At 30.6% G+C, this 144,179-nt stretch overlaps 5 protein-coding genes and 1 pseudogene across 8 annotated transcripts; 1 reads left to right on the top strand and 5 right to left on the bottom strand.

Annotated features, from left to right (window-relative positions):
• Positions 1-26,538: 26,538 nt before the first annotated feature.
• LOC113512371 (uncharacterized) lies at positions 26,539-55,887 on the bottom strand (annotated as a pseudogene).
• LOC113510850 (evolutionarily conserved signaling intermediate in Toll pathway, mitochondrial) lies at positions 53,670-59,652 on the top strand. The gene is made up of 6 exons (XM_026894387.3): positions 53,670-53,730; positions 56,713-57,166; positions 57,265-57,491; positions 58,141-58,348; positions 58,569-58,691; positions 59,426-59,652. The coding sequence occupies exons 2-6, from the start codon at positions 56,788-56,790 to the stop codon at positions 59,605-59,607; spliced, it is 1,119 nt and encodes a 372-aa protein (XP_026750188.1). The 5' UTR covers positions 53,670-53,730; positions 56,713-56,787; the 3' UTR covers positions 59,608-59,652.
• On the bottom strand, positions 58,426-61,657 carry LOC113510860 (TM2 domain-containing protein CG10795). Its single transcript, XM_026894398.3, has 4 exons — positions 61,272-61,657; positions 60,934-61,015; positions 60,622-60,787; positions 58,426-60,459 (listed from the first exon to the last, which is right to left on the bottom strand). Exons 1-4 carry the CDS (start codon positions 61,498-61,500, stop codon positions 60,337-60,339), a joined length of 600 nt encoding a protein of 199 aa, XP_026750199.1. The 5' UTR covers positions 61,501-61,657; the 3' UTR covers positions 58,426-60,336.
• A 4,714-nt stretch (positions 61,658-66,371) lies between these two features.
• LOC113511022 (nuclear pore complex protein Nup214-like) lies at positions 66,372-86,391 on the bottom strand. Of its 3 annotated transcripts, none has more exons than XM_031909282.2 (27): positions 86,139-86,391; positions 85,804-85,942; positions 84,946-85,112; positions 84,482-84,654; positions 83,674-83,885; positions 83,205-83,325; positions 82,735-82,822; positions 82,216-82,318; positions 81,606-81,832; positions 79,688-79,835; positions 78,861-78,940; positions 78,274-78,480; positions 77,672-77,841; positions 77,060-77,224; positions 76,386-76,568; positions 75,738-76,030; positions 75,410-75,568; positions 73,715-73,960; positions 73,032-73,535; positions 72,783-72,923; positions 71,411-72,662; positions 71,136-71,317; positions 70,460-70,618; positions 69,788-69,848; positions 68,727-68,899; positions 67,673-67,802; positions 66,372-66,603 (listed from the first exon to the last, which is right to left on the bottom strand). In XM_031909282.2, exons 1-27 carry the CDS (start codon positions 86,175-86,177, stop codon positions 66,573-66,575), a joined length of 5,553 nt encoding a protein of 1,850 aa, XP_031765142.1. In that variant the 5' UTR covers positions 86,178-86,391; the 3' UTR covers positions 66,372-66,572. The 3 variants fall into 3 exon arrangements, with proteins under 3 accessions (XP_031765142.1, XP_026750394.1, XP_026750385.1); XM_026894593.3 differs by having other exon boundaries at positions 68,727-68,893; positions 71,411-72,701; positions 86,139-86,390; XM_026894584.3 differs by having other exon boundaries at positions 71,411-72,701; positions 86,139-86,390.
• Positions 86,392-87,366: 975 nt separating this feature from the next.
• Positions 87,367-93,281, bottom strand: LOC113513663 (D-beta-hydroxybutyrate dehydrogenase, mitochondrial). Of its 2 annotated transcripts, XM_052903426.1 has the most exons (5): positions 93,182-93,281; positions 91,837-92,144; positions 91,031-91,188; positions 89,463-89,628; positions 87,367-87,741 (listed from the first exon to the last, which is right to left on the bottom strand). In XM_052903426.1, exons 2-5 carry the CDS (start codon positions 92,081-92,083, stop codon positions 87,401-87,403), a joined length of 912 nt encoding a protein of 303 aa, XP_052759386.1. In that variant the 5' UTR covers positions 92,084-92,144; positions 93,182-93,281; the 3' UTR covers positions 87,367-87,400. The 2 variants fall into 2 exon arrangements, with proteins under 2 accessions (XP_052759386.1, XP_026753455.1); XM_026897654.3 differs by lacking the exon at positions 93,182-93,281 and having other exon boundaries at positions 91,837-92,287.
• A 7,341-nt stretch (positions 93,282-100,622) lies between these two features.
• LOC113513673 (vitamin K-dependent protein C-like) lies at positions 100,623-109,691 on the bottom strand. The gene is made up of 7 exons (XM_026897665.3): positions 109,513-109,691; positions 108,310-108,476; positions 106,052-106,541; positions 104,667-104,846; positions 103,281-103,449; positions 101,822-102,018; positions 100,623-101,105 (listed from the first exon to the last, which is right to left on the bottom strand). Exons 1-7 carry the CDS (start codon positions 109,577-109,579, stop codon positions 100,714-100,716), a joined length of 1,662 nt encoding a protein of 553 aa, XP_026753466.2. The 5' UTR covers positions 109,580-109,691; the 3' UTR covers positions 100,623-100,713.
• Positions 109,692-144,179: the final 34,488 nt, after the last annotated feature.

The raw sequence follows: 144,179 nt of genomic DNA on the forward strand, positions 1-144,179 counted from the left end.
CCTAAAAAACCCGAGCTACAGGGTTTTATAATTATGTAGACCTATATATATATATATATATATATATATATATATATATATATATATATATATATATATATATATATATATATATATATATATATATATATATTTTTTTTTTTTTATTATTATTATATATAGTCATTAACTGTCCACTGCTGGACATAGACCTTTCACATAAGGGGGAGGGGGAGTTGCCTATAGTTGCCACGCTTGACAGGCGGGTTGGCAATATACTAAATTAATGGATATATATAATATATATATATATATATATATATATATATATATATATATATATATATATATATATATATATATATATATATATATATATATATATATTACTAATCAATAGTTAGGACTAATAATATAAATGCAAAAGCGAGTTTAACATTCAGACTTTCGCATTAAATGTTTTATGGTTTTATTTTTTTATTTTTTATAGAACAATGAGTGGGTAGACGAAAAATTCCTGCCTTGGAAACTGAAACATGCTAGCACTACATAAATCTATTCATGACTACGGCTAATGTAATCTGATCTAAACGTTGAAATAATAATTTAGTTTACCTAAATCACGTTAATTCCCATTTCTTATAAATAATGAATGAGTTTGTTTTGTTTCTTACCTCTTAGCCCCTTAACGGTTCAAACAAACACTATGAAATTTGGTATACGCCTGAGATGTAAAATTGTAGTGTATTTTTTTCACGGTCAGTGAACACAGATAAAAATTAGCATCAATATGTGACTACGATAATATAGATAAATTTCCAGTAACTTTACATATATTACATTTATATGTGTATCCACTATCGTCTTCATTATGTAAAGGTACAATAATGCTTTTAGCAGTAAGTTAACGCTTTTGTGTCTATATGTTTTAGTTTAAGTACATAATTTTTGTTAATGTAAATAATTATCTATCGAGACTAGTGAAAAAAAAAGAGATCCTATTGCAATTTTATTAATGCTAGACAATAAAGGAAATAACAAAAAGAGATGAGCATTGCAATGCTGATTTATTGGACACGTTTTTTGGACGCTGCCTGCGAATTTTGTTATTGCTGATCGAATTTTTCCTAGCAACTATATATCCGTAAATATTTAACTAATATTCCTTATATATATATATATATATATATATATACATATATATATATATATATATATATATATATATATATATATATATATATATATATATATATATATATATATATATATATATATATATATATATATATATATATATATATCTTATATAAATGTAATAACCAATACCTTAACTTGTTTACTAAGCTTACCTAAACTCATTTAATGAAATGAAGAAAACTTTTATGTTTTGAATTAATTTATTATTTTCTTGCAAACCAAAGAAAAGTAGGTACTATACAATTCTATACTAAAATAGCAATTCATGTCCTCGTTTAGTTAAATTAAGTTAAAATAACTTTCGAATCGGCTTCGCCTCGTCCTTTCAATATTGAGTACTCTGCCATCAATTGCTTTATTTCTGACCTGGACATTTATATAAGTACTGGTAATCAATTATTCAAAATATATTACAATTACGCATATATTATATTTATTTAATTTTTAGTTGGAATAGTCGCATATTTTCAGTATAATTTCCCCCACAAACGCTAACGCTTCGGAATGAACTCACTGCCGAGGTTTTCTCTAGAAACTACACTACGGGGTTTACTTCAAAAATATTGAAATCCATGGTATCAACATTTCCAGCACTTTGGAGTTCCGGGATCATTTAGAAGATAGGATCAAGCTAACATCCTAAAAGCTTGGAATACTAAATAAAATGAAACAGTACGTCACCCGAGATATAGACTATTATTGTAGAAGTCGCAAGTCAGACCCTTCATGAAAAATTGTTCTCATCTGCTGGAGCACCTGGATACTAGTTTCGTCCTCGTAGTCGGTTCTAAAACGAGCTATCAGAAATATCGATATCAAGCTCACAGGCGGTACTAAAGTCTTCCTTAAATCTAAGTCTTACAAAATCTCCCTCTGGTACCTCTTTGTACAAAAGTCGATTGCTTGGGTACCTCTATCCCATTCGTGTTTCAACCGTGAAGCAGCTGTGTTTGCATGGCTGTGTTTCGGTTTGAAGGGTGGAATATGGCATGAATTTACTGGGTACAGAGGAATAACACCTGAGTCCTCAGGAATGACAACGCATGGTGTGTATCATGGTCGAAACAGTATACTCTGTTATGTCTGCTCATGTCTATAGGCGACGGTTACCACTTTCCATCAGGTGGGCAGTCAGCTTGTTTGCCATTCTAAGTTGTATAAACAAAAAAAAGTCTCCCTTTGCATATTTTACCGCTTGTATGACAGATTGGTTTCTAAAGTATTATTCGAAATGATATATACCCACAGCCAACTTTTATCATCGCACTGCTCACATTCATCCTCACACGCTTAAACTTAAACGGATGCGTACAGTGCGGTTTCAGAGGAATTTTCTCCCGCAAACGCTCAGACTGTGGAATGACCAACCTGCCGAGACTTTCCCTAGAAACTACAGTATGATGTTTTTCAAAATGGATATATTAAGGTTCCTTCAGGGTTGGTAACACAAACGTTATATCTCTAGTGTTGCTGGCGTCCATAGGCGTCATAGTGATAGCTTACCATCAGACAGGCTGTATACTTGTTTACCACCTTCGTGGTATAAAAAAAAATTACTACGTCTCTGATGAAAACGACTATGGTAACAGAACATTTCGCACGTTCACTATTTACAATTAGTAAATCTTATGTTCTACTACAAAATTTTAGATTTACCGTAATTTGAGCTTTTACAATAATACGTAGTGTTCGTACTCGTGGTAGAAATATAGGTAATGTGGGAGGAAAGGGATTGTTAGTAATAGAATCAAATAGCCCCATTAATAGCAATATACCCAGTCAGGTCGACTTCCACGTGATTCCCCCTGGAAACCATCGTAGTAAATTCTAGTTGAATTCATCAGGATAGGCTAACTGACCTGCTTTCATCCTCATCAGTCATCGTGTATACCAATAGCGCAGACGGGGTTACCATATCATTATCACCTATTAATATATATATATATGTATAGGTAATGTTAGGTTTTGTTTAGTAAAAACTACTACCTATTTTATACATAATAAAGAGTTTGTTATTCGTGACACCGCTGTAGTTCATAGAACAACGTAATCAAATTTACGATATGGTAAAATGCTCAGATAGAATAAAGGCCGTTCTTTGCCAACTTCGTGGTTTTAATTTACTAGTCTATCAAATAAATTATGCCCAACAACAAAGTATCACTTAGGAAGTTATAAATATAACTAAAAACAAGACTTCAGTGTAATAGCAAGTTTTCTGTATCCCTACTTGTATGAAAAAGATTTTATATCCTGAACATAGAACCCTAAAATACCGTCCAGAAAATGTTTCAGTCCAAAATTTTTTGCCCTCGCTACCCTTATCATAATTTGTCACATTTTTCTTCAGACTTTGTAGCTACAATTACAACAGACAAACCTTTATACCTAAACGCGTAATACAATAAAACGGGAAACTCAATGGAATTGCCTTATAAGAAATGTCCGTGAACAATACTGTATATACATACGTCCTTATAAAATATTTATTTTATTTACGAATTATCACATTATACAGGGCGTTTATTTTAGAACTAATAAATAAACTTATTTAAGAATTAACAGTTAAATCCTTAATTTGTTTAGAGTTACTTTTTATGAATGATAGATGAGATGAGAGAAAAAAAACAACATGTTTTTTTCATCATATAATGTAGGATCCTCAGAACATTTAATGAGCTGGCATAGTGCGGATAACAGTTGAGAGAAAACGTTCTCTTTTAAGTTAACAGTTTTCATAGACCATGTTATCTCTGTGTTCGCTCAGGATAATGTGGTCACATGTCGTGCAATAATAAAAAAAGAAGTATATGTGGGATGATAGGTACGCACCCATTTTGTGTTTATATAAAAAAACTAAACTTTACGAATTTAAATTTGCTTCAGTTGATCAGCTATTCACGGTAGTGTTTAGTATTCCATCACCAATCACAACGTTTCAACGAGGCCGCACCAAATACTTCATTAGCCTACTTCGCGCCCTTCCCCGCACTTTGTATCCTACCACCCGTTAAAGGCCAGTTCTAACAGTAATTATCATTTATTTTAACGTCTACAATAACACATACAGTATCTAATTACTATAGTATTATTAAAATAAAAAACTCACGAGTGTAATCCCCAATGGGCTAATTCAAGGTATTTCAAGAACTCTATACTGCAGAATATGACAATTACATTACGAGTATCTCTTACTAATATTACTCATGTGAAAATGATGTTGTATGTTTATTTATATTTTTACACTTTATTCCATCATTTACAAAAAAACGTTACGTGGAAAGTTTGTTCATTTACCACTTCTAGGTGTTTTAACTACTCAAGTAAAAGTCACAATTTTTGACAAATAAATACCATTTGAGATGGAGAATGACATAAAATTACTTTTTATTTTAATCAATCAATATATTCTGATTACGCAGACGGTACTCTATTTATACGAGTAGCAGGGTAAAAAGTAATAGGTGAAAATATTAGTAACTAAAAAGTAATATTACAATATTCAACCTATTACAATTTTTCGCTATGTCCCAGGTAATGTTACTAGACACTATTAACAAACTAAACTCAATATCTTCACGTTGGATTCTAATATATTCAGTAAAATGTCGCATTTGGAGTATTACGAGTACGTTTGTCATAATAGCAACTATAGAAAAATACCCCATCTGTAATTATAGTCAGTAGCTTATAGACACTTTACTCCATTAACATTCTGCATAGGTATGCAAACCCTCTTAATTCATCATGATCCATAATCGGTCTTACAGATTCATTTTATGTTACTCAACATTTTTAAACCTGGCGTTGCACTTTGCCTTAACAGGGATTGAGCTTATTTGAAGCAAATAAAATGTAGCCTGCCGGAGCTTCCAATTCTAAATGCAAAGAGTGGGTCCTTGTTTACAATCGAAGACAAGTTAATTGAAGTGGATTGAGAGCGATTGATTTCTAACCCAATTGTTCAATTGCATCCAAGTATACACAACAAAAACTGTAATAACAGACAGTTTTGTTATATTTTCCTAAGAATTTTGTTTAAAAATATTTATTTAATGACATCTGAAAAAAAAACTGAAAATGTAACAACTGAAAATATTGCTTCCGTGGTGTAAGTGGGAACACCTATGTGTTATATGTGTGTCTGCTATCAGAGAGGTGTGGGTTCGAATCTCATCAGATCTAGTTATCAGAAAATATTTTTTTCAACGTTTTAATAATAACTTTATTTATTCTTAATAACTTTATTCTTAAGCGCTTTAAAAAGTAATTCAAAACAAATTTTATATAACAAAGCACAATATGAAATTTTACGAACATTCAACACAGATATAGATATGTATATAAGACATCATACAAAAGATAAGCAAAATCCAACAGTAATAATAATGTAATGTCTGTACTTGGTATTTCGGAGTCGTTAAATAACACACTAAGTATGAAGTTCAAGAAGCTCTTATTACATACCTAATGTGTATTACCACGTGGAGTGAATAGAAATTACTGCATATATGTATATGGAGCTACATCGTGGTGATATTTCAGTGCTAGATCTCAATAGATACGTAATCGCAAGTCAAGACGTTATCGATTCTATTAAAAATACTAATGATAAACTTTTCACCCAAAAATCACATTCCCAGTCTAATATAAACCCGTCTCTATACAATTTCTATAGAAAATTCAAAAGTATAATACATTCTAAATTGTGTACTAGTATCATACAATTCCATTTTTGAATACCTTAACGCTCCAGCCTTAGTGAAGCAATGAATAGGGAATGAACCTTATTTTTCACAGAAATGGATAATTCCATCGCCCCCACAGGAAAGTCGCACCTCTAGCAAATAATAGGATCTCATTATCTCGTTTTCTAGTATGCCATAGAAGAAAAAACTATCAGGTGACAATTGATTAATTTGTACTTGAAAGTCGTTAAGCGAAACGTAGAGGTCATGTAAAGTTTCTGAAATAAATAATGTGATCCTATTACATTAAATTATATAGTAAGCATTTTGATGTTACACATGCAAATCGAATATCTATATTCATTTCGATATTATATATTGCATAAATCATATTTAATACGTGCGTTATTTGGCCAATACATAGATATTGTTTCTAAAATATATAGATATTGGTATATATTATCTAACATTATTATTTAGACAACTAGATAATTTAAATATTATATTTATCAAAGAGCTACATTGTTCTTTTCTGCAGGAATATTCAATTTCCATGCTGAAAATTGTTGTAAAATATCCATTCTGCTTTCGAGTATCTATTAATAAAGTTATCCTTCAATCCCTTAGATTTCTCCTAGTATCTGCATATTTCTATCTAATACCCGAGTCTATTTACTTCATTTTTAGCTTATTGAAAAACTCAATTATGTTATTATAAGTAAATGCTTAAATAATCGTGTGCATTTTAGGCATGTTATACATAAATATATATGTATGTAGATACTTGTATAATCAACATTTTTACTAAAGATTGTTTTAATTTCATTATGTCTAATTGTATTCTTGTATAATAATAGAATTTAATAATGAATTACTTTGTTATTTGACGTGAATTTTAAATTAATATAAATCTATTATTTCATAGCTTAGAATCCATTTGATCATTCAATTAGTCCAACGTAATCACAAACTTCCATGGGTTATTAATAGATGAAATTAATTACACCTCTGTTTTAGTTCGAGGATAGATTAAATATAATAGAACTATCTCGTACTCGTATTATCGTTAATGGTCTCGGCCGACGTTGTTTTGAAAGTTGCTCTGAAATAATAATACAGAATCTAAGCCGTTAGGATTCGGTCCAAGTAACAGGCCTTTCCAAGAAGGAGAGATCATTTTAATCACTTAGATGATGATTTTGACAAAAGTTTGTCGTGATATCTTCTCCTCTGTAAAATATTTAATGAAACAGATATTGATGGTGACTTAAGATTTTGATAAGAACCATAAATATGCAAAATAAGTATTCACGAAACCATCCAACTCTTTGTTTTGATAAATATTTTAAATTAAGAATTCCTTCTATCAGCCTTAACAATTCTGAACCAATTTTGAAGACGGATTTTTGGACAAATTTACATTAATTTTGTTAAGATTAAAATTAGTGTTGTGAAACTTAATAGTAAATAAAAAGTAAATACTGTATATGGTAATCAAGATTGAAAACAATTTCTTAACATTCATTCAGCAAAAGCTGATTTGCATTACAATATTATTATACTTTTTTTTTTCACTTCTATTCCTTACTCCACCGCCCAATCCGGGTAATAGTTGCAACCAGCGTTTCATTTTGTTGAAGCCGATTATACCCGCTTGTGAGAACCTTACAATCTCGTTCAATAAGAAAAGCTCTCTGCATTCAACACGTGCGATCGTTTGGAAACATTGTTAAATATACGATTCTCCAACAAGATCCTCTTCTGTACGCTCTATGATTCAATAACTACAAATTGAATTTCACTTCAGACACATCAATTAACTAATGGTATAACTGATAAGGGAATAAGTAAGAATATTCCTAGAATTCACAGTTCTATAGTTCACTCTGTGACAACTTTAAAGGAATTGGCTGATGCTATATTAACTTAATTACTTAATGAATACTATATGTACGAAAATATTTAAAGAAAAAGTACAGAAAAATTCCAATAATATTTGGAATAATAATAAAAAAAATCTCTTAAAGTTGTAAGAGTTATGAGATGTTTTTAAGTACTCTTCATGTCTAGTACTTTATGATAATAGTTTAAGATAATGACATATAAAAACAATTATGATAAACAGGAGTAACAAAGCACAAGAATTTAGATACACTATTTACATTTTTTAACGATCGTAGGGAGGCCGATTTTCAAGCGCTGTTTCTATCTATTTTGAAAACTAAAGTTTCACTAAGTGTATTATTACAGTAAAATTATTTGTTATTTCAAGAACCAGTATGAATTTGAATATAGTATATTTAAATCATTACTACTTACGGCTTTGTTCTTGGTAACACGTAATATAGAACTATCAATTTGAACTGAAATTTTATAGATAAATTTAAGAAATAATATTATACTTCAAATTCGACTTTGTCTCTTTTTTCGAATACCTGCATCTCGCTCTGTCGTAGCTTTATCGTTTTTTTTTTAATTAGTCCTTTTTATTATGAATGAATGAATCCAATAACAAACTAAATCTATAAAACGCTATTCGGCTCTATTCTGAGCCATTCCCATCCGGTTTGGTTTTTGGAACCCATTTAATAAGTACTCTATCTCTTTAGTCCTTTCAGCAACACTTAAGCCGCCTGATCGGTCGTTTACCGCGCATTCGCCCCAACCGTGCCCTTTTTATTGCACGATACTCTCAATTCTTCTCTATATGGATGAATCAGCACGAATACATTGGATTATTCGCACAATTATAAAACTCAGTTTAAGGTATTACTAGTATTCGATATTATTATCCAGTGTTCAATAATTATAAGTAATAAATAGTTTTACGGTAGCTGCTAGTATTCAGTATTATCATTCAGTATACAATAATAATAGGTTATAAATCTCAATAGCAATATCAACATTTACACATTATTTCCACTCCTTTCTGTTTCGTAGATGTCGTAAAAGGCGGCTAAGGGAACTTATTGGCCGAGGGATGAGGAGCAGCGTCCCTATTTAAATATCACCAAAGCCTAACTGCGGTTGCAAACCTGCCTGCCAAGCGTGGCCACTAGCAAACCACCTTCCTTATATGGGGAGGTCTATGTTCAGCAGTGGGCAGTTAACGACTGACATGATGACGGATTAAATTGATTTATTTAATGAGATTCCCAATCACCGTAAATTTAAATTGACACAGTTTTAACATCTAATATATTATCCAAAGACATCCTCATATAAAATTGTGCAACAAAATCTCTTGTATATTTTATCTAGCTCCAACATTAAAACCATTAAAACTCTATGTAAGTTTGACCGACATGCTACTACATTGTTCTTCTCTGAGGACCATTGTGGATACTTTTCGTCAATGAGTTATATGTACATATTTGATAAGCTGTATTTCTGATAACGCTCCTATTTAACATCCAAGATACATAATTCATTATAGTGGAAAAACGATTCTTTAAAAATAACTTCAAAAAATCAAAAAGCAATTCGACATAATAGTTTATGTGGAATTAGTATAAAAAAATATTTGTTTTTTTTTATGATTTTAAGTCTTAGGGACATAACGTAATAGTACATTTCCAAATATATATGTGCACCGCCATTTAATCTCTCTCTGTTTAGCGTATCGGTTGACTGGTAGAGAATGCCATCAGGCATTAAGTCCGCCCTGTAGACATTTTCCAATGTGTGCAAAAGTATAAATTAATAAAAAAAGGTGGCCCAAAACAAACGTAAAGTTTATAAAATAATAGGTTTATTGCTAATAAGGCTACCGGAAATTATTAACGTTAGCCTTTGCCGTTTCTTCATAGCCTTTAATTGTCCACTGCTGAACATAAGCCTCACCCTTTGGGGTTTTGCCAGTAGTTGCCATGCTTGGCAGGCGGATTGGCAACCGCAGTCATACTTAAGAGAGACGCTGCCTCCCATTGCCCTTTGCCGTTTAAGTACACAAAATTATTGAAATGTAGAAGTGAAATATTTAAACCGGATTCATATTATTCAAAGATAAAACCGTATTACCATAGCTTTGAATTAATCAGACGTCATCGAAAGCCTTTTGAATGTCTTCCAAGAGTTCAATAGTGTCTACCGCCGCTGCCTGTTTCAGAAAATTTTCTAAGGAACCACGTCTTCAAACGTCTACCCGCATCAAAGGTGATATTTACCCACAATAATGCGAGGAACATTTGCTATTTCTTGATTTTTATTTTACCCTTTTCACATAACGATGTAGTCCTACGGTCAAATTGACTTTTGGGTTGACTGAATTCTAGTGTTTGCTACAAATCCCCCACCAATTTATCTTTGAATATTGATATCCTTTATTCAAACCCTTAGTCAGATGTACTTGTTATATTTATAAAGTTAAGTTACAAATAACAACGAGAAATAAAATTAAAATATGAAAATATTAAATCGGTAGGAATATGTTAGTTAAATATTTTCTTGCCGATAAAGAAAACCAACAAATGCTTTTAATTAAACCAAAATTAGGTAATACGAGTCACACCCAATTACAGAGTGTTCCGTATATTATTGTGTATATTTTATAACTTTTTTCAATATTGATTTCAATTGAAATATGAAGAAGGACAGCAGCATCTGTAAAAACAAACAAATAATTGTAAGGGTATATTCACGTTGTAAATATTCCACATTTTTACACACATACATATGTCATGCATATAGGTTTATATGAAAATATACGTACTGCAGAAAAAACTGCGCGAAAATATTCTATACTTACTCATATTTATGTGACTTTTTTAATTGAAACACCTAATATTTTATAATCTAACCGAAACATCTAAATTTCTGCTTTCTTATTATTCTAACTAAACGAAAGCTTAACGGATTTGAACGTTTGGTACACAGACAAACCCTATCCTGTATAGACAAATAGAGTTCTGTTTAACTTAATTTATGTGATCAAAGCAGTGAAATACGATACGAATGAAAAAAAAAAACAAATATTATTCACAGTACAAAATAGAACTTTAGAGTAAAAATAAAATTTATTCATCGCAACACACCCCTATTCGAGTGTAATGAATTTGTATGACGTAGATAACGCGTTTTATTGTCACAGTTAGTAAATAAATTCCGTCGCATCCACCAATCATGTACAGGGATCACGTAGCAAGCACCCCGGCCCGATGAAAGGTATAATCCAATCAATTATTACACTCGTGTTCCAATTCTGCATCACACGCAAAGAGAATGATTTAATCCTGAAATACTGGATGATTTTATAATCGAAATGCATTTTACATACAATAGCATTTAATGTAATATCGAATATTTTTCAAACCTATGCATACGTATAAATTTTGTATACAGAATGTCACTAAAAAAATATGATATTCTAGAAACATGATCTAAACCGTTTATCACGGATGATTATGGAGAGATTAAAATCCATATTTTTAACCTTACTAATATAATAAAGTTGTAACTGGGTGATGTGAATACTACTATGGATGTTTGATGATACTCGTATTTAACTTTCAACAGCAGTATTTCCGAACTTATACGACTTTATAACCTTCAAGAAAAGAGCATATTCCTTTTTAAAAAGTCGGCAGCACACCTGCATTGCTTCTGGTGTTGCGGGTGCTCATGGACGGTAGTACTTACTTACTATCAGGTAAGCTGTTTGCCCCCTGTGTTTCTTTTTTATTGGGTGAAAATGGAATGGTAACCCCGCCTGCGCTAACCGGATACGCTGGCGGAGCACCAGTGAAGGGCGATAGATGAGAATGAAATATATATATATATATATATATATATATATATATATATATATATATATATATATATATATATATATATATATATATATATATATATATATATATATATATATAAGAGTTTATAATAGAAGCAATATCCAAAACTATAAATTTTATAATTGTTATCTGTCTATTATTTTCGGCATTATCAGTATCGGTAATGTGGTTTTCACTGCTGTGCTCCTACTTTAAAAACTGGTGTAATTTTTATTTTGATACTACATCTAGAGTCGATTTGTTTCATTAATTTTCCTAGTAACAGGCAAAAAGCTAGTTGTAAATAAAAACAAAATTATATCTATACTAAATAAGAATTCAATAATATAACATATCATTTTCTTTGTCTAATACAATCAAGTTAATGATAATCTCAGAACATGTGATTTTAGATTTTGATGTTTTATTCATATATGAGAGGCTTTTTTGTAACTTAAGAACAAAGTATAAACATTTTAGAAGTTTCATTTAAGGAAACGACATTTCAAATTAAAAACCTATGTACTAAACTACCTGATTAGTTTTTCTTATGAGAAAAGATCGAGCAGTGGAATATTTATAGACTATTATAGCATTTTTATTAAATTTGAAAATAAATTTGTTTGTTACCTCCTATCTGTTTAAGGACTTAAGCAATCGTCCTGAAATTTGATATACATGTAATATTTGAGATGAAAAAGGGCACGTGCTATTATTATTTTTAAAATTTATGTTCATTTTTAATACGATATACATGCGAGGCGAGATGCTGTGACGAAACGCGCCGAACGCCCCCTAAAGAAGACTTTCGGATAAAGTCGGAACAATTATCGAAAACGGCAAACCTGTCGATTCCGGTCGATATTCATATTCCAGTCACGCGGATAAAGTCGCGGAAAGTTACTTATTTGCCATTTTTAGCATCGTAAAAGTAGGTAAAAATAAAACTGATGTCATCGTCACCCTTTTATCATCGTACCTCTCGCCATAAAGCTGTAGTTCATCCTCATTTCTTGGAACGCCGCATACTACTGCTGTCCGTGCATCCCGTTCATTTCTACCTCGTATATTTAGATTGTAGAATAAGCTCTCGTCTTTAGCTCCCTTTACAATAGGGAACTTTAAAAAAAGAGCCATTACAGAGCCATGTTACAAACATTTAAAAACCCGGTATCATATAAGCAACTGCTCTCGTGTTGCAGGTGTTCATGAACGACGGTAGCTGCTTTCCATTAGGTGGACAGTCTGCTCGTTTGTCTTCCTAACAATAAAAAACTAAGTAGCCTCGTCTAATTCTAAACTAAATAAAGCCTGTGGTATAAATACTAATAACTTTTATAAACACAGATTACATATTGTGTTAAACTAATATATTGTTACTGCCAACCCCAATGGGAGATAAGTGCAATACTTGTGTTAAACAGCTACATGACTAGGGTTTATCCATTCTTATATATACATTTCAGTTGTATTTTTAAACGTTCAGTCTGCAAATAATCACATTTTTATGTCGGTTAATTTATTCATTCTTCTTATTACATTTTAGGGTCTAATAAGATTTCTTTCTTTGAATTTATTATGATTACTCAAATCTGTAAACTTCCACTGTCCAACTGATTGTCGAGTCCATTCTCGGTCGCCAATCAAAAAGTTCTCGGCCTTAGAATGTTGAATGAAAATTAAGTGAGCGCCTGAAACTTGCGCACGATCGTTAAATGAAGATGAATCAGCTTGGATAATAAATGAGTGTCCTTAACTATATGTTCCAGGAACAAACATATTACGTAGTATGCTATAGCTCTGAAAAGGACCTAGCCGAGTTTACATTCCGCAACTAGTTTCATTGATCATCTGTGAAACTTTCGTAATGTATATTAAATTACTTAAATTATATGAGATAAATGTTATTAAATTAATTGTGCGAACAAATTATATTTAAAAATGGAACTGCAAACAATTTAGGTGTGATATTGTTTTATATTTAAAATAATATAAATAAAAAGTAATATCGTAAACCTAGTTTAATTCCAATAATTTCAGACGTACCTATAAACATTTTCAAGTATTTGCATAAAAAAGGAAGCTAATCAAAATTATTATTCCGTGCCTCAAATGGAACAACACGTTTTTCCTTTTAAGTGTATCACGTTACCATTTCTAAACATTGTAATATATTAATATATAAAAATTTCGTGTCGCGATGTTTGTTCGCGCTAATCTCCGAAATCGCTCAACCGATTTGAATGAATTTTTAAAAACGTATATATTTTTAAATGAATATAATGAAATGGTAACACTGCCTGCGCTAACGATGTACGCTAGCAGGGTACCAATGAGGGATGATAGGGGAGAATGAAAAGGCAGGTCAATTAGCCTATATTTATATTATATTATAATAATTATTAGGATTCACTTGGAACTGAGCACAATTGTTTTCAGGGGGAACCGCAAGGAAGTGGACGTCTATTGCTAGCAATGGGGTTACTAATCCCCAATACTAACTACTATCTCTATCCCTTCTCGCTCCTATAAACGAATATTGTTTACTCCAACTTGAATAAGATAGGATAGTCTTAGACACGGTAAATGGCGCTGTTATTACCTTGCACCCATGCAAAGCCAGGGCGTATTACTAGTACTACTATAGATTAGCCATTTATAAAATTTTTATATAATTATAAAACCTAGGTTTGTCCACAACACAAATATATATCCATGATACCTATATCCTGTGGTATTTATTACCTACGTTGCGCTATCGGACTGCGGCAACATCAAGCGGCTATCCCATGAGATTTAATTCAGGAAGGAAATTATCAATAGACAGAGATGAATGTTTTATAGTTAAAAGTTTTTCTTCATTATTTATTTTTCGATAAAACAGAATATCACTTGGGAGTATTAAATGATTAAACGAGTTTTTACGATAAAATTTATTTAGATAAAACGAAGATAGAAAAAATTAAAAAAGAATATTTTTATATCCTAATAATAATACTTGTTTATTAGTAATGGCCGTATGGTCCCGGCATAGAATAGACCACCACTTCCTTTCCCGTAGGTGTCGTAAAAGTCGACTAAGTCGTTAAAAACATCTCTAAAACCTGACTGCGGTTGCTAACTCGCCTGCCAAGCGTGGTACCTACTGGCAAAATCCCCTAAGGGGGAGAAGCTTATATTTAGTAGTGGACGGTTAAGTGCTGATATGATGAATAGTAATACTCATAATAAATGTGAGAGATCATAAAAATATTTGGATGTTCCATTCATTAATCATATATATGTATATGTTCCATATAAATTACTATATATTCATAAATTTTAATATAGTAATCTATATGGAACATAAAATTACAAATAAACATTATCATACTGACTGAACAATATTTAACCACTTATACAGAGTTTTGTTAAACACTGTTTACATAAACAGGGTTTTAAATATTCTTCTTTCATGTGCTTCTACCATCTACTTTCAGATTATGTTAATTACTTATTTACGATTAAAAGTAAAGATCATAAACCTAATTAGTTAGGATACTTTATACCAGTTACAGTCAAAGCTTAATTTGAAATCTTAATCATTCATTCTAACATAATAATTGTTAATAATAAATTATTGAAATCTATGTACCCATTACATTTTGTAATTCACTGGTCCTTCAATAATGTAGATTAATGATTGAATGAACAAAAGTTGGAAAAAAATATACATCAGAAAATAGCCCGTACTGGATAAAGTGACTGAAAGAGGATATATATGTTTACTTGTATCTTTTTAACAAGAGAAATAAAATGTTAAATGAATGTAGAATGCCAAAAAAAGGATAACATTTTTAAATGACTTCAAAAACAACAAGGTTCTCAATTCATTTAATTTCATTTAATTTAATTAAATGCGAAACGTATCCTATTTCGCAGTTACGTCATCAATTTCGTACCCATTTTCCCAATCCTTTTTGTAATCGATATTCCTATAATATATAAGAATTATTCTTATAAATACGACAAAGAAGTGTTGTTTCTCTATTTATTTCGTGTTGATTGAAGCCGTGCCGTTTTTCTTTGTGTATCAAAAAACTGCTTGTTGCCAAAACAAAATCAACTTTAATCAATAAAAAAAAATCATTTCTAAACTCAAGATTCCGCGTTCTATTTTTGAATATTTTTTAATCTGATATGTTCTGGCAGTGCCAGTAGCAATTCTGTACACGAATGTAGTCACTTTTTGGATGGAATGAAAAATTAATTTAATTATGTATACTTATCTCGTTAGATCGTAAATCTAGGTCTTAGTTCAGTATGTAGTCAAAATGGCCGGATGGATTTTAACAAATAAGATGTCGTTATATTTTTTCTTATTATTGGCTGAAAATGCTATATGTCTTTTCAGCATTAAATTTCAGCTACAAGCTTTCGAAATTTTACAGCTAAATTTTGTGACATTGTTACACCCACTCTTTTTTAAACAATAGTGATACGGTAAAACCTTAGTTTATGAGAGTAGCAATGCATGGGTAGTATCATTGGCATTCCAAAGCATTCTTTGTATAATATAGTGTTAAATGTGTCTATAAATCACATGGTTACCACTTTCCATCAGGTGGATCATCACCCTTTTTATCATTTTAAGTTGTATTAAAACTAAAATGTGGACTCAACCAAATAACTACATTACATTTAATTTATAATTAGTATTTATAATAGGTAAGAATATAGTTTTTAAAATGACCAATATCAATCTACCTCAATCATGGTAAAAAAAATTATCGAGTTCATATAAATATCCTTTTATATAATATGTGTACTTCGAATTCGCCCTCAACGAGAGAAGCAAAAATCACTCTAGTACATTGTATACGCTAAATAAAAGGTATCGTCTACTGACACACGTAACGCGGGTCAGCAAGACAAGCATAAAAGATATATTAGGGCTGTCCAAACAAAAATATTTGCAAATCTAATTACAGAGAGGAAATGCTGCTAATATTCTGAAAGTTCCCGGAAAATGCGGAACGTGACGGCACTGCAAGCAACGAAAAGAGTTTCTCAAGGAAATGAGTTAACTTTCCCAGCTGGTGAGCTAATACTACGCATGGTTGTTGTAAATTGTGGCCGTTTCAGGTCCCGTTAGTGCGCGACAGACGCTCCACTGTAATGAGTGCAGAGACAACCCTTCCTTAGTTTCGTACCTACTATACAATTTTGTAGGTGTTTCTAAATGGTTTTCATGCAAACGTCAGCTGTAATAATAAACATTTACGTTAATTAGACTAATCTTGAGAAAGTCTTGTGTATCTGTTTTTGAAAAATAAATTGTTTTGTTTTTAAACCGCAACGTCGTAGCGTGAATTTAGGAAGTAGAAATACTGATGGAATAGACCACTTCAAGATAGCGAATCAAGATAAAATATAACATTTTAAGTTCTTACTTGAAAACTATAACTATAAAAACCGCATCCAATATAGTTCAGCAATTTTGCGTGACGTTGAAAATATACAAAAAGACAAATTCCAATATATTATGTTTATTATTATTATCATTTTTCTGAAATGTCTTCCATGTATTTTTGATATATATATAAATTCAAACAACTATTTGTTATAATACAGCTGTAATTGTACATTTATTGCGTATATTTTTCATTTCATATTTTACAATATATCAGTAATACAAAAAATATTATTATCTTTAATTACATATGTAGCGTTTATTAGTGGTAAGCATTTTAAATAAAATTATCCTTTTCAAGAAAGTGATTCCTAAGCATTTCATCTTATTATACCAGGTAATACTAACCTAATAGGTATGTATTCATTGTACATTTTATATAGCCAACAAATTAATTCAATTATCACCTTCTGTTTTGAGAAAATGTCAATACAAGTTAAAGTCGGAACTGTAAAGATTCATTGTGTGGTAATGATAGCTTTCAAGTCAGTAAATATTATAAATTTCATCAATAATAAGGCAAACAAGTCGCAACAAAGTCGTAGCTTCCCAATATAGCGATCTTATTTCATCACAAAGGGAAGGAACACAACAGTAAATTATAATATCTGTTCATAACTTGATCAAACTTTATTTGAGTCAAATAGCCATATTCACGCTGTACTTATATAAAATTTATTGTAATTATTTATGTAAACATATCATGCTATCATATCGTGTTAATAATGTTAATAAGTATTATTAAATGTATTGTCCGCAAAGTCATGTACGCGTTACATTATTTAGCAGTGATAGATACATATAAGTAGATCAATATATACCTACACATTCCTATATATCTACATAATATTTTATTTAAATAATCTTTTAAAAAGTTCAAGGTCGTCAAAGAAAAAAATAAATAAATTATAAAATACTTTTTATCAATACATACGCATGATACATAAATGTATGCTTTGTTGGTTGTCCTTAAATAAATAAATAAATAAAATAAATACCAAATTGAATTAATTCTAATAGTCTTTGTGGTACAAAAAAACAGTAACCTGTAAGTTTGCCTGTAATAAAGTTACCACATTTATGCCCAGCTAGCTTATTACCCGCTACTTTGTACGCGTATATTTCAGAAGTCTTCTAAATGACGTATCAAAATAAAACATAGCTACACCAGATTTTAAGTTAAATCTTCAAGACAATATCTGTGGTAGCCACTTTGGTGCAGTCGTTTCTGCGTGATACCGGAACAAACATACAAACAGACAGACAGATTGACATTTTTTTTTCATAAATATCTTCCACGATCATCATATTACAATTTTATTATACTAATAAGATAAAAAAAAAAAACAAGCTAATAGCATTTATGCTAACGTAAAATATATTAAAATGATATCTACGGTTGTACAGTACCTACCTATATTGAAACTCGCTAAAAGTAAAGAAAATACTAAAATAATAAAGAGATTTTAATTTCATACCAAGCTGAGTCATTCAACAACTTAACTCACTATGTAACCAAGCCAAACATCAAAGTTATAACTTCAATGACGTCCGACCCTTATATCCGCTGTGAAAGAGTTTTTCTAGTCAATTATAATATTCTTGAAACGCTGCAAAGCACAGTGTAACAAATTGCCTTTGTAATAAATTGCAAAATTGAGAACAGCTCCCAATTTAAAGCAAAGAAAGAGAATCCATGTCTTGGTAATTGATTAGGTGGAAAGACCCCGGTGCAACCTTCCCCATTAATTGTGGCGCTCTCGTTGCGATCGCACCTTTGAAGATATTAACAACCCACATAAATCCTATTCGGATATACTTTGTGAGTACAGTGCAGTACTGTGGTGTAGGATTACTTACGTAATAAAGGTAATTTACAGCCGACTTCAAAAAAAGGTTCAAGTACTCGATTTTAGGTACGTAGGCAGGAAAAAATTACCAGTTAGATTAAATCTTACCATCGTTTCCAACATGCATTCATTTTCTCAGAAACGACTAAATTACTGAACTGGTTGCTGAGGAAAAGATTTTCTAAAGTAGATACATTATAAACGCTCACAGTCTTACAACAAAGAAAATATTAATAACATTGCATGTCGTTACAGTGTTGAAAAAAAAAACTATCTAAATTATTAAATATTATTTAGTCATTGTATTTTATCTTTATTTATAATTTCATGTACCCAAATCTACAGATAGTTTTATAATAAAATTTTGTACTTTAAACTTATTTTTAATGCCATACATTTTCTTTTGTTTAGAAATAAACTATTGTCAGACACATTTGTGCAGTAAGATATCTAAATATAGATTGAATACCTGCTATCTCAATTTTTTTTTTCTGTGGTGAGGCGGTTGAGTAAAGATTCCCAAGTAAGCGTCAGCACATATAAATATTCATCACATTGCTAAATAACTTTAAATGGCTAGTGTTTGTCATTTGTGAGGAAGTCTATGCAAATATTATAGTGGTGACACTAATGAAGTTAACGCTGCCTTAAGTTTCATTTACAGCTCGCTTTTAACACATTTACCTTTACATCTTATAGTATATTCATCACCGAGTAGAAACCTACGAACGAAATATACGACTTACAATCCTGTATTTTACAGAACTAGGTGTGAACTTGCCAAAGTCCATATCACTAGTTATTTAATTAAAATTATTTTATGTGGAACTACTGGTAGTAATAGTGGTGGTTAATCTTCGAGTGTTGGTATTCACACACATACTAATAATAGCGGAATTAAACAAAATGATTCTAATCAACTAATCCTATAAGGTTTGTAATGGTTTTAACCATGGAAAAAGTACTATTTAAACGCTACATGGGACCCATCGATTTAACATAGGTGCTATATATACAGAAACATTTCTCACGTACGTCACGTGCTAACAACGTAAAGATTTGAATGCAACAGCCCGCCACCGTCTTTTGGATCAACATTGGCCAAATCTATACTGATAATCTTAAAAGCAAAGAGAGTCAATGAATGAATACACGTCTATTATTGGCAGTATTTCAATATTATAAGCTATAATATTACTATTTATAAATAATATAATGCTGTCAAAGTATCCAGTTTTTATTTTTTATTTTGTGCATATATAGGTGACATCCTTTCTTAGAACATAGGATATTACTAATTCATGTGAGCAAAGCCACAGGATATAGCTAGTATTATGCCCAAATGTGAAAGTGTAATTTGTTAATTGCCTCTTAGCACCTTAACGGTGGAGCCGTCCAATCGTTATGACATTTGGTATCTACATACTATTTAAGACAGAAATACATAGATTGCTATTTATCCCGAACAATCGACATATTCCGATCGAACAGATGAAGTCGTGGGTAAAAGCTAGTAATAATATAAAATACAATATCGTCCTATATATTACAATTGTGTAAAATGAAACTTTATACACAAAGGCAACACAGTAATGTAGGTTACTAAATTTCAACTAACTTTAACAGAGTAGTAAATCATAGGATAAAAACAAGAGAAACATCTATAAGTTATAAAAAATAAATTTCGGCAACTACTATACGCCTACTTGTCAAACAAAGCAAGCCTTCACTTTCATCTAAGTTTCTACCTAGTGAGAAATATTATGTAGTTAGAGAAAATAAATCAAACTTCCTTGAAACTAAAATATTCAGCAGAATATTTTTTCGAGGAGCATCACGCAAAATTTTTTTATCCATCGAGCAATAACATAAAAGTAAAACACGAAACTCTGTAAGAAGTTGCGAATTTGGCCCCCAATTCATATAGAACGTATAGGTAATATTATATTTTACGAATGTACTATTTCTATCATGTAGCTTTTCTTACTTAAATAAGAATAAAGATATCGTGTTTATAATCTAGAACAACTGTTCAATACAGAACATAAAGTTTTAATATTTAAAAAATTAATAGTTTATATTTTTTGTTAATCTGGCAACGTTATTTTTTTGGATAAAGAATATTTTTTCTAAGTGGCAATATTGTATTGTAATCTTCTTATTCACCAGTCCACATAGACGGTATGTGTGTTATATCAATTTATTAGTGTTTGTTCAATAAACTACGATAAATTAAAAATAAGCCTTATAATAATTAATTAATTAACAATAACTGTTCACTTAAATTCGTTAATTTTATTAAAGGTGTGCTCACGTATACGTAACAATCTATTATAGCTATTAAGGGTATAAATACTGAATAAGGAAGAAAGGGAGACTGTACAAAAGTCGTTTGCTTGGGCACCTCTGTCCCACTCGTGTTTCTACCGTGAAGCAATTGTGTTTGAATGGCTGTGTTTCAGTTTGAAGGGTGGGATATGGCAGTGAATTTACAGGGTACAGAGAAATAACACCTGAGTCCTCAGGAATGGCAATGCATGGGAGGTATCATGGGCGAAACAGTAAACTCTGTTATATCCATGGTATAGTCTGTTATGTCATGTCTATAGGCGACGGTTATCACTTTCCATCAGGTGAACCGTCTGCTTGTTTGCCATTCTAAGTTGCATAAAAAAAGAGTAACAAACATCCAAAACATTTCTGCAAACTTTTGCATTTACAATATTAGGAGGATAATAGAATTCTGATTCCTCTATTATTATTTAGTGTACCTCTACGTTACGGGAGCGTTTCGCAGTCCACTTTAGTTTTTTTTATTCACTGCAACCAACGACTTCGACTATATAGAAATAGAAAAAAATAAAGTTTGTAATCGTTATAGGTATTATTAATACTTCAATAATTATTACTAATTAATATTGCTATTTTTTTTTGTATTAACATGCGACGTTGCTTTTCTTAGTTCTTCAAATTAAGAAAGGTACTTCGTCCCTGTTAGTCACTCACATAGACTAAATTGAGCACAAAGTTACCGTATTTCTATTATATTTAGAAACGGCTAGCATAAGACAAATTATTTTTTAACATAATTATACATTATACCTACTTAGAAACTTGTGATGACAATGAGAACTACAGAATATTTTTAACTAATTTTTAGATGATGGAATCTAAGAATTTGAACTTTAGCTCTCTGTTTTATAATAACTGTTAATACTATTTTATTTTCCCCAAAAAAACAGTTTACTTAATAAACCTATGTAAGGTTATCCATATGATAGACTATTTGGCCATTATTTAAAAAAAGTAATTAATATGTCGGTTGAATCCTGTAGTTCCTACCTATGCTCAAAATTGAGACGCAGTAGTTGGTAAGTGACAGTGATTTCTTTTTCGTTTTAGTCTAAACTAGTAATACAAAGGTTTGATTTGATTTCATTTAAAATTTTATTTTTTATTTGTAAAGCATAACATAATATTTTATTTATAAAGTATGCAGGTGACTCAGAACCATTCCATATAGCAGTTTATGGGTGAGGCCTATGTTTAGCAATGGACAGATAATGGCTGAGATGACGATGATGATAATGAAAGTATAAATACAGAAATACTTTATTGATTTTCAAAAAACCTGTCTTATAAAAAGCTATATTTTCAGCGAGTAATATGGTCTGTCATAAACTGGTATACTATTCGCAGTATTCTTCGTGGCTTTACTGCTTTCTAATAGAGAATAATCGGCTTTCATTAATACTCGTTGTTGCTGATTCCTCCGAGTAACTGACCGGCTTATGAGTTCCGGAGGGGTTTTAAAGTGAACTTTTGTACTTCATTATTCATTTAGATAAAAGTTCAATTTCAACAACCACTTAGTAAAATACAGTGTTAAATTTTTAAAATTTCATTATTAAGTTTTGTTTAAAATTATAAAATCGAGCCTAATTTGTACGAAAATATGCTTAAATATTAATTAACAAGGTAATTATTAAAGACTTGTTTTAAGTAGGTTCATCATTTTATGGAAACAACATTTACAAGTAGCCAGATAGGTAAGTATTATTAATTTGAAATCTCTATTTAATTAAGCTAGACATGATTAACATAACAGATATTACAATTTAATATAATTTAAACGATTTACGCTTTTACCTTCTTCAGGTATATATTATTATTTTCCAACAAAACTTTAAAGACGCGGAAAGAGAAGAATTAATGGGCATCAATAATTTACACAGATGTTCAAAAATTTCTGGTTTAAGTTCAGCTAACATAGTTTGAATAAGGCCAACATTCAATTTATTTAAGTTAAAATATTCTTCCCTTTCCTTCGTGTTAATACGACACTCTAATAGAATATGATGCACATCATCGATGATATTACAAGTTTGACAATGGGGTGACAAGGACTTTCCCATCATATGTGCAAATTTTTTTGATGGATAATGACCAGATCGTAGACGAACAGCTAATTTAATACAAAAATATTTGTACATTTTAATAAAATATTATAAAATATTTGTAAAGTATAATCCTTCTTATATATCGATTATAGCTATTGTTTCACAACAGAGAATCCAACAACATATTTATTAGAATATCTGTATTGATATTATAAAGAGGAAAGATTTGATAATGGATAAACTCAAATATTACTCAGCCGATTTTAAAAATACTTTCACCTACAGAAAGTACATTAACAGCCAGTAACATAGGCTATATATAGTCGTATTATTTATAACAGTAATTTAAAAGGATCACTAATCACAAAATAATAATATAATTACTTGTACTGAATATTAATGTTGTACCCACATTTATGGCGGTATTCATTAAATTTTCACATAAAATGTCCTATTTTTGTATCCGTACGCCCTCCGCAATATAGCAACCAAATAGCCTCCGGTGTCAGCTGCTCGACAAAAAGACACCCAAGTACCTACTCCACAACTCCATTCTCTAAAATGAGCCATTGAGCCATTTTCAAACCGGAAAGTTGCCAAAGAAAAAAGTTTGATGCAGTGAGCGCGGCACTTTAGCCGATTAATTTAGGAGACCGAGTGAAACAGAGTGTTTTTTCCGTTAGATATACTGCTAAACGATTTTTTAAATAAAACAAATATAATACAAATAGCTGTTTAATAACCTTTTTCTTTTTAAGCTGGAACATCTGTATGTAATTAACGCAATAGTTATCCGTATATTCCTTAAAAAGTATAAATATATTTAAGTGGGTGTATACTTGTAATAGTTTTACTTTTTTTACAATACAACGGGCAAACGAGCATGCGGCTCACCTAATGGTAAGTGACTACCGCCGCCCATGATAACCCATAACACCAATGGTATTGCAGGTGTGCTGCCGGTCCTTTAAAAAGGAATATGCTCTTTTCTTGAAGGTTATGTTATCGTATCGGTTCGGAAATACTGCCGCTGGGAGTTGATTCCAAAGAGTGGTTGTACGTGGCTTGGTTCGCATTGTGGAGGACCGCAACTCGCCCAGATGGTTGGGATGAAATTTTAGTTTATGACGGGTTGTACGATGGTAAAAATCAGCAGCAGGTATCAATCCGAACAATTCCTCAGAACACTCCCCATGATAAGTTCGATAGAAGATGAAGATACTTACATATTTTGTAAATCGTTCTGTTCAATCACTTCTAATATACTTAATTTTATATAAAATTATTAATAATCGAATTATTGATGATCAGTGCCTTACTTTCCGACTCGACTCATTGAATCTGCGTAGCTGCGATGTTGTATCTCCTTGCATCTTCTACCGCAATTTTCTAACTACCTACTTACTTAAATAATTTTTTTATTGTTATAGCAATAAAGTCAGTCCAGTAAGTAAACCATCATGCGGTCTTCCTGGTGAATTTGTCACGATGGTCAACTGACTTGACTTCGTCCTCACCGGTCATCACCCACTGATACCTATTAGAGCCGTTTTTCCCAACGTGGGACCCAGGCCCCACAGGGGGGCAATTTGATAGTTAAGGGGGGATTAAAAAATGGACTCGAACCGATTTTAACCCTCTTGCTCCAGGCCATTTCAATGCAATGCTACGAGTAGATATCGTTGCCAAATATAACAAAAAAGTAAAATTAAAAAAATGCTGTTAATATTATTTTTATTTAATTTAGGTAATATTTTGTTTGACATTACCAAAGTATCAACTAAACGATTAGAGTCGTCAAGTAAACTTTGTCGGGAAAAATTATGTGTAGTGAAATAAAAATTTTAGAAATGTTCAAATTGGGCATGGCACAGAAAAGGTTGGGAAACACTGCATTAGAGTATACTAATAGCATAAACAGGGTTACAGTTCCATTCTAATCTTTTAAATAAAAACCTTTAGTATCTCTGTACCATTTCATCTTCATCCAATAAAAAAAAATTAAACGACATCGCCTACTTGCATGTGGGAATTTCATAGTGAAAGACAATATCGCAATGTTATGCAACTACGAATAGAACATATTTTTGATTTTTGATAAAAACAACTTACTTTATATCTAACCTACATTATGTTGCAGCTAAAGTTAGCTGAAAAGTTCATAAGGTCAGCAACAATGGCGCGGTACGAACGAAATGTAGGAATTTTTTCGTTTTTATTTGTACTTAGATACGTGTTTTCAGACACATCTGACCGACTTTTAGTTTCAAAATCGTATCTTTATGTATTCATACATTTCTAACTCATAAAATACACGACTATTATTGTTGGTTTTTTCATCATAGTTTTAAATAACTTTCTTAAAGATTCTTAATTCGACGACATTTTTTAAACCGATTTTATTTTTTTCTTTTTTCAATCGATACAGTTTATATTGATTTCATTTTTATTTAGAAGTTAAATTATTTTTTATAAAACCGTATAAATTTACATCTAGCAGATTATCGCGGCTTTTTGTATGCAAATCAATTATAGTAATCCTAGTAAGATACTAGTCAGAAATAATGTAGCTTATTTTAGTAAAAAAAGCATTGGTACCAATTTATTTATCAGAAATTAGTTATTTCAAAGAAAACTTCCTAAGTTTACTCCGTAAAAATTATCCATGAAAGCTGAAACGTGTATCTTTTTGCCCAAAAGCGGTAAAAATGGATTCATAATTGATATAAACTTACATCCTCTTTTGGGTATAAGTTTCTAAATTTCTATTTTTGAGATATATTTGCCTGCCTTTTGATAAAAATATAACATAAAGATAGAACTCGGCTGAAAAACCGCTGCAGGCACCTGGCAACCGTTAAATTTTAGCTAAAATTCTGTGAAAATATATTACGTAGTCATATATTTTATTTGTATTTCAGTTGAACATTATAGAAATAATAAATATCACTATCATATCATACTATCTAAATTATATACTTTCTTGTCTTAAATAAGACATTTTTCAATTTTTTATGTTTTTGTCAGATTAGATTCAAAGTAAATACGATTTGACATTTAATAAACTTACTCGAAATGTTATTAATATCCACTTATTTTTCTAAACGTAGTAATTACATGCTCATTGATCTAGCACTAATCGTATATTTAAATCTATTTGTAATTGAAAATAGGTCTTTATTTTTAAATAAAACAAGGAAATAATACGTAACTTTTTTATTCTTTCAATCGAATAACCTATAAAAGACCATGTCTTTAAATCTTTAATGCAACTAGTGGTTACCGATTTACTAATTTTATCTCTATAAATATTACGTAATTTGCTATATATCCACAAAAACTTATGAATATTTTTTTACAGCACTTTGGTTTACCATAGACAAGTTGCAACATAACCGAAATTCAGTCATAAATAAAAAAATATTTATGTACACATTACATTAAATTAATTTCATATCATTTAGCAATATAAAAAGAAAATATGGCACTTACAAATCCAACGCCTGTAATAAAAATATTCAATCAACATAATGCTAGGCATGTTCCTTTTCTATATTATGATATGTTTATATTATATCTATTTAGGTATATAAAATTGAAAGTTTAGGACTTAATTAATATTATTTTTTGAGGAACATTGAGAGCATTAAAAACAGATCAACTGATACTTCTATAGGTAAACAGTTTCCAAATATGTACAATTAAATTAAAAAAATTTATTTCATTTTGGTATCTATAAATAATATAAGTAGAAAAAACAATATTTTACAATACCACAAATTGAAAAATTATAAAAAGCAATACAATTTTAGGAATAAACTGACTATAACTGCACAATGAGGGGAGAAGAGTTGGATGCAGCTGCTCTTGAATACTATAAAATCGATAAAGCGTCTTAAGCTATTAGATATTAATGAATAGGTAAATATTATTCTCATCGTATTGACATAATACGGTATTTGATATAAAAAATATAAATAAATATAGGCTTAGTTAATAGGTTTAGGTAAATCAATAAAATAAATTCAAATTGATCAGAGTATCTAGTATGAATTGTGTAAATATTTATGAATGAATTTGTATTGTAAAGCTTAGCCACACCTCTAGCAGATACTTCCGGAAATTCGGATTTTCACCGTATTATTAAATTTATCGACGCAATTGTACAACTCACACTTAATTCTCTGAAATGAATATTGAATTGCCATTATGAGTAGAATATAGACAGATAAGTACCATGTTTATTACATCGATTAATTCAGGATACAATTATATTATATTTATGTATCCATCCATTCTACTATCACACAGTCTGTATGCCACAGAGCCTTCACTCCTTCGTTTAATATATTTGACTCAAAGACGTAGTTAGACCATAGATAAAATTAAATTGGGTAACCTGTATAATATATAAAGATATATAATATATTTGAAAACTAATTAAGAGATATATAACATTAATATAAGTATTAAAAAAAACTACGTTATACTCTCAATGTACTTAAATGATGAATTTGTCAAATCTATTTCTGAGTCGGATAATTGTTGCTCCTTGTAATATGTATGGTTTAGTTAAATTTGTAACTAAAATTTTAAGATTATGTAATTTATAAAGCTATTTATTGATAACCAATTTAGTCCAATTAAGCTAGTAACCCAATTTATGATATGCAAGCTATATTTTTTTAACTTTACACATGTTATTATTTTTTACTTAAAAAACTACTTATTTTAGTTACATTAATATTTTAAAGTTACATATTCACATATTTACATATATGGAATGAAATAATGATTCGAATGCTTAGCTAAATGAATCGCTAAATAGATTTTAGGTACAATCAAAGTTCAGTGAAATGAACCAATTAATCTCAACAATTTAAAAAATACTTCATAACAAATCGAACAAAACAATACCAAAAAATAAATTATAGTACACATATTTTTATTTTTTGTTTTCTAGGTTCTATCACATGTTTGAGCTTATTAGATTAATATCCAAACAAATTATAAACTACAGAATGTTTATTTTATAAAAAAGAATAATATAACTACAACAAAAACTGAAATATCAATAATTTTAGTTACATGCAAAAACAATATAAGCTATCAATAAATTGATACTTAATACAGTGATTATGGCAATTTATAATTCCACCGACACAGACGCAATTAGAGAAGTCACTTTTGAGCAAAACTTCATTTTTTTAATTATTAAACCTTTCTGATGCTTATAATATAGAAGAAATAGTATTTTCACAACTACGAGTAAAATGTGTTCATTACGTAAAAAAATAAATGACAAGTTTCTATTTACTGCAGAATAATAATTTGACTTGGGCAAAATCATAAAAAAAATCATGCAATTTAAGCGCTTGTAAATAAATCTATTTAAATATAGATTATCCTATTCTAAATAAAATCTAATCTGTGAAACAACATCTTACCTAAACTTACATAAAACATCTACAAAAAAAAACTCACAATAATATATTAAAATTAAATGACATTCTAAATTACCAATCTTACAAACTACGAATGGACGAAGAATCAATAACAAAAGTCTTTTATTTTCAAGTAAAGTATTTACCTACTTTTATAATTTCATGTAGGTATGTGTTTAAGTCTTTTATCATTCCTGTTGAAAAAGACTAGATAAGCAAACTGCCATAGGTAGTTACCTACACATCTCTTTCGGAAAGATACCAAACCTAAAAATAATATGGCGTTACTGTGATTTATATCATATAACAATGTATTAATGATAGGTACTTTATTTCAATTCGATGATAATTTATATCATAACCCACTCAATTCATTTTAGCGAAAGCGTATGATGTTTCTACTAAATATAACATTAACATAGATTGCAGACTACCCGCAGTATCAATACATATTTATAAATAGCCTCAGTATAAAACAGAGGAACTGTTACACTCATCAACAATCATTATTTATGGTTTAATATGCATTGCAACTTTATAACAACTCCTGGCATGTTAACTAAGTTATTGCTAGCAGCCACACTTTCAGGTATGATTCTGTATAGTACACATATTTTCATTACAATTTACGTTGGAACTAGTATGTTTGACATGTACGTAACTGCTAGATTCGCTATAATGGCAACACTGATCATTATTAATCTGTTTTTGTTGTGCGTTGCTGTGCCTGCTGAGTTACATTCTGCTCCACGAAATTCGAGGCAAAAATTCTGTAAAATAAGTAAAACATATATTAAAATTATTGTCAGTATTATCTTTTTTATTATCTATTATTATATCTATTCAAGATTATCTAATTGAAGTTTACTCTAATACTAGTTTAAATTTATAGTAGTAGAATATTCTAGGGACTAAATAACCATAGAGTATATGTTCCAACCTTGCTTGTCAATGAGCTACGTTATAACGTAATGAACAAGACGATTTACGAATAAGCCTCTCTAGTTGTAGACAAACATATTAGTAATACCTGAAACATATTCTACTATTTTTATAACTAAGGAACACATTTAAATATATGTAACAATAACATTTTTTTATAAAATACCTAATGATAGATATTTTACAAAAATTATGAAAGCAATTGAACTCCTACACAAATATATTTTCATATAGTTTTTATTAGCTACACGCATCGAACTTATACTACAATATCAAAATCTCTACCATATTTTATCATACCAATTCTTATACAAATATGAGGGTAATTAATATTAAAATGTCATTCATATTCTAGAAAACTCAAGCTACATAATTGAAGACTTAAAAAGAGTACTGAAAATACAGCGCGCTTAACTTACGTCACTTATTTTCATCCAGCAATATTCTTATAAATTTCATAGAAACATATATAAATATAACTTACTTTAATAATGTTCGAAGCCATTCTTTTGAGGAACGCACTGGTAAATAACGCCGCTTCATCGCCACAAGATCTCTGTACTGTTTGCTCTGAACACTTCAAATATTCTTGAAATGAACTGAAAAAGAAATGAGGACAGTATGTAAATGAAATTTTATAAACATCAATAGCTCATCGGTCTGTTGGTAACTAGCGGTGAAATAAAACATCCTAAACTTTAAAATGTATATACAAAAGCAGGAAATGAATAGGTATATTATAAACTGTGCTTAAATTTCACACAATTTTATTTAACTTGGTATTCCGTACTTTTTCCGCAGAAAATAACATTGTTTTTGTTCATCTTTCCATTGTCAGTGCACGAGCAGCGATGTATGAATCCTGCGATAGTGCAGGAGTATTTTTTAAATAGAAAAACTGGCCAAAAATGTCTTTTATAATTTTAATATTTTTATAAATGCAAGCAATTCTTCAAATGTAGCACAGTTACAATACATAAATTGTTTAAATGCGATTTTTAAATGTGATTAACAATTTTTATCTTTACTTTTTTTTTATACAACTTAAAATGGCAAACAAGCTGTCGGCCCACCTAATGGAAAGCGGTAACCGTCGCCTATACACACGAACAGTGTCATGGACATAACAGAGTGTACTGTTTCGCCCATGATATTATTTTTCTGCATGCATTAAATATTAAATATATACTTCATCATCATTACTACTCTACTAGTCTACTGCTAAACATAGAGCTGATGGCATAAGGAGATCTTGCCAGTAGTTGCCACGTTTGGCAGGCGGGTTGGCAACCGCAGTTAGGTTTGGTGATGTTGTAAGTTTTATTATATACTTACTTCGAAGTTAGTAAATGCTTTATAGATATTTGCTTATTTTTTTAAATCTAATAACAAATAATATAATTTATAATTGTACAGAAAACAAAATACACCTAAAAAACCTTGCTATTACAAACTGAATTCAATATTTAATATATGATCTTATGACATTTTTTTTTCTTCGTTTATTATTAAGCTATACCGAAAGTTATATAAAATTTTGGCAAATTTCAAATTCATTTATTAAGGTATGGTTATAACGAAGTCATTAACACATCGAAAAAACCTTAAGTGCCTCATTTAATCCGATAGAATTCAGACAGAATTTTAAACAGAGCTTAATGGTGTAAGAGGGTCGAAAAAAGCAGTCAATTCGGATAAACCCCGAAAATTTATGCACGAATGATAAAAATAATGAAGTAACGCTAATGATTACTTATGTTAATTATTTTCTGATACCGAGGTTTTGAAAAATATAAATAAAGTACAGATATGTACTTACTTTTATATTAAAAAACTAAATGTAATCATACCTGTTCTTTATATATAAAATTGTCTAAATAAATATTTCTAGATACTTTTATAAACACGACAATATATTTCAATTTTACTATCTATTCAAATAATAATCAATTACCGAATGCATTTAAATGCATCCTTATTTAGCTCATAACTGCTCTTATTTATCTAATTTGTTTAAATTGTATTTGTAAAAGGCCAAGATTTTTATGAAAGAAAATGTTTGAGAAATCGTACGAAAAAATGAAAAATTACTTGTACACAAGCTGTTTATAAATCCTTACTAATATTAAAAATGTGAAAATAAGATTGTATGCCTATTAGTGCCTTAACGGTTTAACCAATTACTATAAAATATGGCATTACTGGGTACTACTTTTTTTATCCCAGTCAGTGAAAATATCCCGGTCACGCGGACGAAATTGCAACTAAAAGCTAGTTTGTTTACAAAAGATGCATCTAATATATACAAGTACTTTGCATATTGACTGGAAAGAGATTTTACTAATATCTACTGAAGGATACTATATATATATATATATATATATATATATATATATATATATATATATATATATATATATATATATATATAGTCATCAGTATCAATATCTCCTTACTATCAATCATCAAGGCTATCAATGTTCGGCAGTGGACATTATCTGTCCATTCCTCATAGACTGCGAAAAAGAATGGTCCTGAGCCACCTGCATGCAGATATTTTTTTATACTACTGAGATGGCAAGCAAGTACACGGCCCACGTGAATGTAAGCTATTACCGTAGCCTATGAACGTCTATAATACCAGGGGAATTGCATGTGCGTTGCCGATTCTGAAGAAACCTCTTTATTCCTTTTTTGAAGAACCACATATAGTCTCTTGGAAAAACCTCCACGGGACCTCTTACTATAACCTGAACGTTCGAGGGAGGAAACATAACATGCATCTGCGGTAATCTGATATTTAAGGAAGAAAAATGTTCTGATGGTTTGATGTAATTAGTCAGTAAATAGACACCCGACTCCAGAGAACTTAATTTGATTATTAATTTCAAGTATTTATCTGATAATACCACATATTTTATACGAGTTTTAACCAAATTACGTGCCTTATTCTCAGTATCCACTTGGAACTTCAGTCTACTGAAGGACCTCTTTCGATAATTAATATAATAATATTAAATCTCTTCATTAGGATTTATTTTTATATTTGTTCATGTGTATCTATTGATGATATTATTATTTGCTGTATGATATTATTTCCTATATTGTGTAATATAAATAATGTATATACATTTGTTGCTTAATTAATTTATTTATTACTTTTTTTTTATTCGATTTAGCCTTAAGATTAAGCTATTAGCTTATAAAATAAATAAGAACTCCAGTTAACAATCAAAATATAAATAAAAGTTGTAAAACAGTCGGTAACACGTTGTATTAATGTATCTTCTTTGAAGTGGTGCACCTGAATAGCTTGATCGTGAAAAATATTCTTGCGCTTATATTAATAAGCTCCATCTATAATTTTTTATTACTTATTCTTAAAAGAAATGAAGTTGTACTAATTTTGAAAATGGGAATAAATATAGTAAATATTATTCGATCATGTTTGAAGAGATGGCACGCTAAGAGAATTTAAATGAAAAGTGTATAGATGGACGGATTAAATCCTAGTGAACAAAAAACTATTCTTAATTCATGCAGATGAATCTCGGATTTATAATTATACTTTTAAATAGATATATATAAGCAAATGAGCCAAAAACTTTAATCGCAGATGGGGTAGCCAATGTCATAAATAGTCCCTTAATCGTATACTCTACATTGTGCCGAGCTCATTTGAATCCTTTGTAGCATAAGATGAGATTACCGCTACCCCTCGAAATAATTTAATTTGTTAGCTATATTTGCTATCATCAGAATACTAAGGGTGAAATGAAAAATTTTTTTATTGATAGTCATTCTTATAGAAAACCAAAATGCGACGGATACATTTCAATTGCATTGCATTGGAATTACATTTCAATATTCACAAGTATATACCTAATAATAAACTAAATTCTTATAGTCTTTTGTCGCCGTCTTTAGCTACATCTAGAAACAATTCTTCAGACGAGTAATTAGTAGGCACAGAACAGACAAATTCGATTCGTTGAATATTTTATTAATAGGCGGTCTATTCAATATTCAAGGCTCACTCGACTTATTGGGTATCTCTCCAGTACTCTTAAAATTACCTCCATGACAGTTTAATTTGCTGAACACAAAATGTAAAAATGTGATATGATAATATCTTGAAGGACTAACAAAGAGAATGCTATTCATATTAAATTCACCTATTAAAGTTTGCCTACCGGTAATTTGTGATCAGTACTTGTAGTACAAAAAGTCAGTACTTTTACTACAAAGGAAATTCTCAATTCCAATATATTTTTTGAGTGTATGTTACGCGATATCTCCGCCCATCTTCTAAATTCATTATTCCTTATTATCCTATTGATAAAAATAACTAATGATATTTTTTTTCTTTTATTTTAGAGATTACTCTTTGAAATAAATAAAAATCAATGTCAAGAAGCAAGATACATATATTTTAACTTATGAAATGTTACACATATGCACAACTGAATACCGGTTAGGGTTCTATTAGATAACCGTTTTATATATTTTACAAGATTAGCCCAACATTGAGCAGTATTAATTAAAAATACAAATATTTATTATATACATTTTTAACATTTAAACTATGTTGTAATTACGACAATTATAAATAAAAGTAAAGGGATTTATATCTAGTATAAAACTTAGTACTTACCAACAAACAATCCTGAGATAATCTTCATGACTCCCAGTGCAAGGGATTCCCTCCTATCAGTCTTATACTGCTCACTGATCTGATGATTGCTCACTTCGCTTAATCCCGTAAGGGTGACTTCATACTTATTACTGCATTTTTCGTATTCCGGCCTAACATTCTTGACACAGTTTGCATGCTTCAAATATTCTTCCTGATACTTGCCGCGGGTGCATAACTCTTGAACGACGTCTGTTATCCCCGCATATATCCTGCGGAACATAATCTGTTCCTGTTTCTCCATACATACTTCCGTATAGTTGTCGATGCATTTTATTCCTGCGCGGAGTTCTCTGTAACGAATAGTATACATATAAATATTAAATAAACACAAACTTCCACAATTTACAATTTTGTTACACATAGTGCTTTACATGTCCGGATCTTTGGCCTAGCTCAAACAGCTTAATAATTAATAGGGGTTTTCTTGTTAGTAAAAGGGAATATAAAATAATAATACTACATTAGCCTAAACGTATATATTTTTTAGTGTAATATCAACTATCAATACAGTCTATATATTTACATATTTTAATACGATTTTAATAAAAAATACTACTTCAATATTGGTAATAATAAAAAAACCATGTGATAAAACATGAAAAGAAACTGTTTGATTAAATAGCAATCATCGAAACCCATAAAAAGTGACAAAAATATCAGAAATGACAAAAATGTATAAAAAAAAGGAATTGAAAACCTTCTCCTTTTTGGAGATCAATTAACTAAAATGAAAAGCATTTTTGTCACAAAGACAATTCGATTGGTCAAAAATCGGTTGAGTAGCCATTAAACTACAATCGACTGAACATGAATAATTAAACTCTTCGTTTGCTGTACTGAAGTGAGATAAAATCTAATCTATGACACTTGCTGTGAAGACCGATCAATCGATCGAATTAAATCGTGACTATAGTGGAATATCTATTATAAACATCTCTCAATTACATCTATAATATAATAAAATGTAAGAAATTCATAAATGGGCATAAAAAGTATGGCTAAGGCACATACAAGAAATTGCTAGGATTACAAGTACCCAGTAGCTCGGAATTGAAAAGCGAAGAAGACAAAGACACGAACCTAACTATGTAATTATGTATTAATATCTAATTACTAGCGATCAGCACTGGCTTTGCATGGTTTTTTTTTTTAAATAACATCCAGTCCATGTAACTCGCTGCTACTATAGCTCTTAATTTTTTTTTAATCGATTAAACAATAAAAAATAAAAGCTGAGTTTATTCATTTCAAACAAAAATCTTTCCTCTTCATATCATTAATTGCTATATTATTTATTACTTCATAGTCTATAAGTTGAGAACAATGAGTACTTGATAAATTAATAAATAACATTTATTACTAGTTCTATTTTCTGTAACATAATGGAAAGGGCCTCTCATCTCTTCTCTAAACATTTACTTAGTACCTATTTTCTAAGTGTCTATTTGCTAAGTTGTTGAACCCACTCGAGGTTTGAGATACCAATTTGATGGTTTTCAGCCATAGCTATTATTGTACCGCTTAAAATATCTTACTTAAGCTTAGATTATATAAAACGTTTTTAATTTAAACATTTTAACATTAATACTGATATTTGTTAAAAGGAAAATATATATATATATAAAAGATTGTAAAGTAAAAGTAAGTTTACTTGTTTATTTGCCTCCTACCGCCTTAATTATTAATTATCACGGAATTTGACATAAACCTATTTAAATTTTTTATTTCGATAAATTGAAATTCATGGTTAAAAAATCACAATTAAAATGTACTAATATTATAAATGTGAAAGTTGGTAAAGAGTTTAGATAATTGTATGTTTGTTACTCAATCACGCTTAAACAGCTAAATAAATTTGAATGAAATTTGATACACGGGTACCTTATATCGTAACTAAATACAGACAAGATTTTGATAAATGCAACTGAAACTATGGGAAACAACTAGTAAATAAATTTCACAGGATAATATCTAGTAAGTTCCTCTACTCGTGTTATTAAATGGTTCATTGGCTATTCAGTGCTATATTATCTCTGTCAAGCGCAATACGAAGTTACGCAGTTCAACAACTAGTTTCAAATTGCTATTTACCGCAAACAAGAGTACCAAATTGAGATGAGCTAACTGCTTCGGAAGTTCATTGCTGACAAGTCTTACAAGTTACTGACTTTTAATGTCGGTAACTTGTAAGACTTGCAGAGTTAAAAAAATTAATTATTTGCAGGTTACAAATTACTGAAAAATTATTTTATTATTAAATACTAATTTGTTTTTGTTTAAATTTAAAGTAGCTCTATTATAATTCATAATCCAAAAAATAAGTTTACATATTTAATGTCGAAAACAAATTCAACAAACTGTAAAATTTACGAAGTATTTGAAAATAAATAAGTATATGTTTATTAAATAATAAAGAAATAAATAATTCCTTTTCGTATTCATATTTTTATAGAATACAGTGGTAACCAATAAAAAAGATGCATATTTTTAAGCAATTTAATTTAAATGATATAAATGTTAGATGTGGGTATTGTTAAAGTTTCTTGCCTAGGTACTCGAACTATTGAAGTCACCTTGACACTGTCGTTTTGTAAGTCACTATCTTGGTGACTTGTTAACATCTGAAGTTGTTAGTTTACTATTGTGCATAAAAAATAAGGTATTCTATCCTATCATAATATTCCATTTATTAAAAAAAACCTTTTCTTACTTATTTAATAGGTGCAATAAAAAAAGTGAAATTCAAATCTCCAATTTATTAATGTTATGTTACCATAACACAAACGATAATGGATAGTCCATTATCATATCAATTAGTGTGTTATTCGAGCTCGCTATTGCTTACATAACAATTTAACCAAATAGCAAAAAAATAAGATGCGCAGACAAAATAAGATAACACAGAGGCACGCTTGAAACGCTGAAATATCACGCGGAAAAATACTACAACTATATATTAATAATAATAGTACTTTTCATCGTTTACTTTATCATTTAACGTACGATAAAATGATAAGGTAATAACAATTATATCAAATATATAGATCTTTTGCAAAATAATCTGATATTACCAACCAATATATTTTTATAATTAAATATTATTTCTGTTTATATTTTGCTATAATAATTAGAATACAAAGGAATAGCACCTTAGTCCTTAGGAATGTCAACACATGAAGAGTATCATGAGCGACAAAGTATCCTCTGTTATGTCCATAATACTGTTCAAATTAATAGACGACGGTTGGCACTTTCCACCAAGTGAGCCATCAGCTTATTTGCCATTCTAAGTTGTATAAAAACATTTTGAACTAAATTAATACAGAGATCGCAAAAAAACAATTTTATTTCATGAATTCGCTCAAGACACAATTCTAGTTTTTTTTTTTTTTTTTTTTTAATATACCTCAAATACAGATTATATATGCACAATAAAAATATGAAAATAAATATGACTATGTTCCCATAAATAAACGTTTCATATAAAATTCTAAAATATTTGAGAAATATACCAGGTTGTAATAGCTGGTTAACCAGAATAAAAGAACAACCACAAGCGATGACCTTAAGGCCATATTATCATATATAATATAAAATTATATTTTAATGTACGATATTACGCCCCAGTATCTACTACTATAAGTATTTTTCTTTCATAATCTATGATAAATAATTAAAAATACACTTGAAATTGTAGACGAGTATGTATACCGGGGACAACTTGTCCGAATAGGTAGGTAATAAGTCCAACTTCGACCAAGAGGTCAACTGACGAATCCAACGTTGCTGGGCAACGTTCGGAAAACTACGCCACATCTTTTCATCCAAAATACCTCAAAGTTTGAAGACGAAAGCTTTTATCTAGTACGTGTTGCCAGTGATTACTTATGGAACCGAAACATAATCCTACGATTGCCCGTATACAAAAGCTTCAAGTTACTCGGCGAGCTATGCTCGGATATTCCGTGATAGAATCCGAAACGAGGATACCCGCAAAAGAACTAAAGTAACCGGTATAGTCCGAAGGATAACCAAGCCGAAGTGGCAATGGGCTGGTCACATAATTCGAACAACTGACAACCGATGGAGAAGAAAGGTTCTTGAGTGACGACCCAGTACGGGCAAACGCATAATTTATAAGAATATTTTAACTATATTCAACCTAAATAATAATTATTTACCTCGGCTTAGGACTATATGTATAAGTATACATGCAGCACGATTATTCAACTAAGCACCCATTATCAATCACAATGTAATTTTTTTACAATGCACTTTTTTTTACAAATATTTAAAAAAAAACTTACTTAATCTGAAAGCAGTGTTTTGGCAACCCTGGCATGGCTGTCCTCGTAGAGTAAGTAATGAATGAAATGTGAAGTTGTTGTTATACTAGAGTTGTTCTGGTTCTCAAACTAGGATATCGTGTATTATGAGAAACTAAACAACGAAACTCCGGAAGCACAATCCAGAATATACAGATCCAAGCCAATTATAATTTTAATAATAAGAGAGTCGTATTGAATCAGAATTTAATGAATTGAAATTTACAGCTCGCGGCACCGCCTGAAGTATCACCGGATTTACTACTTTTTAGCAATTTTGAATATTTTTTTTTAAATGAAAAAGAACAATCGTTGCAAAAATTATAGGGAAAAATAAAATCGACGTTGATAATTTTTAGTTATTTAAGTAAAAACTTTAGTATTTATAAACTGAATATAGAAACATATATTATTTAAAATGACATTAAGAAATCAGCAAAATTTTTCGTCGCTACTGGTTACTTGGTAATATGTAGTAACATCCGGTAAAAATTCAATATTGGATAAAACTAAAGTAAAGAAATCTTAACAATTTGGAGAAAAATATTTGAAGTTTGGGGAGAAAAAAATATATCTGGCATCACCACCGTCGCGCAATGAGCTCATGAAAGGGCATCTATTGAGCCAACTTGAGTAGAAATTATCAGCATCATATTTTAAACATAAATAAAATATCTTTAAAAAGTTTCATTATATATATATATATATATATATATATATTATATATATATATATATATATATATATATATATATATATATATATATATATATAATTTTTTTCAATTTTTTTTCAGTAAAACATATCAGCTGCGTCAGTCGTGTACATACAATATTGATATATTTGTAGGACATTCTATAGTAGATATCTCTCGAGTAATAAACCCGCATCGAGCCTGTTATCTTTTTTATTGGGGGAATTTTCAAAACACTTAGTAACGTCATGTTATTATATATATCTATTATAACAACCTGTGTAAAGTTATTTAGTGTAATAAGTACTTTTTATTATTAATTCTCATTAACCTAGTTAGTAATTAAAAATATAATAAAGAAGAAGCTCAATGAGAAACTATATATAGTCAAAAGCAAAATCTACCAGACATTCTTTGAATGGAGAAGAACAATTGTATAATAATAGTTACAATGAATAAATATGTATATATTATAAACAATACTTAAGCTAAAATTATAATGTCATACTTACACACAGCTCTTATCCAATTCTTCTTGTGTTAGAGCAAACGATATCTCTGGGGAGCTAAGTACAGGCAAAGAAACAGAGCATCTCTGTAGTAGATCTTCTTCTTGGCTGCAGTGCGGTTTTAAGGCATCTGGAGACAAAAATATAAACTACATTTCCATACAAATTTCAAAATTTCAAAACAATTCTATACAATGTGATAACTAAAAAAATAATTTGAATTGAAAAGACTTAGGTACTTTAAACTTCTAGTGAGTTTTTCTGACCGCAATTAAAACCTTGAACCTTCTAAACAAGCTTTAATTTACCGGGAGTACGCACGGTTAGCTACAGTTCATGGTCTATGCTATATTCACTTACCATTTGATGTATGTAAGCGTATAACAGAAAGATCTTATAACTATTATAGCAGAAGTGAAACTAAATTCTTCTGTTATTTTTTTATTCCCTTTATTTAACTTGCGTGTCTTTTTTTAAAACTATCCTTCAAAATAAAAATTCTTCCATTATTTATAACTTTTTATTTTTTAACAAAAATTGTAAACAAATATTAAACCAGTTGCCCTTGACTAAATATCTTGAGCTCTCGGCTACAAGGTTGCGTAGGGATGATATACTAGCAAACGGAGAATATGGAACATCTACGCGTAGTGACTAGTCTATCAAAATTTTATTCGTTGAAATAAATAGAAGTAATATGATCTTATCTCCCTTTTTACATCACGTTGAATTTCATTGAAAACTAGGAATCATGAGCGTTTTGATTTGTAACATTATAGTAATTTTACAAATTCACACGAAGCGGTTCGTGTCGTTATTCCTAATTAAACGAGAATTGAAAAAAGAAAGAGGTTCTATATTCTACTTTTTTTATGTATTCCCACCGAGTTCTCCATTAATTGTTTTAATTAAAAATGGAAAACACTATTTCTGTTTCTGCAGTTCCAGAAAATCAGAACTTGAGGTTCTTGAAGTCGGTAAAATATAAGTATCTTCTAAGTGCGCTCCAACTTTGATCTTACTATCACTAAATACTGATAATCCCACTACGATCTTGATATAATTAATTAGTAGTATTTATAGTAAAGAAGATTCTACATCCTGCTAACATTCTTTTGCTCAAGAGTTCAATTCGGCCATGAATACTTCTTTCGGTAAGACTTGTCTATACGCAATAAAAATAATTAAAATAATAAGGTTTACTTAGACTACCAACATCGTTATCTAATTCATTATAGGAAAAAGAAAATAGTCTTAGACAAATAAATAAAATATTAACCAAAGACAGCCTACAGTTATCGTAATAACTGTTAAAGTGATAACATGTTCCTCAAATGATGATATTTTAATTCCGTATAGACAAAACGTAAAGAAAAATTGGTATCTGCTTGAAAAGTTGAAAACAGTTGTAAACACAAAAATTGCCAACGTTAAATAAAGGACAAAAGTTGTTTATTCATGAACAAGATTTATTTTTACTAAATTGACAGTACACAAAAACGCGTCTTTTTTCTATTAAAATTTCATATATTATATAGCGTGCATAGTGACTATCCAAAATTCGAAATTATCGATATATTTTTTTCAAACTATCTAATACATTTTACAAATACACATCGTGTCACAGTAGCAAATCGTGAGCACGCTCATAACTCGAGATCAGCTGGTCTTCTCACGTACGTATGGAAAAATTTTCAACTTGCTCTGCTGTATACAACTTAACCCACCTATATAATATAGATAGGTGAAGTAGTCATACAAAATAATTCTTATACAAAATGGTTATTTCATGTTTACTAAAATATTTCAACTGTCTCAATCAAAGGTGCAACCCTATAAACCCTACACGAGTTTTGCGTCTTGATTTTATTTAAAAATAAATACCTAAATATTAATATAATTTAAATATCAGTTTCACGATATCTTGGCAATGGCCTCGAGTGACGTTTCAGTCACACCGCGTGTGTCCTGTCAAACAGGTAGTTATTTTTAACAGTGTTGTTCTAAGAACCGTGCATTCCGATACCGTGGTGGGGAGCCGAGCCCACCATGTCGCCTGCTACCATTGGCTAATAGAAATCGTACGATGTTTTTGTATGTGTGCGTATCGTATCAATACATTACACGCTCTCTTACACACAAAACATAATCGAGTATCAATTTATGCAGCATCGTCGGGAGAACCGTCAATTGACTGATTAGATTGCCCCGATGGATGCCATAGGAAGACAATCGCCTTGACACAATGACGTTACTGGCTCTGATTAGTCATTAACGTTCCATTACGTTAATACTGTACGAGCAACATAAAATTGTTATTGTTTACACAGCTCAATAAACAAGAGTTTTCATCTTTAAGATGCAAGGTCAGCGACGCTTAGCTATCTACTACACTTAAACAATATTTACTACGTAGATATTTGCTTATGTTTTCCTATCATAAATAAATCATAATAACTGTTAAAGTGATAATCGTCTACTAGTAGTCTAGACACCGTATAATGACTGATTATAAGTAAAATAAAGATGCACCTCGGTAAGTTTCTGTATAAAGCCTCTTAATTTTTCTATAAGACTATTAAATAAAAAAAAGTACATTCGTGTTATCATATTTTATTGAGAATTAAAGCTATCCATCATACCTACGAATGAAATTGTAAACTTTTACTATTGATTTAGAAATTTGTAACGCAATATTCGCACCATAACAACTAGTGATAATTGAAATAACAGATATATCTAAGTATCTCGTTAGAGGTAACGTAAGGGTTGAAAGAGTAGGGTCTTATGTGAAACAGTACCCATCTACACTATTATACCTCTAATGAGGTGTCGAATGAAACTACGATCAGGAGGGTTGTGTGCTATCAACTTTTATTCATGTTAAAGGCGCTTATACTTGTTTTTTTTTTCCTTTATGTAACATAAAAATATTATTTGTCACTATTTCATCTTAAGCATAATTGAATAATAAACATACAAACATAAGTACAAATTTTCAGATTTATAATATTAGTAAGATTATTTTTTATATATATTTTAAACGATATCTTCTCTAATTTTAAATCAATTTTATTAGTCTTTTTGCAATCGACAAAATTCCTATATTGATTCTTAATATTAATTTTGTCGCTATTTTTATTGTTCTTAAATTCTCAGTCTACTGGGCATTATAACTTAATAAAATATACAAATATACATTTATATAAATCCTGCATTATTTCCATAATCAATACTCTATTAAAAACACTATAAGATAGCTTCTGTTGTTATATATAATGATTTGTTGTAACTAGTGTCTAGATTGGAAAAATACTAGCAACAAACCAGTGTTGCAAGGTGAGCAACCTATAAATATAAAACAATCACTAATTATAAACAGATTAACATATGATATTATCTCTAATGCAACAATAGAAAAATCCTAGCTGAATGATTGAGTAAAAAAATACTGGTGTAAAACATTTTTTTGTGTGTTCCATTTCCAGTAATATCTCACGATCATTAAAATATTATGTAAAGACTCCTGAAAATGACCATGAAAGTGAAAAACATTTTTTAAATGTAACTTCCATTTTAACGAAATAAAAAAAAAAAAGAGATGAAATATATTATGATACATATTTTGCATTAAGTCGGCATTGTTACAGATTATTCAAATAGTTATTTTAAAAAAATTAAAAAGTATTAAAATTGTATGGTCAATAAAAAACATTTAATTAAAAATCAGACGCTATAGCAAATATAAGCAAAAAGAAACTTAATCGTAAAATTAAGGACCTAATTTGTTGCTATTTAAAAATTTTACTTGTCAAACTCTTTCGTTGATACATTATATATATACATAATTAATTATTTTTTTTTATTATTTTCTACATAGGTAATACTATTTTTTTTAAAAAGAGTATGTTTGTGAGTCTGAATACATGTATGTGTAAATCATCAAGTAAAATAATTCCTACTAGTAAGACGGAACACTTTCTGTGCCTCGTACTAGGAGCTCTTCAACTGACTTCCATAAGTAGAAGGTTCTCAATTCGGTTTTTGTAATTACTAGGCACGTTTTTCTTTAAATATCCTGAGATTCAAAACAAACCTTTAAAATTATGTTAATTATTTTGATTTCACCCTATGTATTAATGCATGTAATTATACGACAAATCAAAGGCGAATAGATGCATGAATGATTTTATAATTAAGGGACTTCATTTGTGTGTGAAATGGAACCCTAATAATTAATTAACACAACTCTTATAGATAATATTTCAGTCCAATTAGATAATAAAAAATCTACACAGGTCAATATCATAAATGTCTTTTAACTACAAACTATTTAATGTTTTCGCATTGGCAATTAATATTTTTTTTACAAGGATGTAATAAAAACTGGATCGAAAAAATAAGATAAGCATAATTTACATGTAAATATTAGTCAAGAGTCAAAACAATAATATCAAGTAGGTAGGTGTTTATTAAAATAAAGTAAAAAAATAACATTAATTAAGATTCTTCTTATTTTAAAAGTTATTTGAAAATAATATAGAGCATATTTTAAATCGTATCCTGTTAATATAATAAAGGTGAAAATTAGTGACTATGGAAAGATGGAAATAAATGGATTTTTGTTACTTTTTGACGCATAAACTATTGAACGGATTTGAATGAAATCAAATCCGTTCAATAGAAAAAATTATACAGGAAGATTATAATCTAACATAATATAGGCACATTGCACTAATTCACACGGGCAGAGCCACAGGATATAGCTAGTAGTATAATATGCAATAAATTCTAATTGCATTTCAACTGTTTCAAAATTACTAGTAATTCTGAAAGAGACTAGAATAAAGATCGAAATTTACTGATAAGCAATTCCGTTTTGCTTTTTAATGAAATATATAATATATAATTTGTTTGATATTATTAAGTGCTAATAAGTGATTCTGTACAATTTTCTCTCTCCTCCCTCAAGCTCTCGCTCTCCTCACTCATCTCTCAAGCGTCTTTCTAACACTTTCTTCCTCACTTTCATACTATGTAACATAAGCTTTATTTGTTAATATTTAGTTATTTACATTATTTGCAACACTAGTTTGCAAAAAAAATATATAACAAAATCATCAATCTTTCATGAAACTGAATAATCTTTCCCAAAAGCCATATCCAAAATACCAAACTAGTTTTAATTATCTACTCCAAGATTTCAGAATGAAGTTCTTTAGGTAGATATCGATTTGTAACGCAGTTATGCTTTTTAATTATTATTGTATTATAGATTTTATACTAACGTATGATAAGCTAATAAGTGTCATACACATTGATTACCAATCAATCTAAGATACCTCATTTATGAGAAACTAAACAACTAACTTATTTACAGGAAACCATTCAAATACTTAAACCTATATAATAATAACAATTATAAAAATTCGTTTCCCAAATTAACACAAATAGATGCCGAAAGGTTAAAGTGCAATGCAAAGTATCTGTCTCAACACTATGGAGGTTAAATAATGCAAACTGAAATATGGACTTAGGAATGTAAATATGGACTTTGTGTCTGCTTGGTTCTTTAGATATTATGTTGGATTTCGACCTTATGATAACACATATTGTTTTACTATTTTGTTAATATAAAATTTTATAAGACTCTGGAACATTATTATCAGTGTTTTGTTATGAATAACAATAATAAAATTTATTGGCTAAAAACTATTTATAATTTTTCTTATTTTCGTAACGTAGTGCTAAATATGTTGCTTTGTGTAAATTTGGTCCTAGGTTTACGAGAAGAGACTTTTCTAAAAAAAAACTAACTCGTCTGAATTTTCTATATTGTAAGTACCCCTAACAAGACTAGACATTTTCAATTTTGATACAGTTTGTAAACTATATCGGTATTTTATGATTTTTTTCAAATTTTGTCAAGATTGAATCTCCTGTTTTTTATAGACCAAAAACTGCTTATTGAGAACAATAATTTACTTATTGAATATACGAGACATTATAACGTTTCATTTAAAATATTTATAATGTGCCTAATGTGCTTGCGAAATATTCCGTCATTCGTCGATGCATTTCATTTACAAGTATTTTAAAATAAAAATTGTGAGTTATTTTACTAGTTTATATATTAATATAATAATATTAATATATAAACTATTAGTATAACTAGAAATGATATTAATATATAAATTAAAATCGCTGTTTTTTGCCGAGTATAATTTCCTTATTATATTTAGTTCTTATATATTTCAAGTCATTTTCTTTGAAAAATGTTATTCAATATCATAATAACAGTACTGAATTTTAAATTATTACCAATACCTGTTTCCTTTACACCCTCCTTTGCCTATAGGTACTTATAAATTATGCTACCTTTTATCAGATAACATATCTGAACAAATTTTATCAAAACAAATACTAATTTAAGAAGTAAATTTCCGCATTAAAGAGATAAGATATATTACATACGATAAAGTAAATTATTTCTTATGCCTAGACCCCTGCATTGCTTATTTGACAAACCTGAATTTATAAAATCATTTCTCTTATCTTTACCTATATTTCCTCATTCTTTTTATGTTTTTTGTTATTAAGTTATTTTTTTTTTATCACATACATATATCATTATCATTGATATCGTTTTGCGCGTTGTCGGTAAAAATATAGGTTAATCTCTCGCAAAACAATTATATCTCACCTTTAATTATAGCGATTTAAAAATGGTTACATTTATTATACATACTACTCAAATTTTACAAATTTTATTTCTAATTCAAAATATAAACTCATTTAAATTTAATATATATAGTGTATGTAAATTATTATTTATTTTAATAATTATTAATAAAAGGAGGTAAATGATTACTTATAAAATAATTAAATTAAAACAAAGGTTTAATACAATATTGATAAATTAAATTACCGAACTACACTCGGTGCAGTTGGTTACTTCTGCCTTGAATTAAACTTCTGGTGAATAGCTGATCTTATCTTGGGTCAATTAAAAGTTTATCTCTATTTGAAAAAGTTAATGTTCTAAGTTAAACACAAAAGTTACGGCTCACATAAAATTCTTGGCTGTAAGGAAAACAAAAGATTTATAGTCAATATCCGAAAAGCGGGATGCGTTTGTTGAAAGGCGTTATATAAAAAAAATTGCTGAAATGTCCCGCGTAACGACTCTATGAAAGCTCGTCCCCAAGGAATCGGGCGTGAATGCCGGCCTACATAAAGCTGAGAATGATCGCGAAGCAAATCGGCCATTTCACTGATGTCTCAGCGCTCGCACTGGGTCATTTGTCATCGCACTCAGATGGGATAACTTTTTGTACGGACCGCTGACTTCATCCCAACTTTTGTAAGGAAATTGTCCCTTATTATCGCATCCACTAATGCTTTCTTACCGCTAATCATCTCATTTGTGCATAAGCTCGTTAAAATGTAACAATCGGATTACTAATAACACTTTCATATGAATAATAATTTAAATATAGTATTGTCACATAAAATAGAGATGAACATGAAGATAAAACGTTATTTCCAAACAATATAAACATGTTTATTTATTTATGAGTTACACATTTGTGCCGAAAATGTTTAAGCTCGCCTCCTGTGGGTAATAAATTTGGATAAAACAATTTCGTCTGGCTGAAATCGCACCCCAAACTATGCGGCTTACCTCATAAATCCCGATTAGCCCTCGGCTGAAAGAATGAATCAATAGATTATCTACAATAATATTTATTATAAGAATATCGGTAATGCGTACGTATATTGTATAATTTTTGTTGAAATGCGTACATATTTTATTATTTATTTCTTACGTATGTAAATCAAGTATGTAATCATTACATGTTGATTCAGCTGATGAGGACATCTCTAGTTAGTATCTTATATACAGTACATATAAATATACTCATACGTAATATTGCTATAATTTTGGGGAAATTATATAAAATAAATTATTTAATAACTTTATTAAATAAGTTTCTCGGTTCGGACGTATTATTGTTAAAGCTACATTACGCAACAACTTCGTCACTTTTAAACATTTTTTTTTAATGTATAAGCCTTAATTTTTCGCAATTAAATAATTTTATTTATTATTAATTATAATTAATTTTAATTAATAATAAATAAAATTAATTATAATTAATTTTAGGGAATCGATATATTATTTATATTAACTCTTTTTCTCTGCATCAAGTATCAATCTTGTTTCAACTAAAACTAAAAATGTAATTATTAATTTTAAATGTCCACCTGATTCAAATTTATTCAACATAACTTCAATCGTGATAAAATTTATATGAAACTAACACAAACGTAACTTAACTCATTCTATTCTACTCGTATTTCAGTTTCTATTTTATTTTTAAAATCGTTTCTAGGATTCATGCATTAAAAAAAGAATTGTTAAAATTATAACCTAAAGAATGACCTAATACAGAAACCTATCAAAATGAGAACTTAAAAAAGTATTATTTAATTAAAAGTAGTACCTACCAAATATCATAGCTAACTAAAAATAACGCAAACATGAAATATACCACTATTCTTCTATAGAAAAATAGTGGCATATCTTCAAGGCCTGTAAACATGTCGACGGTGGAGAAACTATTTCCGGTAAACTCAACAAACAGCATTATTTTTATTATTTAGCAAATAAATAGATTACTATGTGTAGGACGTAGATCACATTTATAAATTATAATCGTTTGGAATTTTAATTTTAAAACAAGGTCACAACATTTTCTCTAACTCTATTTCTAATACTTCTATGAATAATTAAACAGCATATAAAATAAAAAGTCTATGCCTTCATTCAAAGTTAGACTGACCTCTAGACCAGATTATCTTGGCTCTCAGTTCTATTAATCTATACACAGAATAATTCGTAATAAGCATTTTTTTACTTTTTTATACTGTGATTGATTTAATCACATGACCGATTTTCAAAATACTTTATTTACTTTGAGTAGATTTTTATTTAATAAGTAAAAGTTAATATATCCAGTGGTGTCCAGGTTTACGGTCATTTATGATTGAAAGAATCCTCCATCGTACGTGTCTGTGGATATTTTCTTCAACATACAATAAAATTTTTAAACCAACTCCTAAAAGTAGTATATCTGAACAAATGGGACATTTAAACCTTCAAAAATTTCACATTCCTTCTTAAAAAGGCGACGACACACCTGCAATTTCTCTGATGTTAGGGGTGCCTATAAGCGACAGTAATCATTTACCATCAAGTTAACCGCGTGTTCGTTTGCCCCCTATGTCATATAAAAACAGCTCCATATTTAACTTATATTAAGCATACATATCATAATAAATATACCTAGTTATTTATAATAAATAATTTTTATACATCACATTCATTATTAAATAATTTACAATTGGAAATAATAACACCATAAAGACAACTATAAAGAAAAAAATATATTATTGGCTAGAAGGTGTCTATTTTAATTATTGAAGTTTGTAAAAATGTTTGAATTAACAGTACTTTCAATCCTAATACAAAAATTTTATCCTAATACTAAGAAATAAACTTCTTGTATTATAATAAAAAAAAAATAGTAAAGATTTTACGCATCCGTTCCTTTGTTTGAATTCTGAAAGGGTCGTGGATCCCGTGAACGTTGCATTTTTCGTCACAAAGACCAATCTTTCGAGAACATCCAAAGATGTTTAATAAAAAGTTACCTGCCTTTATCCTAATACTCGGTATAAAAGAAACCCCATAAATTAGAACAATACCATTTTATTTTAAATGTTTATTCCCAAGTCAAACCCGAGAACATCTGCACATAGTAACCAGCTTATGACTGCACTATGTTGGGTGTCAAATTAATTTAGATAAAGATTCGCACGTGATCGGGATATGTATTGGTGGGGATAAAAAGTAATTTATATCCTCCATCATAAATACTGCGTATATCAAAGTTCATGATCGGTTAAATATTTAATGTGCAAAAAGTTAACAAACTCACTTTCACATAATATTAGTAAGGATATAGATCATAAATAATAGCAACATACCTTATAAATGACAATAAACATTATCATTGATCATATACATATCGCAAGTAGGTACTTACCATGGTAGATATAGGTAAAGTCGTAGGTAGGTACTTACGGTAGGTATCACACTTATTATTTTTGGTACCTGACTGCCGTTTTCATCTCAATATATTTATGTTTTTCATTATAATAGCGACCAGCCCTGATTCGTATGGGTATATATTGTTCACACAAATTCTGTGTAAAAAATATCTAACCGACAGTAAAATCTGTCAAAATCTGAAAAAAAATAAGCACAAAAACAGACAGACGCAGACAGCGACTCTATTTTATACTACTAGGGCAAATATACAAAAAAACTGGTCAATAACTAGAAGAAATGACAACCGACGGGGAAGAAAGGTTGAGGGGCGACCCCGTACGGGCAAATGCAATGTAGGACGACCCTCACTACATGGAATAACGACCATAAATGCATTGCAAGAAGTCAGTGGATGCAAGTGGCTCAGGACTGTCCTTTATGGCAGTCTATAGGGGAGAGTTATGTTCAACAATGAATGGATAATGGCTGAGATGATGATGATGATGACAAAGAAAAAAGTAACGACCGCCCCCAATTTCGCATGGTTGCAAAATCTCAATAATATCGCCATTTATCGGAATAAGAACTATCCTCTCTCAAGTTGGAGCAAACAGATTAACGTGAATAAACATCGTGACATGGAACTTTTATATATTGAGTAAGATATATAATATATATACATATAGATTACAATTAAATCTAGTTATTGGGGGCTTAATTTATTCTCTTTGTTGGATAGATTGCGTTTAATGAATTTTCTTAGCCTTGCCGAGCATTAATGCAGAACTAAAGGAATAATTTTCAATCCCACTTCAGTCTCTGAATTTAAACAACTTGATAAAGCTGTAGCTGAATAAGTAATGCACAGCATTTCAAATGAACCATCGATATTCATCACAGATCCATTGAATCAAATGGGGCATAATTGCGAACCATCGTGCAAAGCTGAGTACACTTCAGGATTTTTTTTATCGTTGCATTTTAATATAAAATGTTATTGCTATCTCGAAATATTATATCTTTTCTATACATTAAATCAAAAGATAATAATTTGTTAACATATGTTCTATGTTATTACCTATTTTTACCTTGAAGTAGTAATGTTGGGTTTTTAAACTCATATTGGACTCTGACATAAAACCGAAATAACCGAAATAGATTGATACTAACTAGATAGCTAAACATATTTCAGTAGTATTCACACGGACTATATCCTGAACTAATATCTAATATACGTTTAATTCTAACTCAAATAAATAATGTTGCTAAATACAGTTAATTATAAATATTTAATTATTTAGCCGTGTGGTCCCTATATAGGTATTTTTTTTATACAACTTAGTATGGCAAACGAGCTGACGGCCCACCTGATGGAAAGTGGTAACCGTCGCCTATAGACATGAGCAGTACCATGGATATAACAGAGTATACTGTTTCGCCCATGATACCCCCCATGCGTTGTCATTTCTTAGGACTCAGGTGTTATTCCTCTGTATCCAGTAAATTCACGCCAATAATATAATGGGCCACCTCTTCCATTCCCGTGGGTGTCGTAAGAGACGACTAAAGGAACTTAATAGTCGAGGGATGGGCAGCAGCTTTCCTCTTAAAACATCATCAAAGCCTAACTATGATTGGCAACCTGCTTACCTAGCGTGGCAACTACTGGCCAACTCAAGGGGAGGCCTATATTCAGCAGTGAACAGTTAATTGCTGATATGATGATGATGATTGAATTTACACAGATGTATGTTCATTACTCAGTCACGCTTTAATGGTTAGACGGAATTCAATAAAATTTGATACAGATAAATATAAGTATTCTGATTCAAGCGGGTGTATTTCAAATATATAAAATTGTGCTATTTTACTGCGCGTAACTTAGGAATTCTACTTAGATAATTTGATAATTCTTCTATTCAATTTTAACGTTAAATTCTTAACCTTTACTCTCATTTTAATATATAAATTTTATATCATCATCATCCGTCATTTCAATCATTATCCATCCACTGCTGGACATAAGCCTCCCCCATAGACTGCCATAAAGAACGGTTCTGAGCCACCTGCATCCACTCATTCAGGTCGTCACTCCATTTAGTGTGAGGTCGTCCTACACTGCGTTTAATAATTCAATATGTATAAACAATAATAAAAAATAGACACGTTTATTAATAAAATAATTTAGCAATAACATATAAGTAACTCCAATATTAATGATCTTTTCGTTCGTAATTTTAAATGATCTAACTTCATCCTCTGCTAACATCCGACACTGATGTCCCGTCAACTACACCGATAGCACAAGTAGAATTATCATTACTCTTTACCTATTAAAAAAATTACTCGTGTGTACTCGTGTAAACGTATGCTTTCTCTGTTACGTTGAATGTCGTAAATAAATTTTTGTATATATTTAAACTACTGATCAATTCGTCAGCATGACGGGCGGCCAAGCGTGGGCGGTTGGACAAGCGCCCGGAACGCCACGCCTCGAGCCGCCTCGAAAACAACAAAAAATAGCTTTCAGCAATTGATTTCGTTCTGATGAACGTGATTATTGTCAACCAAAGTATTTTTTATATTCATCCCTACTTTTTATAACTAATATTTAAAAAAAAATTGCATAGACATTATTTAACACACAGTATTTAACAGTGGTTTCTTTGACGAGGAAATTAAGTCAATTGGCCCATCATGAATAGTTCACCAAGAATTAACTACGATAGTTAGATAGGGACTACGTGGAAGTCGATCTTATAGAATATATTGCTAGCAAAGGGACATTACTAACAGACCTCATTCAGGTCTCGAGTATCGACTTCAAAAAAAGGAGTTTCTCAATTCGGTAGTATATTTTATGTTTATTGCCTCAAAACTTTGACATTCATATACCTATTTGAAAAATTCTGTAATATCTATCTAAATCTAATAGGTATATGGATGTCTGTATATGAAAGTGAATATTTAACCAAATCGGTTGGTTAATTAAATTTTTAAATGAACATGACCAGTTTTATCACGATTGAAGTTGATTTTTTTTTGTGCAATAAATTCTTAAATTGTGTTTAAAACCGCTACTATTAGTATTATCCAATGTATGCTACTATTGTATATCAGTCACGAGAGTATACCAATACTTGATAGCAGATGAGGTGACGAATCATAAAAATAAAATCAAAAATAGATGTAATACTTCAATTCTCCTACTTTTAACATTTTTTCAATTATTTTTATTAACTTCATATGATATTTTCACCGTGTGGACCAATTTTATTTATTCAAATGTATTGAGAAGTTTATGTACAAGTTTCATTTACTTTTTTTTAAGAAATAATAGTCGTTTATATTTTATCACAAAACATTTTAAGATTTATAAAATATTGAGTTTATCCGAAACATAATTGCGAAGTTCCTTTTACTTTTAATACACTTTGTATCGAAATTAAATACATTTGTGCTTTCTGTCACAGAACACGGTAGTCTTTGTAAAAATCATGTCTATGTAAGGTACTTCTAAATTTTAATTCAAATCATGTTCATTGAAATAAACTTGCTTACAAACACTTTAAAATCATCATTTATAAAAAATAAATCTGTTACAGCGTTTGAAATAATGTTATCTGCTGAGAACAACTCGCATAGATTCGGAAAGATTTTTCAAAGGTAAGTAGAAACAAAAATAATAAATTGTGAAAGTCAAGCACTAAATGAAATAGGTTTGTAGGTGAAATGTACCTAAATATATCTATTTTATTTACCATTCTATGTGTTTATAATATTTGTTATATATATTAAAATGTATAATAAACATTAACTATATTATTTATGATAACAATAATTATTCACATCAAATTATAACATTATTATGAAAATACATATAATATAAGTTAATTTTTATATAATTTAATACATATATATAAGTTAATTTTTTATTATAAAAATACGTCTTTCATCTTAATAACGATTGGTCACTTCATGTATGTATCTACACATGTATGTGCCTACACAGATACACACACACACACAAATCTATACACACATACTTACACACAGAGACACACATAAACACGCATGAAATCGAGCATGCCCACGCACGCGCATGTGCGTGGGCATGCTCGAATTTGTACGCTCACGCATACACACAAATAAGTAGAATATAAACTATTTTTAAATAATTATTATAACTAGCTCAAACCAGCGACTTCGTCCGTGTGACCGAGATATGTGAATAGACTGATGGGATACAAGTCTATGTCCTTATCCGTTACAAATATCACGTATGTAGCAAATTTCATAATGATTGATTAAATCGTAGACGTGCAAAGTAGTAACAAACAAACCCTAGTATTTATATTAACAATATTAGCTGTATCCCGCAGCTGTGACCGCATGAGTAATTATAAAATACCATATTTTATAAGTTAGAATAACCTATCCGTGTACCAAATTTCATTAAAATATGTTCAATAGTTTTGTAAAGTAATAAATATCTATCAATATAAACATCCTCAACAACTTCAGCATTTATTATTAAAGTAAGAATAAGTATAATAAAATAAAAATAGCTAGCTAATGGAGGGGCATTTAAACTTTAAATTGCCTATAAAAAAGTAAAAATCTGTCCACACCCATAATATAATGTAGGTAAATAATAGTTGATGTGTAAAATAATTGAAATGACAGGACATATAATAACGAAAACTACAACAAATTTGATAATTAAATTATTAGTAATAAGTTTGAATACAAAACTTCTTTTACGTTAGAGTTTTTAACATACGTTTATTTACCACCAACGTTATATAAAAAAATTCAAATATTTTTATTTATTCATTAGTACAAACATGTGTACATAGCGGACTTAATGCTAAAATTATTCTCGCCCAGTCAACCATAGGCAAGTGTCAGAATACTCGAATGCGGTACTAGTAATTATTGATATACATACATACTAAAATTACATATATAAACGAATAAATATATATAAATAACAAATATACTCACATATATATGACATATACTATATTATCCACGAAATTGAGAATAATATAAAGTACTTACAAATATCTACACAATCTCGACATGGTTTAAATTATTCTTAAGAGAAATACGTGAAAATGGGTAATATATCTCAACAGACTTAAAAAAAAAGTTCTTTATTCATTTTTTTTTTCTTTTCTATGTACTTTACTTAATGTCTATGTCAATTCTGAACTGATTGTTATTATTTAATTGACAGGCCCATTCCTGTGTTAGTGCTATACTTATTTAGAAAATATCAGTTAAAATATATACCAAATAGAAATAGCTATTATTTTGTTACCTGTTATAACATTTACTGTAATTTACAAACATAAGTTTTACATACATAGAAAATTATTATTATTATATTAATTAAAATAATATATTATTTTATATATATACCGATCTAAATACATTTTTGACCGCAATTTATTTTCAAAGAATAGAAAAATTTTAAATCTGGAAATTAAATAGATTTTTTATACAATAACTTACCGGCTATGTTTAACAAGAAGAGAACGATAAAACTACAAACTGTGAAATTACACATTTTTAAAACCCACTTGCACTTGAAAAATTGGCGTTTTATTTTTCTGATAAAAATTTAAATTATCACTAAAAATATTCAATTTTGACACAATTGTTTACACTTAATAGACAACGCGAGTATTCATTTTGATTTAATTATTTAGAAAATAATTCTATAGTGATTTGCCTCTTTATCGTCTTTAAATACGTAAGAAAGTTTGTTACAGTTTGTACTACCACCTTGCTCAATAAAATAAGTTCAACTGACTTGTTTGAACTATTTGAAGTGACCTGAACTGAACAGAATTAATAAAAGAATGAATGAATTGAATGTATTCTCAGCACAGCCTCTAACAACAAGATCTAAAGTCCAATATCCTTTCTAGCGCAAAAAATAAAATTCCATTAAATAATATAATAATTTCATATAAAATGGAATGGGTGCATCGTAACTTTTCTATAAATACTGTGTGAAAGGGACGCATGTTCAGATGTCGTTTTTAAACTAATTCTTTGAACTATGAAGTCCCTTGTTAAATAAAAATACAATTAACTATATAAGGTTGAAATAAGTATAAACTCCTTATGTTTTATATATAAAGCAAACTCTATATTACTTTCGAGGTTTATATTTCAGAAAATACTTTGTTTTTGTCATACTCGATTTCCGTTCTTTATCTATTATGATATTCTTTTTAATTTGGATTTCATTCGTTCGCATCAAAGCAATTATGTTCCAGGTCCACATCATTTCAATAAAAAATAAGTTATATAATTGTATGCAGCCATTTAATTTTTGAAATATTACATTATAAAGTAGTTAAATCTTTTATGATATTGATGTCGATATTTTATATAAAGGCTATAAATAGTTGTATAATACTATAAATATTCATTTATTTTATTTTGTTGTTATTTCGAATTAGTTGCATAGATCTATTTTTATTTCATCACTATCACAGACTATTTGTCAGTTTAAGAGCAGAGCCGACTCTTACATAAATTAATGACACTAGTGACAGTGATTTGACTGCTACTTTTGTTCTCTCATCGTCAATAAATTTTCTTTATACTTATTGCATTCTCTGTTTTCAGGTTACTTTTATATACTTATTTTATTTAATTAATTCAAATTCATAAAAAAAAAATTCACATTAAATTAATTCAAGCATGGCTACACGAATTTTAAGAAACATGTTAAACAGAAATCCTAGCATTTTATTAAAACGATGGAAAAATTCTGATAGAGATGTTACAGTATATGATCCATTTCAAAAACTTGAAAAAAATAAGGAAGCCTATTTAGAAGTTATAAAAATATTCGAAGGACGAGACAAAAGGCGTAGAGGTCATGTGGAATTTATATATGCAGCATTAGCCAGAATGAAGGAGTTTGGTGTCCAAAAAGACTTGGAAGTGTACAAAGCTCTTGTAGATGTTTTGCCCAAGGGAAAATTTATACCAACAAATATTTTTCAAGCCGAATTTATGCATTATCCCAAACAACAACAATGCGCTGTAGATTTGCTAGAACAAATGGAGGATAATGGTATGTAACTTTTAAGCACCAGCACTTGCTTACATCTTGACATAATTACCTAAGTATTTGTGATTATAAAATAAATAAAACTTATTTTTTCCACACAGGTGTAATGCCAGATACAGAAATGGAACAGATGTTATTAAATATATTTGGTCGCCGTGGTATACCCCTTAGAAAATACTGGCGAATGATGTACTGGATGCCAAAGTTTAAAAACCTCAGTCCATGGTATTTGCCAGAACAATTACCAAATGATACATTAGAATTAGCTAAATTAGCTATCGAAAGGATAACCTCTGTTGATCCTGGCACTAAAATTGTAATTTGGCAGGTGATAATTTGTTTTATTTACTTTTATTTTATTTTTTGCTATCAAGCCAGACCAGCTTCACACAAGTACATAGAATTTTTTAATCTAATATATAGCCCGTTACTTGCTGATAATATAGCTTTCTGTTTTAAATGGGTTGAATAGTTTTTGAAATTGTCTATTATAAACAATCAAATCTTCCCTTTTTATAGTATTAGTATAAATGTAATCATAACACTATTATACCCATTATCTTATAGGAATGAGTACTATATATACAAAATGGTGACAATATCATTTACTATAGCAAAAGGTATATTTCATGTATGCTCATGGATTGTAGAGCATAGAATTTATATATATATATATATATATATATATATATATTACTGCACAAAATCTATCATTACACACATTATAAAAGATGCACAAAATAACTGCTGTAAGCATAAACAGTTTAGTCCTGAGGAGTAAAATCTCATAAAGAATAGTGTGAATGTCACAATACTCTATGGTCCATGTTGCTATTTATATCTATAGACTTCCCATTTATTATCAAATATCTTGTCAGCTTGTTTGCCATTACAAGTAGTAAAAATTAAATTTATAAATATAAAAGTAACAATTTATTTTTAAATAATTTAACAATAATAATTATAAATCTTGTCAGACAGAAGAAATAGAGGCCTCAATTGATAAAACATGGATTGTAAGTGCCCAAAGTGAAGCTCAGAAAGTGTTGCTTGCAGAGCAGCCTGTTGATGATCCATTAATTGTAAAAGGTCCATACACAGTCTACTTGAGAGATCAAACAGTAACATATTTTTTACTGATAGGAAAGACAAGACCAGAATTCAAGGATGACACAGATCCAGATGGTATGTATATATTTTCTCAATAATATTTGTCTATTTTATAAAATTTTATAGGTGATGAAGTACAAAATAATTGCAACTGGTAAAAAGAATTACATATATTTTATTTGAGTTGTAATACTATGTACAATATTAATATAATGTACCTTGTTTTATTTTTACATCATTTTACTGTATATGACACTATTTACAAAATTCTTAAAATATATATTGTTTTTTTTAGATGTTTCAAATATAGAGAAGCCCCCAGGCATACCTGGCTTTATTGGTAGTACAAAACTTCCTGCAACAAAATGTACAGTACATGAACAAGATGATGGCACAATAGTTTCAGTTTGTGCAACAGGTAAAAAAATATAAATTTTCTACCTTGCTTTGTAGCAGTTGTCTCTAGCACTTTACAGAAATCATAAACTTTTAGTCTGTATTCCATTTTTATTTTACTACTGTGTTTATGTAACAGGCAATTAATTATATTGAAAAACAAACATAAAAACAGTTCATTCATTGATAAATCCAACAAGTGGACATATGACCATACCACTTGATGGATTTGTTATCTAATATTTACATATATATTTGTTGGATAAGTCTAACTGAACCAGTTAAAAAGCTAATAATACTGAGACAATAAAGACATTTAAAATAAATAGATATAAAACAAACTGTTACACTTCCAAAGTGTAACAAATTATTATATTATACATATTAATCTGACACCTTATATACAAGATGAAAAAATTTATATAGCAAAGTTACACTAAAAATGATGATAAGTTATACTATCAACCATTTATTTCTTCACTATTTTAAATTAAATGTTTTATAAACCATACATTCACACATTAATTAATTGCAAACAACTTTTCTATATGATTTCCCTTCCTTTTAAACCTATTCACATAAAATTTAAATTTCATTTTAAAAAATATCACATAAATAGTCACTTTACTAAACTACATGTCTGTGTCTATAATACTTAGCTATCCTGCTAAGGGAACAAGGCATACATGCAACTTTACTATCTATAATAATATGTTTTCAAACTATTAAGTTTGTATTAATTATTCTAAATTACAGGTACTTCATCAAGGGACTCACTTTTATCTTGGATACGATTATTAGAACAAAATGGTAACCCGTCCTTGTCAAGTACACCTGTAATATTTACACTTATCGCTCCACCAAATGACATCACATTACATGAACCTCAGCAAACTACAGAAGATACAAATAGTGAGAAACAATTAGGAACAAATTAACTTTAAAAATTTGTTTATTGTAGTTTAATAAATAGTAATTAATTATACTGTATTTTAATTGCCTCCGAAATAATTCCAACAATAACACAAACAGAATTCTTTTCTGCAATAAAAAACAAAAGCAGTTTTCAATCATGGCTAAATTACTATGTAACTAAAATAGAAGTAAATTCTGTTAATTGAAAAAAATGTTTCAGAATTAATAAAGATATTGTAGAATACAAAATATGAATCAAAAATTCCCTTAGGATGTCACTTAAAACTATATAAATAAGAGTCAAACTCTTGTAATAATAAGGTTTAAGATGCAAATAGTAGGATTTAAATTTATATTAACAAGTACTTATAGATTTCTATACAATTAATATTTACAACATGAATAAAATTCATTTTTAATAATATTCTTAAAATTACTAAACAAAGTGCAAGTGACAGATTGGCCAAGATTTATTTATTTGTTGATCCTATCTTTATCTTTTAAAACATAAAAGTGATGACTCTATCAAATACAAATGAATTAAGAATCTTATTTTTTAAATTACTTTTGACAAAATTCCATTAATTCTTAGTTCAAAGTAATGGTTTGAATCAAATTATTACCAATTTGTCACATACACCCTGCATAACATTGAAATGTAGAACACAGCATCTCATTTTGGTGGTAACATCATTGCTAACTTATGTCCATTCATAATCTTCATCAATCTCGAATGATATAGTACCCCACTGTCAAGTAATGTTGTGCCAGTCAGCTTGGGGCAAAAGGTATGTCTCATTGCTACTTCTGATTACTTTAACTCCAGCACCATAGTATGGGATAACATAAGCTGAACCATCTGATGGTCCTACTACCTATAATAAAAATATTGAAATTATAGTTGAAAAATATTTTAAAACAAAATATATAAATTAGAAATTAAAGTTTTTGTTAAATTCAGTTAGGTATTTTAAATGACAAAATATAAATTTAGAATATGTAATTCAGTTCTTTACTATTATTTTGATATAACATACCTGAGCAGCAATGAGTATAATATCCAATAATTGTCCAAGAAACATGAAACCCAGAGTGCATAGTTTAGCTAATCCTATACCTGGGTAACCCAAATAGAATCTATCTAGTCCAAACATCCCCAAAAACACTGATAATAATAAGGCTATCTCCAAGGAGTATCCATTACTGTAATAAAAATATATTCATAAATGATTTAATATTAAGACAAAAATAAGTTTTGATAGTGTATCTTTACTGTTATGCTACAATAAATGACAATAAATTTGTTTTATTTAATTAATAAATATTGTTACTGTAAAGAACATACTTACGTCCATTTACAAGGTAATTTCTTCTTGAATGTGGAACTTTTTGTTTCTTGACAAATAATACCATCTGCAGCAATGCATTGAACTAGAAATGTAAACACATGAATTATCATTGAGTGTAATTAAAGCGACAGCCACAATAATATGTATGTTATCTTCAAGTATATAAATATTAGAAAGTAAAGGGTACTAACATCTTTAGTTAATTTAATTAAAGGTATGAATTGCTCAGGTTTTTGTCCCTCCATGTTAGTAAATGATTAACGAGTTGCTTTGCATCATAAATCACTGCATAGGTTGCAGCGATTTCCAGTCATATTCTAAATAATTAAATTACATACCTAAAGCTTCTCCTTCGGACGGGATATCTTCACCTTTCATACAATCACGATATTGCTGTGTATTGGGATCAATTTGATTAATACTTGGATCAGGACATATATATTGGCCTAGCCGCAAAGTATTACAATCAACCTCTTCTAGCACAGAATCACTTTTAAGATCGACAGAACATTCGCCGAATGACTCCAAAATTATTATTAACATAAACGCTAAATATATTTGTGCCATCCTGGATGAAGGATAAACAATTCTCGCTTACAAACAGAACGAATGCATTTTAGTATTTTTCTTAGATAAAATCATTAATCACATAAAAATATAAATGACAATAAGAAAAGAACACAAGATAACTTGACAAGAAAGTAAGTCAAGCAAGTGCCAATGACAAGACAATATGATACGTTAAATACTAAACATATGTAACCATAGATTAAGTATAGTAACTGCAATAATTTCTATTATAAATAATATATTGAAAAGATTTAGATATTTTTTATTGAATAAATACAGTACCTAACCCACCTTACTCAATAAATAGAAAATTATACGATATTTACTACCAATCTTCATTCTTAGGATATTTTGTATTATATTAACTAAATATGATTGACGAGAGACGGTCAGTGCTGCCTCTCTAGGACAAATAAGAAACTAATATTACTATGGATTAGGTCTATTGCTACTTAATCACAATTGCCCATCAAGTAAAGATTTTCTTAATGGATGATAATGAAATAGCTTAAAACAATAAGATTATTTATTAACAAAAATGGAATAATGGAACTCCGCCTGCACTTTCTATATTCGCCGATAAGGCACCAGTGAGTGATGATAGGTGATGATGAACTCAAGTCAGTTGGCACATAGTGACGAAGTCAACAAGAATGAACAACGATGGTTTTCAAGGTGAAGCGCGTAGAGGTCGACTTGACAGGGTGTATTTTTTTTAATGGGTTGTAATGGTATTGCAACCCGCCTGCGCTATTGATATATACTGTTCAGGCACTAGTGAGAAATGACAGATAAGGGTGAAAGTAGGTCAGTTAGCCCATCCTGATAAATACAACTAGAATTAACCACGATGGTTTCCAAGGAATCTACGTGGAGGTCGACGTGGCTACATTGCTAGTAATGAGGTTATTTGGCCCCATTACTAACAATCCCTTTCCCCCGGATAGGGCATATTATTAGTAGTGAAATTATATATTCCCATTATTAATAATCCCTTTCTCCCTTAGAGGTAATGATTGTTGGTAAACTTAGTAATAGCCCAGCATAAATAATAGTACTTAGTAGAGTAAAAAGGTTTTTACAGGGTCATCAATTCAATTTGATCTCCACTTAACGAGTGATGATAGTGAACGCACCAAATGACGGTGAATTTGTTTTGATGGGCCGATCGACCTGGCGTCATTCTTATTGGACGGGGAAGATTGTTATTTATTTATTTAAATAACTTTATTGGCCAAAAGAGACTAATACAAAAGGCGGAATTAATGCTAGTAGCATTCTGTACCGGTCAACCGTTATTTATGGGGACATTAATCCTTATTTTTAACAATATATTCCATCAACTTAATCTCATGCAGTTACCTCGTAAAACGAACGTGATAATTTACTGGCATACTAGTGGTAATATGCCAATAGTATTCCATTTTCATCCTATGAAAATATTACATTCTTGCCTATTATCACTCATACATCAAAAGTGGATATTCATCACAATTATAAAAGCAATCAATCACGATGTATGCACTCGTCTCCAACAGGAAACCTTTTTTTTAATGAATGATTATAGAATGGTAACCCCGCCTGCTCTGGCAATATCCATTGGCGGTATACCAGTGATGGATGGGAGATGAAAATGAAAGGGAATTCAGCATAATGGTTTCCCGGGGGCACCAAGTGGAAGTCAACCTGACAAGGTATATTGTTAGCAATGGGACTGGTAGTCCGCGTTACTAACAATCGTCGGGACTGTATGATCCCACGGTATGTGGGAGCAGGAGCGAGTTTTTTTTTTTTTTTGCAATGTGATTATTATTGAGTAAATAAGGGCGGGAGGGTTTTTTTTTTTTTTTTTTTTTTTTTTTTTTTTTTTTTTTTTTTTTTTTTTTTTTTTTAAAAGGACCCGCCCATGCTAATGTTATATAATGGTAAAGTACCAGCGGAGGATTAAAAAATGAGGACAAGTATTTTTTTTTTTTTTTATATAGTTCGTGGTACAGTATTCCTCGCTATTGTATATGAGTGATGGGATACCTGTAGAAGAGGGTACAATGTGTATTATGGCATATTTGAGGAGCATAAGGAAAGTAGATGAACGGCCGGAGACTGCAACAAATGAGTATGTAGTCGACTTCATTGATTTATTTAAGTTTATTTTTAGGGGTATATCTCTCAAAGGTATCTCTGCACACAGCCTTAATTTCCGCTCGGGTCATGAATTGGACCCGCCGCACGCAAGATGCAGCGGCTGCTGAACCTCCTGCCTGAGTGGCTCGACAAGTGGCGCATCGCCGTCAATGTAGGTAAGACGGTGGCGCTCGCCACTCGCTGCAGGACCCACTATCCGCCGCCTCTCAACCTCCGTGGCACGCCCATCTCATGGGAGCGCACAGTGCGCTACCTAGGGGTCGAGATAGACCGGTCGTTGCGTATGATCGCGCACGTTTCACGCGCGGTCACGAAGGCAAAGGCCGCACGCGGCATGCTGCGACCGGTCCTACATTCCAACCTGTCGCTGCGGACGAAAGTAGGTATCTACAAAGCCTATATTCATTCGCAGCTGACGTATGCCTCCCCCGCGTGGTACGCACTGTGCTCCGATGCACAGAGGCGGCGCCTGCAGGTTCAGCAGAACTGTGCCTTGCGACTGTGCGCAGACGCTGCTCGATACGTCACAAATGACGTAATAGCCCGAGATCTCGCGGTCCCTAGCGTGGACGAATTTGTCCGCCGGCTGGCACGCGCTATGTTCAGCCGGGCGGATAATAGCGTCCACCCCCATTTAAGGGACCTCGCCCCACTCCATGCGCGTCCCCCGGACGCAACGCGCGCATTGCCGCGAGATCTCCTGCGCACAGCAGGCACAATGCAGGGCGACGGTTCAACCGGCCCTGCACGGTCGACGACGTGAAATAAATTTCCCCATTTCCCATTTCTCCCACAAGAAATGTTTCCCCTAGCCGACACTATTTACAATAGTGTCGGCTCGGCCCCACGGGTCGAAAACATCGACGCGTAGGCGGCAGCCTACGCAGTATGCGCCCGGGCAAAGAGCAATTGCTCGAGGCCCGCACCTGCAGCTCCATAAAGGGCTGCGGATGAACCTTTGTTATGTTATGAATTGGACGCGACCAGCCAACGTCCCGCCTTTCTTTTAAACATGCCTATGATATACAAATATTATACTTTAAATTATAGATTAATCTATTAGTGGTCCGGTACTCCTTTCGATGATTAGACATAATTTTCAGAAATAATATATAGCCTATGTTACTTGCTGATAACGTACTTTTCTATAGATGAAGTAGTTTTAAGTTTATCCATTACAAGCAAACAATCAAATATTTTTTCTCTGTAATAATTAATGTAGAAAGATATTTTGATCAAAATGCTAATGTTAAGTAATTAATGAAAGTGGACATAAACTTTTTATTACCTACTGACAAGTATAAAAATATAAAAACTACAGACAATAGTTTTGGGATAAAAGCAGAATATGCTATATTTCAAAAATAGATAACTACCCATCTACCTATTTTAGTTTTAAAATTAATGGAACGTCAAGTGTCCACGTCTCGGTTCGTTATAGGTAGGTAGTAGATAGTGGATGGAACGATGGAGAGTACTTTAACTCCTAGCCCTCTCGACACGTCGCTCTTATTTTACGGTCCGATTTTATTTGAAATTGTTAAATGTATTTTTTAGTATACATTAGCTCTCATAATAGAGACATAAAAAAGCTTCTAATAGTAGGTGTTATGTACATGATATTATATCATATATTATCATGTACGTAAGTCGAATTGTTATGCTACGTAATCATTACGATCCTTTGAACATTTTTATACATGCTATATTTTCCCATTTTTTAAAATAGAATTTATATTTATTTATGTAATCACATATTAAATATGTATATATTATGTGATTTATTATTTACTTACCTATAATAGGTATGTTGTTGTGTCATGATAGGTATTACTTATCGTCAAAATATTTTTCAAAAACAGAAAAGTCAATATTTGTTATCCTTTCGCTCATTAGTGAAGTGTGGAACTTTTCCAATGTTGCTATCAAGTTTTTCAACTGAACATAGTCTCATTATACATTCCGATAACTTGGTAACAAACTGTGGAATCTCTTGCATCCGGACAGCGAGCGACTAATGAATCAACTTTGTAAAAGTTGATCGGCTCTACTTTTATTCGATGAAAGCTAAAATGTTTTCTCACTTATATTTTGCTCTGGAAATTTGTGGTGATAATATAATATATGTAATCAGTTTACACCCTGAGGAGCCATAGGATTCCTTTTTTTGGATAATAATAAAATTGTGACCCCGCCTTACGCTATCAGTAACGCCTGCAGAGTTCCAGTGAATGATAATAGGCGAGGATGGATCAGTTGACACATAACGAATTCACTAGAAATTAACCATAAGGGTTTATAGGTTTCACAAGAAGACAGCTCTTAAAGAGTATTTCGCTAGCAAATGGGGTTAGTCTCTATCACTAACGATTCCTCCACCACCCGCAGGATTTCATTTTGTAAAGTAATTTTTCACAGTTTTGACATAAGAATAAGGACTATAGGTTTTGGTATCTTTATGATTATGTGCTAACCTCATTACGGAATAATAAGTTTATATGTAGGTATGACGAAAATAATGGAAAAAATAGTAACGTTTCAAACAATATTTGAAATTTAATGACTTACCTAAACTTTGTTTTTTAAAAGATGCGTTACGATGACATAACAAAGAGAGTATATACAAGCGTCATCACTTATGATATCGAATAATCGTACAAATGCATAATTCTAAATTGACCAATATTTAGGTATTAACATCATCAAAAAAAAAAAAAAACAGATTCACATGAGAAACATTTTCATTATTTTATTAAAAGACAATTTTTGATACATGAATATATCATAAATACACAAGCCATTATACGTGTTTAATATTTGAAATTATGTAACACATTGATCACTCATAATATTTTATGTTTATGAGACAAACATTATCACTGTTACTGTTTCATTCTTAGAGCCCTCTCCTTATAATATTGTCATCAGCCGCGCCAACCGGTGAATGAGGGAGATCTGTAAAATATGTATATATATTCGTGAAAATACACCATATATTTATTGGCATCATTGAGGGTAATAATGAATTAATGAATTAATGCTGTAATCAAGACAATACAGAGAGTACAGACTTCATGTATTAAATTCACATTAGATCCAGTTTATGGAGGTGCAATTTTATACTGTTCAGAATATATCACAGTACTAGTAGTATTGCATATTTTATGTTGATATTATGCTGTATATACAGAACCGGTCAGAAGAAAGTTCTATTGAGACAAAAATACACGCAAATTGCATTTTGTTACGACATCTAATTTAATCCAGTAGTTCTGTTAAAAATAAATAAAATAAACTTTTTAAATGAAGTTGAGAAATCTTAATCAAAGTTCTATCTAAATTAATATTACTTGTAAATTAACTTGTCAACGGAGAAATATTTCTTTATGAGAACTAAATCACTATGTAATTTATGGTCTGTGATTTGGAAATTTATTTATTGGACCATCTACTACAGGGCTGTCCAAACTATACAGAACCTAGGGCCAATAAAAATGACTAAACTCATTAAAGGACCGCAAAATATTTGTAAAAACAAAATGCAGCTATAACATCATTATTTTGTGATTGTATCATTTTTTCATAATTTATCTTTTACAATTCTGTCAATATCAACATAAATATTGGTAGTAGCTAGAAAAGATTTGACGGGCCGCATCAATTTAAGCCACGGGCCGCATGTGGCCCGCAGGTCATAGTTTGGACAGCTCTGATCTAGAACATATGTATTATACATATAATAGTATTATTATATTAAGTCTAGATCTTATATATATATATATATATATATATATATATATGACAATTACAGATGAACACACAATATTAAAGATATTATATTACTTTAAAAACAACGTTTACATTTCTATAAATTTTGAATAAACCTCATTGAAATATTTAGATTGTAAAGTAGTTAATTCCAACATTTTAATTTTAAACTTGATTATAGAATTATTTAATATGTAATAATTATGTTGATGTTCCAACATAATTGCGACACATCCTAGTTGTTATAAATACTCACGTATTGAACGTAGGTTGTTGCTGCGGCTGTGGTTGTTGTCCGGATTGTTGTGCTAGATTGCCAAATGTAAGCGTGTTTTGAGTTGCTAAGCTTTCAAACGTCGCATTTGATTGAGTGGGCGAGCCGAAACCTGAGGAATATTATTTTTAATATGTATATCGAGATATAAGCGACTAAGGAAATTTAATGGTCGAGGGATGAGCAGCAGCGTTTCTCTTAAAACGTTACCAAAGAAAAAAAAAGAGGGGTCGCATCCTATTTTTCTATATTTTATAGGCAATGGTTACTTTTGTCAGTCCATTTGCCATTACAAGACCTATAACATTAGCAGAATCCTGTTTCAACTGAGTTCAAAAAGAAAGATGTTTTTTTTTGTTTAGTTACATTTTTTATATTATCTGATTTAGAAAATTCTCCTTTTTATCTATTTCTTACAGTTTGGTCCCATATAAATTGTGTTAAAACCTGTTTAGTAGTTTAGATTTTCAATCAAAAAAATTGATTTTGCTCCAATTAAAATCGGTTCTTGTTATGAAATATAATCTTACGTCGTTTTGTTAATTTCAGATGTAATTTGAAATTTAAATACCAATTATATCCCGCGGCTTCGATCGATTGAATCAGTATATAATGTGTGAATCAGTGATATGCGCTAAGTTAGGACCTTCCTGTGTACTAAATTTTGTTCAAATCCGTGCAATAGTTTTTACATAAAAGAATAACAAACCTCCATGCATCTGTAGTAACAAACTTTCGCATTTTACAGTATTAATAGGATAATTATTGATTCATTGTAGACAACATTTTATTTCCTATTTTGTCCATTCACACAGACCGACTCAAAGAAAAGTATACTTTGATAGGGTTTAAAATAGTGTTTAAGATCATTGAAACAAGGTTTATTTCTATCATATCATTGTTATATGAGAATACTCGAGTATTGACAAATATGTGAAATGTAAAAATAAGCATTACGTCAACGAACACTAATTAAAAGCAATCAAATTTTTTTTCCTTTTTAAACCAGGCTGTGTGAACGAGTATTTATACATACCAGGGCTAGGGGAGGAGCCACCGAACACTTTACCCGGCGAGGACCCACCGAACGCTGACCCGCCGAAAGTTGCTCCACCACCAAAGGTCGCGGGGGCGCCGAACCCGCCACCCGGACTTTTATTAAATCCGCCGAATGAACCAAATCCGCCACCACCAGGCGGAGAGCTGAAACTTATAAAATGGTAGAACACGAATAGATAAACTTTGTTTTTATCATTTTTTTGGATGAATTATATTAGTCGATTGATTGGTATTTTATTTTAGTAAACTAATTAATCAATACCTCTACATACTACGCGACTTCATAAAACGTTGATTTTAATTGTATTTTACAATTTAATTGGTCCTAGTAAAAATTCTAATAACATACCTACACCAGTTTTGGGTTAATATGTATTTTGAGAATGATTTATTCGGGTAATCTTATTTACCTAGCTAACTTTAACTAGAAAAAATAAATAACCAGATAAAATCATCATAAATAATAATAATAATGTACACCACAGAGCAAGTAATCACTACGTGTACAAACTTTTTTGGCCTTACAATTTTATTATAGTACAGATATAAAAACGTTAATAAATTAAGTTATGGCAGGGATAGATATATTCATAATAATATGGAATTTTGTTCGACAAAAATAAATTAACTATAATCGTAACAAAATTAATATGCGATAAACAACGCAATAAAATATATTGATTGCAAAGTTTCATAAATATCCTTTTAGACTACGCGAAGACGTGTGACACAAACAGTAGATTTGAATACATTAATTCGCTTAAAAATAATACGTTTAAAAAGTGAGATAGAAGTATCTCAGGCGCTTACATACGCTCCATATTTTTTTTTAATAAAAATTTAATAACACTTTATATGCCTTTAAATAATTAGTGATAAGACTCGTCAAACCGTATTAAAAATAAACTATGAAAGTAAAACACATGCCACTTATCAGATTAGAATTTATGATAAGTATAAAATGTTGTTAATTACAGCTTTCTCAGTGTCAGGATGTGACATTATTAAAAATATACTTATAAAAGATAAAACTCTTACGTTGCCGACTGTCCAAATACAGGTTTAGATCCAAAGACAGGTGAACCGCCGAAAGCTGGTGCTGTAACAATATGGTATACAGAATGAAACAGTCAAAATTTAGTTAAATAAATATAAGTTATACTGCGTGTTAGAAACAATTTTTTTTTTCATCTGTAAAAGAAGGGTAAAAAGTAAGGCCTTTTTTCGGCCCCAGAATATCGAACCAAAAAAAGTCATTGAACTTGATGTTTTTTGTGTGTGCCTGATAAGAGAATATATTTAGAGAAAAAAAAAAAACTACAATTAATATTATTTTTGGGACGCCAAACTTTAGTCTGTAATTTTTGTTCAAAATGATACTGAAAATGTATCATTTTTTTTCTATAAATATATTCTCTTATCAGGCCCATAGTCTACTTTCAGAATATATAAAAAAATCAAGTTCAATGACTTTTTTTCGATATTCTGGGGCGGAAAAGAGGTCTTATCGATACCCTTCCTTTAAAACGTAAATATTAACATTTTAATTTGCATGTGGCAGCACTACATACTCAACTTACAACCGTATTTTTTACTTGCTTTCAATTAAAACAAGTATTTTCTCCATAATAGTCTTTTTAACAACTACAAGCGACTCTCCAATGCTCTCAGGTACATGAGCCGCACAATATATATAATTAAAATACTAACTTGATTGCTGTTGTGGCGACCCAAAGACAGAAGGTTTGTTTTCACCGAAATTAGCGTTTTGTTGCGGACTACCGAAAGGCTGTCCGGTACTAGGCGCGCTAAAGCTTCCCCCGGAGCCACTACCAAATATTGATGCTGCCTGAGTTGTAGCTTGTTGACCTACAGGACAATATTTTTTTATAAGCTATACAAATTATATATAAAACAAAAAATGATATAAAACCAACATGTGAGAGTAAACTCTTTCGATAAAATAAGGGATCACGAAAGACATCGAATAATGTACGCAAAAACAAAAATGAGGAAAAAAAATTGCAGTCAACAAAAGTTAGTCAAAAAAAGTATAATCAGATTTTTCTTAACAAAAACGTGTTCCTAAAATCAGTACCATAAATGATCAAAGTGACTTTTAAGTTTCCTGTTAATATGTTTTTTAAGCAAATAAAAATTATAGCGTTGATTGCAGTATATTTCCTTATTTTGAATATTGCAGCTGTCGTCAACTCTTTTAGTTTTGGTCTCTATTGACCTTCTTAGTATAGTTATACTACAGTATAATAGGTCTATTATGTTTAGTCAAAGTTTCACAATTAATAGAACTATGGAATATCATACAACAAAAAAGTATTCATATGACATGTTTACAGACAAATATATTATTTAAAATTGTACATACCAAAGCCTGACCCAAAACCACCTCCACTTGCATTTCCTCCAGACCAGAAGTTGTTAGCTGGTTTCTGACCAAATGTAGCACCTCCACCGAATATGGAAGAAGGTGATGTATTGGACTGACTACTAAATGCTGATTTGGCTCCAAATATGTTGGTGTTGCCGCTACCGAAGACTGAACCAGTTCTGTAAAATGTAGTAAAATGTAGTAAATAATTTTTAATATTTTTAAGACTACATATTGAGTTTATAAAAATATAGGTATTTAAATAATCTTACCCTCCGCCAAAAATATTTCCTCCGCTCGACTGCGATGGGGCACTAGTAGTTGATATACTTGCTGATGCAAATAAATTTGTTTCAGCACTTCCAAATAATGATCCGCTTGATGATGAAGTAGTTGGAGTTCCTCCGAAGATAGATGCTTGTGTTGTTTGAGTAGGGGTACCAAACACAGAGGTTTGTGTAGTTTGTGTAGGAGTTCCAAAGACAGATGTTTGTGTTGTCTGCGTAGGAGTACCAAATATTGATGCCTGTGTTGTTTGTGTAGGAGTTCCAAATACAGACGCTTGTGTTGTCTGTGTGGGTGATCCAAATACAGACGCTTGCGTTGTCGGTGTAGGAGATCCAAATACGGACGCTTGCGTTGTCTGTGTAGGGGATCCAAATACAGACGCTTGCGTTGTCTGTGTAGGAGTTCCAAAGACAGACGCTTGCGTTGTCTGTGTGGGAGATCCAAATATAGACGCTTGAGTTGTTTGGGTAGCAGTTCCAAACAATGACGTTTGACTAGTTTGAGTTGCGCTTCCAAAAATAGACGATTGGGTTGTTGAAGTTGGTGTTCCAAAAACAGATGTTTGTGTAGAGGTTGCGCCAAATACAGACGATGGAGAAGTAGAACCAAAGGACGATTGACTAGTAACTGGATTCCCAAATACAGATGCTTGAGTAGTAGCTGGGGACGCGCCAAATACGTTTTGAGAAGTACTTGCAGGGGTACTAGTAAAGATAGAAGTTGACGTAGTGGTAGTTGTACCAAAAACATTTGAAGCAGTAGATGTTGCAAAAGCAGATGCTTGAGTAGATGGTTGAGACCCAAAGACAGAGGTTGTAGATGTCGCAAATATTGAGGATTGGGTAGTAGTCGTTGTTGCAAATACTGATGTGGGCGATCCAAAAACAGATTGCGTTGCTGCAGGTCCAAATACAGAAGATGGAGAAACCGATGTGGGAGAACTAAACGCTGATGGCTTGGCAGTAGTATTAGTAACAACTGATTGTGTAGTGGTATCAAAACTAGAGTTTGCAATAGTAGAAGTCACAGTACCAAATATTGACCCTGTAGCTGCAAATGCTCCAGTTGATGTGGGGGATGTACTAAAAATAGATCCAGTTTGTGTTGTAGGTGTTTTAGATACCGTAAATTGTGATTGTGAAGCAACCGCAGTACTAAATATAGAAGATGCGGAAGATGCTGTGGCTGTGTCAGTAGATGATGATTTAGTACTTGTATCAGTAGCACAAGTCACAACTGGAACAGATGTTGGGAATATTGGTTGCGGTTTTGATACTGGAATAAAAATTTTATTTAATAAGTAGTAAAAGAAAAAGGATATATTTTATTTCAAATACCAGGAATAAATGAACGTACTAGTTGGTGATGTGGCGTTAGCAGAAGCAAATAAGAATGACGCGCCTGTAGTAGAAGTTGTGCTTGATTCAATATTCTCTATTGACTTAGGAATGCTCGTTTTATTTTCACTTTTAACTTCTATTGGTTTCGAGGTTTCGCCTAAAACGTAATAAACTTGAAATTATAAATTCAATAATAAAATTATCAGCTACTAGGGCGTGACTATCAAAATAAAAAATAAAATGTGAGTTTTAAATAGATACGAACTTGAAGATGAAAAAGAGCTGCTGCTTATCAGATTCGGTTGTGCGTTATCACCAAAAATGGAAGTTTTATTAGAGCTTTGTGTTTCAAATAATTTAGGTCCACTGTCACTTTTTTCTACAATTTCGGCTGTTTTTTCTGGTGTGTTTTCTTTAATTTTTTCAACAATTTTGTCAATTTGTTTAACTGGAGCTTTGTCTTGTGTTTTCTGAGCGTCTGGTACATTAAATGAACTTGCACTCAATGGGGTAGACGTTTTCATTCCAAACAGATTTGTCAATGGCTTTTCTTCCTTTTTAATTTCTAATTTTGTTATCCCTTCTAGTTCCCCTGTTTCAGAAGACTTTGGTTTTACTGTTTGAGGTTTTGATTCTGGTACAAATGTTTGTGGTTGGAATTTAGTGAACATGTTAGTTATATCTGATATTGGTTTGGCTGTGAACACAGCAGATGGTCCAGATGTCATTTGCGACGGAGGATTGTTAATATGCGGTTGTCCAATAGGTGCTGAAAATATAAAGATTCTCTAACATTTTGAAGATGCCAATATATGGTTCTATAGCGTAAATGTTTAATTTCATAAAATAAAATAAAATTTATGCTATATAATAACAGTAATTGTAAGTACTGAAAATCAAAATAACTCATAAATAATATATAAAGTTGAAAAATAATAAAGCACTCACGAGCAAACACAGTGGGTGAACATATTCTCTGTCCCATAAAAGTATTGGCGTCATTCTTGACATCAACATTTGCTTGAGATTTGCTTTGTAACAAATCTTTCAGTACGCTTCGTGTGTTTGCTGACGCGCCTCCCCCTGTTGGTGTAGAAAATGTAAACAATTGTTCTTTTGGCTTTAGAATCGGTTGTGATTGTATTTGTACTTGCGGAAGTTGAGGTTGAGGCTTTGCGGGCTCTGATTTCGGCTCTGAAAGAAAAAGACTTAAATTATAATATTTATTACGTAACAGATGGCAACTTCCAATAAACATAATACAATGTTCCTCTTGGAGTTTGTGGTTTAAAATTACAAAAATTAGGATCTAACGAAATAACAGCTTAAACAATGGTAATCTTAACATTGCTGATCAGGAATTACGTCATGGTTGAAATCTTTGTAAACTAAAATTGTTGCCTGCGAGATTGTGCATTTGGGTCACCAGTTTTCCCAAGGAACGTAGCATTAAAGTCGTAGTCGGCGGAGCATGCTCTGATTTAAAACCTGTAAATGCAGGTTTCCCGCAAGGCTGTGTATTATCTCCGACCCTGTTTCTTCTGCATATCAATGATATGTTACAGATCAGTAAGTTCATTGCTATGCAGACGACAGTACAGGAGATGCATTATATATCGGTCATGCAAACATCTCGCGGGCACATATCGATAAATTCCAGAATAGATTTGTATCTGAAATGGAAACTTCACTCGATCAAGTTTCGAAGACAATCTTGTCCAATTTAACCCCAAGAAGACACAAGTCTACGGGTTCACCGCAAAAAAGACGTCGTTTGTCGTATCTCCTCACTTTCAGGGCACTTCCCTTGATAATAAGTCGAGTCTAGAAGTTCTGGGCATCGATATATCTAGCGACGAAAAAGAGCGAGCGAAAAAGTTAAGATAGCTTCTAAAAAGTTAGGAGTGCTCAATAGAGTGAAACGGTTTTTCATGCCGGAATACTGCCTGAAATTGTATAAAACTCAAGTCAGGCCGCATATGGAATACTGTTCTCGCTTAAATGGGCAGGAGCGGCACAGTACCAGTTTCTTCCGTTAGACCGCTTTCAATGACGGGCGGCTCGAATTATTGATAATCAACGCCTTAATGTTCGACACAACCCATTGAAACTGCGCAAAGATGTTGTATCTCTGTGCATCTTCTACCGAATTTATCATGGGGAGTGCTCTGAGGAATTGTTCGGATTGATACCTGCTGCTGATTTTCACTACCGTACAATCCGCCATAAACTAAAGTTTCATCCCAACCATCTGGACGAGTGGCGGTCTTCCACCGTGCGTTTTTCAAAGCACTTTCTTCCACGCACAACCACTCTTTGGAATCAACTTCCAGCAGCAGTATTTCGGAACCGATACGATATATTTTAATGTTTTTTTTTTTGGTTTGGTCGGTTATAAACTTGGCCTATACAGTTAGTGTTGATCGAAGCTTATAAAATATTTCAACAAAACTCTGGTACAATAGTATGTAGTAATACTATTAATATTAGAGAAAGAATTTTGCTTATAGTTAGTCTTTATTGTGCAAATATTTGCTGTATATTCAGAAAAATAATGTACACATGTATTGCATTTTTACGACAATTTAGTAGCTTTTTATTTTGTGTTAATAATTTCAAAGACTGACCTGATTTGGTACTTACCATTAGTAAATAATGTTCTAGCGACATTAGAAATTGCAGGTGGAGGTATTTTTGGTTTGAAGCTGTTAACCGGCGTAAACGATGGTATAGATATAGGTTGCTGCTTAAGTATATCTGGCTCTGATGTTCTCTCTATTTTTACCATATTCGTTACTGGTGCTTGAATGGAATTAAAAATTTAATAATACACCTTATAAATTAAAATATACCTTTTTTTAATTTACTTTTAATAATATATCAATATATATACTATAAAATATACCAGTAGCATTAGTGATTAGTGGACTGTTAATATACTCATATAAATATTAATTACTTAAAATAATACCTGTGACAGGTACAGGTGCAAAACTTGATGGTTGAACATCAGGTTCAGATTTAACAACCACTTGGGGTTGATTTAACTTTTCTTTTAAACTCTTTTCATAACTGATTTTCATTGCTGCCAACTGTTGCCTCAAATCCACATTCACTGGTTTAATTTTCACCGTTTTATGATTTGATAACATGTCTCTAAGTGCGTCGAGTTTCTGCGCGCTAAGTATTGATTCTTTGGATTTAGTTGTTTGTGGTTCAATACTCATATTTAAGATGTTCTTAGTCAGTTTCGATAATGGATCTCTGTAACATATATACATGGTTATATATAATTAACTTGATTTATAAAAATTATGTGCATTATACTACCATATTATTCCTACCACTTTTAATAATTCCATCAAAAACATTTCTATAAAATAAATAATGTAAAACAATATTTATTTCTCTTTTTTTGTTATAAAAATTAACTGTTTATACAATTTGTATATTGCAATTTTCTAAATACTAAACTTTCCCTGGCTTTTTATTGAAAAAATAATGAAGGCGAGACATAGGTCATGCCTTCTTCTAAAACACGTCATTTTAACTTTATGGAAGAACCTTTAGCCTTACTGATAAAGGATAGCTAATTACTATAAATATTACTGATACTTACTTATTTCTAAACGGCGTACTTCTCAATAAAGAGGTGGATTTGAAAACTGGCGTTACTTCGCACTCCTTGAGTGTGTTTCTCAGTGTCTTAAGCATAGCTTGTTGACGACACAGTATCTCTTGTTGCTTTACCAGTGGTTGGTACACGTCGTCTAATATTGGACGTATCATGTATTGTCCTGGCCTGGTAAAGTATGTTTTTTTTTCATTTTATTTGAATAGAAATAAGAATATATAGAAAACTACTTAAAACATATTGTTCACAAGAAGTTAACATGGTAGTATTACGATAAGTGTCAACTGAAAATCTTGCCTTTAGTAAATATTGACTTTGTCATTGGGACTTATTACACTAAGTATATAATACATAATGCATCATATCCAAATAAATCTATTATATGCGTTTATTAATGCATTTTTGATGTTACTAAAAATGTTCAATGTAGGCCATCACCTAGAGTTACTTCTCACAAACTGACACTTTTTACAAAGTTAAGAGAATTAGGTCCTTCTAACGTTCCAAAAAGTAATCGCTGGAAAAAAGGAACAATGTGTTTACACACTTTTACGCATATAGAGATCTCATTTGTTTATGTTGCCTCTGAGACATATAGTTATGTATGAATGACAACAAATTAAATATAAAAAATTAATATTGCTAAAATGTATTAATACTTCTTCATTTTCTGATCCTTTGACAATACTTCATTCCATTTATAATCCAGTGCTTTATGTGCTTGTTCCACTTGATTTTGCACGTAATATGCTAACTTTTTTACGGATGCGACACGCTTCGTAGTTAAAGGATCGGCTTGTGTCCACTCGTGTAAATCTTTTGAACTGTTAAAAGAAAACAAAAAAAGTATGTAAAAAAGCATTCAAAAAATATAAAGTTACAAGAAGATAAAATGTCATTTTCTATCATTGCTATTTGATAATATTGATAAAATTAATATAATTTAGATTAATTTTCCATAATAATATATTAATCTTCTAGAACAATCAGTAAACATAATTATTATTTCAATTATTCGTTACTATTTTAAATAGTTCACAGTTATAATATTATTTATACAAACAATTTTTTTTTAATACAATAATTTATTTTAAGCAATAAAACTTTACATAAGGTATAATTATTTTGAGTAACTATTAATGAAATTGCATTATGCTGATTTTAAAATCAACATAGTGGAATATTATCAAGTAATAGTACTACAACTGTTTATTATCAGGCATGTCATATGCTTTTTGTAACCTCTATGATTTAAAAACTGTATTACTTACTCTGCATGTGTTCGGGCCTCTGCAACTACCGCACATGCTTTCACCAATTCCAATTTAAGTTGCACAATGGCAGATCGAAGCTCTTCAATAGAGCATTCCTTTTTTAACTCTTCAGTGTCCATTGATTGAAGGTTGAAGTTCGAGTTGATGGACTGTAGATCCCGTTGCAACTATAAAATAACTCTTTATTTATAATCTAATAATTATAACTATTGTCCTGTCTTTCGAAAAAACAAAACTAAATTCTTAATCCTTGCTAATGGTATAAATGTGAAAGTGAGTTTGTTTCTTTGTTACCTCTTAGGGCCTTAATGACTTATTTCTAGAAAATTTCATATAAACTTACTATTGAGACACAGAAGGACATATGCTACTTTTTATCCCAGTCAGTGAGTGATTATATCCTGATCAAATTGCAGGTAATAGTTTAAAATAAATTAACTAGTAAGATAATATGACAATATGGCTACTATTTATTAGCCTTACTATTCTTAAGGGGAGAGTATAGATAAATCTGTACACAAGTACATAGGAAAAATAAAATGAGAAGTTAATGGTTGTTATTGACTGTGACAATGATTTTATATATATTAATACATTACTTTTGCTTGAGTTTCCCTCGTCTTCAACATAAATTTATATAGCTCCATTTGGAATTCGTTGACTTCTCTGACCAGCATATTCTTTAATTCTTGGTTAGCTTTAATTTTGTTTGCCTGCTCTTGTTCGGCCTTCAATGCTGCATTGGCTTCCTGGGCCTTTATTGACGGTTGCGGTTTAATTTCCAAAGGCGTAGGTTTGGGTTGTAACTGTGGAATTACAGAAAATTTATGGGATTATATTTAACATTTAATATATCACAGTTTATTTGAGATTACATAATTATAAAAAAAAAATATATTTTGAAATAATGTAACCAGTAAACTATGAGATGTTATGTATGTATGTATATGTATGTATACATTAAAATGAAAATATTTCAAATTGAAACATAGAATTACATTTCACATGTACAATCTACATGTAGATTTTGCTTCACGTCAAGCAGTTATTGCTCTACAAATATATTTAAAAATGATGACTAATTGCATAATATAAATTACACAATAAAACTACAGACGCAGTCACTTAAAATTAGTGTTATACGATTTTTTTTTAATTAAATAAGTAATTTTGAAAACAGTCTTACCGGAAATTGGTTTTGGGGTGGATTTATTGGTCCCGACTTAATTTCAACTGGTTTTTGTTCACTAAGTTGTAAAGTAGGTCCTGAAATTGCATTTTGTGTAAAGCATGAATTTAATAATTATTTTATAAAAATAATATTTAATGGCTGACATTGCTGACTTATCGAAATTGAATTTTCGGTGAGATTTCTCAGAGGTAGAATTTATTATCATATACATGGATAGAGTTGTGACTACCTAAACTTATGAAAAATAAAGTGTGGCAGCCATAAAAACTATAAAATTTGTACAAATGTCGTTTGCTTGGGTACCTCTGTCCCATTCGTGTTTCCATCGTGAAACAGTTGTGTTTGCATGGCTGTGTTTCGGTTTGAAGGGTGGGATATGGCAGTGAATTTACAGGGTACAGAGGAATAACACCCGAGTCCTCAGGAATGGCAACGCATAAATATGCATTTCGCTCATCATATGTGTGGCGTGAATAGCAAACACGTGAGAGTGAGCGAAACAGATCTATGGGGGACAGAAAAAAGAGAGTTTCCGGTATTGTCACATTCACAAAGAAAAGTAAGTAAGTGTCACTATTACTTAGTTTATTTAGTAATATTACTAAACTCCCCCCTTATCTATAAAAACATCAAAGCTCTCGTAAACTTATTTTAACCATGGAACTGTTTTGTATCTTTTTTTTACACTAAATTCTTAATTTGAAATAAAGTGACAAAACAGTGTAATAGTTAAAATAAGTTTGCAGAAAGTTTTTGTTTTTAAGAATAAAGGGGATTGTCTTAAAAGTTATTTAAAAAAAGATACATAACAGTTATACTACCTGCAGGAATTGCTTGGGGTACTTGCAGTGGTTGCATAGTTGTAGGTTTGGCAGGAGTACTAGTAGGCAAGGACGCAAACAGGCTCGTAGAGATTGATGATGCCGGCACTGAAGCGACTGTAGGTTGAGGTACCGCAATTGGTTGTGGCTAAAAAAAGCGAATAATACTACGATAATTATAAGTGCGAATGCTTTTAATTAGACGGTGTCTATACATGGATTATATTTAAGAAATATTAATATAAGATGTCGTCATAAGAACAGTAGACCACAAAAAATAATTTTATTAGAAATAATTTTATTAATTATTAGAAATTAGTCTGTTTACTGTGTTACTGAAATTATTAGGAATTGTGTTTGTTTCGACATCACGCAAAAACTATTGCAACTTTGATGCGGGTTTCATAGTTCTATTTCTGAAGTTCTAACATCAAATCTGGTGTTTGTTTTTGTTGTTGATACGCCAGTTAGAAGTGGTCTTTTTAATTACTTTTCCTACTTCTGAAATTTACGTGTAAAAAGTAGCGGGCAAGAAGCTAGTTACATTATAAAAACCAATTTAAATAACATTAGATAAAAAAATACCTGTCAAAATGCCAACACATAAAGTTACATTCGTGCATTTAAATAATATTTACAATTTTGTACGGATTTATCCAAAAAATCGCCAGTGAAATAAAACTTACAAGTGATAGTTCCAGAATAAAAAACTGTAAAGAAAACAGTAAAAATTCAACCAACAAGCAGAGGAATTCTATTCACCCCATTCTAAGGTGCAGTCTACCCACAATTCACATTTAATAAAGTATCAGTCTGGTTGACACTTACGCTGCTTACTGTTAGTGTTGAATGATCTACAAAAATATTTCCTCATTACCAACTAACCATAATACAAACACAAAACGAAAGAAACGGACATGGCAATGTTTTTTGATAGAATAAAACTCGAAATGCAAAAGCAAACAAACCAAATATTACAAAGAATGGACGAATCCAATAATTAAAAATCTCACTGATTTAAAATTGGAAAATCAATATTTAAAAGTAAGACTGGACAAGTTGGAATGACACGAAAAATAACATTGTAGCTATATTGTGTGAAGATGAAGAATCAAAGTTTAGATTAATAGAGGTCGTTACCCCGAAAATCCAAAATAAAACTAATATACATTTCAATCCAAATACCATGTTCCTCTTAGAAAAAAAGCCCACACAAAACCAAGACAATCAAGGCCTGTTCTAAATTCTTTCATAAAGTTTTGGAAAAAAGAATAAATAATGAAGAATGACTAAAATTTTAACCAATCGTGAAGAGGTTGAAATAATTCTGGACAGTAAAACAATAGCATACCAAGACAAATATATTTAATTAGGGAAAATTATATGAATAAATATCTATTTATTTGCAATGATAACTACAATCATGGCAAAATTAGTCATTACGATTAAAAAATAAACTACTAAATTGATTTTGATAAACACTTTACAGAACTTATCTGAAAGACAAACATAAAAACAATATAACCAAATCGAGAACCTTCATCTTTTTAAAATCGGTTGAAAATTTGTTACATTGAATCAATTATGCTTTCATGCTTTTGAGCACGAATTAACTGTCTGATTATCTTATGTTGGGTTTACTGAAAGAACTATTTTAGAGATAAGCTTGATTTTGTGTTTATTATGTAGCTATATTCTGCGGCTCCATACGCATGAATGAAATATTAGGATATAACCTGCCCGTGTACCAAATTTCATTCATAAATCGGCTAACTAGTTTTTGCGTGAAAAAATATTAAACATATATCCATCATTACCATCATTCACATTACATATTAATAGACTTATTTTGTCATATTAATTTTTGTGTACGATAAAGAATCTTTTCAAAGATGCTTAAAATATAATTGTTGCTTACAATTTGTTGTATCACTGGAGTTGGAGTTGGTACCGGCGCAGATTGAACCTGTGGCGCTTCACCAGGTATGGCCTCTATCATGGCAGCAGCGGGTAACGTGAGGCCTTGTGGCGGTGTACACAATTGAACAGCTTGTTTGTTCAAGTTGATGATGTTGAATATTGTTAGTAAACCAGTTTGTGACACCACGTGTAATAGAGGCATGTGGGGTAATACTTCGTTTTCTCCTAAAATAATAAATGTTAAAGTATATATAGACTGATAATTCGTATAAGGAAATAGATACATTACACATCATTATCACTGTAACTTGGCTAAAATTATTTAACAGTATTACACTTACACTTTTACAATATCACACAGAATAATTTAACAAATTGTAAAGCTGTTTTATACTTCAAGTTCTAATTTTACAATATCTCATACAGATTAAGAGTGATAAATTGTTGTTTCTATTTTTTTTCTTTACTATAAATATATATTTTACCATACCCCTAATTCAGTGCATAGCATAAGACAGAAGCAAAGGTGTAAAGTAATAAACAGGCCAAAGTACTTAGATAAAATATAATTAATAGAATCTCTAATCTAGTAAGACAAAACAACGAACCCCATGGTAGCTGATGTATAGCACAAGTATCAATGCATATTCCAACTGGATAGTTTTCTATCTTCTTATCTGTCAGAGGTAGTTCTGGTCTAGCTTCATCTGACTACAAATATAAAGGAAGAATAAATTAAAAATGGTCTGTGTTTGTGCGCACAGGATGCTAAAACTACTTATTGGTTCTTGATGAGATTTGATGTGGTAATAACAACTAGGTCAAGATGATAAGGAACTTTCTATCGCAGTAAAATGTTTCATTCCCACATACAAATTTAAAATCATTATAGGTTATGATAATAATCTGTGTATGTGACAAAAAAAAAACGGCTAGACTTGGGAACAAAATTTTATCTACATACATGTTTTATAGTTCACACGATGTAATAATGAATTAAATAGTATTATTTAAAAACATAAGGATTATTCATAAAATAGAATAATGTCAATTCAACAAATTAAATAGTAAAAAATAGTGGTTGTAAATGGTCAAGTGAACAAGTAAATGTAGTCTACATAGCATACCTGACACCATTGCTGCCAGTTAACACCATCTGCTGATCCCAACGTCGATATTTCCATACTATTTGATGATGATGACAAAATCATATTCCTGAAATATCAAAAATACAAATGTCAATTTTTTTGTAGGTTTACTTAATAAAACTAACACTGATAACACTGGTTAAATGACACGCATAACCTTAATCTTAAGTTACGAAGTATGAAATTTTGTACAGGAATTCTCTATATAATAGAGGTCAGCAGAAAATTAACTAAAAGTATGTATGCAAATTGCATACATACTTTCTTTGGATATATGACAGGAAATCATATCAGGCACATGATCTGCACTAAAAATTAATTATTAAATACTATATACTTCGTTTGCATCATATGTATAGTTATACATAAAACAGCCATTTCTTATGAAGTTCTTGGGTAATGTGATTGTTTTTTTTTTGTTTTAGAAGTATCGATTAATGCCTCCTTACCATTGTGGTAATCCTTGTAAAAAATAATACCAAGGTCTATTTGATCCCATACTGTAGCAAATATCTTCGTAATTGAGACATGATGGTTGTCCAGCTTTTGGTGTATTGACTATAGTCACAGCTGCAAGCATATTAAAAAACATATGTAAGTCATATCTAATAAAATATATTAAACACTTTGTGTAGATACTTTTTGATATTGATAATATTGACAATTCTACGATTTTTTTTAATCATGTATACTCTAAATAATAAAAATGTAATATAATACGAAATTAATTTTACTTTTAAAACCTATAGGAAAATGGAAAATGTTCCTAAAGGATAAACAGAGAGTGAATATGTTTAAAAAGAAAATATTTTTTAATGGTTCTGGTCATTTGGTTTTTCATTATGAAATAATGACATTATAATTCCAATTTTATCTATAAATACATAATAACTCATAAAATTTCATTCAACTTTTTACCTGGGCGACTGTTTTGCGTAGCATTTTTATAAACGACGGCAAATTGAAATGTGGATATCCAATAAATAGCAAGAGCTTCCACTGGCGCGCCATCAAATAAATTTGGCGCTGGGACCGATTTAGCTGGTGCAAGATTAGGTTTGTACTGACAGAGAGTACCATCACTGTTGCCAGTAACCAGTTGTTTGCCTTTCGGACTCCAACAAATGCATCTAAAATTAACATAGGTCACAATAAAAAAATCTTTATTTCTTCAGTTAATTACTGTTTTTGGTAATTACAATTTACATCTTAAAATCTTCTATGTCAGCACATTTATATGTGTTTACATCCACTGATTTATGGAATTTGGTGAAGATATATGGATATCATTAAAAATATCAAAGATTGCATTTTTAAAACTATGTTTTTGGACCTTAACAGTATAATGTGAAAATAAAGAAAAGTTATAAACAGTAAAATATACCAGATAACATAAATATGTATTTATTAATTCTTTATTGACCATATTACAAAAAAAAATAGTACAAAAGGCCTACTTAATGGTATATGGCATTTTCTCCAAATCAAACTTTGAAAAAATATAAATATGTAGTGAAAAATATTTAAAAATTGTTGCAGGTGAACAGTTACAAACATATCTATATCGACTTACAAATTATAAAATATATACATATGATATTAATTATAAATCAATATATTTAACCATATAAAGTGCAGGTATGAGAAACATCCAAACCTGTTTACATACTTTCACATAATATTAGTAGGATAGAAATAAAAAGGTTTCTGTTTCAACATTAGCTACCTTGCATTTGATTGCACTTTGTTAATTTGTCCAGTAGAAACTTGTATAGCAAGCAGTGTACCATCATAAAATGCTAAAGCAATGGCATCTGGGATACATGGATTCCATTGCAGTGCAGACACAAATGTGTTTGGGTCTACATCACATCTAATTGATGCCGATGGTGAAACATTCTGGAAAATAAATTTACTCTTCTTAATATGAATAGAATATATTAATATAATATGTAATAAAAAGGATCAAAAGAATATGAACATGAATCAAGTGGACATGTCATGAGGAGGTAATTTAATCTTAGAGAACTAACAATTACACACATACTAATGGTAGTGGAAATAAATAATATAATTATAGTCAAATAACCAGTGACCTAAGTCCTTTTTAGAATTACTATTACTTGTATGATGTCATCATTCTTTAGTATCAAGTTTCTAGGTTTTACTATAAAGAAAAAATCAATTTACCTGATTTTCAAAGTCAATTACTTTGTAAATATATAGTTGTTGGCCACCAGTTACTGCCAACAACTCCTGATCACAGCTTACAGCAATGTGAGATGGTTTTTCTCCTAGTTTCACCGAAATATGTTGAGGTATGTTATCTTTGTCAATCAGTTGACTAAGCTGATAAACTGCATTGAAAAAAAATTATATTAGAGGTGATATCCTAATTTAAAATTGGTTTCAAGAACATGAGAAATAGATGAAATATTCTTTCACATTATGTAATTTCAATGATCATAAAAGATAAACATTAACCTTAAAAGTATGGTTTGACTTAATTTTTTTTTACAAGAAGGGGGGCAAACGAGCATGCGGCTCACCTGATGGTAAGTGACTATTGCCGCCTTAATTCATTGATGTTTACCAAAATGTAGTATAAGGCATACTTGATTGATTATTGGTATATGGAATCGATCAGTTTCATATAACCCAATTTTTTTTATCAAGTAATATGATATACTTTCAGTAATAAGAATTACTGAATATAAATCGTTTTATTAAAGATGTAAGACATAAGTTAGAAATATTATGTTATGAGATTTATCAGCTTTGTAGATTTATTCAAATTGTTATGCATTATATACGAGACAAAATCTCCTGCATAATTTATACATTACCAAGTATATATATATATATATATATATATATATATATATATATATATATATATATATATATATATATATATATATATATATATATATATATATATATATATATATATATATATATATATATATAAACCAGATTTTTAAATGGTTGGTCTAATTTTCAGGGATTTCAAACAAAAATATTGGCAATGTACTTATTATAACTTACCTGATAAAGCTGAATCAGGAGAAGCAATAAAAACTACACCATATTTGCTGCTACTAGTTACAAAATTATAGCCACGGTTGGAAAGTGTATCATTAGTGTGAAATACTTGTATTTTTCGATGTAATTTGTAGAGAAGATTCTAAAATAAACATAGTAATTAAAAACTAACCTCTATATACTGTTGTGTGAAATATATATTATGTTTATTATAATTATATTGTTTGATAGTATATTTATTATAACAATTATAATTTACTAATTTTTAGAAAATTAGTCAGTTAATGCATGCAGAAAGAAATAAGTGTCTGTTTACATTATTATTTTGTTGTACTTACTCGTTCCTCAATAGAATTTGGTCCAAATTGTGTATCCATATTTTATATTCTTACAATCGGATATTTCTATCTAAACAAAATTTATAGCCAACAAATAACATTAATTGGTTATATTTTTTATATTGAAAGAGGGTAGAGAAATTATTTTCATTACGATATTTCGAAATTTTGTTCAAAGATTAAAGCACAGATTAGTGAGACTTTGTCTAAAGATATTATAGAGATAAACTTTGTTTTGATTCCAGTTCAGTGGTGACTGCTGAGGTAGTGTAATTTGTTTATATATTTATGTCAATCATATGTCAGTTTTCGTTGTCATTGTATAATTGATTGTTTTTACATCGACTTTATTGTCAGTCTGACTTCAGAATGTCAGTTAATGTCTTAGATCTAAGATAAAATTAGTGGCATATTTTTTTCTATCGTACAAGTTCATAACCAAAGATACTGGATTCTTTACAAAGTTTAAAAATTAGAGATTTAACATGAAAGTTGTGGTACTAAATAGAATATACGTTTTGTGAGATGACAATGTTGCACATGGCAGTAGAGTAAAGAGAAAGATGGATTTATTTTTCGTTGCCGCTGCCAAATTCTGCGTATGTTCATCTAGGAAAGAAACATGGAGAAATCATACTATTTATTATACATTATAAATTAATGTACCCGACAAATATCGTTATACCAACGTAATACCAAAAAATGTTTGAATTGTCAATTAGGCTCCTTTATATTATATTGAGTTTATACTAGGACAATTCAAATGATTTTCAGAGATATCAGAATAATTCGAATGAATTTTCGGAGAAACGGGTTGCTAATAAAAATGCTTGATATCATAATTTTTTTTATTTCGTCTTCATCAATCGGAAAACAAAGACTATCAGTAAAAGAATGCTCTAATTATTAATCTGAAATAATATTAGTAATCGAATTAGTTAATTCGATTATCGCTATACTAGTTATATGGTTTTCCCAAAGATTTTAGGGTTTCCCCAAAGTTTTCCCTATCAATAGAGAAGACAAAGCATTCAATTTCATATATCGTTCGTAAGTTCGTTTACAATGACACCAGCTATCCTCAAATTTACTAATTTGCCTATATAATTTTCCATTTTTCCAGTTTTTATTTCTATAAAAACCTTTCTCAGAGTTGAACGGGCATTGACAAAAAATATTGAATTGGTCCAGCCATTCTCGAAAAGTCGATGAAATGAAACAAAAAGTATAAAACATTCAAAACATGATTTAATTACTATTTATTATTTTTCAGGAAAGCTAAGAAATTGTTTAATTAACCAATGATGAAAAGCTTCTGGAAGAGGTAACTTTAACAAATTATAATAAAACATATATCTCCACGACTCCACAATATATAAATCCTTTGGAACTTCATCTATCAATGCTTTAATAAATGTTTCGATAATTTTCTCATCGTTTAATGAATCGAAATTAGTATTTTGCCCTGCTGCTCCTAAATAATTGGTTAGAGCTTCAATCCTTTTACCATAAAATAATTTTTGTTCTTCATTTAATTGTTCTAGCATTGCATTACCTTGAGAGGTTTGATTTGCCATAATGTTACTTGAACCAATGAAACCACCTGAAACAATGTTCATAATATACAATGTGTTTGTTATAAAACTCCCTAACAAGGTTTTACCTAGAGACTACAGTATGTGGTTCTTCAAAATGGATATATTAAAGTTTCTATATGATTAGCAACGCGTCTATGATACTTATAGTATTACATAGGTATCATGGACGCATAGCTAATCATTGGCTTCAGTGTTGTTTATCATAAAAAGGGCAATATGCTAGATTGTCACCTGCGTGGTATAAAAAAAAAGAATATTTGCTAAACTGTTATAACTGTTTTGAACTACATCCATTTATTCAACAAAGTCAATAAACAGGAGGAGATGATAAGAACAGTTTACGACCTAACTAGGTAATAAGTCATCAATTAAGAAAAATAAATCTTGTGCCATATATTATATACCTACTTAATTAAGATTCTGTTCGACTTTTGTAGCAAAATCTTGTTATTTTGTTAGAGAAATTAAACAACTGAACCGTTTTTGTAAAAATCATACGAGGTCTGTCCGGAAAGTTCGTATAAAAGTGTTCTGGAATGCGAGAAAGAGGAGTGGGGAGGCCAGGTAAGCGCAGGACCCCTTCCTTATGTCCCTAACAATGCTTCAGTTCTGGTCTGACCGCCGTGCGGTGCGAACTGGCTTGTCACGCCATCTGTGAAGTTACCTCTTAACGAAACCCCGTCGGCATGGAGCCCGCTTCCGTTGAAGAGCAGCGCGTCGTAATCAAGTTTCTCTCGAAACTCGGCAAGAATGGCCGTGAAATTTTTGCCGATCTCAGAACAGTTTATGGGGATGATGCTGTGAAGGAACCAACCGTCCACAAGTGGCTAAAAAGATTCAGAGAGGGCCGAGAAAGCGTTCAAGATGACCCACGTTCAGGACGTCCTTCCACTTCACATTCCGACGAAAACGTGGAAAGAATTCGAACTTGTGTTAATGGGGACCGTCGTTTAACGGTCAGACAGGTGGCTGAAGAGCTTAATTTGGGCAAAACCGTGGTCCACGAAATTCTAAGAAACGAACTTCAAATGAAAAAAATTTGCGCCAAGATCGTTCCGTGAGTTTTTGAGTAAAAATTCCATTACGGTGACCGAACACCCCCCTATTCGCCGGATTTGGCCCCGTGTGACTTCTTCTTGTTCCCAAAAACCAAATTGGTACTTCGGGGGCGGCATTTGGGGGACATAAATGAGATAAAAAAAGCTACGACGGGGCAGCTGAGAAACCTACAACCAGAGGACTTTCAAGGAGCCTTCTCACAGTGGAAACGGCGTTGGCACAAGTGCATTATGTCACAGGGGGAGTACTTTGAAGGGGATAAAATTGATTTACCTGAATAATTGTAAAATAAAATTTTTAAAAAACTTTTATACGTACTTTCCGGACAAACCTCGTATGGGACTAAACTGTAAGTATATCCTTTCAAATAAAAAAGGAATTTTCCAAGTTAGTTTACAATTAACAGAGTTATGAAGAATGAAACATAAAAAAATACAAACAAATTGAGAACCTTCTTTTTGAAGTCGGTTGAAAATAGTGTGTACTTATGAAAGCACAAAAGTCATAATCACCTTTATTCCACATTTATAAGTCGTTTCATAATATGCAACAATTCCTGAGATCTTGATATTTGAATATACGGTCTATCCGAATATGACAAGTCGATCCAGTAATATTATCTAATTACGGATATATAATAAAATAAATATTTTGAAAAGATATTTACCAGGTATAAAAGCAACGACATTTAAGCCATAAAGTCTGTGCTCAAAGCGTAAAGATCGCGTCCAAGCTAACAAGCCAGCCTTGCTCGCACTGTATACTCCAAATCCAGGCAAAGGATGCAAACCACAGTGACTCGCTACGTTGATTATACGAGGGTTTGATTGTTTCTGTAAGAGAAGTATTAACATTTATTTTTAACTAATTTGTTTTCATTGATGAGCATTAACTTTCTAAGGTAGCTATCTATCCTTCCACCTCACTTAAAGCTCACGTAATTAACGTGAGGAGAGAAGAGTGAGGGTTCTAGTAAAATCTCAGCAAATTTCATCTGTAGAATTGAGGGAGTGAAATATAAAGAAAATCTCATATATCTTCTTTTTCTTATTTTACTCAAACAAATACTGCAAAGTACAATGACATCAAAATAAGTTTTATTATTTAAAATTTCGGTAAATCTCATATAAGGAAGGAAGAGGGGGTGTCTCACTATATTTCACTAAAAGTCATCTAGGGGGAAAGAGACTTCATTATCATCTTCCTGCCCTTAATTCAATTATTTGTTATTTGAGGGCGGCGACATATGTTTTTCGTTTATTTCTATTTCAGTATACGAAAACAAATAAAAAAAGACATCTTATGTAAAGGAAGAAGTCATAAGTCTATGAACTACTTGATGTCCAAAATATTTTTTATAATATTTCAGCAACAAAATTGTATGTCTATAACCGACGCCGTAAAAACATATTTTTATGTTGCAATGTACGTAAATTATTTGCAATTATGTATTTATATAATTAAAATTGAAATTAGTCACAGGAAACGCCAACCGCATCCGTTTTATTTTCACAGACAGTAAATATGAGTTTGAGTAATTCCGTACCTTCTTCTGTTGTCTTTCTTTTGTTTGACCACTCCGTTATGTCTTTTATATTTACTTAGAATTATAGTTTGTTTTTTTTTATTTTTTACAAAACCAAGTACCTGCTGTACTAAAAATGTTTAATAATATATTATATAATAATATTATTAATATTTTATATATTTTTTTAATGTCTTCGAATATTAACTTCTAATTTATGAAGAAAAGTTTATCGTATTCTTGGTATCGTAATTCATAGAATACAAATATTTAATCAATCAATATTTTTACAATGTATCCAAAGTATTAAATTTTACTAGCAATGTATAATATATAATATATCTATTTCATTTAAAAACTGCCGGAAATTTATTTTATATTCATATTTAGGCAGGTAGGAGTCTTGAAACTCATCACTCACCGACTTCTCTCATACACATCAAAGACAAAATAACCGTGTATACATTTCCTATTATATTTTATCTAAAGATCTGTTTTCACAAATTCTTTGGTAAATTTTCTTTTATATCAGGATAATCGGGATATTGTCAGAAATACGAAAATACCCAAATTCCACCCAAAAGAGGTACTTAAGTTGTATCCAAATCCAACAAAAAAAAAAATATAATCTTATTTACCTTCCTTTCGTTTATTTAATGACTAATGAGGGTGAGCTTTGGATAAAGGCCATTAATTCAAACGATACTTACATCCAAAGCAATTCTCCGCAGATCAGGTAAAAATGCTGTTACTACCCTCATGGCACCCAATAAATTCACATTTATGGTATTCTCTATATTTTTTGGTGTTTGCCATTCATAGTCTCCTACAGTCATTACGCCGGCATTATTCACAATTGCATGAAGATCTGCAAAATAAAAGAAGAGGCATAACTTTGGAAATGACCAAGGAATGAAATAAATTATTGTATCTAGATTTTTGAATAGAATAGAATAGAAATCATTTATTCAAATAAACTTACATTGAAGCACTTTTGAAAAGTCATTACATTTTTTTTTATTTTGAAATGCGCAATACTCCCTATCTGCTAATAATATATAAATAATAATAATATACGCAATATTGATTTTTTTATACAACTTAGAATGGCAAACAAGCTGACGACTCACCTGATGGAAAGTGGTAACCGTCGCCTATAGACATGAGCAGTACCATGGACATAACAGAGTACACTGTTTCGCCCATGATACCCCCCATGCGCTGCCATTCCTGAAGACTCAGGTGTTATTCCTCCGTACCTAGTAAATTCACGCCATATCCCACCCTTCAAATCGAAACACAGCCATGCAAACAACTGCTTTACGGTTGTGATGTTGTGTTGATATGTATAAATAATGAATGCAACTGAACACATTTAATCGAAGCTGACTCTAGAGAAATAGTAGTGAAGATTTTTACTGCGAGTATTTTCTTACTACCCACAGCTGCCTTACACATAGGTAAGTAACATACTCGTAAATTTAATAAAAATATGATTGAATTAAGACATACTTACTGTAATTAGGGTTCTCTGCTAGGAGTGACATTACGTAATCTCTGAACACAGTAACACTTTTGGTATCAGTGACGTCCAGAGCGAATGGATGAACTTTTAATTTCATCAATGCCTGTGCCGCTTTTGTTTCAGTGCCCTTGTACATTCCCGCCACGGTAATCAAACCTTCCCTGGCTGATCTTGCCGCTATTGCCCAGCCGAGTCCGCTGTCGCATCCGGTAATAGCCACAACTCGTTTTAGTGACATATTTTTATTAATTAATTATGCTGTTTACTAATTATAATATACTATTAAATACCACGAACGTCTGTAAACATACAATACTCGTTTTACAAGAACTACAAATACTTATTTTTTTTCTAGAAAGGTAATGTATTTCTACGTGGACTTGTTAAAACTGACTGGCTGTGCTTGCTACGTTTGCAATGTACAATATTTTTAGCTGTACACCTTTAGCTGGTAATATCAATTTACCCTCATTAGGAGTTAATTTTTAAAACTTTTATGGACCACCCACCTATTGACTTATATTTAGTTCAATATAGGCACTGTGTTTTGTCAAAATCAATTTAGTTTTTTTTGTGAAACGTTATTATTATACAAACAGAAAAAAAAAAAATCAATAAGATAAAGATTTCAAAATATTGTTCATTAATATCATCATCATATTATTCGTTAATTGTCCACTGCTGAACATGGGCTCCCTCTATAAGGGGAGTTCTGCCTGTAGTTGCCACGCTTGGCAGGCGAGTTAGCAACCGCACTTAGACTGGTGATGTTTTTAAAGGGACATTGCTGCCCGCGGCAAAGGAAGGGGTGACCCCCATTCTATGACGGGACCAAACGGTTACAATTTTATCAATAGATATAATAAAATTGTAACTGGTCGCTGTCTGAACATCGAAGACATATAAAAAAAAAATCTATTATAGGGGGCTTTCTAAAAGCAATAGAATCCAAAACAATGTCTTTTTGAATTTTTATCTGTTTGTTTGTATGTACGTTTGCGTACATGCTAATTCTAGAAACGACTTAACCGATTTGGATGCGGTTTTAACTAATGCATTGCGGTTTGCTCCACCTATCATTAAATGTTTATTATATTTCAATCGGTTTATTAGAAAAAAGTTATATCAATCTAAAGAATCATATATGAAATGCTACAAAATAACCGATCAATGGAATTGGTTGAAACCTTTTTTATTATATGTATTGATTTTCGAAAATTCTATCTACTCATGCAAAGCCGGGTTGGATTGCTAGTTCTTTAATATAATACTTTTAAATTATTACGCATACGAGTATCTATATAATTTTATTGAATATAGATAAAAATATACTTACCTAATATTAATCAATGCTGATAAAAATTATCTTAAAAAATCTTAAAGATTTAAAAATAAGTCCACGTATGAAGAGGTACAAACAGAAACTGGACCCCATACGATCCCGACCGACTTGAATATGAAACGAGTTTCGTATTTCGTTACATATGTACAATGAATTTCATGTTTACATTCCCATAGAAGATTGTGGTTAATAAAAACAGACCCTCAAATGAATAAAACACAATAAAGTGGATGTATTGACTGCGTCGAAAGTTCTATTTATTTTTTATCCCAGTTCCTTGAAAAGTAGGCATAGTGTATTGAATGCTTCTATCCTCACATGGATCTCCTTCTTCAGTCACTTTCGTAACTAATGTCGAGAAACATAACTTTATCAGAACTTAGTGCTTATCCATATTCTATCATATAATGCAATTTTTTCCCAATATGATAGGTTAAAATAAGACTGCTAAACTAGTATTTACGTTGAAGTAGTTAAAGTGGATGTAATGTGAAGCAAAATTATAAAAAAAAAATTTAGTCCAGATTCTGTTAAAGAAAGGTAAAATAATAGACGCGTGCGATATGTTTCAAAGACCGATGGAATAAATCGTGTCGAAAATTATGGTTATATTATATCTTGGACAGCATGGCAAATAATCGGATCAAGAGACATTTTTTTTTTATTTTTAGTGCTTTTTCCTTTTTCAGGTATATCAGCCCTATCGTATCTTAAACTGATTTCTCATATAAAGTTTTATCATCTATCATCAATATGAATAAACAGACATTTACCCGGGTTATAATAGTCAGGAGTCTAATGACAGTACTTGTGAAACTAATCGATTATGCCCGAGGAATATTTTTAATGTTAGATCAGAGCGGTCACGCCATCGATTTGCCCGCGAGAGTTAAGATAAAAAGTATAAGTATATTATGGGTCAATAGGCAGCCTAATACTTTCAGAAACTTTTATATTTAGATACATTCGTGAAATATCGACGAATGTCCTTTGGGAATGTTTTCAGTTTCATGATTTTTTTCGAATTGCTATATTTTTTCCGTTGCTCTTTGTAATATTTTTGAAGGATTTCATTATTTCAATTGCGTCAGCAAGATAAATAAAATCAAACCCTATTATTATGAAATTCGTTAAAAGTAGTGTGGGTTCTCTGATCAGATCAGAAAGTTAGATTTTTTGTTAATTCCATTATGTTATACTTTCCTATAAAATTATAAAACTTACGCGAAGCTAAAACTTCGACATCGTTTTTCCCTAACTAGTGCAAACAACGCTGCGGGCTGCAGTTAGTATATCAACTATATTGTCTGTGAATCTATTTCACTTCCCCCGTAACCATTGTTCCAAGTCTATATTACCTGTAAATGAGCCAATTCTAAGAAGTATCGGTAAACATTAAAATTAGTCTTGCAATGCGATGAAAATGTCGAATACTTTGGCAAAGAGACGCCAATAAAAGAGGATCGTTTCGGCACGAATACCCATCTGAGAGATTAGACCTATTGGACGGAAACAATCTTGTGTTTCTGGTTGACTTAATTCAGGATTCGATCTGTACTAAAATGTTCCAATATTATACACCACAAATAATTAAACACTTTTCGGTCTAACGCACTTCAAAGATTTTGGGACAGTTAGATCTACTTATTACATACTTGTTTTATTTTAGTTACATTTATCAATATTAATCGTAAGTGATCATTATTAGTTGATAAATAAAAGGAAATACAATCTTTATAATAATTTATATTTTTGCCATGTTTTTGATATTTTAGGAATACCTCTATTAGATTATAGTATAAGGAACTAACTAGGTCCAATTACTATCTATAGTTACTAAGTAGGCAAATCGTTTGTTTGTTATTTCATAATATGTTACGATTGTGTTTTTGTATTTATGACGAAGTACCTAGTAAATAAATAAATAGCTTTTTATAACATAGGGAACCAATTAGCATGCATGGTTTACCTTTTTTTTATGCAACTTAGAATGGCAAACAAGCTGAGGGCTTGCCTGATGGAAAGTGCTAACCGTCACTTATAGACATGAGTAGTACCATGGACATAAAAGAGTATACTATTTTGTCCATGATACCTCCCTTCCGTTGCTATTTCTGAGGACTAAGGTGCTATGCCTCTGTACCCTGTAAATTCACTGCCATATTGTATATTTTAGTATTATTTTTAGTATTATAGGATTATCATTTTCATGTTGTTTTACGAGGTTGATAAAGCCATTGGTGGCAAGGTTTGGATTAAGAGGGGAACAGCTCAGAGATCAGGACTTGGACCACTGCACTACATAACAATGTTATAACTGCGATTAAGTCCTGTGAGGTATATCAATTTATAGATGATACTTGCTTACTCGTTGCCGACGGTGATATAAGTCAACACTCGACAAATTACAAGCAGATTTTAACATTTTATGTAAATGTTCTCACGACCAGGGGTTAGTTAGGTTACTAAATCCTGCCAAAACTAAAATAATGTATATAAGCACTAGCCAAAATAGGAAAATATTTCCAATAAACCTCGCACACAGTCACAGTTGTCTTCATACTAATACAAATATTTGTGTAACTGGGTGCAGTGTTGTAGAAGTTGTTAAAAGTCATATATACTTGGGTATGATTATTGGCAATTGATAGTCATGGAATGATCATATACAATATGTATGTGATAAACTGCGTGCAATCCTAGCTAAATTTGCAATTGTAAAAAATAATGTTCCTTACCCTGTATTGCTTTACTTAAACGAATCATTGGGCGAGTCAATAATATCCTACGGCCTAAGTAGTTACGGTCGAACAACTAACCTGATTCAAATTTATGCATTATAGATTCGTATATTGAAGTGTATTGTACGCGTAGAGTAAAAATGCAATACAGAAATGACTATCATAAATTATTTTCGTATTGTCAATTAATAATAGTTAATGAAAAAGTCAAAAGAATCATATTAATAGCACAATTTTTTAATTTGCATTTACAAGAAAATACCCAACATATTAAAACAAATCAGAAATATCACAAATAAAAAGTTTTTTCAACCGTCGTTCAATAACTTGCATGGAAAGCGAATACATATAATAGATATATTATTCCAAATTTAATAAACAATTTACTAAATGATACTAAAAAGAAATAAATTCTAAAAACATTAAATATATTCTTAAAGATTATTTTATTAAAAACCTATACAAATGATATATTAAAAAATAAATATAAAAAATGATCTTATTTGTATAAAGGGAACATCCTGTATGAGTATTAGAAAGCGCATTGCTTCATTAGTGTGCGTGGACAGCGGACTCGATGAATTGCGCCACTTATTTTACTAATACCGTAATTTTGCCAATGAGTTATCTACCTAACTATTTTTAAATATCGTGCTACCTTCTTATAGTTATTATTATTGTACTTGAGCTTAACCTTGAGCAATTATGATCGCGTATTGTGTTCTGTAAATAAACTATGTGAAAGGCGAGCCGGTATGCGCAAAAGGCAGCCAGCTTTCTAGCATATTGATAACTAAATAACTAAACTGCTTTGTAAATTAATAATAAATTAAATAAAATATCTATATTTCGGTTTGAAGGGCCCACCCTACTTGTTCCAGAGGGAGATTTTGTACAAAAGTCGTTTTTCTGGATATCTCTTGTCCCATTCGTGTTTCAACCGTGAAGTATGGCTATTTCACGGTTGAAACATGAATGTAGAGGTACTCAAGAAAATGACTTTTGTACGAAGTCTTCCTTTGTTCATCAGCTGATGATAAATTATTACTGCTGCCGATAGGTGCCCGCAATATCAGACATATCCTACATACTTCAGTAATATTACACTATATGTAATAAGTATTAAAGTAGTAATATGGAGATTGTCTGATTGCATCTCGTACAATGCTAATGAGTTGCCCATACATATGGTCAACGATAGATTTGTATAATGGTATTAAAGTGACGACTTTGTGTGGGCAAACACAGGGCGACTCCATTTATCAACAGACGACCTCTACTGCGTAGTAGGGTGTCAGTGTATGCAATAACTCGAAGCAGTTTTTTATGACAATTTGTGAAGGATGATACTAATAATGTTATTGTAATATTTTGTGATACTAGGTTTTATCCACGACTTTCTTTGCGACGACCAGGATTAAACAGTAGCCTCTATTCTTCTCCATTCAAAATATGATTTTAAAAAACCCGATTTCGTGAGAACTTGTTGAGCATCAAGTGGTAATAAATAAATAATCAAACAAACTAATTCGATTTTATATTCATAATATTATCAAGGATTTTTAGTTCTGTGAAGTCAATATTTTATTTCTCAAATTTATTATTAAGAAGCCTTTGATAGACATAAGGAGAACATTAACGAAACAATAGGACTAGTTAAACAATAGTAAAAGTTATAAAATTTGTTATTAACAAGTGATTTATTCCCAGATGTGTAAAAGAAGCATAAAAAATAACTTTACAACAAAACGTGTCTGTCCCAGCGGGACGCATGCTAATTGTGACGTGGCCGTACATATTTACCGCCGTATCGTTCTTTATTTGTTGCATTGATTTTACATAAATTTACGCGGTCCGGTGGGGCAAATCCCGCTCCATATAGACTTATGTTGTGAAAATAAATCGATTTGTGTTTCGAATCTGGCGATGATAACGACAAAATATGTTAATTTTTAAAGTCGTTCACCCATGTAAATAACAACCATACCTATCTACCAATTGAAAACAATACAAAACCAACTTTGATGCTTTATTATATTAGACTGTATGCATCAGTATACCTATATAATATTACATATATATAATATATAGGTACCTATATATTATACATGTTTACAGTTTTATAATTTTCATTTTGATTATTACTTAATTTTTTCTTGTCTACCGCTAAGCATTGATTAGCCTCTATAGATTGCTAAAAAAGGCAGAATTCCTCCCAATAGGTACTTGGTATTGGTTGTTACTTAACGTGAAAATTAATATTTTACTAAAAGTAATATATTTATATATATAACACAGCCATGCAACTACAACTGCTTTACGGTTGAAACACGAATGGGGCAGAGGTACCCAAGCAAACGACTTTTGTACAAAGTCTCCCTCTGGTAAAACTAAATGAAATAACTGCATCTTAATGGAAGGTCATCATAGATTGCGTTTGCGTGTGTAGAGTCGCCACGGACTCCTAATGTTCTGAGTTATATGTACAAGTAGAAGACATCGTAGAAATAATATAGTTAGACACCAAAATGTAGTAGATAACTCCGCGCATTCAATTATTAAAATTATTAATGTAACTGTCTTGAAATTTCGTTTAGGAGATATATAAACCTGCTCATACGCTATGTTTTTCCATAAGTAAATAGTTCAATTTGCTTGAAGTAACTATAAAATAACTTTACAGATTTAATCTAGATAATCGAACTTCCACAACTTTGTACTTACTTTGTTTCTGTTAACTATACAACGTAAAACTCGTCTAGGAGACAAGTTGAAACGTCATTTGTGGGTTTCAGTGTATCGAGCGTACGAGTGGTCCCAAGTGGAGTGAAAGTTGAGTGCATGAGAGAACCTAAGTGAAACACGTAGTAGAACGTTTGCAGAAACAATATTAATAGTTAATATTAACAGTAGATAAGTAGTCTTAGGTTAGTCGGTCAATGGTTCGGAAGTCCCAAGATTGAATCCCAGACAACTTTCCTAAGTTATTCAAATATATGTTTAGATCATAAAAATATTGTCATTTTGTGGTTCGTAGGCTGCATTACGTGGTTGAAATTCTTTTTGACTTTGTGTAATCTAAAAATCGATTTTAAATAGTTATTATATTAGTTTATTATGTAATAAAATTCATAATACAATACTGCGAGAAAGAGTTTGTTATTGGTTTGTAGAATGCCAGATAAATGGTTTTTGAAACATATATATAAAAACCGGCACGCATTCATGATATGAGTTATGAAAGTGGCTAAAGTAACTATTTCAAGTAAAAAGAGTTACAAAGCCAGTACCTTTAAGTGATATGAACATATATAAGTAATATAATATATCAAATAATGTAATATACACATATATATTTGCAATTTATTTTAACACGCATACTACCCTCGAAACCTTTGTCTTTTGTGTCACATCTATTTAGAAAAAAAAAATCCGTTCCCGCTTCGTGCAGCGAATAGCGGTCATTCGTCCGACACTTTTAAGGAGAAGGGCACTCTTGGGAAATCTGCACTCCCTCGGCCGCCTGATAATAGTGTTTGCTCATTTAAGTGTACTCCAGCCTCCTGCCGGATTGTGTTGCTTTATATGGGGTAAGAAGAGTGCTTTCAAGTGAGTCCTTTGCGACAATGCTGCAACTGTTATAAGAGTCATGCAGTCAATTAAAATATACTTATGAACTATTTAAGTATTTTATATTTATGTTGTGAAGTTAATTTTACCATATTTACATAAGGTAATATCTTTTATTGATCAAACTGGGACTCTATTGTATGTGCGAATGCTTATTTCACTTTTCATTGTTGTATTGCACCAATACTGATATCAATGGCACTGTACGTTGGAAAGGTTATAGAATAATTACTATACGGATTTAAATATTTTTTCACTTACTATATGTATATTATGATAGTGTGAAATATAGGATGAAATTTGAATTGTTAGCAGCCTTTGAAAGAAACATGAGTCCAAAAACGATAAAAGGTTTTGAACCTCCCGTGTTAATATGGCGCATTTAGCTGTTAAATTATGAGTAGTATAGAGAATTTAAAATTCTTTGAAATTTTTTATCATGTAAGTTCTGTCCAAATGGTATATAGTATGGGTACATTACGTACCGATTTGATTTTGATTTTAACTTACATATATACAAGGACCATAATCTATTAATCCTGGGATTATTAGTAATATGGTCAAACAGCTCTATTACTAGTAATATTTCCAACCAACGAACCAACTGACCTGCGGGTCTACCATGAAATGAAATTCCGAAATATCGGACTTAATTTCGTGTTTTTGTTTATACCAAATGCGGATCAATAAATGGAATTTAACATTTCGTTCGGCATACATCCTTCCATAAAACTCCAAAGGGACAATATTTTAACATTTTTAATATTTCAAAACGACATGTATTATGTAATTTTAACATCAAATTTGTGTTTTGTTTGGCTCCGAAATTTCGGAAAACACTTCATGGTAGGCCCTCTGTTTTCATCTTCATTCATTACCTTTCACCATGCCCCGCCAGCGTATACTGTTAGCGCAGACGGGGTTACCATTCCATTATCAACAATAAAAAAATAATCAGTCAATTCTTGTAAAATGTAACAGTCTCATTATTGCAGAGATATATATTATTCTTATGGTTCTTGGTAGTGCTTCAAATTTTAAATATCTAAATAAAATAAAAAATGCAGGTTGTAAACATTTAATATTGTCAGGAAAAATTAATTTAATAAAATTAATGTATCAGACAACATATGTACACTTAAATATTTTAATAATTTAATTTTTTATGTGCTCACCTATCCATTGTAAATAATGATAAATATTGGTATATAATGATGGTACGGATGTACCACACGGCGAGTCGGCTCTCTTGCCGCTGACCACACCAGCTACAAAGTACTTTCCTTCGTAAACCATCATTAGTGGACCTCCAGAATCTCCTTTGCATGTGTCTTCACCGGAATGCCCCGCCGCACAAAGTTGCATTTTCGATAAATGCGGATAATATTTCACACATTGCCTTTGTGGTACTAGATTCACGAAAGTCGATTGTTTGATGTCGGATTTATATTTACCATTGCGACCCCAGCCAGCGACCGACAGTCGTAAATTGAAGAAATCCGGGTCATCGATATTAATAGGTGGTAAGCAAATAGGTCGGATATAATCTTATATCCGACCTAAATGGGAAAAAAAATATATTAACCCATTTGGGTTAAGTTAGGTTATTATTTAATAAGACTGTGGTACACCTTAATAAATAAAAATTTTCATGTCATTAATTCTCGCTAACCGCTCAACCGATTTTAATGAAGTTTTGTAAATTTTGTAAATATTGTTTGCTCCAATTTGGAGAATGGATAGTTTTTATCCCGATAACAAAAATTAAAAAAAAAATATGATACGGGGCAAAACAATATTTACTGGCTTAATTGGCAATATATAGATTAGTTATGCTTTTAGCATTAAGTCCGCCATGTACACATGTTTGTACTAATGAATAAATAAATAAATAAATAGTAAATAACAAAAAATTCTCTCATCATTATTTTAATGCATACTCGTCTGTTTCTCTCACCAAATAGCCGTGATTAGATTTTAGACTCTTATAGATGTATTTTGGTTTTACAAATAATAAAATATATATATTATAGATTTTTCAAAGCACCATACTGTTGCTAAGAATGATAATGCATTAGGTGTAAGCATCACAAAATAATATGTGAATCTATGTTGCTGTTCTTGTTTATGGGCAAAGGTTACCATGTTCCATCAGGTAGGCCGTCGGCTTGTTTTTCATTTTGAATTATGACGTAACATTTTATGTATCCAATAACATTTATATCAATAAATAAATACTATTATTTACTCATAATTAGTTTACCTGTATAAGGCGCGTTACCGCGAAGTCTTATCAATGCTATGTCATTATAAAGCCTATTTTCGTCGTAGTTTGGATGCGAGATAACGTCTTCAGCATGCATCACTATATTTTCCACACACTTCTGTCCTTTGCCAAATACTATTTTGCAATCTTTTGGAAATGTTCGCTTATCAAACTCAGATAAGTATACTTCGACACTGGAACAAGTAATATAGTTTCCTCAATCAAAAATGAAATAATAAAAAATGGAATAGAATGAAGTCGCAAAAATAGACAAAAAGTAATAAAACTATCCATCTAAGTGATTATGTCCTCTATAATTTCTAGGATTAATGATGTGTTTTGATTTGATGGGAGGGATGTGCCATTGAAGTTACAAAATACTTATAACTCAACCGTTTTCTGTAATACTGAACATATAGGAGGTCACAGACTACCATAAGCGATGTTCCTGAGCCACCTGCATCCTCTGACTGTCTGCAATACATTTGAGGTCGTCATTTCATCTAGTGGGGGGTCGTCGTACACTGCATTTGCCCGTACGGGATCGCCACTTAAAAACCTTTATTCCCTATCGGTTGTCACTTCTTCGAACTATATGATCAGCCCATTGCCACTTCAGCTTGCTTATCTTTCGTTCTTTAATGGATATTCATATTTTGACGAACACTCAGGTTATGGAATGAGCTCCCTGCCGAGGTTTTCTCAAGAGACTACAGCATGGGGTTCTTCAAAAGGGGGATAAAGAGGTTTCTTCAGGGTCGGCATCGCGCGCGTAATACCTCTGGTATTGCAGGCGTTCATAGGCTACGGTAACCGCTTACCATCAGGTGGGCCGTATGCTTGTTTGCCACCTCAGTGGTATAAAAAAAAAATTTCGGTCACACAAAGAAACTCCGAACATAGCCCTTCCATAGCTCGCTGAGTAATTTGAAGCTTTTGCATGTAAGCAACCGTGTAGAACTATATATCGGCTCCATAAGTCATCACTGGCGACATGCACTGGTGAAAGACCTTCGTCTTTCAGATAGAGCACTTGCAAAATCATATTTAATATCTTATTTTTCAGGATTAGCACATGAGGGGTGTTGATGTCTGTAGGCGACGTTTACTTCTTCCCGTCAGGTTAGTGGTCAACTTGTTAAACTGGGGGTAAAGGGATTGTTAGTAATGGGGTCAAATAGCCCCATTACTGGCAATATATCCTGTCAGGTCGACCTCCACGTGGTTCCCCCTGGAAACCATCGTGAACAATTCTTGTTGAATTCGTCACGATGGGCTAACTGGCCTGCTTCATCCTCACCTATCATTCTTCACTGGTGCTCCGCCGGTGTATACCGATAGCGCGGGTGGAGTTATCATTCCATTATCACCCATTAAAAAAAAAACTTGTTAAACTAAGTTGTACAAAAAACAAAAGCTGATGAAAAAATAAATAATTAAATATGTGTACACTTACTCTATGACAATAGCACCTTCATCAACAACACAATGTCCTGCTGTTAACACGTAACGAGAACTAATAAGCGAACCCCCACAGCTGAAGGATGCTGTATTTTTTACATAGTCAAATGTGGTTTTTAATAAAACTGTCCATGGGAATTGTTCTAATTCTGTTTCTTTACCACCTGTAACCAATAATATCACGTGGATATAAGAATTAAGTTAATTAGAATTACTTATGTGGTCATAATACTGTCAGTATATACAGTGAAACTTGGTTAAATAAGACATCAAGAGACCTTTAAGTTTACTTTGCTTACAGAGGTATTTCACTTGCCCAGTGTCTCAGTTATCCATATATAAATATATAGCTGTCTAATTTACAGAGGGTTTCATTAATAGGGGTCAGAATACAGATTATTTCAGTTGTGAAATTACGGTTATTAAATTATTTAACGTGTTGTCTAATAATTATACGTAAGTTTTAATCTTAGAAATAAAAATAATAATATTATAGGTAATAAATGTAATAAACAAAATATTCAAACACGTTTTTTTACAAATAATACAAAAATGTAAACAGAATGTATCGATAAAAGGAATCGGTCATTTTTGTTTGTCTTTTAGAAGTATCAGCCATTAGATGTTTTTCTAAGATATAAATTTTATCAAATATGTTTTGGTCACCAATTGATATCATTTCAAAGTAACTGTGCAAAGTTTTACTAGCAAACCTCATCGCCAGAAAAACATTGATTTGTGGGCACTGATTGTCTTTACTTAAGTGCAAAATTTGCGGGTAGAATAAAAATAAGTAAGTAAGAAATTGAAATGCAAAATAGCCCAAGTTAGAGAGGTAATAAATTGATGTTGTCTTAGTTACAGAGGTTAATAGAAATAAAATTCACTCGTTGTCTAAATTATAGAGTTAACTGTGACTATAAAATCGAAAGAACGGAACCCAAATATAGTAGTTTATTTCGTCCCACTAACTAAATTTAGTGCCAAAGTGTTGAGACCTCAGCATAAGTTAAGTTATGGAGGTTTCTCCCTTATCCAGGTCCCACTTAACCAAGTTTCACTGTATATGCTTATAAAGTAGAAAAGGGACGTATAGTAGATAGATAAAGGATATATCTCTCTTTTAGTTTTTACAAAAGTAAACAAATTTCTTTTAAAAACATATTTAAATGGATTTTGGTTTATATAATAAAAGTACGGTAACAATTTCGTGGCTACAAGAATATTTGTAGGAATTTGCAAGAACTAACTAGGTAATATCTAAAACAATTGCTGTATTTTATATAATAGTTCTTATCAGAAAATTTGTTGTAAAAAAACATTTTTAAATCTTTGGTATATTAATGTACAAAATTACTTTACTTTATTTAACTTTACATGCCTGCTATGCGGTTGTCTATGGTGACATTCACTTTTTCTTCATCAGGAGATCGTTTGTATCGACCATAATTTCTATAATTATCCATTGGAGATTTCCATAGCTTCAAAGGGGAATTAATTCGAGGATATGCCCTGTTGTAACGAGAGTTCCAGCGATTTTGGCTAAAATTTGGTGATTGTGCTAAAAAGGTGAATAAATAATAAATTTTATTATTGTTACATATAGCTGTGCAATTGTGTGTTATTTATTAATTATACGGTTAGTATGTATCTTTCAATTAATTAGAAATTAGAAAGTAACTATTTATTTATTAATTATTCATAAACATATAGAGACATATTTAATGCGTACAAATATTTGATAAGTTAACATATAATATAACGATATAGTAATAGTTAATGTATACTACAAATCCGGCTCGGTTTCGCTTGGGTAAATATAATTTTTAAAAATAATGTATAACCTACTTTACTCTCTGATAATGTAGCTTTCTAATAATATAATTTTAAAAATCAATGGAGTAGTTTTTGTATTTATCTATTACGTTTAAATAATAAAATTTTCCTCGTTTAAAATTAGTATAGAAAACCACAGTCCATCGTATATGTCATTTACTTAATGTTATCAAAAGTAGGTATTTAGTTGTTCTAGAAAACTCTAAAAACTAATTAATAGAAACGTGGAAAAATAAACCGTATTCATTCGTGATACATAAGGGAATTATTTAAAGCATTTATGAATAAAATGCAGTTTAACAAAATTGAACACATTAATTAATGACAACTTTGTAGTGTAGCTGTTCAACTACATAGTTTAACATATCGCCTTATTTTCTTATGATCGCGATTTCGATTCCTGAACATTATAAACATTTGTATTTATGACTGATTGTTATTGATTTAGGTAATATGTATATATTAATAAAGAAAAGTATTTTAATATTCCTGTCAGTTATTTAATAGTCGTAATATAAGTTTTGCTTATTTTATAACTAGATAGAATTGTGTAATATGTCTCTTTTAATGCAACTTAGAATGGCAAATAAGCTGACGTCGCCTATAGACATGAGCAGTACCATGGACATAACAGAGTATGTTTCACCCATGATACTCCCTATGCGTTGCCATTTCTTAGGACTCAGCTGTTATTCCTCTGTGTCCTGTAAATTCACTGCCATATCCCACCTTTCAAACTGAAACACAGCCATTCAAATACAACTGCTTCACGGTGGAAACACGAATGGGACAGAGGTACCCAAACAAACGACTTTTGTATAAAGTCTCCCTCTGATAATGTCTAAGGATTATTAATATTAATAAAATTGTTAGAACATCAAGCCATATGATGAGATTTAAAAAGAAATATATCTTTCAAAACATATCTACCAGTAATCCTATCAGGATCGGTTGCCTCTCGTCCACAGCATCCACTTTGACTATCGGGGGGTAAGCTCGTTACTGGACACTGACCTCCTAAATTACCCGCCCCAAAAGGATTACCCTCCATATTATTATTCCTATTCACACTTTGGAAATAGGGATTCTGATTTTGTACGAAACCTTGTTGTATAGGATTTGACATTGGTTTTCGGTTATTATACCAGGGGCCCTGCTGGTATGGATTATACATGTTATTAAAATTATTATCGGGTAAACCTCCGAACATGTTAGCGATATCGAAATTTTTATTATTCTTGATGTCTGCGTTGTGGTTCTGGTTTTCATATGTAGGTAAACGTTCAGTTTTTACTCTTTGTACATTAGGTTCAGTTGATGGTTTATGGCTGTTGTGGTTATTTTTACTTAAATTGATTTGGTAATTATTTGATGGTCGTTTTTTGTTTTCCGCCCCCCAAATAAAATTTGGACAGCATACCTGAAATAAAATATACTTCAGTATCTACTAGAAGTGACCTTTTTTTTACAACACAGGGGGCAAACGAGCATGCGGCTCACTTGATGGTAAGCGACTACCGCCGGCCATGGTCACCCACATCACCAACGGCATTGCAGGTGTGCTGCCGGGCTTTAAAAGGGAATATGCTCTTTTCTTAAAGTTTTTTGTTTGTTTTTTATCTAAGTCAATTAGCATAAAATGTATCTATCCCTTTTATTAAACTAGAAATAATTAACAAATGTATATCCGTGTACTAAAATTTATTTAAATTTGAGCAACTGTTTCGAGTGATTCAATAATAAGCACCTAAATATCTTTATTAACTTTCATAATATTAATATCATATTAACATTTTATTAAAAACGATAATAATTAAAAAAATTAATTAATCGTTTAAGTATATATCCAGAAAGATAAAACAGGTACAGTACGTTTTGTTATATATTGCAAAGTAGGTATAGAGAATATTTGTAATATTTTTTAAGTTTTTTGTAGATTTTTGACCAAAATTTCAAAAAAAAATTTGTTTAACTTTTATTCCCTTATATTAATTATAAATAAGTATTGCTCATCTACTTACAATTTTATTATATTATTAAAATAGTACTGGATCTAGAAATTGAAATATATATAGATATAGACATCATATAGATAAATTTATCAATATATCAGATAAACATATAAAGGTATTATTTAAACGTTCTATAGGGGAAGTTTAGAAATATTTACCCGTGTTTTGATATGAAATATTAATCGTATCTGTAGAATTAATGTTGTAAACTTTATATTATATTTCATTAAAAAAATTGAACAAAAAACGTACTGCATTGGTTGTTTATTTATGCAATCAATTTGTCACTTCATACAGGCATTATCATTGCAGCAAAATAATGAAATGACACGTTTATTTTGTAATAAATCACTTCATTGTACACTGATAATGAAAATGCAATTTCGCACAAAACTGTATTTTGAACAGTAGCTCGTTAATAATTGTTTATTAAATTAAACAATAGTTTATTACTTGTTACGATTTTCTTATGTCTTGTTTATTAATTTTTACAATTAAATTATGTTCGTTAGTGATTACTTATAGGTAAACTTGTAATAATTAATATAAATGTAAAATTGTGAAAACATTTTGTTTAACACTTAAACGGCAGTAAGGAAATATTAAGTGAAATTTATATTAATGTTATCCATCAATCGGTTGGAAAATATAATAATGTTATCCATCAATGTTTTACTACTATTAACTATTCTTCTTCAGACATATATCTCTCCATCTTTCCATACCTGTCTATCCTTTGCCACTTGCATTCACTTTGTGTCAGTTTATTGCCAAATATCTTCTGACAATTTTTTGAGTTAATGGGAGATTTTTATTTTACTATTATTTATGATTTCATAAAGGAATAAATCTTTCTTAGAATTAATACTTTAATTACATAATAATTTGAAGTAATATTCCAGTACAGTCAAAGATTTTACAACACTAAAGAAGTGTTAGATTTGCTTTTTATTTTGTAAATAAAATACAGCTTATGTAACTTACTGATATAGGTGAAAGAATATTTAAATTTATTTAAGTATTTTTTGAGTTTATCTTTAAACAAAAATTTCCCTTTTTTAAATAACCATTTAAATAATAAGAGGACCAAATCAAATAAAGTGAATTAAATTTACCCCCAATAGGTATATTGAATAGTTTTTTCTCGTATTGTAATACATACTGAAACTATATTACCAAATCTCCTTTCGCTTTTGACGAGAATCCAAACATTGGGCTTGATTTATTTGTCTGGGAATCTTGACACTGAGACTGAAATCTCTCCACCCAGTCTTCTTTTTCCTTATTGTTCAATTGCCCATAAAAAGCACAATTTTCCACAGGTACACATTCTTCACACTGTTCTGTAATTACATTAGTAGTAAAGTATTAATAGAGGAAGTAATACTTAGAAAGTTAAACTTAGTCTGTTTGATAACTCAAAATGACAAGGTTCTTCCTTTATTATTTATAAATATCCATAGTTGGGTATAGAGATACTATGAGTGATATTAGAAAATCTACGTTATACACCCTCGTAAAATACGTTCAAGCTAGGTTACTCATTGTCTTTTCAACAATACAAGTACGAAATATTTCTGTACCTTTCTAAATTTACAAGTACACAGTTTCATGATCAGTTAAATACAGTATTTTTCAGTCTTTAATTAGGTATTGTGTGAGGTAGCTTACGTCTTATTATTTATTTTATATCCTTCATAATTTTTTCACTATGCTACAATAATAATGTTTCGTTGAAATTGCAAAAGAAATACCAAAAAAATATACAAATAATCTGAATCACCTTCTCTTTTTGAAATTGTATAAAAATAAATGTAGATACTGCATACATAGTACATGTGACCACGAACTCACAGGTTTGTTAATCTTCAGCACTTGGATATTGCAGTGACACACTATTAGCATAAGCAAAGTTTACATATACTGTTTTACATGAAAATTAGCATGTAGCGAACATTGCAAATTTTTTAGTTTCTAATAAAATTGTAGCATTTTTATAGTAGGTATAGACTTGCACAGACGAGGGACATGTTTTTCTTTGTAGACTTTTACCATTAAAACAGAACTTAATATTGGATTTTTTATTTTACTTTGAATGGTAAATATATTGACGTCTTACCTGATAGTGGAAACTCTCACCAGTGAACATGAACAGTGATGCTATTCCTAAAGACTAGGTATATGGAGATGTAACTTCCTAAATTAAGTAGATGTTATAAATGATCTATATTTACCAACAAATAGTTAAATTATAATAATTCAAGTAAAACAATAGAAATATATTTATTAATTTTTAATTGAACACAGGTTAATTGTTTTACACAATATCTATATATAGGTAAATACTTATATAACTTGTAATTAGCTTAAAAAACCTACCTTTTGGTACACCGCACACAAACAATAAGTTTACATTTAGCAGTATATAAATCCAAAAGTATATCATTTTCTTAATTTAAATATCACAAAGTCACTTAACAAATGACAATTGATTTGTCATCGCACCCCAACAACAACAACTGAGTTATTGTAACAGAACCGTCTTAATTATCAGGAATCTCGTTTGTGGGTATTTGCCACTAATTATATACTTTACCTGATGTTGATTGGTCTATTCAATTTGATGACATGCGATTATATGTTTTAATAGCCTTCGGAATGAAAATAATACTAATGAAAAAATAAAATACGTCAATGGAAAAATATGAATATGTAGAACAAAATCTTATAATAAGGAACGTGGATGTTAGTATTACATACATATATATTAATTGCGCCTATCTCCCTATACTAGTATTTATAGTGCCATTTTCCTTTTGTTATAAAAATCACCAAAAAATAAAATTATTTTTATTTTCTTTTTTCTTATTCTTACATAACAGATTTTTTTTAATGATAAGTGGAGGGTACTCTAGTAGAAACAATTTTTATATGAATAGACTACAGTGTATTCGTATAAAAATTGTAGATTTTAAGTAATTGTGCACTTTATCAATAAATTTTTGGTCCTAAATAAGTAAAAAATTTTGAATTACAATTATATTTTGGTTTGTATTTCTAAATGAAATTCATATCGCAGTAAGTATAAAGACAAGAGATTGACGTAAGCAACATTACAGATAGTATTTTCCTAATGGTTTTTATACATATTAAGCTACATCCGTCAACTATTTACATTTAGATTTGTCTGTGGTCATACACTTTATTTAATATTCAATCTTATACGAGTATCTATTTACTATCACAAAATTTATATAGTTTATAGATTCTGATAAAGGATTCTTGTTATCAATACACACTTTTCCACTGACTTAAAAAAAAAAAGAAGGATCTCAATTCGGTTATATTTTTTGTTTGTTAGGTACTTCATAACTCCGTTAGTTATAAACCGATTTAGAAAAATCATTTTTTATCTGAAAGAATATACTTACGCCCCATATAAATTTTATCGAAATCGGTTCAATTCAAATTTTCAAACAAAAATTTAAAATCATATTTTATCAAAATAACTAACTGGTTTTGCCACAATTGAAGACGATTTTTATAGCATTCAGAATGTAGGTATATAGTACAATTATTTAACTTGTAGTAGTTATAATTAAGGAAAATGATTAAACGATTACATTGCAGCTATTGCTATATAGTACCTCTCATTACGCATTGTTTCATACTACATTCCTCTTAACTAATTATATGGAAACAAAAACCGCTTCAAAAGCAGATACCTTTGATGCAATGCAGCAAATCTCAGGAATTTGCTATACAATAGTGGTGGATAGTAATTGATCAGTCACATGTAAATATTTACATGATAATATTTACATAAAATAGCCGACTACAATTATACATACATACATACATATCTGCCACGCCTGTCTCCCATTAAATGCTTCGATGAACGCTAAATGCTTCGATTCAAACAAACCTCTTTCGCTTCTTCCACATTCATCAATCTTTTCATACACGCTCAAAATAATACAATTATACTGATATAGTAAAACTAGTTATTGTAATAATAATAATATTTTTACCCATGACTTCGCCCATCTAACCGAGATATGTTCACCGATGAAGATAAAAAGTAGCCTTCTTTCTTCTTTATTCTCCATCCCATATACTACGTATATACCAAATTACATAGTGACGGATTAAGACGCTAAGAGGTAACAAATAAACTCACTATGAGGTTCATAATCTTTATATTGAATTGTAACTAAACAATAATTTTTAGAAATTTTATCTGTCTGTAAGTTGTGGTTTTCACATTTATATTCCTGAAGTTCCAACATAAATTTGGTATATGTTTTATCTTACAATTAATACGCTATCTAGAAGGGATATAACTTATTGGTTTTCTTTTTCTAAAATCTACACGTACGAAGTACTGCGCAAAAATCTAGTTCAAATAATAAAATTAGTACTGTACTACCCTGAAAGTAATTTTTATAATTGGAGCTAGTTATGCAGAAAACAGCCTTCTACATGTTTTTACATCCTAGATGTGAACTAGTTATTTCAAATTACCAATGAATCACGTATTTCATTTCAAAAGTTTCAATGAGTGGTATACGTATATAAGAGAATGCTCTTCTCCCTTTTTGGAAGTTGGTTAAAAAGAGAACGACACACGCGGAAGCAAGCCAGTTAAAAAATTCAATTAGCGGGCTAACATCGCTTCTTTACGATAACAAACAGAATCAAACAGCCCACACTCGACACGACTCTGGGAAACGAGGGGAGTGAGGACGTGTTGTTAATGTAATTGCCGATTATCGCTCTACATTACTGTTTATACTGCTATTTGTACTGTTAGGTAATGAGTTTAGATTTCAAAGGGATGATACGATGTCAATTTTGTGCGTTCTCATTTTGTGTCCACTATATATACAAGAAAATACAGGGTTGATTTTCGAACGTAATCCATTTTCCTGTTCTTGAAAATGTACAAATTATAAAGCTAATATTTAAGTTTAACAATAAGATAAATGTTACACATTTGTATTATTTTTAAACTTAAATATCAGTATAATATCAAAATAAATTGAAATTAAAAAATTGAAACTATGGATATTAATTATAAAATAAATTTAAAAAAATCTGTTTTGTAAAGCTATACCATCCAAAAAGTAATAAAATAGCCTACGTATATATATTATACTTTTTATGTAATTTTGCATGGGAATAATAGACACTTTTAATTACAGAAAAAATATAAAAGCAAAAAGGTTCAGTTTATTTAACGTAATAGCAATAAAAGTAAGTTGAAAAGGGTAATAGCTAGCTGAAAAGTATAAAGTTGTGATACTTCCGGTTTGGCTATTTTTTATAATTGTTGTTCATTTGATAATATTCTAATAAACTAATAACCGGAGTTAGACATAACTTTTTATTGCTCATAATTGATTTTATAAATCAATTATATATTACATGATAATTATATGACATACCTTATTTAATAGAAACATAAATTGGGTAAATACATTAACAATTTCAATGCTACTCTACCAATTAGTCAGTCTATTAATTGCACAAGGGAAATTTGCGTCATTTATACAGAATTCAGTTAACATAACAGGGACTTTGTAACCCTTTTGTTTAAACGGGACTTGCAGCCAATTTAATTTACTTTTTAAACGCTTGGCTACGTTCCAGTGCCAACGGTGGGTATTATAAAATGTGAAGTAATTAAAGGAAATAACTGTTGTCCAAGATGTGTCTTAAGTAGCCAGACGGCAAAATGATCGTACTGAATAACGATGTAACTGGTTGTAATGTTTCTAATAGTCAACGAGCAGTAATTCTGTTTTGCCAATGGTAGGTAAACGTTGCAAACCTTTGATACAAAGTTATAAATTGAGCAGGCAACTTTGAATTGAAGTAACATATATGATACTACACATTTTCCCCAGATACTACGAATGTTGGAGTGGTAAAATCAAGGGGAACATAAATAGAAGAGCATTCGCTATGTTGCAGTTAGCTACATGTCGCATTCGGGAAAATGCTGCCCCTAAAATGTCAATGAAAAACAAAGCAATGTGATGAAATAGCAGCGAATACATTGGGATCTTTGTTTACTGAACAGTTGGTATTTTTTGGTAAGCAATGTAACTGAAATAATTGGTTTCAAAATTTTTACTCTTATTTTACCCGATTGGTGAAAAAAGGTTAAAGTCCAAAAACGGTTGTTCTAATGAAATAAAATAGCGAAAAGTAAAAAAAAAATAGTCAAATTTATTAGATGTACTTGTATTTTATTAAATTGCCATTCTAATTGATTTGTTGATTGCTTGGTTGCTCATTATTTAATTACTTATTACAATCTTCAAAAGTTCGAAACCGTAGACATTTAGAATACGCCTTGATTCTTTTGTCCTCGTCTCGGAAGTTTGAAAATCCACACAAAATCTGGTTTCAATTTACTTGCAATTAACTCCAGGTTACGTTCACTCGAGAAGTGGCACTTAGTCGGGATGAGTTGCTTGTAGTGGATTGCGAAGGGATGAGTCTTAATTTGCAGAGATACTATAGAATAGTTTTATTTGATTAGATACACCTAAAGGAAGTAGAATATTATCTTTAGATACGTATGTATACTTAATGGGATAGTTGAAGGCATTTATCGATTAATACCTACGAATAACACCATTGTGGTGAACATAATATTCGACGCGCCCATATTACGCACAGCATATAAGAATATAATATTCCAGGGGGCGAATCTACCGCTACTAGTAGAATTAATTATGAATCTTGAAGGTGTTTCACAAAATTTTTGATATTGACCAGATTCGAACTTATATGCTTTAAGGTGAATGTTATATGTTGTATCAGCTGTTAACTGTCAACTACTGAACAAAGCCTCCCCCATAAGGGGCGTTTTACTAATAGTTGTCACGTTTGGCTGGCGGGCTGGTAACCACAGTGTGGCTTTTGGTGATGTTTTAAGAGGGATGCTACTGCCCATCCCTCGACCTTATGGTCGCCATTTACGACACCTATAGGAAAGGAAGGGGTGGCCTATTCTGTACCAGATGTTTAGTGAGAATATATTGGATTAATTTACTATTATATCACAATTCTTTGTATAAAATTTCGCAAACTAAGATAAAAAAGGTTCGGAAAAGAAAATTTGTAAAAGTAACTTAGATGTATGTAGAACAAATCTACTATTGTAAATTGATGCACATGGGCTTAAATATACATTTCTGTATAGTGACATGATATGGGAAAGTTAATAAATGATGTACACGGTCCCCACTGCACATGTCGAAACATCGATCATAGTTCTTAATCACGCTGAAACATGGGGTAGGACCCCAGTCCCCACTGTTAATCAAACTATTTCACGTATAAGCATTACTATTGCTGTTTCATCTTCGAACACTAGCATAATGATACTGATGTAAGTAGTAAATGAAATTAGATTTCGTATATACTAATATTATAGAGAAGAAAGATTTTATTGTTTGTTTGTAATGAATTAACTCAAAAACTACTCAACTGATTTTAAAATATCTTTCGCGCATAGAAAGCTACATAATCAGCAAGGCTAAATATTAATTCAGAAAATTCTATTACTTCATCTATATAATTAGACTTCATGCAATCTTTTGTAAGATCGCACTTTCGCAACAAAGTTATGTTAAATATTATTTTTAATACTTATAATTTTTATACAATAACCTCATATATTCCATCATTGTCAAAAGAAAATGATGGAGAAGAAAATAAAGTGTATTTTCCTTTTTTATGGTAAATAAATATGAAAGGTTAAGCAAGTGAATAAATAACTAATAATGATCCATCATCTACATATGTTCATGTCTTGTGTTGGTATTAGTTGCGTTGTTACATATTAAAGAATCATTATACTAGATAGGAAATAATTTAAGGCTTTATTCTATAAAAAGTTGGCTTCAACCATAATGAAATTGGTATTCAGTGCAGTAGATTAAGAATTTCTTCCCTTTTTAAGTTGTTTGAGAATGATGAATGAATGCTCTTTAAGAGCTAGCCTTTAAAAAGTTCTAAACCCAATGTCAAAGCAAGAAATAACCGACTAGAAAATTTATTTCGCAGCTGAAGTATAATTTTCTCAGTTTTTGTGTACTAAATTTTACACTTCTTTTGTACTTTTGTAATGGATTCCTTTAACAACAGGGTATCAATTTATTGAAATATATGATTGTAGTCTTATATGTTTGTTATCTCTCAACGCCGTAATAATACATCTAATCGTTATGAAGGAGACTATGTAAAAAATTTGTCTGCAAATGTACTGTAGTGTATCCAACTTTCCTTCTCTTGTGAAGCAGCTGTGCTGTATTTCGTTTTTGAATTGAAGAGATATGGTACAGAGTTTTTACAAGGTTATACCTTAATTAAAAGGTATGTACCTTGTTAGGTATATAGGTACCTTGTAATTAAGCCATAACACCTTATTCACCATGATATATCATGGGTGTTACAATATTTTTTTTATTCATATTGTTGTTAATGTAATGTGTAATATGTAATAGGTTACAACTTACATCAGGTAGATCGTATAATAAAAAATCTATAAAGATTTTCTTTGAATTCATAAAATAATTCATTATTTATCTTGTTGGAATAGTCAGTTTAGAACTAAGGGTTCAGATTTTAATCGCTGTTTAGATTTAGGGAAATTGGGGCTACAAAATGTCAGGTAATAGTAATATTTGTAATACATTGAGGGTTTAGGTAATAAAAAGTTATTTGATTTTGTATCTATAACTTTTATAACTGTTATCTATTAAGGGATTTATACGAGTTACGTTATTCATATATTAGTTAGTATATTTTTATAATACTGGAAATAATAAAATATTTGAACATAAAGTTACTTTTTTTGTTCATAGTTTAACGATTCAACCAAAGTAGAAATTATTTTCAAGTTCTAGGAATAGTTATTCTGTACCTACTTATATTTGAGTACTCATTTCAAATATAATATTATACTATAACGCACAATAACGAATTGATTTGTAAACTATGTAAATGGAAAACGTATTTAACTAACAGCGGAATTCTAAATTACAAACGGAACGCAACGCTCCAACAGTCACCACTAAACACGCTAAACCAATTTGTCTCAATTCACAAGCGGCTCAACATTTATTTTTATGCTAACTCGGTTTTGCAATTGAATGATCTCTCGCTTATTTACCGTGTACACAAAATAAATAGATATATCTACGTTAAAATCTGTAATATTAGTGTTATGATGATTGTTATCATATTATTATTATTTATTATATTATGCATGTGAAATATGAGGGAGATCTATGTTCAATAGTGGACGATAATGATGATATATTTTAATAGATATGTAATAAAATAAATAAAAAAAATTAATAAAATGATATAAGAAATTATAAGTATCCAAAATAATATGTAAATATAAATCTTCTATTACATACGTAATAAAATAAGATTATGTAAATAAAAAATTCAAGACCAATAATCAAAATAAATTTGATTATTTATTTCATTTTAAAAGGTAGGCTAGTACCTAGTTTTTAATTATATTTAATATTAGACCAAAGTACCTAAATATCATATTTGTATAGCTAAGACGGCAGTAAAGAGAGGATTAATTGAACAATATAATTTTTTAAGCCAAGTTAGTACTTAATATCCTAAAAAATAGAGGATACGTCTGATAATATTACTGTAATTTTAAAATGATAATCTTATTTTATATTTTACTATTACGTTATATTTCTTTTTTATTGTTAAGGCGGCAGAGAAACAGATCGATCGATCAGATAGTTCGTCTAATGGGACACTTTTACCCATGAATATTTGCAACAAGATGCATATGAATTATTGACTTTTGACATGTGTGTTCAGTTGTTTTGTAATTTAAGATCTGTTACTAATTACTGTTGCTAGGCTAACTGCACTGTAGCAATCAGATATTTACGTATAAAAATTTTTACGAAAATATTTCGAAACGCCGCTATTAAGTTTAAAAAATGTTTTAAAATTAATTAAAAATTTACAATTTAAAGCAATCGAGCAATGAAAGAATCATCTTTAATATTATTTATTACATGACGCACAATCGGTTTAAAATTTATTTAATGAAAGTACTTCATATTAAACAATGTTTAGAAATTCTCAGACTGTTAATGAAATCAAATCTGGGCCCTTTATGCGCATATTGATGCGGGGATTTAAAAATATAAATTTCAAGCATCCCGCACAGCTGTAGCGTGGAAGCGTATTCAGAACATACTGTGTCCAGTGAATGTTATGAGCAAAAAATACGCATACCAATTTTAAAACGTTAAATAACTGCTATAAACAAGGAACGAAGATATTTAGCACTGCGCTTACAATACTGATTATTACCAAACGATTACTAGATAAATGCATGATATTGAATTAAATGACTAATTTAGTTATATATATCTAATTTCACGCCATGCCCAGTTTAGGCAGGGAGTATTAAGAGCCAAAGACAGTACTCTACACTTGAAAATTAGAAATGCAAAAAGAAATATTATGATTAACATAGACTTATTATAATATAATTATTTTATTAAAATTACGTCATACTGACGGTGAAATAGATTTGTTCCGTATAAAAACTAAATGGTAAAAAACATTTTTTTTAACACAAAGCATATGTGACATTAGGCACACAAGACTAGTTTTAAAAAGCATATCATTCCTGTTTCCACGTTCCTGTGACACCGTCATGTTTTGCTCTTTTTACATAGAATTCCATTTTTTTCGTTTCGAGTGCGTTTGTTTACAGCACAGCCGAGCGACGATAACAATGATCTTTTGACTGGCGTCAGGAAGGTGAGAACTTGAAACTAGGCGAACCTTTTTTATAAATGTTACTTTTTGAAAAAATTTACAAAACACACAGTCTGACGATAAAACTGAAACACGCTCTTGTTGTAGATTTTATAATTATAGCAGTTATGCGTAATATATATTTTTTATCATTTATGACTATTTTATATCTACGAGTACATGTAGACTCGCTTGTATGGTTTCATGGATTGAGGCAATGTGTTTATATAAAATTTTAATAGTTTAAACCTATTTTAAAATATATATAATCTTATAAGGATATATAATCAATCTAAAGATTATATAGATGGATTGATATTATATGGATGGATAGAGCGTCTCCACACAAATGCTTCGTCAAAAACAAGTCAACTAGTTTATCTATTTGTACGTGAACAGAATTACCATAATGTACATTTATTATTCAGTAATTATAAGGTTAAATTGAAAAATAAAAATGATACAAAATTCTTACAATTATATTTGCAATAATAAGATTATCAGTAATAATGATGATTCGTAATAATGTTTATGTTGATTAAAATATATATATATATATATATATATATATATATATATATATATATATATATATATATATATATATATATATATATATATATATGAATGAATGAATGAGTATACTTTATTTGCATTATAAAATATAGGAAATAAGCAAGGCAATTTACAAACACAACGATTCAAGTGTATAAGTATATTATATATATAATGGCCTGTGGTCCCGGCACAGAATATTCCTTTCCCGTGGGTGTCGTAAGAATCGACTAAGGGAGGACGAATAATAGGCAGCAGCGTCAGCAGTTAGGCTTTAGAGATTAAAGCCTAACTGCGATTGCCAACCCGCCTACCAACCGTGGCAACTTACATATGTATATTTACATATCAGAAAAAATAGTACGCAATTAAAATTAAAAAAATCAACTTGGTTGGGGAACTTTTTTATCTGGATTTTGTTTTGATTTAAAAAATATATGTACATCAAAATTTTATTAGCCAAATGGCAATTTATCCTACTAAATGCGACTACTGCGACCTGTTTTTAACTAACGATACTCCCTCTATATAATCTAAGGTCCATCTGTATGCCAAATTTAATTTTTATCAATTCAAATCTACGCAATTGATAATGTTTGTCTATAAGCGGTTCGGTATAGTAATACAATATAACTATGATTTGTAAGTAACGATGGTTCCAATTGGTTAGGTTAGTTTGTTTATCACTTATATATTTAAGAACATATGTATTCTGTTTGCTGAGTGATAGTTGTAATCTTTTTACTGCAGCTAATAAAAATCTTTGATATTTAAATAAATTGTTTAATATAAATATTATTTTCTTTACGTATATTTTTTTAAACTTAATATTTTATATTTGAATATAGATCAAAATATTTTCAAAACGATTCCATTATAAGAAGCCGTAAAATCAACACTTCAACCTCAACCCTCATTAGATTTACGACTGAAAACAGGTAAGTATTAATATTTTTTTATTTTCTTCCAAGCTATCCTCTTTACTTTCGCTCTTCTCTAAATAAGGGAGATTACTTTCTTCCTGCGGTTATAAACCGGGTATAATAAAACATTATGCGTCCCTACCGTCGACGTTATTTGTGGTTGCACATCAGCATGAAGGGCGACGTGCTAAGGCAATAGGGTACAAACACACTAGCTAGCGGAGGCTGCGTAACAATGTAGCTCAGAGTTACGACCACGGACATGAATTTTAATAGATGTCGCTACTTTGCATGTTAAATTTTGGACTCGGGATTCCTACATTAATTTATGTCGAAGAAAATTAAAAGGATTGATAAAAACCGTACTAGAGATAATATTTTAGCGAATTTTTTTTTTGACGTGGAAGGGGTTTGCTGTTAATAAATAACTTTTGTGACATTACAGTAAGTAGATTATTGGTTGTAAATAGTTTTTATATAAAACAATATAGCAGGTATTTTGTCGTCTATCTCCATCTATGTCTATGGTTACAACATACCTATTGCTTTACATTTATGTCAAAGTTACATACGACACTACGATTTGTTCATTTCTAATCTTTAAGGTTATTTACAAATAAGGTAGTGGAAAACAGTCTTTATACTATCCTAGGGTGCGAAAGGAACTGAGTACGTGGACACGATATTTGCAAATCCTTAATAATAAATGAGCAATAGGTAGGGGACTCGAGGCAGTACTTACCTATCTGTGTTTCACAGTTTGTTGACTTAATGGTTATTAGGTGACTATTTTATTTATTAATGGCGATATTATAATAAACTAGCTTTATCCCGCGGCTTTGCAAATGTGAATTAGAATAAAATATGTTATATGTGTTAATCTGTATATAATCCACTAGTTTAAATGCTTTTCATTCAATTCTTATTAATATTTAGTTATAGAGTAACAATATAATCAAAGCATTTAAGTAACTTAAAATCTTTGGAATATCTCTATTTAAACATACGTAGTTATATATGATTATGTTATATATTTAAGTGACGATGTAATGACAATGATTTTCAAAGTAGGTGTAATATATTTCAGTGTTTAGTACCAATCTGTTAAAATATTATCGAATATAATACAAAAAAGCAGTTCTCAATACTAAAACAACAAATAGAATATCTTTGGCAGCAGTCAAGAAGTGGGTTGCTAACCTATCGGCTAGCCTACGGCAATTCTCTATTGTTTTCTGTAATTTATTTCGCTAATTCACTTGGGTACTTACGTCTTATTACATTATTACGTATACTCGATCTGGGTGATTACCAAAAGTACTGGATATTCATCTGTGTTGACTGATTACATTAAAGAAAGGCTCTAATTACGTTGCTTTGTTACCCGAGGAAGTTCGATGGTTTACGAGCGCGGCCGGGCGGTGGACCGCAATCAAAATGTTTCCACAGTTGTTAGTGTGGATGTAGAGTGAATAGATGGATCAATATTCACTTTTAAACTTTTACATTGCATGGTTTATAGTTTATAAGAGACGGAAATTCCGAAATAACTCAAGTAAATTATCTAAAATTACCTAAATTCACACAGACTACACATGACTCAGCATGAGGATGGAGAGATAGAAGTAGTACTCAGCGAATCACTCTTGCAGTCCATATTTAGAGCCCGTAATTTCAATTGAAATACGAATAATACCAAAGAATAGAAATATGTTAATAATGTTAATACATAATACATTTATGAGATAATTCTCAGTAATATACATAAATGCACAATATAGTAGACACTGTCAATTTATTTATAAGCCGTTATAAGCCGAATGGTAAAGAAGCCTATTCTATTTATTAAAGCCTATTCTATGCCCCTGCATAGAATAGGTTACCCCTTCTTTTCCCGTAAGTATCGTAAGAGCCGACTAAGAGGGCAAAGTATGGGCGGCAGCGTTCTTCTTAAAACATCTCTAAAGCCCGACTGCGATTGCCAATCCGCCTGCCAAGCCTAGCAACTACTGGCAAAACCTCCCAAGGCTTATGTTCAACTTATCTTTATGGACGGTTAAAGGCTGATAAGATAAAGATGATATGTATTAATATCTACTCAGTTCTTTAAATAAATATCATTGAGTAACAAACATCTAAACATCTTTACAAACTTTGTCATTCGTAATATTAATAAAATCGAGAAAGTAATAAATTATTAATGGTAAATGTTTAAGTACGTATTGTAGCATTTCTAGAATATTAATATATCTATGTACATTCAATGTTTCTACTAGTAAGTTTACAGAGATGGATGGATCCATTTCAAAGTACACGCCTAATTGTGAGTTTAGTTAGGGAAGCCAAGACACTCGGAAGGGTTAGCTTGTACACTCTGTTATTGAAACTGTCAAGTAACGGATGCAGTTTTAAATCAATTACGTATATACTATGTTTGTAAAATAACAGTGCACTGTTTATAAAACATGTAAATGAAATTGTTAAGTTATATGGTACAATAGATATGAAAAAAGTACTTATAAATAATTATAGATGTTTAAAGTAAATAAAATTAAAAGAATTAAGGGTTGGAAGAAGAAGTAGAAGGTAAATAAAATATTCAATAAAATATTCAAATAAGAATTGACGTATACAAAAATTATAATTACCTGTAGTATTTTGAAGTTTAATCATCGGTAAGTTATTGATAATAATGAATAAATAAATAATTAAAGCCTTTTTAAATAATACTTATTTATATTACAGTTAAAATTTAAAATTGTCTCATTTAAAGGCGTTACTTGAGCCATCTTATAATAATTCCCCACCTACATATCTAAATATGTTTCAACACTCGATTTCGTTCCCTCGGCAAGAAAGAAAGTGAGTTAGCAAAGAGGTCACAGAGTTTCCAACTTATAATTTCTATAATTAGGAAATTGTTGTGATAATGCATTATCTTCTGAACCACTCGTTCCACTTTTAACATTAGACTGATCCTCTATTATAAGAATACCTTTGCCTAACCATGGGACTTTAATGAGTTTTTATTGTGATGGCCTTGAAAAATTACTCGACTACAGTAACTGAAGATTAATTTTATCATTGTTTGATAGCACACACTTGACTAATATCGGTTTGAAATTGTTGACAGCTTAATATAAACAGTATTAATTTTTGGGACTGTTAATTTTTATAAATATTCAAGAGTATGATGTTATGTGTCCAATCATCATTCAATGTTAATAAATTATGTATGAACACAATTAACCTAATGTCTATAAGTACACATACATATACAGTAATTATGAACTAAAATATAACACAAAATATAATTACCATATCACCACCATCATCATCATTATTTCAGCATTTAACTTTCCACTGCTGAACATAAGCCCCCTCTAGGGGAGTTTTGTCATGCTTGACATTAGGATTAGCAACCGCAGTTAGGCTTTGAAAATTAAAGATTGATAATTTGAGAGGAACGCTGCTGTTCATCACTCGCCCACCCTTAGTTACCTCTTACGGCACCCACGGGAAAGGAAGAGCAGCCTATTCTATGCCGGGGCCACACGGTCTTATCATATATATATACATATAAGTAATTAAATACAATTAAAACATTTGAACAACAGCTTGAAAAATAATATGGTTTTTTGTTATTATAGATTTTTAATTATTTAATATTCTAGTGTCAATAAAGAAGTCTAAGATTGATTCCAGATATATATTTTAATGTAACTAGTATCTAAACAAAATTAGATCGACATAAGTAAAGGTCAACGTTTGTCCCGCATTTATCTCCATAGGAGGCTGTTTTGGAAATATGTTCAAGGGTTTCCAGTCCTTCGCCAGGCCTCTGTTAGAGGTCTCTTCGAGATTTATGTTCGATCCTCGGTAATAAAACAACGCCCTACGTGAGATCTCCGTATTTTAGTGAGAAATATTATACGAAATCTTTGGAGACTCTAGTGCCGCTATTGTTCTTCACTTAAATATTGAAAACAAGGAAAACAGAAAAAATATAATATTTATCAACATACAAAAAATTCAAGAGAAAGTGGGTCTTATGGTTTGGCTGTATATTTATAAACTCAATCTGAGACGGACAGTGTGTTGTATAACTAAAGTTAGACGGTAGTGTATCAATCTACTCTGAAAATCCATATATGAGAATTATACAAAATTATGTTTATATTACTTTTTGTAATATTATGAACTTTTCTGAGTCTTAAACCCTAGTTATAAATAAAATTTTGACTTTAATATCTTTCTATCAATTCGTCTATAAAATAACCGCTCAAGAAAAACATTTTCCTTAAATTTTATAAGTAAGAATACCTATATTAAAAACATATTTATTATAAAGTCCCAGATAAAAAAAAATGTCCGCAATATTTACATGTACGTGAACTGGATAAAACATATTTCAACATTTTGTACAGAGAACGTACGTCGAAAATATCAGAATACAAGTAAAGTACGTGCCAAGCCAACTAACATTTGTTTCCGAGCCTCGTGAGAATTTCATCGGCTTTATAATATTTCTGTCCAGAAGTTTCATTCATATAGACTGGTGGAAATAAATCAAACTGAATTCAATACTGGAACTACTCCTACATTTGCAAATATGAATATAATATATATATGCCTTATTTTATTAAATATATATTCAAAACCGTTTAACGTGTCAGTAAGCACAGTATGCATCATGTAGAATATTCTGAGCTAACGTTCTCCATAAAATTAACATTAAATGGGATAGTAAATAAGGAGGTTTCTTCAGGGTCGGTAACGCGCGCGTAATGCATCAATACCAGAAGGTATTGATGGCGTTCATAAATTACGGTAACGTCTTACCATCTGGCGGGCCGTATGCTTGTTTGCCACCTCAGTTGTATAAAAAAAGTATTTTTTAATATATCCCAACATGCAATTGGTGTATCGGAGATCGTGAATTATAGTTTGTTTTTAGTCGATCTTAATAGATGATAAAATTCTATGTATATTAAATATTTTGTATTTTTTTTTTATAACACGGGGATAAACGAGCATGCGGCTCATCTGATGGTAAATGACTACTGCCGCCCATGATCACTTGTGACACTAGAGGCACTGCAGGTGTACTGCGGGCCTTTTAAAACGGAATATGCTCTTTTCTTGATGGTTGTAATGTATCGGTTCGGAAATACTACTACTGGAAAATTATTCCAAAGAGTGGTTTTCCTGTGACTTTTATAAAAGTTTTGAATTCAACTCGTATAAGTAAAACACAGAGATTACTAGTACATTATAATTTATTTTTTTATTATAATCTCTATTTAATATAATAATAAGTATAATGTCTATTACACTTTTATAATTAAGTATTTTTATTACATAAACATTGAGAGGAATCTAATAAGTACGAAGCTTTTGTTGTAAACTAATCTTAGAAACTAATATGAAATACTCCATGCGATTCCTAAACAATAGATGGACATGTTTTCCTTTTATTGGATTCTTCACTGTCTTTAATCTATCTTGACATTTTGCTGTAAAAGGCGAACGACAAAGTTCAAAGTTTTTAAAAGGTCGCTGAATTGGTATAAAGGATTTCACCACACTATCGATTAAAATGAATTTTTAAAATATAGTGTAGGTAATATTTTAAAAATTTCACTACTACCCTTAACTGATGCATACTGTTTTTATGGTACAAACGCACAGTTTATAGTATATATATATATATATATATATATATATATATATATATATATATATATATATATATATATATATATATATATATATATATATATATATATATATATATATATATATATATATATATATATATATATATATATATATATATATATATATATATATATATATATATATATAAATAAACCAGGTGAATTAAGTCTTTGTTAAAATGTATTGAAAATAATGTGAATAGCCTATGCAACGTATGTGTAAACGAAGCGTTAACAATTAACGTCACGACAAAGTTACCTTGAGTTAACCCGCGACATGGCGGACCGAAATTCACGAAGTTAGTTTCATCCATTCCCTATTTGTTCCCATCAGACTATTCAGAATTTTGAATTCGTGATTGTTATGTAGTACGGAATGATTATTTCTGTTGCATGCACTAACAAACAACAGGCAAGTATATTGATATGTCTGTAGCATCAGAACACATGCATTCTAGGGGTTATTTACACTATCGTACACACCTAGTTCTACAGGAAAATAATCTTAAAATATTAATACATCTCAAACAAATATTTTTTGTACAAAGTCTCACTAACCAGAGAAAGGCTTTGTACAAAAGACGTTTGCTTGGATACCTCTGTCCCATTTGTGTTTCCACCGTGAAACAGTTGTGTTTGCATGGCTATGTTTTGGATTAAGGGGTGGGATATGACAGTGAATTTGCAGGGTACCAAGGCATAATACCATAGTCCTCAGGAATAGCAACGCATGAAGGGTATTATAGACGAAATAGTATACTCTGTTATGTCCATGGTACTGCTCTCATTTATAGGCGACCGTTACCACTTTTTATCAGGTGGACAATTAGTTTGTTTGCCATTCTATGTTGCAAAAAAAAAAAGAAACCATTGAACACGCGTTACATAAATGAAGATTGGTATTCAATTGTGTAATTCGTCCCACATGTCCACATACAGAACTAGTTTACATATTTGCAAGCTGAGTTTTAGGTAATTGATCAGGCCCTCTAGACAAGTGGCAAGCGAATTCGTCGATGGAATCGACATCGCTAGTAAATCCGTGAAATAGAATGAGATAGTAACGCTGGATGTCTCATTTTAACTCATAGACTCGCTAACGATGTCGTTTGCCACTTGACTAGAAGGCCTAGACTCAAATTATATTCATATCGAATAGACGGCAAACTTTAAAAGTCTATCTTCTTACCGTTTGACGTTTATTCGATTTCGACTGGATCCCCGATTGTGTTAAAAGTGCAAATAGGCATATAAATTTAAATTTTTATGCAATTTAAACATTTTTAGCGATATCAAATGAAATTTAAAAAGATACTACTACATATTTGCTATTACATATCAAATATTTCATATATTATGCATCAAATATTTTTTTTTATACAACTTATAATGGCAAACAAGCTGACGGCCCACCTGATGGAAAGTGGTAACCGTCGCCTATAGACATGAGCAGTACCATGGACTCAACGGAGTATACAGTTTCGCCCATGATACTCCCCATGCGTTGCCATTCCTGAGGATTTGGGTGTTATTCCTCTGTACCCAGTAAATTCACGCCATATCCTACCCTTCAAACCGAAACAGCCATGCAAACACAACTGCTTCACGGTTGAAACACGAATGGGACAGAGGTACCCAAGCAATCGACTTTTGTACAAAGTCTCCTTCTGGTGTATTTGAAGTATTGTATATGAAGTATTTGAATTTTAATATATGCATAATATATATGCACATGGCAGCCTGGCAGACATAGGTATTATGAATACAAGAGATCCTGGTTAGCTACGGAACCCAAAAACTATATAGTACAAGTACTGTCCGTATTTGTACTGGCCATTTGTGTCGCAGTATGCCGAAAACAAGCCGTCACTAAGTATAAATGCAGTGAGCATAGCATAATGTCTTATGGCATACTGCTGTGGGGTAAAGCAGCCGATATAAATACTAGCACGTTCTATTTATGGTATGGGTTCGAGAGAGTCATTACGTCAGTGCTTTACTCAAATATTTTCACAATACATTTATGAAAATATTATCACGTCTGCACAAAAATTCTATGGTAATTGCATAAGATTTTATAATAAACTGCCGGAATCTGCATTAAATCTGACAGAGAGGAGCCTATTACAGGATAGACGAATTCATAGATGACAACATTAAATAATTATTTATTATACAACGTTATAGTTTTATTTTCTCATTGCTTTCTTGATTTAATTGCATTGACTCGTGACTCCCACCCGCTTAATCTCCGGGGAAAATACTCGACTCGAGCGCCTCCCTATTTCTGACGTTTGGATATATTACACAGCTTAAGAGTTCACCTTTTGAGTTTTTTTGCAACAACCGTTACATCTGATTTAATTTGGTGAAAGCTTTTTTAAAACTGTAGTTTTTTTATAGCTTATAGTAGATAGGTAGGTACTGTTTCTAAAGGCTTCTAATACGCGAAGCCATATATCTTAAGGTAAGGTATTGACAGTACCGGGATTTAAAGACATGCAGTCTTTAGACCCTGGTATTAGTAATTTACCCCATCACGTCGAGCTCCATGCAGATAAGATCCTGGAAACCATCATGAATAAACATCTTGGTAAACTTTACTGGAAATACCGCCAGGGTATACCGATAGCGTAGGCGGAGTTAACATTCCATTTATAATTAAAAATATATATATATATCTCATTTCCGTAAGAAATTCCGAAAAAAAATTTAACGTCACTTATATCACAAGGATAGTTATATATACATCAAGTCAAAAATCCAGTGACAATATTCATGAAATTCTCAAAATTATTTTTAATCTTTTATAGAGATCTACAGCACGGTTTCTATCAATCGTCCAAACATTATTTTGAGATTTCAGTTATGCTCCTTGGACAAAGTTGTTGATTTTAAAGAATACTATCACTATATTTTGGCTCAGAATACCAAGATGATCAACAATATATTTAACGAAATGCCTTATTTTTAGACACAGTAGTTTAGGTATTTAATTTCTTCTTTTATGTGTATCATGTAATGAGTATCATAAATGTGGTTTTTTAAGCAAATGTTACGCCTGAAGTTGACTTGTTTTCGTGATGTGTGGTTCTTATGTTAATATTAAATAGGTATAATTTAAATAACAGGTAATAAAATTGTATCTAGCTTGTTGAGTATATTGGGATTTTACAGAAACTGAGGCAGTATGTCGGAATGTATTCAACTCGCTTATGATTTCCCTGGTGGTTCGGACATCGTTAACGTCTATTCATATAGAGACGATTTCAACTAACTTTAAAGGAGTTACTTTATTTTCAATTCTCACTCATGGTGCTTTGCTAATGCTATTTACATTTCTTTAAAATATTTCAATGTATAATTGTTATAAATAAAATAACAATAATTCAAAGAATTCTTCAATAAACTATTAGTCTGTATAGACGAAAGATATTGTTAAACTTTTTCTTTAAATTTACCTTGTCTTCTCAGTCAATTAAATAAAACGAGAGACAGTCCTTTGCGTACATTTTATTCTGATAATAAAAAACTCCTAAAATTGCTAGTATAGCTACAATAGCACGCACAAGAAAACAATGCACATACAGAAAAAATTTGTCGCAGAGAGAATGTACAACATTTTGTCTTAATGAAGTATATTTTTTATATTAGTTACATATTCAACAGTTTACCTATTTTTATCTCTAAAACATTATTTTCTATATTTAGAAACTATGTTTTCCATTATTATTTAGAAATAATATTTCTAAAGAAATTTGAAATACTCTAGTTACTCCAGCTATTTGTTCACTAATTCATATAGGAGCATATATGTATGAGGACGTTAAATTTTGAACATTAGTCAAAGACTTACATCACAAGATTCGATGTCAAAGAGTTATTCAACGATATTCGAAGGGACTTTAAAGGGTATGAATTTCACCAAGTTCCAAAGGAATTTCTCTAATGTTACAAACTAACTTATAGTGCGACTAAAACTATCATCTATTAAGAAATTCCCATCCGGAATACATGAACAATGTTAGATACTAGATTTACCAGATGGAGATTTTATACAAAAGTCCCACTCGTGATACTGCTGCTAAGAAGCAGTGGTTTCATGGCTGTATTTCAGTTTAAAGGGTGAGATCTAACTAAGTAGATATGATAATGAAATTACAGAGTAAGAACGTAACACACCTTAGTACTCAGAAATGGTTTATGTACATGAGTGGTATCGTAGGAATCACAGTATATTCTGTGATATCTAAAGTGCTGTTCATGTTTATAGGCGACTTTTACCTTCAGCTTTCGCTTCATGTCTTTAATGGTATTGAATTGGGTTATTTTTTGGCAATATATATTTATAAAGAAAATATATGCTTTTAACAAGAAAAGCTAATACAGTTACTCAGCAATAATACCGGAATATCACATATATTTCAATATAAATTTCATATTAGTCATTTTAAAAATAATATGATACTATATCGATAAAATAGAAATAAAGCAATACATATATTGTAAAGCTAATACAAAACAGGAAATAACAAGTTCTTGTTGTCGGGAAATTAGCTACATAATCTCTTTAGAATATCATTTCCTCCTCCACCTTCGCTGCGTCTCGGCTCAAACGCGATTTCCTCTTGCTGCGACGCAGCATATTGTAAACATTGGTCGTAGATAACTTTGAGATTAGTCTCTCCTTCGATACGAAATGTTATTTCGTGAAAGAAAATTATAAAATACAAATATATGGTATGAAATACACTACATTCATAAATTATTTATTTAACGTAGTGTATCTCATGTTTCTATATTAGGGTCGATTCTAAGGGATTATTTTTCAAAACCTATGTCTAAAATTAAAATTTGGCTGTTATACATACAATTTCTTTTTATAAGGACCAACATGATCTAATATCTAATAAATTTTAATGAAAGTTATTAAAGTAATAATTTCGTGATATAATCAAATTAAATTATTGCATTAAGAGATAAGTCAAGAGAAATGGCACCTCAAAATTGAACCTTATGTGTCATTATATTTAATTATGATTTCAGCCTTCTTGTCCACAGGGTTAAACAGAAATTATAAGCATTCTTTTAAGATAATTTATCTGTGAAACCTGTGATGAAAAAATACAAAAATTTTTGAGCATGCCATACTAACTTAACTCATGTATCTTTGGGGAAAATTGTTATATATAATATATATATGTGTTATATATATATATATATATATATATATATATATATATATATATATATATATATATATATATATATATATATATATATATATATATATATATATATAATTCGACAGAAATAGGTGTTATTCTTTTTACATAATCCTTACTTTTTTTATACCACTGTGGAGGCAAACAAGCATACGCCTCGCCTGATGGTAAGTGGTTACCGTAGCCTATGGATGCCTGCAACACCAGAGGTATTACGTGCACGTTGGCGACACTGAAAAAAACCTCTCTTGGAAAAACCTCGACTTATTCCATAACCTGTGCGTAATTAATTAATTTACTATACCACGTATATAAACGTGAAAGTGGGCTTTGTTTTTTTTTTGTTATCTTTTAGTGAAATATTCAGTACATCGTCATGAAATTTGACACGTGTATAGTATTTAAGAGAAAATCACATCTTCTTTTTCACTATTTTTACTGGTTAACTTTTTTCTGGTTAATTAGTATATCCCAACTACACGGACAAAGTTGCAGGTAAGAAGTAGTTGGATATAATATTAATTCAGAATATCAAATACAAGCCTACTGCTTACGTAAGCGTTTGGTAGTAATTCAAGGTATTTAAAGTCAACTCAACTAATAGGTTAAATATACAACAATTGTTCATTTGTTTGATATATCAGCAATTGTAACTTAGTGGTCCGTAACTTATGGAGGGTTTATATCAAACAGAATGAGGAGCTCATGTCAATGGGCATGTGAATAGATGTGCACAGATACGTTTTGTAGCCGACTACAATCGTATGAAACCAAAATAAAGTTTACCAAGTTATTCAATCAACATGGTAAAAATATGTTAATTTCCCTCTTTATAGAAAAGACATCTGTCTAACGCGCATACGTCAGACGATCATAGTGTATAATACGAGTATATGAAAGCAATTAACATCCTGTGAAAAACATTTTGACACGCATTTGTTACAGAGTATTATAGATAAATGTTGAAAGAATTGATTGAAAATATTAATCATTTTCATCACCAAGTCCTCAAAGCTGCCATTTTATCTCACAAACGTTTTATTATTACAATAAAAGTCTTATTATGCGATTAATTACATCGCGTCCTAAATAAACAGATCTAGATTATACGCCTTGAAATTGCAGGTAATGAAGAGTAAATAGGTTTAATTAACGTAGTTCTCAATTTCTTGAATGAGATTTCTAACAATTTTCGTCTAAGATTCTGTACTTCGTGTGCTTTTACATTGATTTTCTCTTATATGTTATCCGAGTCTAGTGGGGTTACTATGGTAAATTTTACCAAATCTTCTCAGATCTAAATGCTATATTTATCATTATGATTCTTATAGATAGTAACCGTATTGTGTTATACAAATAAACCCTGTTAGGCGGATGATGATTTGACAGCAATGAAACTAATAGCCGCGTTACAAGCAATCGATATGTCAGGTGAACCTTGACCATGAACCACCTTGCATTTTTAATTCTATTTATCTTGCATTACTAATTTTGAATTTGCAACGATGATAGTCCATCAACTAACTTGATCACATCGTCATTCATTATTGATACGTCGTCAATTTAAACCAGTAGCGCAAACGAGATTACAATATTTATCAATTTTTATCCATTAAAAAATTCTCTTGAATACGTTATCAAATTTTGGGGTGAGTTAGTTGGTTACTCTTTTTATTACCTTGGTTTATATTTTAAAAACATAGCCACGTATGAAATGGACTATTTCCATCACCTTTATATTGTAACACAGTAGGTACAGCATTTTAAAAGCTAGTTTTTAAAATTTGTACGAATTAATAGAATAAATCCATGGCTTTTAGCCTGAACTGTTCGTTATTTAATATTAATTTATATTTGTAACTTTGTTCGTATGACCCGAATATATTGATTGACCGAATTAAAAATGTTAAATACAATAACAAATGCGTAAACTGTTTAGGCAAAATCGGTAAGAAACACTATCATCATCATTGTCTATTTGAAAAATTTTATCCTTTAATAGGACTTGAATCCCATTATATATACCCATCATGTACTAATAGCAATGAAAACACTTAACCTGTACTGACTTAATAATTAATTAAGAATTAACGTAGATATTATACAAAAAAAAATTGAGAACTCTTTTATGTTCGTTAAAAATATATTGAATGTTGAGAATTTTGTCTGTGTAGCGACATAAAAGACATAGTCTAAATAAATAAATATTATCTGGTAACTCGCGTACATATACCTGTATTTTAGAAACCTTAGTCAAATTAGCTATATCCACTTATATGTATACAAAGAGAGAGCAAAGCGCAATATGCAACAGCCCAGTCTCCGGACCCCGGGCGAATCGTTTAATTAGATAACGAATTAACGTCTTGTCAGCAGCTGAAGCGCTGCTTGTTTTCCTCATCAGGATCCTTTGCACAGCGTGTTTGGAGAGTGCAAATTGATCTAACATGCGATGTTCCTACTGCTTTAATTACGATGTAGTCCGCTTTAGTAGGGTTAATTACAAAAGCATTTTAGTTGCACCTATATTCTAAAATATAAATTTATTTAATACATAATTATTAAATAAAGATAACCACTGGGTCTGTTGTATCTATAAATTATAGATTTTTCAAACTGTTACTTTTTAACAAAACTCGGGGCAGAGGGACTACTTTGCATTTAGCTCTATTCAAATAGAATTTGCGATTAACAATGTATAGATAAACTAATAAGTATGAATAACAAACTCATGCAAATACATAGACACCATCTTAGTATGTTTACTCAAGTCAAGTATATTTTACGCAAGGACACATGCAACAAAAATAAAGTGAATATAATAAAATATAAAAACAACAATAATATTAAAATAAATATGAAATAAATAGAACTACTGTACTAACTGAAGAAATAGCTAATTAAATCACTGACTAACTATTATAAATTAAGTAGGTAGTGGACAGTCAACTTGTGTACCATTCCAAGATGTACAAAGTACTTTATGTATTGTATATTCATTATATGCAGGCAGTGTCTAGACAGAGAATAGAGTTGGGATATACTAAGGTAAGACCTGTGATAGGGATTTGTCGCGTGAACACGGCTTCTTAGTTCGCTTCACAGGCTCCGGATAATGTTACACACTTGTGTAGGGTCTGTGTGTATGCATAAACGCATCATAAGCCTTAGTTACCTTTGCTCTTTGCACGATTTATATAGCTGTATATTTATAAATAATTTATTCTTAGAATTTCATAAAAGGTAATATTTAAAATTTCGCAAGAACAGTTTATATTAAAAAATTCGATATCTATCATTTTCTATTAAAATTTTGTAAAATCTTTTCATTGTAAATACCCACATAGTAAATGGAACGTAAATTTGAATATTTCCCAGCAGATTACACAGTGCATTAATTATTAATTAGTTGTAATTGTTATAATAAAATATTATTAGGTACGATATTTTTGTCTTGAGTAGCTCGATCATACAGAATTCGAATTTGCAACTCACAATGCTTTCCAACGCAGTAACACCACGAAAGAAATACTTAATTGTCAGGTTATATTCAATCTTTTTGTACATTATTTAATAAATGTGTTGTTTAAAATTTACAATGAATGTAATATTATGTACTTATAAAAAAATGCATTGAATATTCTAAAAGTACCTACTTCTATTCTAAATTTATTACATTGAAAAGACGTTAAGCTCTCTTTGTATTCTGATTGGAAAATCGTTGTCAAACATTTATTTATTCGTATAAGCAAAGCTCCCTATTAGAACTTGTTGATATTCGACTTGAACGTTTTGATATTTTTCATTCTGTCCCTGCCAGCAGGTGTGTTTGACGATGATTTATATTTCCACTGAAATGGGAGAATTGAATGAGTTTTGGCTTGATTCCGTGAAATTTATTTCTTTTCCCATGTTAATATATTATGACAGAGATTTTTTGCCACAATTACTCTTCAAACCCCCATTATTCATTGGGTTTAATGCATAAAACACCTTTTACTTTTTTAAGCACAATATAACGCTATTACCATAAACTAATGGAATAGAATTCTGAGAAGCTCGTAAATTGGGAAAAAGGTGAGTTGAATTTTTGAGGTGAGACACATGTGGTGAAATCCTATTCGTATACCACCTTACATCTGATTTGGGATGCGTGTAATAAAGGTGTGAGGGTGGCAACTCTAAGGTGGCAACCTATATAATGTAAGCACCAACGACACAAAGAATTAAGTTGACGGTATTCTATGGTTGCCAACAAAAAAAGTCAAATATATTTTTATCTTGTCGAGTTTTTATTGAGGTATTCAAGGCAATTAATTAATGTATATATTTAATATAATAAAAAAATAATTGCTTCAATAAATATGTTTTTTATTTAATTTACAAGAAAAGATTACGTAGACATTAAATAATAGAAGAATTCCTTTTCTGCAATTAACTAGATATTAATTATAAATGAGACTAACATACTTTTTCATTTATAATTAATATTTATATATATCTGTGTGTATATTTGTAAGGATGGAAGGATGTATGTTGTATGTATGACTCTTTTTCATTTATAATTAATATTTATATATATCTGTGTGTATATTTGTAAGGATGGAAGGATGTATGTTGTATGTATGACTCTTTCACGTAAAATATAAAAAAAAGTTAAAAAACAGATTTGAATGAATTTCGTTCACAGGTAGGTTGTATCCAAACTTAACTTATAAGATGCTTTTTAGTGATTCACGTGAATAAAGCCGCGATATAGAGTTAGTTAGTCATAAATTATTTAACAAATAAAATAAACAGACATAGAAACAGTTGCTACCTTTCTACGATGTAACTAAAAAATTCTTAACGACTTTAAGTGAAGCGTACTACAAAAAGCAGTACAGTCTAGATTTAGATTTAAACAGATAGAATTTTAAATTGTTCTTTTGTGTTGAAAAGATGAAAAGCGTGTCGGTATAAAGGAGTTTAAAATAGCTAATTACGTTGGAGAAAAATCCAGCTTGGAAGAGCTTAAACTTTGCAGCGTGCGTTTTACTGTCACCATTAAAACTTAACAAAGTGCTTACTTGGTGGTATATATGCGTGTCTAGCGGAATAATGTCATAAGAAAGTTAAATAAGCCTTGGAAGATTTTCGTTCAGTTTAAATTTTATACTGGCTCTAATTCAGTTTAACTGGTTATTATCAAAAATATTTGTCAATTTAATGATTATACTTATTATGCGATGAGTAAGCCGTGGAATGTTTTTTGTAACAAAATACTTGAGAAATAATGAACAATACCAATTAGAGTGGTCGTTATGTACATTCGGTCGGTAATATTATTTTCTATTTTTGAAGATACTTCTAGACGCGGAGGTAGGCATTTTGCTTTATCTAATGAAGAGCTGGGTTTGATTCTTGCTTGGATTTTTTTTTTAATATTAGTTCGGCGCTTTGTATTTTGGGTTGTGCTTCTAGATATTCGTTGCCTGGTTTTTTATAACATAAAGTATCCTATCTTGAGGACCGGGCGATTTGTGTATTGTGTATTATGTAGATTAAGTGATTTATTCACTTCATTATTATCATGTCAGCCTTACACTGTCCACTGCTGAACATAACATATATAATTGACCCCCCTTAGTGGGTTTTGCCAGTAGATGCCATGCTTGGCAGGCGGATTAGTAACTGCAATTAGGCTTCAAAGATGTTTAAAGAGGGACGCAGCTGCCCATCCCTCGTACTCTCTTAGTAGTTTCTTACGACACCCATGGGAAAGGAAGGGATGATTTACTCTATGCCAGGACCATACGGCCGGTTTATTTACTTATTATACAGTAATTAAGAGGATAATACAATAAAAATGTGAAAGCATTAAACTTATTATTTGTTTATATCTATCATCCTAAAATATTGGAAATTGATCTAAATTTTTTTGTGTATTTACGGCATATCTTCACCAATTTTTAATCGATTTTGATAATTGTTTTTGCAATCGAGAAGATATTTTTTAACAATTGTTTCATATTTTTGTTACGATAAAGCCTTATTTTTTGTTTGTTGCACACAAAAGTGAGACTTTTGTTATAAATCCTGCTTATGGGTGCTCCAAATATAGGTTACAATCACTGAATGTGTGTACATTAACCTAAGTATATCATATACATATATCTCCCTATCTTTAAGCTACGCAGTTATATTTTATGTTCGCGCTATCTATTGTCGTAAATGTATAATAAAAATAAATCAAGTATTTGTTGTATTAGATATATTTTCCTTGTTTGTATACTTACTTAAAAACTTTTTAACGACACACGCTCGGCAAACAAGATTGATGGAAGCCGTAAAATCAGCGTTACCATAACACCGATAGAATATTTTCACGTAAATCGATACAGAAATATCATACAACTCGTGTTACATATGTAACATTTTACGTATGATTTCTTTTATTGAAATTATATAGACGTAAATTTTTGAAATTTAAAGAGGTTTCTTTCCTTGTGATAAAAAAGTAGTGGAACTAAATCGTTGAACAATCCGGATACAAATTAATATAATAAATTGTATCCGGATTAATTAATAGAATAACTACCTTTTTAGTCTGTTTTGTTTTACTATAAAACAGAACGAACCTTCGTCCGTTCGATTCTACTAATAGAACTAAATCGAGGAACAATACAGATATAATCATATTCTAAAAATTAAAAATCACACAAATTAGATAGTGCAAATTGCGTAAAAACATGAAACTTATGTTAACTATAGCTATTTTTATAGTTATAAAAGTTATTTTAATATCTTGTAGGTAGTGGAGCAAACTCATAACCTTGTATTTACTATATCGTCATAGTCGTAGAATACTGACGGATCTGATAAATATTACATATAAAGATCCGTCAATATTCTACGACTATGACGATATGTACATCAAAAGTATTCGTTGTGTCTAATACAGAACAACTGTTTCATTACCATTTTACTATAACCTAATACGGAATAGAGTATACCAACATATAAGTAAACATAAAAAAAATACTAGTAGTATTTTTTTATGTTGGAAAAAAACTCCGAAGCCGACGTTGAATCCATTTTATTTGATACATTAGGTTAACGACCCGACTAAGTTGCTGTTTTCTTAGCCAGTGCATTTGCTTATCACTGTACATCGTAATAAATATTAAAAATATTCTTTAAAATATAAATTATCTATGGCATAGTGGTATCTATTTACCTTGCCCATTTCGAATTTTTTGTTGTATGATTATATATTCATAAATTTGTTATCCTATTTTGATACATTTCACTAGTATCTGTCGCGTCGATAGTTAGTCATCATATAGATGAAAATGGATACAAATTATTTAAGTACCTACCTAACTCACTTTAGCAGATACGCAGCAACCTAATTACGTTTCGAATTTAATTAAATAATTATGTTCTGTTTGTATTTGCGAAGGAAACTCCATTTTGGCCGTCGTCGTATCATTAGCAGAGAGTGGAAGTTCTCATTATATTTTACAACCTGTTTGGAGTGTTAGTAACCCTTTAAATACATCTACGGGACTTTAATGGACCTCCACAATAAACTTTGATGTCATAATTATTAACGTCATCTTAGCACGATAGAATACTGCGAAATGGTCTAAAGTTATTTTGCACTTAATAAAAAACGGTCAAGTGCGAATTAGCCTCTCACAACATCTAATTCAAACTGTTTTTTTTAATCAAGTAATATTTTAAATACAGTCTACAGTTGACACTTATTTTCATAATATTTTTACTGGATTATTTAATAGATATATATACTTGTATTTAGAGCAGAAAACTTATTCTAAACATATCCTTATGCCTGATTTTCAAACTTTACTTGATCAAACATGTCACTTTGTGTACTATTTCTATTTATTTCATAGAATTTATATTATAATTATAGAACTTACTACTTCTATAAAATTTTAAGTGTATGTAAAAAACATTTTTTTTTTAAATAAACTCGTAGATTTTCTAGACATGTATACCTTTTTCTTCCGTTACTAATGATGGATCAATCTATAGAAGGATTAATTCAAATATAAATGTACCATAGTGATACTCCACATCTACGAGTATTTGTAATAGTACAAATATATAAAATTAACAAGATTAAAACTACATTATTGTATAAGACATTATACAATTTTATCATAGTCGCTAGTTGATATTCGATGTATAAACTAACACCATCCGTTCAGTGAAAAATAAAAATCACTAAAACTTAAACTCTTCCTTCGTTCCGTAAACCTACTAGAATATGTATGTACTATACCTACTCATAGGATAGAACTGCAAACAACTAATATCTCCGACTTCGAGATTTGTTTTCCGATAAACATCCAATTTCTTAAGCTCGAGCAATATTTAAAGTTAGTCACACTCTTGACATGAATTGGCACTAATAATATATGAGAAACTGATATTTTAATTAGAAGGAATCAATGTAAGTACATACTCAAGTTAATGAAAATACTTTAAACAGGTTTATTATAAGTCATCATTACAAAATAGATAATTTTTATATAACATTGTCAGATATTTTTTATTCTTCTATCTTTGTCATGTTTTATTTATTTTTTCATACCTACGTATAAAATAATATTTTAGTAATAATAAATATAGCTGTAATATTATAAAAGTGTCATCAAAACACAAGAGTAAAAGTTTTATAAGAAAGGTATATTTTTAGTTACTAAAAAAAAAAAGTTATTTTTAGGTTACCTTTTATTTATGAGTCTTTAAAACTCAAACGAAAAATGAAAAGTTAAAAAGGGTTCGAGTTCAGTGCTGTTAATTGATGATGGTTTCCTGAGAACTTAATACATTCATTTTTTAGCTCTTTTTTATTTTAATTTTTTATACAGCTTACTTATCTGCAGAGATCAAAATTGCAGATGGGAGGATTCTGCTTTTGCATATGCTTACGCCTATATGAATACTTTATGGGGTTGAGGTTAAGGAATGAAAAAGTGGTCTTTAGAGACACGAGAAATAGTGTGTAATCGAGGTTTGAAGCTGAAGTGTACCTACATTTTAATAAATAATTTCAGTAGGTGTAGAGTAGGCGTTTGCTTACAATATTAAAAAATATATCACAAATTACTCTTTATTTTTAAAAAGGTCAGGAAAAATAAAACGTATCATGATAATTTACATTTTTTTCAAACATTCTTTTTACGTTCTCTAAATCGTTTTTACATTAAACGAAAATTTGAATAACGCACTAAAAGTCTATTTAGAAATACTGTAAATTTACATGTAATGTATATAAATCAGCATAGTTATCTTTGACAGATTTCTTCACTATATTTTACAAATCTCTATTCCATAATAAAATATACCCTCTTACTTATATCTTTGTATATATTTTACATTAAACTATTCACCAGAAACAACGGGGTTTGGAACACGCTGACACTTTTACCCTCGAGAGTGTTCTTCTAGTTTATTGACATTTACTTTCATTGGGTAAACATTGTGACAGTGGCTTCCTCACTCTTACGTTACACTCGTGTCACACTCCACCAATCATACTGCACTTCGGCATCGATGTATTTAGAATCTCACTAATATTTTAAACGATAATTTTCTTTGATGTGATTGTTTCAAATCCTACAGAATTTGAAAGGAAATAAGTAAAAAATATAAAGTAATGAAGACGTTTTTTTAGCTACTACTAAAACAAGGAGATTACCAATTTATTTGTCCAATTGTTTTTGCGGCTTTGTTACGCAACACGTCGCCCATTCTTATTTATGTATAGATCTATGATGTATTCTATTTGCAACTACTTTACTGTTGAAGTCGCATCTTATTCTTTAATAAACACTAATGTTACTAGATACTGGCAGCCTAAATTCCAATTTTACGCTTACTTTGAAAAAAAATAGCCAAATCCACCCAGTCCTCCTCAAGTGATGCAATTATCAATGACTAATAATGACTTTTGTTTAATACGCTGAAGAAACCACGGGTGTAGTAGCACTATAGAATAAATTTATGCTATTATTTTAGTATTCGCATTTATATCGCGGCGTATTATTACCAACTGATCTAAGTCTCTTGAATTTCGTCAAGAACAATTTAGATATTACACCAATTCACCTTCCAAACTTAATGCAAAATGTCTCCAAATGCCTCAAGTCAAACGTTCTTCGATCTTGTTAGATAAAATTAAAGGTTGCTTCGTCATCTTAACCTAGCAATATTCTATAGAAGTTTGAACAGACTTTGAAGCTTGACTACACATAATACTGTCTATAGATTACAAATAATGACAGTTAATAATGGATATTTTATTTTTAAAACAATCTTTGTAATAAAAAAGACAAAATAATAGGTAGATAATATAATGGAATTCTTACATCTTATATATCGATAGACAGCTTACTATCTAAGGAAATGACAATATCAATTTTCGTAGTTGACTTCACAATAATATTGGCTCTATCATGTTTTGCATAATAGTAGTTTGGTGTACTTATATATTTTGCTGGTGACCACTGAATTATGAATACAAGACTGTATTAGGGCTCTCATTATGGCTCTTTGTCATTTTAAATAGGATTATGGACTTGATTATGAATAATATTTAAAATATATTTTAAAATTAGATGTTATAAGCAAATTTACAAAAAAGAAGGTTACCAATTTCTCTGTTTTTCTTTTTTTATGAGTGACATTTATGTCGTCGTGGTAATTTTTGATTCCTTACTAAAACTAAACAATTTAAATGGCAAAGACAACATTCAAATATCTTCTAGATGAGAATATATACGAGTTTTGCACCTCAGTCGCACTGCAGCCCTAGCATCTATTTGAAACGATTCTAAAATTTGGCTTTACAGAAGCCCATATTTGGCACAGGCACAAGTGGGACAATAACAAATGGTAGGACCATAAAGCGGCATTGTCAATTCCAAATCTAGCTTTTTCTCGAGTCTAGACGCATTAAAAGACCATTGTGTTGCATTTTTATATTAATGCTTCCAGTTCAGCTAGAATATGCCTGTGCCGAAGCATAATTCGAGTAACTTTATTGAGCTCATGAATTTTTGATATTACGACTTTTTACATAATATTTTTGAGAAGATTTCAAAAAGAGAGGGTTGACAAGTTCAGTTCTGTATATGTGTGTAGTTATGTAAAACAATAATATTTAATTATGAACAAATTTTCATCACATTTATCATAATCGAATTGATTTTTTCTCATCTAGATGTCGTATTAATTTCATTAATGCCAGTCCTTCTTTTAAATTGCAATTTATTTTTTATATTGTAGCCCAGAATAAATATAATTAGTAAATTTATTATTTTATATAATTTCAGTTTGTTTATCAGAACATAAAAAGAAAACGTCAGTATCGTATAAAGTGAGAATTTAAATATCAAACAACTTTCCACTTTACCCTTTACTACGTCCTTCGTCTAATCTCTAGTGCATTCATATTTTTTACAAAGTTAGGGACTGTTGAAAGTTTTTGGAGGAAAAAATCTCATTTGATGTAAATCTTGGTAACTTTGTAAATTATGATACAATTTGTTTTAACTATTTTTTAAAAGGCAGATGTTCTGAAGATGATTGAAATTTTTGTGTATTATAATGTAATTCTAACTTCATCATTTATAACTTATTTATACCTCAAAATTTTTATTGGGATAAAAATAACTCTTAAAATTTTTGTGTTCATAAAATTGTAAGTTTTAAGTAGTTAGTCGATGAATTAATTAAAATATATGTATTTCGTTACTTTTTAATAACGTTTATGTACAAGATATAATAAAAGACATTGCCAAGTATACTTATGTTGGTAACACATCAGTAAACAAACACTTGTCAGCTCGAAATTTATTATTATAAATTATTTATTAAGCTAAAAAACATTTTTAACGTCTCGTTTTACTTTAATTTCCATACATACTTTTACTTCCAAATTGTACGTTCAATTTAACCACATAGACTGATCAGAAATAATTCTATTAAACATACCAAATTTAACCCCGTACAACCTAACATTGATCTCGTACAAGAGGCCGGCTGTAAAATAAATTAGAACAATATGGCGATTATAATGTGTTCATTCAACATAAATTAGGGCAGCGAAACTAAAATGCAGAGCTCCATGTGGGTTGGCATGCAATGAAACAGGCTCGTGGCGCTGCCAAATTGCCCTGTTCGCTTATCATCTGGGTTACATAACAGATAGATACCTACATATATATCGTTTCCATTTACCCACTGATCCCAGGATCAAGATAATTATAATAAAGATTCAGTTGGATCCTTTATTCCGATAAACAAAAAATACGTGAAAATAATATATTGAAATATTTAATATAACGAGTTTGTTGATAAAAGAACTTTGATGATTATTCTTCTTGTAGGTAAAAATGGCCAGTATTTATATTTACGTTCTTATGTAGGGAAATCTATAGACAATATGGACGCCAAAAGTTTTATGTAGAACCACTAAAATAAAAATAAAACTACATAAAAATTTCGTTTAGATTTTGAAAATTGTTATTAATGACGGAATAGAATGACTTTTTTATTTTCTACTTTTTAGGAGTCCTTGATAAAAAAATATTTATATACAATTCAATGTAACGATAATAAATTATGCCGTTGTAGTACTATACTACAATATTAGGTTAATGTCAATATATAAATAATAATAACACGATGCGAAAAGATCATTGATCATCAGATGTTCTTTGATTGTCCTATTGATTATTTAATTTAGAATTTTATATAGGTACTGAGTATTGCTAGTCGAGTGACAAAAGTCAGGTAATTTTTTTCTTCGATTTCAAAATATCCACTCAGTGTATGATCGTTGATGCACGTTTAGGTAACTTTTTTTACCATGCTGTAAATATAAAATATGCCAATAAAAGAGGCTCTTTTACTTACCAAAATTAGTGGAATGTAGGAAAAGATACTATTTACTACGAGTATGGAGGCATAATGCCTTAACTTCAGGAATGGAAGCGCGTGAGTGGCATTTCAGTGTAATCTGTGATGTTCATGGTACTGTTCATGTCTATACCGCATTATCGCATATTCATATTGTATTGGTAAAGTCGTTGTTTTAAATTCTAGATATCGATGCAATCACAATGTTTATACTGCATGTAGCAAAAATGCATTTCAAATGATGGCGCATTTTTTTTTTATAAAATTGTGGTGTTTTCCAGGCCAAAGCGCTTAAGGGAACCGATGACTTGGAAAGCATTGGTCTGCTCGCTCGATTTGCGCTGCAAATTGATTTTTATGTCGTCGGGGGCGTCTCGTGGCTGTTTGTTTGTCATCGCTGCGGAGTTGCGTGACTGAGCAAAGCTTTTGTATTAGAACTACCTAACCATATGATTTACTACTTATCATTATTACATTATGTAATAAAATATTGGAAGTAATCATAGCATGTTTAATATTATGCAATTAGATTTATATAGTACATAAGTACAATTGTTTTCAATAAAACTTAATAATAATTTAACACACGAATAATTGAGTGGACTAAAAGATAATTTGCTGATGTCCAATATTAATCTTTTTTTTTTTATGGAAGTTAGAATAGCAAACAAGCTGTCGGCCTATCTGATGGAAAGTATTAACCGTCGCCTGAAGACATTACGCTTGTTTCACCCATAATACCCCCATGCGTTGCTCTTCCTGAGGACTGCTTCTGTATCTTGTAAATTCACTGCCATATCCCACCTTTCAAACCAAAACACAGCCATGCAAACATAATTGCTTTACGGTAG

Source organism: Galleria mellonella, unplaced genomic scaffold (genome assembly GCF_026898425.1).
Source record: "Galleria mellonella isolate WM207_F2 unplaced genomic scaffold, CSIRO_AGI_GalMel_v1 utg139, whole genome shotgun sequence".
Taxonomy (NCBI): Eukaryota; Metazoa; Arthropoda; class Insecta; order Lepidoptera; family Pyralidae; genus Galleria; species Galleria mellonella.

Coding starts and splice junctions, on each gene's coding strand:
- LOC113511022 (XM_026894584.3), bottom strand. CDS start 86,177: ATGGATACACAATTTGGACCAAATTCTATTGAGGAACGA. Junction 81,833..82,215: donor TATACATCAGCTACCATGGG/GTTCGTTGTTTT, acceptor TTATTATTTTAG/GAGAAAACGAAGTATTACCC. Junction 75,569..75,737: donor TGCACCTGTACCTGTCACAG/GTATTATTTTAA, acceptor ATTCCATTCAAG/CACCAGTAACGAATATGGTA.
- LOC113513673 (XM_026897665.3), bottom strand. CDS start 109,579: ATGATATACTTTTGGATTTATATACTGCTAAATGTAAACTTATTGTTT. Junction 108,477..109,512: donor TGTGTGCGGTGTACCAAAAG/GTAGGTTTTTTA, acceptor ATGTAATTACAG/AACAGTGTGAAGAATGTGTA. Junction 104,847..106,051: donor CGATCCTGATAGGATTACTG/GTAGATATGTTT, acceptor TCACCTTTTTAG/CACAATCACCAAATTTTAGC.
- LOC113510850 (XM_026894387.3), top strand. CDS start 56,788: ATGGCTACACGAATTTTAAGAAACATGTTAAACAGAAATCCTAGCATT. Junction 57,167..57,264: donor AGAACAAATGGAGGATAATG/GTATGTAACTTT, acceptor TTTTCCACACAG/GTGTAATGCCAGATACAGAA. Junction 57,492..58,140: donor CTAAAATTGTAATTTGGCAG/GTGATAATTTGT, acceptor AAATCTTGTCAG/ACAGAAGAAATAGAGGCCTC.
- LOC113513663 (XM_052903426.1), bottom strand. CDS start 92,083: ATGTCACTAAAACGAGTTGTGGCTATTACCGGATGCGACAGCGGACTC. Junction 91,189..91,836: donor AGCAGAGAACCCTAATTACA/GTAAGTATGTCT, acceptor TTTATTTTGCAG/ATCTTCATGCAATTGTGAAT. Junction 87,742..89,462: donor TGTCGTTGCTTTTATACCTG/GTAAATATCTTT, acceptor ACATTGTTTCAG/GTGGTTTCATTGGTTCAAGT.
- LOC113510860 (XM_026894398.3), bottom strand. CDS start 61,500: ATGGCACAAATATATTTAGCGTTTATGTTAATAATAATTTTGGAGTCA. Junction 60,788..60,933: donor AAATTACCTTGTAAATGGAC/GTAAGTATGTTC, acceptor TTTTTATTACAG/TAATGGATACTCCTTGGAGA. Junction 60,460..60,621: donor TTATACTCATTGCTGCTCAG/GTATGTTATATC, acceptor TTTTTATTATAG/GTAGTAGGACCATCAGATGG.